This window comes from Hetaerina americana, unplaced genomic scaffold (assembly GCF_022747635.1).
Source record: "Hetaerina americana unplaced genomic scaffold, ioHetAmer1.1.p SCAF_1, whole genome shotgun sequence".
Classification (NCBI taxonomy): Eukaryota; Metazoa; Arthropoda; class Insecta; order Odonata; family Calopterygidae; genus Hetaerina; species Hetaerina americana.
The window spans coordinates 20,258,551-20,402,729 of NW_027286069.1; the positions used below are offsets into that span (position 1 = coordinate 20,258,551).

At 38.0% G+C, this 144,179-nt stretch overlaps 2 protein-coding genes across 3 annotated transcripts; one reads left to right on the forward strand and one right to left on the reverse strand.

Annotated features, from left to right (window-relative positions):
- The first annotated feature begins 13,797 nt into the window (after positions 1-13,797).
- On the forward strand, positions 13,798-96,753 carry mtg (mind the gap). Its single transcript, XM_071595807.1, has 6 exons — positions 13,798-14,166; positions 83,956-84,090; positions 86,282-86,358; positions 90,706-90,969; positions 92,442-93,005; positions 95,423-96,753. Exons 1-6 carry the CDS (start codon positions 14,121-14,123, stop codon positions 95,636-95,638), a joined length of 1,302 nt encoding a protein of 433 aa, XP_071451908.1. The 5' UTR covers positions 13,798-14,120; the 3' UTR covers positions 95,639-96,753.
- A 4,910-nt stretch (positions 96,754-101,663) lies between these two features.
- On the reverse strand, positions 101,664-108,495 carry LOC139689040 (high mobility group protein 20A-like). 2 transcript variants are annotated; one of them, XM_071586282.1, is made up of 7 exons: positions 108,332-108,495; positions 108,066-108,217; positions 107,832-107,987; positions 107,206-107,538; positions 106,929-107,069; positions 105,421-105,636; positions 101,664-103,473 (listed from the first exon to the last, which is right to left on the reverse strand). In XM_071586282.1, exons 2-7 carry the CDS (start codon positions 108,202-108,204, stop codon positions 103,331-103,333), a joined length of 1,128 nt encoding a protein of 375 aa, XP_071442383.1. In that variant the 5' UTR covers positions 108,205-108,217; positions 108,332-108,495; the 3' UTR covers positions 101,664-103,330. The 2 variants fall into 2 exon arrangements, with proteins under 2 accessions (XP_071442383.1, XP_071442384.1); XM_071586283.1 differs by having other exon boundaries at positions 108,324-108,495.
- Between the last annotated feature and the right edge of the window lie 35,684 nt (positions 108,496-144,179).

Genomic DNA, 144,179 nt, shown 5'->3' on the forward strand with positions numbered 1-144,179 from the left:
TGATTTAAATTACAAAAATTATGATATTACGACGATTGCTGTGCACCAAAGGTGTTCGGAAATTCATCGGCGATTAAGTCGGCCTAAAGCGTTAGCATCCGGAAATCAAGAAAGGGCAACCTCAGGGCTTGGTTTTTTTTATTGAGAGGTGTTTTTCTGTTATTTTTCCACCTAGTTTTAAGCGTGAGGTTGCCACCAGTCACCAGCTTTTTCTGACAGTTTTTGTGCCTCCCCTATTTTCTCATCACGTCTAGGCCTTTCATTCACTGCCACCGAAACACTAGCTCATGCAGATTAATCGCCAACCAGGTCATTGATTGATGGTACGGATTTCCACGTAACTGGCACACCTTATTGTCGAAAAAATTAAGAGATCGGTCGACTGGTCGTTTTAATAGCACCAAGCTTTAGTCGATAAGAGGTGCTTTTATTTAAAATGCATCCTATACATTTCAAATCGCAAAAGCCTTCACAGGGGCTACCAGAAATAAGAGTAGGTAATCCGTAATTTAAATAGGAAAAACAAACTCTAGGGAATGTGAAGAAGGCAAGAGATATCAATGTGTCACTGCTAGGGTGAAAATATTTTTTGGAATTTTTCCCAGTGTGAACATCAAGAAAAAGTAGCTTTAAAGAACAGCCTCGGGACAAAACTTCCACAACTGCTCAGTAAGACTTGCTTCAGGATACATTTGTCCACCTCGAGTTACTTGCGTTATTTGTTTGAGTCCATTTCAAGGAAGACTTCAAGTTGAGTTCAAGGAGATAAGCGTACTTATTCAGTAGAACAAGTCTACTAACTAGCCTTGAAATAGTCTTACAATCTTAATTTTAGTAAACTATGATCTAGGATTGAGGGAAATAGGAAAGACATTATGGAATCACAATATCTAAGATTTTATTCATTTGATCACAAGTTGTTTTCATTTATTTCGTCTATATTTCAAAAGTACAAGTGAATAATTTATGTGCGAACATAAATATATAATTCCAATGACAGAGCTTCCAAAGGGACCACCCATCACACCGTCAAAGTGAAATCGTTATCTTGGCTCGGTAGAATATGGTCAGACGAAGAAACGTACAAGACAATAATTGTTCGAATATTTTCCTAAATACATGTAGTATTTTAGCTCCTAATGACGTTTACTTCCATTCAATTGGAAAACAGCCGTTGAAGTCTCCTCTTTATGTAGTGAGTTCAACGCCTATTAATCCATAGACAGTAAAAATTCATGTTGATGAAAATTAATGGTAAAAATTATATCATAAATCAGCTAAGAATGTCCCAAATGTCAAATTGCAAAATTGTCCAACATTACTCAAGGTTGTGACAAAATGTAAAATATCCATGTATTTTTCTTACTATTTATGCCAATAAATACACTCCAACTGTTACCTCACCCACGATTTACAGGATATGTGGATGATTATATATAATTTATTATATTTAGATTCTACCATTTCAATATGTTTAATACATTGAACTGCATTACATGAGAATCGAAATTGTCGTTTCCAACGAGGAATAAATTGGAATGGGTGTTATTTTCTGATGGGTAAATTGTTGCCACTCAAATATAACTTAGGTGATGAAATACGACAGAGTGGAACATTAAAAGTGAAATACTTTTTTCCTCTACTATTTCATGGCTGGATTTTCAACTATGTGTTACTTGTGTAATAGCCGTCTCAAGACGATTCCGTACACACAATAACAATATTTTGTTGACCTAGGTCGAATTTGATGTGATGCCCGGGTGTTTGACTGAAATACGCCGATTTGAGCATCTAAGAAGTATAAAATCCCAGTTGTTGTTGTCTTTTTAAAGTGAATTTTACTCACTTGTATTTTTAGTAATTAATTCTAGACCCAAACTCATTGTTCCCTTAAATTCTGTTTTATAAATCGCTTGGAGTGGACCCCCGTAGTCTATAATGCACTGGGGGACCCGAGTTCGGCTCTGGATATCACCTCTGGGCACCAAGTTTCACCCGAGCTGAGTGATTTAACTGGTTTGGATATTTTCAGGGAATGGAAATGGCGATTCAGGGGAATGAGGTGCTGCGTGCATTCCTTACGCCGCAGAGGACTTAGAATTAGGCGATCTCTACCCTCACCTGTCGAATCAGCCATAGGGTCGATTTCTGCTGTTTTAAAATCACTTGAAGGATTTAATTACCCTATGGGAATTAAAGAATGAGGCAAAGAGGATCAAGCTGGCGAAATTGCCATTGAAAATGAAGTATTCGGGCCCAGTGAATGGGCATATGGAAAAACAGGAATCATTGCAAAAAAGAAGGAAAAGCTAAGTTGAACTAAAAATTAGAAAGAATAAATTCGATAAGGTTAGAATGAAATAAAAAACATTAGCAAAGGACTTAATAGCAAAATCAAGAAGAAATGTGTTTTAGAATAGATTTTGAGGCGGGTAAAGAAAGACTTTTCTATGAAGGTAGCAACTACTAAAGGGAAAATCTGAAGGCAGCAGTCACCTATTTTAAGATTGGAAACTGATGAATATGGCACTATTATCAAGGAAATGTCTCGTAATTCGTTCACAGATTGCCATCAATTTGTGTCGTCTGAGGTGTTCTGTCATAAATTTATCCTGGTTATTCCGTTATGCTTGTGATTCACCAACTTTCATAAAAGAGTGTGCTCATTTTTGGGCGTTGAGTATCATACCCCCCTCCACGACGGAATCCTAAACGTTGCATACAATAGAGGATTAGAATCGATGAAAAACTCTTAAGCTCCGTTGACTAATTGATGAGAAAAATCTCGCCTCGAGAGAGAGCCATTAGATATTGTTCCGCGTTTTTACGCACGAGCGGAGCATTGCCACACGGAAAGGAGGGAGGATCATGAGACGACGCAATCCGAGAGATGAATGCAAAAAAGGCTCGTCCTACAAAGTCACTCTCTATGAACAAGTTGGCAAATCAGGTCCCTACACCGTCTCATTCAATGGACAGATGCAAGAATGAAACTCGGTTCGGACCGATATTAAATCTAGTACAACTCGAGATTCGCTGATGACTTTATGCTTTTGAATCGTGTCAACCGATGGAAACAATTTAGCACGCAGTTATCCCGACAGTAAAGAGGGGGGGGGGGGGTCATGACTGAAACTGCAATATTGAAATGTTTTACGGGTAGCAGGACGGGGGACTAAAGAAATTCTATTTAAATATTTAGGGCAAAGGAAGGTGTGATGAAATAATAAATATATTTATTGAAATAAAGTGGGTGACAGATATGATGTATTACATTTTACTTAATTAGTATACGGAAATCATATTCATATTTATAAGTGTTTAATGCTACATTGTTGCTAAATAAAATTCACATTCCTTTTATCGTATAGTTTTTAAGTCATTAAAATATAATGCATAGTGCTATTTAAACTTTGAAATATGCTTAAATGAATTTGGAATGTGTGTATATAATATGCACACACACACATATAAAGTCTGCATAGTATACGTAAAATGAATAAGAGAAAACTAGAAGCCCGGGTTTAAAAAAGAAAAGGCTTTCACTTTTAGACGCTGATTTAAATTTTTTGGTGAAGAAAAGTCTTTCTAAGTCTGATTGTATTTTACCTCACATGGTATTACGGTGTACAACTCCCATAGAGCGAGTGAAAGGCGTAGGTATGTGGCTGTGTAAAATAAGTCACGATCACGAAAGGTTTGTTAGAAGCATGCCTTCATAAATCTCTTCCAGGATTTCCGGGTTCTCCACAAAGCCAGCGTAAACATTTATGATATTTCACTCACCAATTGAGTCCGTAGAACCACTGGATGCGGTCCGCCCTCTAAATGCAAGCATACGCGGGACGCTCTTGCCGCTTGCAACGCTCAACGTAACCCTTCATTCCACCGCTACAGGCAGTAGTTTGAGGAATTCGCGTGCGAAGGAAGAGCACTTTTGGAAAGCATTATTTCAACTGCGTTTTTAGTTGACTATGTTGTGTCATGGTATGACGTTTTCTGAATTTTGGTAAAACTACCAGACTGGCCTGGATTTTCGGAAAGTTTTCAAATGACTGTGAATTTCTCTGCCTTAACATCTTTCAATAATTATATAGGTATTTAAAACCTACACGATATGACACCTTACAATTAATTTGCGAACGAAAATTTCAAAGAGAACGCACCTATGCTGGAAAAACCAGAACGAGATCAAATTTTCAAAGCATTTGGTTGGTTGTGGGCAAATCAAGTTTTTCACTTGAGCAGTTTTAATTCACCAAGCCCCTGATCAAGTGTATCGATAAGGTTACTGCTACATTTTCCCAAACATTTGTCATTTTCCAGTTCAGACTGCATGTAAGGTTTTGTTTATTCGCCGAGACGATCAGCCTCTTAGATCCACGCTCGGATTACGCCACTGTCCTTTCTAAACTCGCATCGAATTGTGGGCTCCACGCCCCCTTTTCGCCGCTCACCTTCGACATCCCTCCTTTTCCTCCGTCCCCGGCGGAGATTTCGGCGGGCCCAGGCGAAGGGGAGGGGTTCGCACCTAATGATAGGGCTGACGCCGTCAAACAATAAAGTCGCACACAAAAGGAAACCGCTTATTCCGATGCCCAGTCATCCGAGTCTTATGCGTGCCCAAACAACTTGAGGCATTTCATTTCGATCCTAAGCCTCACGTCGTCGTTCCTTTGGGTGTTTGTTTCGACACAATGGGATGACCGCCGAGCGAGACATCTGTATGTATTTCCCCTTGGTGAAGGGAGTGACCCTTCTCCCTACTGCTATGCTTGCTCCTCCACATGGCGTACCGTCCAACACATAATTCTTGTAATACAAGTTATTACGGAAAGTGCCGTACGGCTATAACCATGTGTGCAATCAGGGATAGCGGGGTGAATTGGTAAGGGTGGTATTGCCAGGAAATTGGCCGTGGAATGGGCGGTGAGAAACTCGAAATTTTGGTTCAACTCTATTGACAAAAGACGCCAAAGGGTTACACAATTTAACGTCCATTCCAATGGAAGACGTGCTCCTCTTGACATACTCTCCCTATCGCTCCCCACGTAGGGATTGAAATGAAACTAAAAAATCCTGCCACAAATGGTACTCAAAAATGAGTCTCGTTGGAATTAAACTAATGGTAGAATTTTTGACTTCTAAGTATTTAACCGAGTTCTGAACTCCGGCGTCACTTGAAATGATATTTAAGTATCTATTCCTCGCTCTTTGCATCCCAAACGTTTTTAGTAGTCCCTCGTATGCTCGGAAAGACTTTGGTACAGTAGACTGACCAAGGGTTGAAGGGATGTAACAAAAGTTGTATTACTTGTGTGCATAACGTTTCTATTCGATCGGGATGCAACTGCAAAACTCGGTCACCGCTGGGATTAGAACCAGGATTGTCGGGTTGGGAAGTCATTAAACAAAACACCGCAACAACCCGACCCTCCCACATATCTACATCTACGTGTTACCGCGCCAGTCCAAATCAATGTACGCAAAAGAAGGCTAATCAACGTTCCATGCGGAAAGGACCTCTCTTAAAGAAATCGTTAGAGAAAGAAAGAAAAACACACTGCCCACGTCATATTATTACTTATTTCTAGAGAAAATAATTTGGTAGTGAACATCAGAAACATAAATTTAAATCTCGGTTCTCTAAAGTGCAAACGATTGCGCATTCTCGGCCAGATGTAAAACGTCCCCTTTCGAGATATCTAACTGAAAGAGCACAAGTCGTTACAATCAGGCGGGGAAACGATTACGTAGGCATTCGGTTCTCTCATATAAAGATAGAAAGAACAGTATCAAAAAAGATAAAGATATTAAAATAACAAATTCATCGCCGTTGGAAAACTTACGCAACCAGGCTTAATTGAGAGAAAATCGCTATTGGCACATGATAAATTATTTTCACCAGGGAAAGGTATAGAAATAACTAAACATTCAAAAAAAACTTCAATGGGGAGATAAGCTATCACAAAATTCTTAAGAGACGTTTTTTAAGGTTTGAAAATTCAAAATTCGTCCGAGAGTAATTAAGCCATTATACCCGTTATTCCCGGAGACCATATATCCAGCGAAAAAATTCACAGCTGACCTGGAGACGCCATCAAAACAGTCGGACGAACGGTATCGCTTTTTTTTTATGTTTTTGAGCCGATTTTTCAAACAAGATTCAAGCCGACATAAGCATCCGTTTAGGGCTTCTGTTTTTCTACTGCTGAGACAACGAAATATCGAGATGGCGGGGGTAGAAAAGGATTATCTCAAAAATTGGTCGCTTCCACTGTCAGTTTCCCTTGACTTATCATCGCGTTCTAACCCACCCTTCGTGCGTGTGTGTGTTAAAGGAAAATTCTTTCCAGGCGTAGCAGCGTTTAATTCCCAAAATTTATACTTATTTTCAATGGGCCGAGTCTTGAAAATGGTAATCTTTTCTTCGTCCAGAGGCTCAAATACAAAGATATTTAAAATTGATCTGTCAGCGCTTCCTGCTCGTTTACCGGCGATTTTTCACATTAACTGAGTGGATTTCCTTCTTTCATATCCCGTTAAAAATGATTAGTGTGCATCTTAAAATGAAGGACTCTTGCCTCGAGAGAGAGAGAGAGAGAGAGAGAGAGAGAGAGAGAGAGAGAGAGAGAGAGAGAGAGAGAGAGAGAGAGAGAGAGAGAGAGAGAGAAAGAGAAAGAGGGAGGGAGAACCTGAATTAGAGAAAGAAGCAATCTCCCGCCCACAGGAGAATTGAGTGAAGAGGGGAAGATGATGTCTGACGAACTTCGACCGGCGAAAATAATCGTGACACCCGACGCAGTGTAGAATTTAAGAAGTCACCGGTGGCGAGGCAATGGATAATCGTTTTGAAGCCATGACCATTCTTTTTTTCTCCGTATCAATCCCAAAATTAATGAAGTGCGCATGAGGAACGGACGCGCATTCGATACTTGGGTCAATCGTGCAGAAAATATCTTCGGCAGGCATAGTCATTTTTCATTTCGGGACGTGAAAACATATTCGACGTCAATCGAATACATGAGTTTTTTAACTGTAATTTTCATTTTAATCTTCTTCATTTATTTCTAAGCCAGAAAAATATTTTCTCCTACTTTAACCAATCTTTCTTGATTAAATTAACTCAGCGCATAAAAATATTAGAGTTCGCCAGAATTAGTAGGCATTTAGGTTAAATATTCAGTTTTTTCAAGACTCGTTAGGAAACGCTTTTACAATTTTCTTTAAAATGTAAGTAAACACTACATAGTTGTTTTCGGAAAATTTATCATTCATATTACGAACTCGTAAGCTGCCTACCATCCCCTTAAACATCTAAGGAAACACCCTCTTAATAGCCCAGATAATATTGTGTCAAACTTCTTCCAATACCCTTCCTAAGAGCCATTACAGGTTGCCTCTTTTAGGAAGGGCATTCTTTCCTTGCTACAAAGCCTTTTTTATGAATTATCTATTATGAGCTAAGTTTATGAATATCCATGTATATCATAGATATTGAAATTCGTGTAATCGGAAATAACTTGACGAACACTCAAAAGGAAGTCTTTTGACAATCTGGGTAGAATGATTGTTAAAGGCCTTCAGTAATAAGATTGAAAATCTAAAAGATAAGGAATGCTTTTCCAAATATGGGCTTGAAGTGAAGACCTGCTCTATCAAACAACATTCTTCATACCATAAAATAAAACAAAATATAAACTAGTGATATGTTTTTGAATAAATGCTTTGATCGATGAAAGGATTTTAAGTTACTCGGGTTTCATAATGAGTTGAGAATGTTTAAATGATACTATGGTCACTCTGTATCGGAACGGAATGAGTTTGAGGATTTTAGCAAAAGCTTTTACATCCGGTCATAATACCATAATGGAAAATGTTCAATTGAATACAGTTGTTATAAGGGCCTCATACTTACAACCCCATGTTATCATCAATCTGAGGGTTGGTTGGTAGCAGCGGAGAATTGATATCGTATCCTGTCCTTCTGCGCTCATTCTGACGTCTCTTGATTGCCTCCAAGCTCTTTGAAATGATTTCAATAATGATCATCAGTCAACTATCGTGCCTGAGGATGTATTCATTAGACTTTTCTTCTTTTTCTTCCAAGTTCTCTTCATAGGCTTCTCTCGCCACTCACTCTTTAAATTATTTCTTTATTTGTTACTCTGCCTATTCATTTCAATTTCAGTCTTTTTGTGTTACACCACATTTTCATCGACCCCAATATTCTTTCCTCTACAGCTCCTCTTGCCCAAATCTCAAATCCGTAGAGAGGCAAACTTTACATATATACAGGTATACATACCTGTATCTCTAAAAGAATCGTTTCTTATATATAAACGCTACAACTATTTGCTCTTAGCAGTTGCTTTTACATAAGGATTTATCATTAGAAATAAAAAATGTCAAATCACTGGAAAGGTTTCATGCTAAAGTGTATTCTCTCAATTTAATAAATTTCAACAAATAACAAACTTCGTTTCATATTTTTCCTGAAATCACTCTATAAACTTATCATTTAAATGTACGTGAACCATGATAGATTTTATATTTCTCCTGCTCTTAAGGTCTTGGGTAGGGTAGCTTAGTAAATGCATCTATCTTTATTCTTCCCATAACGTTTTCCTGGCGTTTTTCTCGTGTACGTTACATCTTAATCAAACTATCGAGGCCCCACATTCCACCGATTCCAAACTTATATTCGTGATATAGAATATTTATTTTATGCATGATATAAATTCGTGTACAAAATGAATTCGCCTGAGTCGAGTTAAAAATGCAGGAAGAGCTCGATTTGTCGATGGTATTCCAGTCTCTCTCTCCCTTCCCTTCTCACCCTTTGGGTGCAAACTGCGCGCGCACGGTACGTGCACATGATACTACCAGCAACTGACTAGAATTAGTATGGATTAACTAGAAGAAATAAGAGGTATTTAGGTCCATTTGATTAAAAAGCTATTTACAATACATTACGTCATTTTTGTCGCTCTTTTAATTCTCTTTAGCAATTTAAGCCGTTAAGAAAACAACTTTAATTGAGCGAGACTTTTTTGCCTGAAGAACGGGGTTTTGAATAATTTGCCCCGTCCCGCTCTTCCTTATGCCTTTCCGCCCGGTTGGGAATGTCGAAGAAATCAATTGAATAACACGAGTTTTTTGTGTGCTTGCACCGAGGAAGAATTTTCGCATAACATCAGGTGGGAGCCGCAATGAAATCGAAAACCAGGGCACGAAGGCGCCGTGCAAACAGTTCAAATTGCCGTGCCCTCCCTCCGAACCTCTCGGCCCCTCCCCATGGGCCTCCACTCCCGCCTCAGGCCGAGCCCAACGCTAATCGTAGTGCAAATAGGTCGAAAGGTCGGACGAAAGAGAGCCGACGTCTCTGGGGGCCCTAAACCTTTTTCCCCGGAAGGAGGAAATCCTCAAAGGAGTCCTATTCTCTCCATAACCCAACTCATGATAATAATGGCAGATATAAAAAGGAATCATGATGCAACCGCGCAGAAAGGAAGAGGTCGGAGTTCAACAGAGGTAGAGGAGGATGGAGTGAACTTGCTCGACAATACCTTGCCTTAAATTTTCTGGAAAAAACTCTTTTAATGAAATAATTTAAATACTTCCAGATCGGTCGGGAATCGATCAATTAAGAGATTTTCTTTCAGCTTGACGTTTCAGCTTTCGTGAAATGAGAGAGTTCAACTGTGACAACATACTTAGCGTCCTATTTAATTGGAGAGGATGTAAAAAAATCCGCTACTCTGGCAATAATATCTTAAAAACTGTTGATTATTTGTGATAACTTGATGAACTGCCATGGTTAACATGACCCAAATGTCTGCCTACTTCACCAAGTACTCGCTTTGAAGAAGAACCTGATGCTTCCTTCTCGGCTTATTCTCATGATGAATTATTCTCGGGATGTCCGCTGGGTTATGTTCTACATTGCTGCCGACGTTTCAACGGACGACTCGTCCATAATAGACGGATTATTGAACATAAACCAGTGGAAATCCCGAGAATAATTCATACTTGCTTGAATATGATATAAGCTTTTCTTCTGATCTTTAAACTATTTTCAGAGATGAAAGATATGACCAGGACCTTGGCTGTATGGGAGAAGGCAATGAACGCTTAAGACTTCAAGTTACATTGTTATGAAACAAAGACAATGGTCTTCAGTCGAAAAAAGAAAGATAGTGTTCAAATAAGTTCAGGGACAGACATCTTTGATCAAGTGGGTTTTTAGCTAGTCAGGCAATAAGTCCGCTGTCGAAGGAGGAAGTATAATGGATGTAGAATGCAGGGAATAGGGATTGCGAAGAAGGCATTCGGTACGATAAAATACTATTGTCGGCTATGGGCGGTGTGACTGCTGCTCATCACTAAATACATATGCACATGGGGGATTAAGAAACCTTCTGAGGGCAGGAGGAGTTTCATAACAAGCTTGGATGGCGGCATACAACGACCATAGTGGTAGAGTCGTGCCAAGGAATCATTAAAACAATCGACAAAGTACTTGAGAAATCCAACATGGGAGTAAACATTTATAAGAATGAAATACTAATTTGCGGGGTGGCAAAGATAAAGTCGTTCTGGGTCAAGAAAAGAAAAATTAGAGCAAGTAGAACCTATCAACTGCTTAGGAAATATATGAAATAACATGTGATGGAAGAAGTTGATGGGATATCAAGTGAAGATTATATCACGCTAGGTGTTTATCAGGAAGAGCAAGCTTATGTTCTCAAAGTTCACATATTGGGATCCGCCTAGTAAATTCATTCACATGGAATATTGTATACCTAGGCTCATAGAAATGGATCAATGAAAAATCTGATCACAGAAGAATAAAAGGCTTCAAAACCTGGTTCTATAGGGGATAAATTATTTTAAAAAATGAAGAAATATGAGCACAAAAGAGCGGAGGGGGAAAGACAATACCAGGCATGAAATGGAAAATTATCCAATTTGATAGTGAACACCTCGAGACACAACAGGTTTTTTTGGTCGCATGGTAGAAGGGAAGAAGAAGGAGGAGGGAGACCAAAGAATAGACCAAGTATACTATAAACCAAAAAATAGACCAAGTAAAAAGGTATTTTGAAATTAATAGATAATAGGGTCTAAAAGGAGTTGGCGTTTGAGAGGGAAGGAAGCATGAGAGACTTGCAGTCAACCAATCTTGGGGTTGAAATATTGACGCTGATGATGAGTAGAACCGATGCTGATTTGGCATTAAAGGCCGTCTAAAATAATGAATATGTGGAAAAGATTAACAAAAAAACAAAGAGAGACATTTAAAGAGAAGAGTGGTCATCGATGGGTATGTGGCGTGTGGTAAGAGGAAAATCTCAAAGATGAAAAAAATTATAGCACTCAGGAGGAACCCTTTAAATTTCCCCAAAATTGGAATACTATACGTCCTTACATGATTTAAGGGTTGGAAAAGGCACGAACACGTTCTGATTCAAATTAAACTTAACGATTAAACTCAAGATTTCTCGTCTATTTCCTCTCAAAGGATCGGTAGCGTCCGATATTCGCGCGATTCCGCCCGTGGAGGATGGAAGGGGTTTTTTATGTCCCAACGTCACAGTGGGCCACAGGGGGAACCAAAACGATCATCACACCTCAAGTACCCCCCCCCCCACATTGTGTGTATAAAAATTAATCGAAATACGCTACTTGCACAATTCCTACGTTCTGTATAACTATAGCGTCTTCATATACACAGCTTGACTCATTTCCAACCGCAACATAGAGAAAGCACGAGGGACCAACACACCTTGACCTCGTACAAATATTTTACCGAAAACATCGAATCGAGGCAAAAGCGCGGTGGGAAAGGGCCAAAAGTTTATCACAAAAGCATCTCGCAACCAATTTTGAAGAATTTAACGAGGATGCGATCAGTTAATTCATCAGACAGGCAGGTGAGACCACGGCAAGGAGGCGTCAAAGATACTAAGTTGACAGGTACGATAAACTCCTAGTGATAACATAGGACAACAGGAAAATTACGGTGGTGGACAAAATATACTAATGGCATCGGAGGCATGGCAACAAAATACGTGCATATAGCTGTCCCAAAAATTAAGCACGGTAGGGCAGCTCAGTGGGTGTAGCTCTGGACCTACTGACCAGGGGGCTCAGGTTTGATTTTCGTATGACGCTCCTGGGGGACCTGAAAATCACTGATATATTTTACGTATTATCGTTCGTAATATCGACCTATTTTCTTAGGCATAACATATCCCTGGGAAACCACAGGCGCGCCTGTGGTTTCCCATGAAGGGGAGCACAGCTCCTTTCCCTCTGCCATCTAAATGGCATAGGAAATGAACTGGCCCCACTACCCTGATGGGTGAATTTCTCACACCGTTCCATTATTACTGAGTGAGCTATCAACTGGAAAAAGGGTTGATTACTTCGTTTGTTATCCCAAATTTTGAGCTCTTTGAAATTTTTGGTTTGGTGACACCATTTCTTGCTGTATGTGGATTCATGAAATAATCCAAAAGATTCAGGTGAGATGTAGTGGAAGTTTGTCATTATGAGAAAAAACAAATTTGGACTTTTCCTCAGGTTTATTGGTAATGTATAACTCGTTTAGATTCACAGAACCATCTTCAGGTAGAAGACTTGCACATGTACACAATAAACCCGTAGAAAAGTTCACAATTAGTTTTTTTTCATCATGAAATAATTGATTATTCCTATGGATTATTGCATATGATGGCCAAATACTCTAATCGTATGTGCTATTGATTTGATTGTAGTTCGTGAAATCAACTCTCAATATGACGGAATCCCTTTCTAAGGTACACCAAGCATATTTTCTTCTTCGATGCCGATAGAGGAAGAGGAAACTGCTCAAAGAGAATCAGGCAGACGTTGAGGATTATTGATAAAATATGAGATACGAGCATAGACGAGTGAAGGAGAGGGTGGTAAGCAATTAGTAGAGAAGTAATGATGGTAGGTGTATGGTATAGTTGGTGAGCAATCGGGGCGAAAAGGTTCTGAGCACATTTAATTGGAACTTGGAAAATTGAAGATACAATAGAAAATGCACGAGAATGCAATTAGGTTACGCTAACTCTGAGAAAAAGTTCGCGGAAGTTTACGGAAACAAGTCGAAATAAATTTTCAAGGGATACACATTTAATGATCTGATTATAAATGAAAAAAAAACACGACCCTAGTTAGCAGTCAAAAAGTGTCTCCCCACAGGAATTCAACTCATTCTCAGAATTTAAAATTTTTATCCAACGAGGAATTGGTAGGCGGCGGAACCGTGAACTTATTTATTTTCGACGTCCAGTGGCACACATTTCTTTTTAAAACCGGCGCTTCGACCACGAGGAAGCGGAACGACGTCATTCCGTGCACCTTCGTACACGAAATAAGGCCACTCCTGACAAATAAAACCGCGATCCAGTGAATAAAGAAATGAAAAATTTATATATATTTCACGCGGGTGGAAAACAATGAATTTAAAATGAGCTTAAACGTAGTGAAACTAAGGAGGGAAAGACGGAGGTGTGGTCGGAGTGATGAGGGGAGGATGGTGTGGGGTGGGGGATGGAGGGAGAGATTGGGACGAGGAAGGAGGAAGGGTGAGAGAGAGAGAGGGAAGGTGGGCGGAGGTACAGGAGGAGAAAGGGGAGAGCGGGAAGGGGCTTGGTGGGGCGGGGACGGAGCAGGTGGATAAACAGTTAACTTGCCTCGCGTGCTACTTGGCCAACCTCAGTCAGAGTGGGGCAATCGACTCTCTCGGTTCGTGCTGTTTGGTTTCTCGTCTGGAGTGGCGACCGCAGGCAACGGAGGCAGTTGGTTGGTTCGCAGAGGGAATCCACCGGGAGCTCACGAAGGTCCCCGTAACAGCCGGCATCTGCTCCGGGAGAATCCGGCCCTTTGAAAGAGGTCTCATCGTCTGCGTCGTAACCCCTTGCAGCCGGCGGCGAGTGCTGGGAGACAGGGATATTTATTCTTTCACTCGTTCGTGGAGAGGGCGATAGTGCGTTGACTTGGATCGGTGTCTTCGGTGAACCCTTGGGGTGGGGCTCGTTGAATACGGAACCGTGAGCCCGGATTGTGATTGAACGTGGAGCAACATGGAGATGTCGGCGAGGAGCATCTTCCTGATTTGGATCGTGATCGGTAATTATCCACGTCCCAGATCTCTTCTCATTTGTCCATCTAGAAGTAATATTCGAATAAGATGCCGGTAAACTGCCGATATTAAAGTGATTGAGGATAATAATGGCGTAGCGCAAAGGGATAAAGTTGAAAAACTTTGATTTCTACCGAGCCCTTTTGTGGGTGTTTCAGTTGATATCCGCGGCAAGGATAACATGTAATTTTTTTGTATATCATTCATGTAAAAACTAAAATATGCTGCAAGTTTTTAGAAGTTTAACAATAAATCAGTATTTTTTTTCTTGTTATTCGTGTGTAAAATTTCTCAAAAAATGAACGAATCGCTTTACATTTTATTTCCAATTATTAATTATTCCATTGGCTCTGATTCATTTTATTTCAGTGAATCAGTAATTCTTTGCAAACATTTTCTAAAAATTAAGGGAGATTTAAATTCTTCTTCAGATTTATTTCAATTACATCAGACCAACATTTAGAGGAATGTTGAATTTCGTGAATTTTTCTTCTCCTTTGATTTAAATCAACATATGTAATTTTAGTGAAAGTCAAAAGTATGAAAAATATTTCTCAAGTTTTAATAAGAGTTTAAGTTTCATTCAATTTTCTATAATGACCAGATTATATATGTTTAATAATAATGGTTTACCTAATTGTTTTCTCTGTTTATTGTGTCATTACTTGTAAGGCCAGATTAAATTGCATTGGTCTTTTAAAGTTTTGGTAAAAATGAAAACAGTCTCCACAATTAGTATCACATTCTGGTTACAACTAAAATAAATAATAACGATGGAACTGTAAAATGTATCCCTTTAAAGAAATGAGCAAATTTAAGAAATAAGAACTTATTTCTAAAGCTGTTTTGCAAGGTGTTTCTTGAATTATGGTAACTTTGTGTTCTGATTTAAAGGAAAATAGTTATATGGAGGGAATGAATTTAAAATTTTATATTCATTATATCAGTTAAAGGCACTGTGATTTCATCATAATTGTACTTAGTCTAATACATGGTATTTTTGATAATCATTCCTTGATTCAATTCATCTCACAATGCTTGATGTCACTATTTAAGATATTAAAGTTGTGCGCACGTTTTGCATAGGCTTATGGATACTTTCAGCCTAAAACATTTAAAATTCTTGTTCACTGTCTCTTTAAAAATATAATAATAAGGGTTTATAGGGTTAATCTCAGCTTTAAAAAAATATTTCAATTATTTTAATAACTACCCATGATTGATTTGGTTTTACTTCTTCAAATCTGTCTCTTTTAAGCTGAATATTTAATTTTTTTACCATAGTAATTGACCAACTTTTAATGAGGGGTGATATCTATCTATCTCTTCATGTCTATCTATCTCTGTATGCTTTTAACCAGATTAGCTAGTTACGTTGACTTTTGTGTTATGGATGTGGGAGACTTCTCTTTTTTTTGTTGAGGGCGATGCGAGCTCGTAAATTTTTTTGGGAATTAAAACCAGTGTAAATCAAGTAGATTTACATTCAATCGAATAAAAAAAATGGTGCGTTTGTAGTGGACGTCAAATGTTGTCAAATTCGCTGCTTGTTCTGAATTTAATTCCAGCTGGGTATTCTCCAAATGTGGTCGACTAATTACGTACGCCAGCAGACGTTCATATCGCAAAATCATTTCCTGGCGCCTTACTCTCAGGAGCTCCGATTTTTCCCTCCTCGGCGAAATTGATTCATTTGGATGGTTCAACCAATATGTATTAGATCCGTGTATTCTCTGAAAATTATCGACATTTAACACGAAAAAAATGATCTGATAGCAATACATGTAAAAAAAAGGTGGTCCGCAAATTAGGAACCTCGTTGAAGGCGTGGTTCGAAATTAAGTATAACCGGTTATATGACCATCACCCAAATTTGAATAACCAAATTCACAACACACTACGAAAACGTCCCAAAGAGGACGGAAACTAGAGTTGTTCTTCAAACGTATATTTCGATATTTTTGATTTGGTTTCATTCATCACTGTGATGGTTCTTTTCAATTAATTTGTTTCCGGATTTGCCTGCAATGCAGTAAGCGCGTTAATTAACTCGGGTTATATCTTTTCCAACTGTGAACAACACCACCAGAATACCATTCAAATGTACATTCAAATAATCTTTCCTCGTTTTAATAGTTTTTTTCCAGTATCTGGCGAATATTATTTCCATATTTCAAAATAAAAAATAAGAAAGCTACCTACTTTTTCTGTTTGTTGTTACGATTTATTTTCGAGGCATTAGCGTTATTCGGTCCCAACATGAGTAAAGTGTGAGAAGAACATCTTCAGATCCGCATAATATGAATGAAAGATCTGGTGCTTTCCCAGCCAATCCGCTGGGTGAATATCTTTCGAACCTTCCTCCGGATCAAGTTCTCCATCTCCAGTCGGCGTTTTGCTGACAGACTGTCTCATCCCCTTCAGAAACCCTGAAGATGATGAGCGAGTCAGTCATCGAAAAGTAGGCGGAGATAAAGAACTAGAACCGGTAGAAGACCCGAGAGGAATTCACCCTGCATTTACACAGCCATGTCTTAATCAAACATATAATGGGCAAATAGCCGTTTGAAAAATTGCATGAGGAATTTCATTTCGCATCGGCTAGACCTCGACTAGAATAAGCGTCGGCATAACGCACCCTGCAGTAGATGGACTTAATGCCATAAACTAAAAGGTTCAGGGAATAGGTTCCTATTTTTTTCTATCGCTTTGGACGAACTAAAAGAGTCACACTCTCATTCGAATTACTGAATCTAGGGAAAATGGAAACACGAAGGTTATATTCACGACTTAAAATACTAGATAAATGCAGATAATTTCATTTTGATGCTTACACAGAGGGAATATTGTAATTTTACAATATATTGATAGCCGACACTGCAAATAGGAGTAGGGGGACATTGAATCCCGAACAAAACGAGTGAAGGGATCATTTTTCCCCTCCACAATTCATGAAGGAAAAATTATCAAATATTTTGCACGAAAACTCGAAATAATTGAAAGTAAGATGATACGAAATGCTTAATAAGCACCAATTACCCAAAAGATGGGCGGCATAAAACTCCTCGCTAAACTCCACTGCGGCGGCTTTCAGAATAACACGAGTATGTCAAGTTTTGGCAAGAATTTGGTCTCTCTCTTATCTTCTTATGATTTCGGAAGTGATCGAGGTGGCCAAACGTCCATTAAATTTTTAACAGAGAGCACGTTTTGAATCTCAGTTCCATTTAGAAAGGACAAATGACCATATTAAATGAGTTTGTAATTTCCCACAGACAAAGTATGTGGGAAAATTACGAACACATTTAATATGGACATCAAGCAATTCCACCACGTTAAGCCTGAGAGTGTAAGGGATGCATGATATTGAATTAAAAATATATGATTGTTTATCAAACTTCCATAATTAAAAATATCGAATACAACAAGGGATAATAACCGTCTCAGAGAATCCTGCACGAAAAAGTCGACATATTAAAACCAATTTACTATTAATTTTTTGTACGCATTAAATCATTCTTTTGTGTCACATCCTGACGAAGTACACCGTAGGAAGGAAGATAAGGCTGAGTTTATTATGTTTAATGCACCGCAAGTATACTCGGAATTTTTTCCCCAGGCTCCAACTCCGAGGCAAAATACCTTTTCTAGTTAGTTCGAGTTAGTTACAGTCGTCGGAGATCGCAATGTCCCATTTTCTAAGCGTTCATGCGTCGTCCCTGGTTGAAGTTGATCCCTTTTCGACCCACGTACGATGAGGAGTCGTGCCGAACGGACTCATTCCTGCAAGTGGCCGGAGGCGTAAGCCTTTCGGCAACTAGAAAAGTCACTCGCCTACTAAGAGAGTTATTTTTCATTCATCGAGGGAGGGAGATCCAAGTTGAGAACCTAGGCTCGTATCCAACGCAAACCAATCACTCTGGTACGTACTACGGACGAATGTGAATCTAGAAAAATACACGAGTTCGAGTTTTAATTGATCCTCGAGATAATTGAGCCTCGACCTCCAAACGAGACATTTTTTAAAAGTTGCTTACTCATTTTTAAGTCGAAGAATCGAATTAATAACGTAAGGTAGATGCCTGCATTACAAAATTATGAGCCCAGATACGTCAATAAACTTCTCGTGTTCAGCGATTAGAAGTTTTTTTGTGACGCGTTCATTAAAAGATTTGTAATAATAGGCTGCCGATTTTGACTCAAAGCATGCGTGCGTAGTCCAGACGCTTAGAATCGCGCAACATTAGAAATGATAACATTAGAAATGCCATTGAGATTTCATCATCATGCCTGAGATTGTAAATTGTTCAAGATGTTCTTTTTTTTAAACAGCCAACATGTGCGAGTAGGTAAATCACCAATGACCATGGGAGGGCAACGATTTACAGGATTTGAGTATTCATAAAAAATAGGTATGAAATAATACTAATAAAATATGGTAAATTCAGAAAAAAATTTTATCCCGTCCCGATGGACAAAAGAGCTGAAAAGAATAGGGTATGCTCGGATCAGAAAAAAATGAAGTGCGAAATTGAGTCCATCTTCCATCATCAAGAAAACAAATCGTTCGCCTCTAAGTCCTCGACACATCTGCGATTATTTTCTTGGGTGCGGTGAAGTATTCCCGCATGCTCACCGACTCGCAATCGCTTCTACGCCATAGCTATCCATCATCCGACTGCCTTTACGTGCACCGAATCCGTCTTTCCGACCTTGCGGGTGAAAGGCCATACAACATCCAGTATCACCGCGGAATGAAGTGACCTTGACTCCATATTACACGAAAGATCCCCGTATTGGATCCCTCGAGGGGAATATTTTGAATACGCATCTCGACTTGAGATCTGAAATCGGAAATCCTGTATGCGGAATTGAGGTGGCACACAAAAAATACGAAAGTTATGTTTATAGGCGATCCCGGGGATGGAGAGAAGGTTTTTGAGGGCGTCCCTTCCTCTTCGGTTCGGCCTCTTGGGGGTGTTTGCGTTGAAAGGAAGAAGGGAAATGAGTGGGCACTTTCGGTTCATCGTCACTGAATCACGATCATCACCGAAAACAACTTGGGTTCGTGAAAGATTTTTCCGTTTTCATTCGACTCATTAAAAAAATTAAATCTCGTCTCCCTCCAGCTAATTTCGTCGATCCTTATTGTAATAATAATTTAAGGAGAGCCCTTTAAGAATACCAACGTAAAAATTTGAACGTTAATATGTGGTTTTATTAAAAAAGCTAAAAAGGGGTAACCCCTTTCCGCCACGACTAGAGAGCATGCGAGAATAACTATAATACTTTCAAAAAGATAAATGGGTATTCGAATTTAGTTCTCATTTCAAGAAAGGAATTTAAAGGAACATGACCCCATACGATGACGGTCGTTTATACCATGTGGATAAGCCCATTGTATAGAAAGAACAAGTCAGATAAATATGTTTGACAGGAAAGGGTGGAATTCAATTGACAGCATACACCAAAGTGAGTACAAAGCAAGCACGAACGATGGACAAATTCCTACCATAAGTCACAGTTTGGCTGAGGGTATCAAGGATTAGCAGCGAAATTTACTGTGGTATCTACCAGTCGGTACACTTAACCTTTCACAGAATGAGTGCCATGACAGGAGGATAAACATACGGTTTTTATAATAGATACCGGCACTTATCAGTAAAAAAATAGGTTTTTCTTTGAGGAATTCAAGTTCACAGATATAAACTTAATGCTTCATGAGAATTTTCATAGAAAATGATCCACCCTTTCAGGAAATTCTATGAAAAACTTCATACCTCCCTACAAAAGAACAATTAAAGACAAATTTCCTAGCGCCGTTTGGCATACGTGAATTTGTTGTGTGCATAGTATGATATATGTATGTAAATGATTCCAAAGTTTTCTCAACATCCGCACAAATATCCTACAATTATGTCTCATTTCCAGCGTTATTGGAAAATCGTGGATGGTAATATTAATTATTTTTCTCCAATGACTTTAGGTTAGGCCAATAGGGTCTCTTGAGATTGGCGAATGTTAGTTAGGTCTGCATTTTTTCTGTTCGGTAATACCCTATTAGCTTTATGTGCTCTTGGGCTTCTGGTGCATATAAAAAAGGTGTCAGAAAAGTAATATTTATATTCATATGCATCATCCCTCCGCTTGCTAAATGCCATCAATATGAATAAAACTGGTCACGAGCTGATACGAAACAATCCCAAGTTCGTTTACTTGGCTGAAAAATTATATGTTATTTAAAGTTCACGTGTAACTATTCGTCGCGGAACTTATTCCAGAATTGCCTTCTCTTGTACCTCAACCAAAAACCAAATGACGTCATTGTGACCATTAGAACAGACACCTATATCATATACTTGTCATAATTCGCACAATTTTAACTCAATGTAGAAGAGAAACTTTTATTAAGGAATCCCACTTCTGAAGTAAAATTTCCAATGCAGATTACTTCGTACACCATCATTAAATATTACGCTGTACGGTATTTTGCTTATTATTGGAAAAAATACGAGACCAGGAAAGAGAAATTAACTTCAGCATGTGAATATATGATTATACGCATTTTATGTGCTTCTGAAAATTCAGCTGATATATCTCTGAGAGTAACTCATGTTGAGAGCCGCAGAGTCACTCTCGGATAAGAGGAAATATTAAATCTTTATTGAATTTAAAATTTGGTCTCACATTTTTTGTGTCCGTCTTTTTCTGACATATGGAAAGGGATCGCAGAAAAAACTCACGGACGACTGCATTTGAAAAAAACCCTCGTAAATATTACGAGCGATTGAAATATGTCGTAACGCTAAAAAATAATTTAACCTAAATTCCGGTTATTTGGAAAAGAGAATCTGAAGGCAGAAAACACAATTAGAGGAGTGAAATTAGAGCGAGGGGAATCTTTCACCTACATGAGCAACATATAACTCGGGATGGAAGAAGTTTGACGGACATCAAGCAAAGAAAAGTTCAAGCTAAGAAGGCCTTCATGCAACTTCTATGTTCAAAGAGTCTGAGGTTGCAAACAGGGAATCAGTTCGTGTAAACGTTCGATTGGAGCATGAAGGCACTCTACGGATCAGAGACATGGCAAATTGGAAAAGTGGACCAGAGAAGAATAGAAGTCTTCTAAATATGGTCCAGGAGAGGTGAATGCGGAAGATTAAATGGACAGACGAAAGTAAGAAACGAGGAAGTATCTATAGAAGAGTAAGAAAAGAAAAGGACCAAACGGAGAACATTCTATGACAAAGAAGAACTAAATGGATTGAACATGCAGTGTATCACAATGGATTAGTTATAAACATATTACTAAAGGCAATTTACCGGATAACGTAGGCTTTGAATTGATACAAGCTACCGATTAATTCTCTTGTCTCTCCTAACGAAATGCCACCCAACATCCAACTCTACAACAGGCCCCTCTTCATCTTCCTATTCTTCCTTCCTTCTTCCATTCCGTCCAACGTCCCTATCCTATTTTTACCCCTTCCTCGTTTGTCTAACATTTTCACCTCTTTTTTAACGGCAAAAGTTTTCCCGATTTACGAAATAGTTAAAGTCTTTGGATCTTAATCTGTAACACGTTAACTGCATTTTTTTAATTCTTTAAAACAGAAATAAGTGTAGTTGGATTTTTAAGGTGTTCCGATGGATGAGGTCATGCGGTGGCTTGATCATTAAGTAGTCCTCAGAAAAATCAATATGTGATGACAAACGATACCAATGCTATTAGTATATATAGTTTTCTTCTACTAGTGGATCCCTCTCTATTTCTTAGCCTCTTTTATTATTTTAATTCAGTCGGAGAAGGATACAAAAACGGGGCCTTCGCGATATCCAGAGATCGAGTTACCCACAGGCCTTCTTGGTCGGCTCGTTTAGTTTAGAGGAAGGTACGGAAAAAGTCAAATGGCAAAAGTAATACAGAACTCGTCCTTAGATTTCGTTCTTCCTTCGCCGAAAGCCAAGTGATAGACTCTGCTTTCAATTTAATGCCTTTCTCCTATTGATTCCAATATAACTGCTGCAAGCATCCATCATTTTCTCGTCATGACCTCACGTGAGGAGGAGAAAATGAAGGCAGTTGATTCGTGATCATTAAATGACTACCTAAGCTCTCAACTAGGATTGAGTTGCCAGAACTAATGGCTTCCCAGTAGCTGTGGCCGAAATGCGCATGCAATGCCAGCGCGGCCTCTGCCCCGACCTCCTCTGCTCGGGTGGGCATCCAGGTTCCGCTTCTTCTGACGAGACAATCTCGTGTAGGTACGGTTACTCCATCTAGGCACGAGACAAAAACGAAGCGACCCCGCACCGTGAACTCGGGTCGGAATACTATAGCAAAAAAAAATAAGGCCAATTGCGACGGCCTACCCCCAACCACTGGTCGAAACTCATGGAGTGCAAACCTGCCATATTAGGCGAAATATGTGAAACTTGGACACCGTGTTGACAGAATGACAACAATCATCCACGCTCTGTCCTACAAGCCACCACTATAAGAGGGTGCAGCAGGGGGTGTTATTGAAATAGTTAATCCGTGCCTCATCGAGGGAATTGAAAGTGGTTCATTCGTAATGCGAGTGTCATATAGCAATTAGGCTTTGCAGTCACATTGTGACACTTAGCAAAGGACCTAGCGCGGGTTGAGCTATTATCTCCAGTTGAGGATGTAATAAAATTGAAAGTTTGCTAATATCGTTTGGTTATCGTAAAATTTTTGTTTTTAACCTTTAATAAATATTTTGATTGAACTAAAATCAGCTGGGTAGTAGGTAGAATAAGGGCACGTGACGGTGTGAGGTTTTTTTGGGCGTATTAAAAAGGAAGGGTGCACTGAAAGAGATCATTTGAGGGGGAATAGATTTTGAGGTGATGAAGGGAGTGGAAGAGAAAGGGCGTTTCGGAATACGCGACGGAGAGCGGAAAATATCATGAAAAAGGTCATTTGGAGAGAAAAAATGTCGCTACACTGTTCGATTATATTTCTTCATTTCCATTAGTTAACGATGATTGGGAGGTGGACTGTGTATAACTCTACACCTTGAAGAAAAGCCACGACAAATGTTTAAAAATATGAATAAATGAACACATTTTAAGTGTACTATTCTGCACTGAGTTTGCTGATATCGTTAGAAAAGTGATATAGGTACGCAGATTTTTTATATGCATGTAGCTGAGAAGAAAAAACTCAATGAAGCTTTATCTGTGATCGATGGAAGAAGATTTCGAGTAACCTCGACCTTTCTTTCAAGGACGCGCTTGTTTGATAAGCTTCCAAAAGCTTCCGTCAACTCACGTAGCGTAAAACCACTCCCAGAACCAAGGCAATAGGGATAAGTCACGACTACTACCTACTTCCCTTACGGGAATTCTTTAATGTTTTTTACAGCCTGTGACAATGCTTGAAATCCGTTCTTTTTTCTGCTCACGACAAAATTTTTTTAACGCATCAGACGACGAGTTCACAGCCATTTTTTGGGACACTAGTATCATAAAGAAGTAAAAGGTAAAGGGGTCTTGCATGAGTTCATGGATAATGAACCCAACACGACGGAAAATTTCCCGGTTATTTGATGCTAATAGGACTCGAAGCCCATTAAGATAATAAGTACCACAAGCGTAGATCAACGCGCGTGACAAAGAGAACCGTTATAGAATAACGATGAAATTTTTTTTCGTCGAGGAGGAGGGTTTGTTTGATTATTTAATGGAGAGGAGATGATAAGTGTTGGAGATGAGATACTTGATCCAAATGCTCTATTTGGAGAACCTCAGGTCCTTATATAGCGGAAGTATTTCATTTGCTGGGAATTGGGTCAATTTTAGGCATTGGCAGTCAATCAAGTGTCGGCGTTAACAATGCGTAGCGGTTAAAAAAAGTGATTCGACCGTTTCAACCCTCAGGCCTGACAGTCAATGACCCGGAGATGATTGACCAATTCTATTTCGATATTAGTTTCATAAAAAAAGGAATCATTAGATTTCGGAAATATATGCATCAAGGTGTCCGCACAAAATAAAAGAATTTGAGATGAAAGAACCATGATAACATATATGATGGGCATTTTGAACATGTTTGATCTATCTACAATACTAGAATATTAAATGCATTAAACATTTTTTCTCTTGGTCAATCGCTCTTTCACACTGTCCGAGATGTCACGATTGCGTTTTTGTTTCGAAATTCCAAAGTAATTAGCTGAAAATGCATTCCGTGCACATTCGAATTGCACTAATTGTGCTGAAATACGATTCAGCTAACTCCACGAATACTGCTGGTATGTGAAAAATCAAAACATCAAAGGACGTCAGTACAATGAATTAATTCGGCGACAGAAGAAAATATATCAATGATACAGAGAGTGCAATGGTACTCCCCACTCTCTCAATTGGTGGTCACCTTCCCTCTCTACTTCCTCCTCCTCTCAATTCCCATTTCTCCCAGGTTTTCTCATTATATGTATACACATACTGTAATTCTCTTGATTTGAATTGCAATGCGCATCATTAGAAATTCTTACTTTGCAGAAAAGCGACAGTATTTATTTTTTTAATAGGTTGGAACCTGTGAAGTGAATGAATATAAAATGTACAAGATGTACTAGTAATTTATCATCGGTATCAAGGGCTAAATATTATGCTAGGCATTTGCATACATCACTGGAAAATTTGATTCTCAATTCGCTTTGAAATCAAGGATAGATAAATCACTGCACCGTAGCCTCTAGAATTGAGTGCGAGCCAGTAATGTTTGACTAGGGCGTAGCTTGATATAAGAAACTTCAATGCCTTAATATCGCACTAACACTAAAAAACATTAGAATTTTCCCTTCATATAGTATTTTTAATAATTAATCCCGATGATATCAGGAGCAACTTTTGTACTGTCTCTAATTTTAAGGGAGAGGGGAACCGACGGTAATATTTTTCTTCCTCTTACCCACCTCCTCCGACCAATCTTCGAGTTTTGCACCAATTCCGTGGTTTCCGTCCCTCATATGCTTCGGGAACAAACTTCTAAGCGAAAAAATGGAAATTTTTCATCGGCTCATGGCTTACAAGTGCACTTAAAAAAATACTTATCCCTTTAATAGTGCAAAGAAAGTCATCGGGGTTCAAAACGTGATGATATTTCAAACGTAAAGGCTTTCACCCAACGCACTTGCCCGGGAAACGAATGGAGATTTGTGACAGGAGTGCCGCGTTTTCGCAACCAGAAAGGAGGAATGAGAGAAAGCCAACGGTTTTATAACGAAACCTTGGGAATCCCCTTCTCGCAATCAATATTATAAAAGTGAAATTATGAAAACAGGATAATTTTTTTTCGCTCACGGCCTTTAGAATTCTCGACCGAGTCCGAAGGCCATCTGCGGGCGTGACTGGAGAGAGACCATGACAACTCGCCGTCTTTCCATTCCCACGCCTCATTCATCGCGGAGGAGCAAGTCATTTGTTTAATTCATATTAATCTCAACGTTGGAAAAAAATGAGGAAAAACCAAAGCTTTCTTGGTCGCGAATCACGACTCACTTGCCCGAAAGAATTAATTCCAATCATGATGAATTTGAGAGACGTCCACTTGAACTTTAAATGGCAGATTCATGCTGTTTCAGACAGTGAAATCGCGTTTTAGAGCAAGTCGTATGACGGAAAGGCATAGTCTAACCAAATGACAAGAGTTTATGGGCGAATGATCCCCAAATCTGTTCACTGGTACACTGGCTGATACCCTGTTACTACGCAGAGCAAAAACGACCCCCACCCTACGGCAATGGACATTCGAAAAATGGTAATACTCAGGAATAGAAATTTTCAGATGAACACTACGGGAGAGATTATTTCTAATGTACTCTTAGATACCTAGTTGCAAGATAATTTGCTTAACCTTAGATCTCAGCCTTTAATGATGAGGTTCGTACCGTACCAAATCTCAGACTAAAGCGGTTTAATAACGTATGGTGGTTGATCAAGATTAATGTAAGTTCTAAGCAAAATTCACGAATAATATTTACTTCGTGACTAACATTTCAATTCAAGCCTCACCTGGGAATGATGCTAATTTCATGGTAAAACCATGGTTGAGCAACAAATATTTATACAAGGAGTTACCAACCAAATACGTTCTTGATTCTGTGGGACTGGAGAAATTTCATTGTAATAGCCTTCACTAATATGATTCATGCTGCTCCAAATCTGAGAATTAAGCGTGGGAATATTCAGAGAGACTGAAAAAAGGTTAGCAAAATTTCTGAGTAAAATTCGCCAATAGTATATTTATATTCTGCAACAAATATTTCAATGTATTGAAATGATGATGACGTTATCTTTATGATAAATACATAGTGGCGCGGGAAAAATGTTTACAAAATATTTTATCGAATATATTCATGATTCTGTATGAATGGATAAATTCCATTATTTCAGACAAAGTACCCTTACGTATGTGCACAATGCCAAATTGTGTTCTTATCCAAGCTTCTACTATCGTAAAAAGCCTTCATATAGGCCGCGCAGACATAAAATGACATCGCCTCGGCACTTTTTACGATCTCCCTTTTGCAGAAATTTCAAAAGATATCCAACAGATTCCGCACACGCATTCAGGGTTATGAGAGATCGTTCCGTGGTTACAGATTATGCGTATGAATTCTGCGGACTAAGAAGACGCAAAAATGAGTGGCAAAAGTGATGTGAACTGAAAACGTCCTCTCACATCTCTTTACCTACTTTTCAGTGATGATGGAGGGTCCGAAAGTGTGAGTGAGAAAGCTAAGCTGGAAATGACACATATTTGAAGTTCTTTGAATGTCATTCAAAGTTTTATTTAACAAAATAATATCACAAATCTCAAAGACACGATTCTCTTTCTTTTTATATTAGTTTCCTTACGATCATGCTCCTGAGATTAAACAAAAAAACGTTTCGAATGACAGGTATTCTACAACGCCAATTATTCTTAAACTAAGAAATCTTCTTGAGAAGTGTCTACTACTTTCGAATATGACTTATAAATAACTATATAAATAGTAGTTTTAAATAGCTATTATAAATAACTATTATAAATAACTATTTACACATAACTAACTAATGTTGATACATAAATGATATTTTTTCCTGCCAAAACATGCTTTATAATGCAAGCAAATGAAAACGGAAAAATGATGATGGTTCGTATTAAGCCTAAATATTTTCTCGTGAGCTTATAATCACTTAAGGCGTCGTACATTTTTTAAATCAGAACTTTCAGAGCAGTAAGAACTTAAACGGCTAGGAAACCAACGTGAACATTATTAGTATTTATCATTGAAACAAAAATATGTTGATTTCATATTTTCCTAATTCACAACGTAAGCATTTGCGTAATCAATTGAAGGTCAAACAGATCATATTTTAAATTTTAATTTAAGAGTTTTCGTAATAAAAAAATAAATAATGTTATCCTCGAAAATAATGCAAATACTTGCATATCTCTACATACAAATGATGATGAAATTATCAGGAATACGACGAGAGTAAGAGTTTCAACGAGGAGGGTAGCCCATTAATAATATCAAATAATATTAATCACTTTAAGATTTTCAGAGATATTTCTTTGGGAAAATGTAAATTTACAAATAGCACGAGAATGTATATATACATGCATCGCTGAACTCAGACCGTGAAGGACAATGAATTCCTCTTGGTGGAATAAAAAACGACTGAAGAACTCTCTAATTTACAAGGATGCTGAAATAAAGATGCTGAAGAAAATAAAGCTAACTTTGTGCACAAAGGCACTATTACAAGGAGGCAGTGATTGGACGACATTCGAGGACATACATTGACATAAAGTTAGTAATATTATAGCCATTGCCGCTTTTGTCTTCACTTGGTAGCTCCACCGACCTTAAAAAAAATCTATACCATTTGGTGTAATTCACGCGGAGAAGAAAGTACCTTGACAATACAAGTTTAAAGGTACCTAGTAAATCAATTTTGAATGTATTCGGATAGGTAAATAAATTTTCCTTTGGAATACCAAGTAACTGATACTTTTTTTTGAACTTTATTAGTTGACCTAATCCATATATCATTAAATGCAAGTTTTATGGAAATAAAAGTGAACGAAATCATTCAAAAAATATTAATGATACCTATACACCTTCCAGTTTAATGAGATTTCGGCGGTGTGAGAGATATTAGGAAAACCTCTGGGCCAATGATCGATTATGAATAAACAGGAGAGGGTAGGGAAGGCGGTTAAAAAATGATAGAGGGTTAAAACAGAAGTGATCGCTTGCTCTTGGGGGTTTCCAGTTGTGCTCCTTGTATCCCAAGTCAGAGAAGCGCACTGGAAGCGCAAGTTGTTGATTACCCAAACCAGCTGTTACATACATAAGTGATCAAACAAAAAAAACATACACATGTAATACTCCTTTTACGCCACAACACTTTTATTCGTTCCATTTAAACACCACGTGTTATTAAAACGTTTGGGTCGCGGGGAGACGAATGGCTAACAGCAGCAAATACAATGAAGTTTCATCACTCCTTCGGAAATGTCAAATTTTGGTTGGCTAACTTCATTCCAGTCTTAAAATACGGATATTGTGAAGTATATGCCATTTAAGAGAGTGCTTCTGGCCTGCTGGAACATTAAACCACCGCTTTTTAGCAAAAACCACCACGAAATACTGATTCGGAGCAGCCTAAGGCACCAGAGATTAGATAAATAATATTGCGTCAGTTTTGGATACTTTTCCACTGCCGGCATCGATCAGCAACTGATTACCATGCGCTGTTTTACGCAATCCTTTGAAACGAGTACATTCAGTATACTGAACATCAGATGTTAATAATTGCAAAAATAAATTGTAACTACTCTTTCGCGAAAAAAATTAGAGCCAACACCGCCCAGAACTTCCTAAGCCGTAGAAGAAATTTAGAATACGGTATAACGCACGTGGTTCTTCCTCAAAACTTGAGTGAATCTACCAAGAAATGAAAGAGTCTTCGATGCAATCAATAGTACTTGAAACCTAATTACTTACGATAGCAATTTTTGAAAATTGCAAGTGGCAGTATAAATCAGAGGGGATGACACACATCCGTAGCCGCCAGAATGGTAGAAAGGGAGTTGCGACGAATTATGATACTTGTTCGAATACTTCTTCAGTGTGGGACGGAAGTGACTTAGGTGGGCGGTGCTCTTGGCACGTACGTCGGTCGTGCGAGAGGATTTCAGGGTGTCCCTCCGGGAATTCCCTCCTCTCACGGAGCCTGTGGGTTGGATCCGATCTCCACACCACGTCTCGTCAGGCATGTATATCGAATGTCTGCGCTCACCACTGAAGCGGGTGAAGATTGAAAGCGGACGAGCGGGACGACTCCGGAATTTTGTCAGCAACCGATTTCGGGGCCTGATTTTGATGGAAGTGGGGGAATTTTAACCTTTCAACGCGGAAGATTTTTTGTTTCCATTTTTTTGTCTTTTTTCCTGGGATTGATCCATATCATGTATGAACGTTATATTCTAAAGTTCACTCAAATACAAGCGAGGTTTTTATGGAAAAATTCTCAGTCCAAGTGATCAAGCCGAACAAGGTGGATCTCATAGCAATGGTATCCTCACTTTGATATTTTAGGAAAACTGATTCATATCGGACATATTATTTTAGAGCTAAAGGATGAGTCGTATTAATATGTAGTATGGTGTCTAAGAAATATTTGTGTAATGCTAGTTACGGTTTCGGAGTAGTATGTCGTGAAGTCCCAGTGTCCATCTAGAAAACCTACCCTAAGGCGACACACCATTATGATTGAAATCAAAGTACGAGGTATAATATGTATACATATACAGGGTATGACGGAATGAACTATCTGATTTGCCGGTTAAACTGTAAAAAAACAACCAAAATAATTTTAAAAATATTTTTATTTCTGAAAACTGCATTCATTCAATGTCATTTTTTTTCATTTGGTTTAAAAACTTATTTCATCCAGGTGTCGACCTCGGTGAGCGGTGTACGAGTTGAGTCGTTCAAAAAAGTTTTCGAAAATTATTCTCACATATCTTGCGTTATTTCAGCGATGACGTCTATAATTGCCTCCTTAAGAGCTTCCTCGGTCTTCCTTGGGCGTCCTTTTTAAACCTCAACTTTGAGATATTCCCGAAGAAAAAATCACATGGGCTCAAATATGGGTAGCGCGGGGGCCATGGAACATCCCCTCGTCAGTAGATCAGGCGGCCGGGAAATAGTTCTTGCAGGATTTTGCGTGAACGATGGGCGGTATGAGCCGTGTCAACACCCTGTTGAAACCAAAAGACTTCTATGTCATATTCGTCACCATACTCTTCCATTTTGGTGAGTAAAAAGTTCTCCAGCATCTCACAATAGCGCACAGAGTTCACAGTAATAGTTGAACCTCGAGATTCAAAAAAATGAGACCCAACAATGCCTATGGAGGACATAGCGCACCAAATTGTCACTTTGGGGCTATGAAGAGGTCTTGGGTGAAGTCCGCGAAGATTTTCAGTCACCAAGTAACGAAATTTTGCTTATTTACTGAGCCGGAGAGGTGAAAAAATACGCTTCATCGCTAGACCATAGCGCCCTCTGCGTCGCCACTACACTATTTTTGTCCTTAAAGAACGTTTCTACGACAAATCCTCGATGCTTACTAGACCACTCTATGGTAATTAATAATAACGGTGCTATATTCCCCATCTAACTATACTACATTGTTAATTCATCTGCGTTACCTTGTTTCATCTATGTTACATTGTTAATTCATCTGCGCGCTCTTCAGTGATTTTTTAACTAGGGAGTCTGTTCTGCTTCACCCTGTATAATAATAGATAGACGTGTTGTTGATTACCAATGATACCAATGAAATAATTGCTTCTCAAAAACACTTCTACCAAATATTATCCGCATTTAGGCAACAATCGAGGTTCCTTTAGCACATAATGTCAAGTCAATTTCGTTCATTGGGTGAATATTCATGGTTATATGTGTTACAACAAAAAAAGATATTCGTAAACAAACATCTTTAAAAGATTCCATGAAAAAGTTACAAGTTGAGGACGGCCTGATTAGTGACTGACGCAACTAAAAGCAATTTAATGACTCCGTTTCTTGCAGTCTTTCCTAGTCACACCCTAAAATGCTCCTCCTTTTAAAAAGAGTGATGGACTATGTAGCTCTTCCATTTATTTCCACGAGTAGTCTTTATGAGTTTAATGCCTTTAGATGAGAAGGAAACTCCTTCCCCTTCCAATAGGCCATTCTTTCATATAACAGCGCCTCCGTGACGCGAATGATGAAATTCATGAATGACCTTTTCCAACGGAGTAATAAATAGTTACAGAACGGTAACATTTCATTGGTGAAATGATTGCATATTTCCCTAAGCGGTCAATATTTAACGTCGTGATTACATGACTTTACGAGTCAAAATTCTCTGTTTTTACGTTAAAAACGAAGGTTTGATCACTTGTATTGAGAGTAATTACGTGCACTAGTCTACTTATGCAGAATTATTCAAAAGTTACTTTTATTAAGTTTTTCATGGTTGTACCGACCCTTACGAATGATTGGAAGACTTAGGTATTTGTCGAAAAACAAATTATAATTTTTAAAAACTGATCATGCATAGATAGGCCCGAATCAATCAAATTACTGGATGTCAAATATTCGATTGTCAATCCATTCATATTATTGATCAATAACTCTTGTAACGCAGTCCTTACACTCATCGCTATTCATTGAAACCTAATTTCACAGGGATATTTTAAATATAATTTCATCAATTTGATCGCGAATTATCGCTAATAAACACTAAGAACGAAATTTTGGTCAAATCATGATACAATCAAATATCATGAATGGATTGATTTTGTGTTAGTGGAATCGGATATATTCAACAGATATTGGCGAGATGTAGTGGAAGATCGTCATTATGAGAACAAACAAATTTGTACTTTTCCACAGGTTTATTGGTAACGTGCAACGAATTTCGGTTCACAGAACCATCCTCAGGTACAAGATAAGGCTCAAATAGTGAATACATCATATTTATGCTTGTTTTAAGGAAGTAGTGAGGAGTAAGTTTGGTGGGGACATGGAGGGGAGAGATGGAAAACCAAAAAAGACAATAGAGAAAACAAAGAAATGGAGACACAAAAAGAGAGGGGGGCAGGATAAGCACGTTTGGCCATTATTCAATATTATATTTTATTGGATATTAAATTTTCCCAGTAAATTCAATAGGAGATAGTGACAAATGAAAGAGTATGAAACAAAATTTAGAAATATATTGGGAAATTACCAACATTTATTTTATGCAGCACAGTAAAATAATGGGAAATAACGTCAATGCAGACAATTTTCTTTCGAAAGTGCGATCGATGAAAGTGACTGCATCACTGGTTCTGAATAACTGGCACATTTGTTTGCGGTGACTAAGACGCTTTCATTGGTGACGACCACGCCGAAAACGGGAGGAGAAAGGGTTGCCGCACCGAGTTCCCAGTCCGCTGGAGAGAGAGAGAAAAAAAAAACAACGGCGAGGGAATCCAATTTTTTTAAACGACCGGATTTCGCGAAAATTACAGTCAAAAAAGGGCGCGAAACGAGCGCGGCGCACCCTTCCATCCTATTAACTCAGCCTGGCGAGGAGGAAATCATGGGGTTCCGAGTGGAGAAAAACAATATTTGAGTTGATGACCTAAACAATAAAACTTCTAATAGAAAGAAGTACCTGCGAGATGTTTGATGTCGCAGTGGCGAAAACATTCGTCCAAAATGTCTTATTAGAAGACTGCTATGGCAGTTAAGTGGAAAGTCGAGTTTCAGAGGAAGATTTGCTGTTGTTAGAGAAAATGTCTACAAATTCAAAGTAATGGTTTCTGGAACGGGTAACCCCAAGGAGAAATTCATAATAGCACGCGGCTTAGTAGTGATTCGATTTCGTTTTTGACCCATCCCCTCACAGAAACCGGGAAATGGGACGAATCTCACGGCAGTCTAATGTAAAGGGCGTTGCGAAATATCTCTCAAACAAAAAGAGGGCACTGGGTTTCGACTGATGAGATTCCTTCATGTCTGAAAGATGCAGGGAGGCTTCCGATAACCAAAGATAAGACGGCCACGAGAGTTGGAAGGTCAAGTTGTAGCAGCGGGTAACCGGGAATAAACTTAAGTTTAGAGGAAGATAATGACATTAAACCTCATGTTCCTAGACTGCAAGCACCAGATAACATAAATGAAAAATATCATGTCGCCTTGTCATTAATAAGTACTCTATGAAGCTAATAGCGAAAAAAATTCCTAGGATTAGGTGACAATGGTTTATTATATATGAACAATATATAGCCCGCATTTTGATTTGTTAGATAGATAGATAGATAGAGGTCTTTATTTGGGCGGAATTGAGACCAAATGGTCCCTTCTTCCATTTAACCCAGAATTAGTTTAGAGAATAATGATGATAGCTACCCTAGCGCCCATTAATAAATGTGCAAAAAAGTTTTCAAAATGGAAAAGTCAGATAAATCCATTTGACATGGAACAAATATTTGGTCACAATTACAAACTGATGCACCACCATCAATAATGAATCAAAATTGGATTTGATAATTTCACAGTACAAGGGACTAGTAAAGAGGTAGCTCATCAATTATATCTCATATTTGGTTATTAATTGATTATTTAATTACTTGGGTGAGGACTTCATGTTACACAATCAACCAAAAGTAGTCACCCAGGTTTTACGCACAAAGGTCAAGGAATGGAGAATAGGAATTTAAGGGAAGGGATTAAGTTCGGTAACCTTTGGCCGATTGCAATCAGATATTACTTGCGGCAAAGGGTAGTCCATAAATCTTTTGGTCGTGAATCGGTCAAATTTTTCCTCGGTGGTCCAGTCGAAAAATACAAGCTGCGCTAATAAATAATTTATTGAACTCCAGGGATGTACGACCCCGATCTTAGTTTTTTCCAATTTAAACCCATAACTGTTCGCATAGCTCGTAATTTTTTTTCCCAAATGATTCCCAAACCATCTCTTCAATTTGTGGAAAAGAACCTATTCTTTACGCTAATGCAATTTTTAGTCACTCAATATGCCCTCCGTCGAACCTTATCCGCAGCATGAGCAAAACTATTATCGGCCGTATCTCATATGTATTTGGATTACACACCGTGTCTGCTTAAGTTTACTATCATAATAATTATCTCCACGTAACGCAAAGACGTTTGTGTCATCGCTCATCTGATTATTTTTATTGTCAAGAATGTTGCCTTCTCCTCATTATTACTTTCACTTATTTTCCAATTTTTTTATAATTTACAAGCCTTAATGAAGGGCTAGTAATCAAAAAAGATAAACATCACGCAGCAACTAATTATCATAAGTATTTGCTTGAATAACTACTTTTAACTTTGATTTTGTGGCAGGATATTGGTGAAATGACCAAAAGAAGTGTCTTTTGCATTAGCACTAAATAGTTTCACAGCTCAAATTTTTGCATTATATTCGCTTATTTCATATAATTCAATGTATCAGCGTCTTAACGCCAAACGGAGTTACGTGACTTCAGGAAAGACATAACAGGCAATAATGAGTATCAAAATTTACCAGAGTGAATTTATTTTATTGATGGAATGTTTAACCGAGAAAAACTAACATGAATACTAGTGGTTCGCACCCTACTTTTGATAGTCAAGCTTTGTTCTCTCGTGGCATATAATGCCAAGAAAAGATATCTTAAATATTTTAGGTCTTAGATATCGGAGCGTTTAAAACAGAGCGATGAAAGGTATTTATTTAAGGCCTAAGCATATTCTATACGGCTCTTTGAGGCCCATTTTGTAGTATAATTAAGCCACTACAATTGTTACCGTTGAACTTTTCGTAAGAATGATAAACCGCTTACCGTGAAGGGTCTTTAAGATAGGAGTCAGCTGTATCAATAATATATAGCTGTTTTTTGGGATGAAGAAATTTAATCACAAAAGGGTGAGACAGTGATAAAAAGGGGTTATCTGCCTACTTTGGAAGAAATACTTCAAACGATATCCCGCACTGAAAGCCTTCCACTGAACATAATGGGGATTTCAGTTTGTGAACATCGAATCCAAGATGTATAAAGCCTTACGATCTAAAAGCTTATTATAAAGTTTGGTAAAGAAGAAAAGCCTTAGTCGGCAGAGAGCCTTAGACGGACCTAAAGAAATCTTCTTGATCCAAACAGCCATAATACAGGAGTATGGTTTAGCTTAGACTATCATAATGAAGGGGATAATGGTGGGATATGCCATTGGCACACCCTAAGGAAAAAAACTCTTAAAAATCTTGGAAGTTTTTTCGTATTTTCATTTGGAGAGTGTAGACAAATTACCTCACCGACCAATCTCTAGTACTTCCTCAATCTATACCCTACCATGGAGTTAAGCTTCATAGGTAATTTATTCCAGGGCTGAGGGACTGATGTTTTGAATAACTGGCCAAGAGCGCATGTGAATCTTCCATCATTAGACCGAACTCATTTTTAAAGCGGTTTAAAATTGTTCACTGGTAATGTTAAGCGTGTGAAACGTTTAAAAAGTGGAGAATTTATTCCATGAGAGAGATAGCTCGTCAGTTCGCACTGTAATCTTTGCCAAGTTGAACCCCCGGTGGATGCGGAAGTCGAAGTCACAAAACTTTTTCTTGGCCCTTCTATCAATTACTACATTTCTTAAATTTCGGGGCAGGATTTCCAAAACACGTCCATGTTTTCGCGCTTCTGAATTAGTTTAAATGATGGATCGCATCGATGAAAAAGTGTCGAGAAGAAGCTTTCAATTGACTATCAAAAGAAGGCAGCTTTAAGAAGATACAAAGTCCATTCTAACCCAAAACATCTCGCAGCTGAGAGGAAATTTATTTTTCAAAAGAAGGCCGATCATTTTGGCTCAATAGCTTATATGCACGTGGGTAAACTCGGTCGTAGTTTTAACTGATTGGAGCACCTTGGGAAAAAGAATCCTCTAACTGCGTTTTTTGTAAGTAGGGAAGACAGCTGCCAACTACCATAATTTTTAGGTCAATGAAAACTATTTTCCCACTTATGTTAATTACTTTCCCATTTATGAAAGTTAAAATAATATAATATAAAGGAATTGGCTGAAGTTTCATGAGATCCGTACACCCCAGGAAATAAACTACAAAGTAGGATGCATCGGCAAATAAGGAAGCAGGAAATAATCCTCCGTGTGACCTGATTGTCTGCAATGTAAACATTATTAATGTGTCAGGTATAGTTACTATACCTACTCACATAACTTCAAGTTTTCCATGCTCTTCATAGACAATTTCCTCAGAGGGAGGACAATCTCAAAGGTAGATATACTCATTCAATTTATGTTGTGAACTCACTTCAAGCCCATTCCGAATGGAGAGCGTACAGATATTGCAAACTGCAAAACGTTCCATACCGGAGTTTCAACAGCGCGTCGAGTTTTCCATGCCGTCACCTTTCACCTACAGCAATTTTCGAGGGAAAGAATAACCAAGTCAAGTGCTAAACTCACGTACGCGAGTCATAACTTTCAATTTTCATCATTTAAACCACTGGCACCTACATACAAGTGCGGCTGTAGGCACGCCTCGAGGCAACACGCCCTCATCCCCTCACCGATCGCCCTCCCTTTGCGAGGAATCCCCGCACCCATGTGGATAACTAAGTTACGGTCGGTGGGAAAAACCATTACACATGTCCCATAGGACACAGGCAGGTTTTAGGTAGACGGATCTTTCGTTTCGGCACTTTCCCCCGCCTGTCTCATGCGGTTAGGAACTTTAGTGGGTAAAGAACGTTTCGTTGTCGTGTCGGCGTATCAAAAGTACTAATTGATTTAAGAAGGTTGGATGAATATAGATGTCACGAATATGTCATTTAGAAATTTTTTTCTATACTTGTAGCTCGAAGAGCACTCTTATCAAATGACTGTGATAAAACAGGGTATAACCGTATTCGATGGTTTCTTACTCAATTTTGTGGAAGTTCATGTTCATTAAATGAAGAACACAATGTATTTTTCCACTGTTGGTTAGCCGTGTTAGTTTTCGTAGGCATTAACATCTAAAATTCAAGGTTTTATACATGTTCTCATGACAGCAGAGAATTACCACCTAAAAGATTGAGGTTTATTGGTGCAGAGATGCATGTCGTTCTCACGAAAAACTGAACTCAGTTGAGCGGTTGTATAAGAGTTATAATAGTGCTAAGCCTAACATTAACTACGTGACTTAAGTCAAATAATACTAATTGATGGAAAAAAGAGACGCAAAATTGCATTGTTTTAAAAATTGGAGCCTCAAAAAGAGTCCAAAATAGGTTTTAGAGAGCACTTTAAAAAAATTAATAAGAATCTCGAGTGCTTGAAAAATGTACGTATATTCACATCATGTCTGTTTACGAGCGACGGATGGCTGGGTGCTGCATCACTTTTTAACGCTCGTCATCAATGCGTACAACAATTTAGATGGCACTGCAATCACGATCGAACCTCCTTATTTCACCTGTAAGATTTTTAAGGAAATTTCTTGAAAGTTTAGTGCTGTGGGAAGGTTATACCAGGGGAAAGGAATCCTAATTGGGCGTGGGAAACTGTCCACAATAGAATACGTGGCCAAATCAGATGTGGTCCGCAGACACGTAAGTAAGGAATGGGAGTTCCAATTAAAAATGCCGTAATTGAAGTGATTCGGATTCACCGTGGGAGATTTTTCGTAGCATCGCAGTCCAGGAAGATTAGGAAATATTTTACTGCCCCATCAATCAGATGCACAGCTATTACATTGAGAAATAATCACCGGTATGCGTTCGAATATTGGTTTTGTAGGCCGAATCCAACCGGGGCTTCTTAATACGTCTCGTAATTCTGTCCTCCCCATCAGGTTTAGTTCTTTATTGAAAAGAAAAGGTTTTTGGTACTTTGGTATGTTTCTGGAATAACGTATTTTGCTTGACATCTACGGGGATACGTATGTCACCGAAATTTGGCTTAGAGGAACAACGACTAAGGTCTCTTACGTCCGACTTGGGCAACTTAAACAAAACATCCTTCCTCTTACGGCTTCTGAGTTCCATTCTACCCATTCGAATATACTTCAAACTTTTGAATTCATTATGCAATCTGGAACTTAAGTTTTTCTTTGATCTCATGTACTCGAACATGACAACCAGCAGTAATTCGTACTGCCACCGGAAAGTGAGGGATAAACTTAATTTGAAAATGTGTTTCGGATAACGTGGATGGAAGTCATCTTCAAAATATCACCGATTAGTGACTCCTCCAAATTTGCCGACCCACTTAACATTTTCCTTCATTGTACTCAACCAACTTTGGACTATATCTGATAATATTTAGACCTCATTCAAGACCGTTTGAAGGCATTCCCCTTACTTTTTTTATAACAAAAAATTGGATCAAAATCGTATTTTTTCCGAAAAAATTATTCTTGGTGAACATTTATGGATAATGATCAGAATTCAGATGAAAAAAAACCAAGGGACGAACCGGAAATACTAAATAGGATTTGAAGAGTTTGCATTATTTTTAATCGCATTGTAAAAAGCCCTGAAGAAAGAACGGAAAGCTGAAATATTTCGAATGCTTTAGTTTGATAAGGAAAAAAAAGATAATTGCTACAGCAACAATATGCAACATGATGTTATAATTTTAATCAATGAATAATGTCAAGGAAATTTAAAATGCGACAACAGTGGTGAAACAATTTCTGTGGATTCGTTCACCAGCCAGTGAGCTTAGTACTACGTACGTTTTCGAATTTTCGGTGGGCTGGCCACCTTTCTCAAGGAAGAAAGCTTCCTTGAGTTCTTTCATTCACTTCCATGAGAGAGGTGAGTTGACCACCGAAAATTCGAAAACGTGTGAGTTTCTTTTCTTTTTTGAGTGTTTCTATATGAAACCATAAACACAGTAATCAACCCAAGGGTCGGTTAATTAGGTGATGATAGAGTTCACCCAGTACTACAACCGATAGCGTGTGAAATTCACACATCACGGTAGGGGGGGGGGGCAGTTCCTTTCCCTGTGCCGGTTATGGTTTCCCAGGAAGACCTGGTAACCGAAAAATCACTTAGCTTAGGTGGAGCTGAAGGTGCCCAGAGTGCCTTGCCTGAGACTTGAACCCGAGCCCCTCCGGTCAGCAGCCCAACGCTCTACCCCCAGGACTACCACGACCCATATATATATATATATATATATATATATATATATATATAGTGAGTGTTCTTCTTTTTTTGTGTTTCTATATTGTGTGTTACTGTGTATTGTACTATATATATATATATATATATATATATATACATATATATGTGGGTCGTGGTAGTCCAGTGGGTAGAGCGTTGGACTGCTGACCGGAGGGTCCCGGGTTCGATTCCCGGGACAGGCACTCTGGGCATCTGCAGCTCCACCCAAGCTATGTGATTTTTCGGGTACCAGATCTTCCTGGGAAACCATAAGCGGCACAGGGGAAGGAACTGGCCCCCCTACCCTGATGTGTGAATTTTCACACGCCGTATAGGGCTTAGTACTGGGTGATCTCTACCATCACCTACTAAACCGACCTTCGGGTTGATTACTGTGTTTATACATATATATGTACATATATATATATATATATATATATATATATGTACATATATATGTATAAACACAGTAATCAATGCATCAATGTATATATATCAATGCAATCAAGCAATCAATGTATATATATATATATATATATATATATATATATATATATATATATATATATATATACAAATATATAAAAAACACAGATGTAGATTTTTAGAATATAGAGACACAAAGAAAGGACACTCACAAAATAACAAATTGTGAGTGTCCTTTCTTTGTGTCTCTATATTCTAAAAATCTACATCTGTGTTTTTTATATATTTGTGTGTCGCCGAAGAGCGTTCCATTTCGAAGATATTTTATATATATATATATATATATATTTTTTTTTTTAATGTTTACGCATTTACTGAACATTTGCCAAATATTTCCCTTCAAATTGTCTATGAAAAAACACAGAGGAAGAAATAGTGCGTATATGTGTCACCGAATTTGTTTTATTAGTAATTATAGGTTTTTCAAAGCGTACGACTACGTAATATTTAGACGGAGGATTTCTACAATAGTTTCACTATTTATGCCGTCATTTTTTGCTGAAAAGTGCACATTTTTAAACATCATAATTTTTAAAAATCACAGCCCATCATTGTGAATTTTTCAGATGAATTCTCTTCAAACAAATTAATACTGCACTCGAAAATAATGGCACGGACTCAACGTAATCAACGGTAATTACAATTAGCACGGAAATCCTTAGCATAATTTCGACTCTTCATGAACTACTGAGGATATGGTAGCTACTTTCAAATGTGTTTAATACATCTTGCCAAAAATGGCGTTCTGTGACATTACGTGGATAGAGAGAGTCTTTGATTATGATGTGGAAGAATTGTATGTTACAGCCGGTCTAGGAAGCTAGTCGTTTAGATAGTTTATTAAAAATTTCGCAAGCTCTTGACGAGAAACGGAATAGGAGACCTGTAGCCTGAAAGGTATTGAGATGTTTGTAGGAAGAAAGAAGGTTCCTCCTTGGACTCGAATGGTCTATGAGGATCTAGACCGGCCCATTAATCGTCCGGCGGCGTCTTGGGGGGATAAAGGGGGGAGGGACGGCGGCGGCGTTGGTGAGAGGGAATGGTTGGGCGAGAAGGGAGGGTGAGCTGCCGCAGAGGCGAATGGTAAGGAGCCGACAGTCAAGAAACCTGCGCGCTCGACCGCGTGGGGGAGGAGAAAGTAGGACGACGCCTTCTTGGCTACGCGACCGAAAGAGGTCTCCGGAGAGCGACTCTTTATAAAGAGTCTCCGAAATATATTTTTACCCCTCCCCTTCATCCCCCCCCCCGTGTTCAACTCGCCACCATATTTGGAAAATATCGCGTGTACTTGTAAATGTTGGGAATGCGCACGCGCGACACCTCTTTTTCCGGAAAATTTCACCGGAAGAGTTCGATTCCTGTCGAAGATGTGGACTTGCTACATTTGTCTCGAAAGCGGATTCAACCCTTGGGGAGGGGGAGGGGTCTCACGCTTCCGAAGGGGGGGGGGTGAGGGGTGGCGTCCCTTGTGCATGCCGGGTGGAGGTCGAGGTCTCCTCTTTCGTCTCGATCAATTTTTTCCGCACCAACGCTCATACATTCTTTCCAAGGACGCACCAAAGGGGGTGAGGGCCTAGTGGCGGAACGAAACGCATTAGAAGGAGATCTCCATCCTTTGATACTTCTACGTTCATGAGCAACTGAGCTCGGCGAGCTAAGAAACAAAGGTTTAAGTGGAAATGTTTTAGATGAAAATGGAAAAAATAAAATGATCAGAGATGAGACTAATCGAAGAAGTACCAGGAACATTAGGAGAAGAGATAAGTCTGTTGAGAGAAGAAGAGCGATTGTAAACAGGATTGGAAATAAGAGTTACGGAGAAATAAAGGAAAGTTTAAAACTCTGATGAAAGGGATGATGCTAGATAGACGAGGAACGTAGGGGAAGGAAAGGCTTAGGGGGTGTTTTCGACAACGCGGAGTTAAAAATGATTTGTAATATGACTTTTAGATATTTTGGCAAGAGATAAAAAGAATAACGTTGTATAGAAGCAGTCAGGACAAGTGAATAAAGGAGATACTGAAAGGTAATGGGATGCTGAAGAAGGTAATAGAGGGTAGAATGCTGGAAAAGCCAGGTTGGAAGAGAAAAAGAATACGCGTTTTGGATGGAATTAAGGTAAGTAGGAACTAGAGCTAATACTCGAGTTATTGTAATATACAGTTTTGGATTGAATGATTTTTTTGTGCCATGTTAGTTAAGCCTGGGGAGTACAGTAGTTCACAGTCCCAGTGTCCATGTTAAAACCTATCCTAATACGGAAGACTACTACTGATAATATCATAGTAATAACTATGAAATTTTAAGGCGACTCAAAAATATAACTTGAAACCACCAATCACTCACAAAAATGTGGATCAGTACAATATTAACATTTATTTTCTCATAGGTAACTGGTCCTTAGAGGTAATTCCTCTCCTTTCATCTTCGGCAATTGTTAAGATTCATCAACGGTTCCCCCCATTCATAGTCCATGCACGCCAACACGACAATTCCTCAGTCATCCGCGAAGCGATTTTCTGAAAACTCACGCAATTCATTATACTCAGGATCCAAAATTTATTTCCTCTATTCTTACCCACACCATTCTTCCTCACGGTGGTGGTTTATACTTTGAGACCTGCTAGATACTTCGCATGAGAGATATTTTTAGCGTCGGAGAAAACTCACGAACGAGGGCGAAAATGGTTCGATTGAGGGAGGTGTTCGTTTTTAACATTTTTTGACAGGATAACCCTGCCCCTTGATGTGCACCTGACGGAAGGCGAATACGCAACTCTGGGAGCGATGATGCGTTCAGGCGGTGTGACGACGTTAGGGAGTTGAGTTGGCGATTCCAATTAGCGACAGCGAAGTAGGTTAGATTGGCGAACGGTAATGGAAAGCTGGTGCAGACACTAAGGCATGCGAAGTGAACATTTTGCCACCTTGTGTTTGATCTAAAGACACGCACGCTGTAGCTGAATTGATTTTTGCCATTTCACAATAAATTTCGGAATGGACACAAATCAGTCCAAACGGTTGGCCGAAACATTAGAGACTAAAACCTTATGCTTTCACGAGTATTTCAAACTGGATGAACATTGTTTTTATTTATCCTTCTAGCCTCGCTTACCCTCCTCGGAAACCCACCTGCCTACATAGCAGGGACCGTTTAATGTAAGAGATTGAGGCTAACAACACAATAAATAAAACGAAAGTTCGTTTTTAGAAATTGCCAGAACGGCTGGCGCGCAGCATAAACGTTTCTAATCTTGATGCGAAGTCCGGTTTCTTCTGAAATTTAAGACTCGCATTTGAAAACAGGAATCTTAGATGACGCAACGCCTAATATTTCCAATAACTATCGCGTGATATATCTAACGGATTTTTGGAGTGAACTACGGGTGTACATATAAATAATACTTCAATGGTCCGGGAATTGATTTTTACGGAAACAATAAGCTTTAGATAGTCGGAAGTTACTAGTAAGCTATCGCATATGATCGCATAAGAGGATTTACCAAAATTCACTGCGATTGCCGGTCACTGATTTCATTTGAATCGGTTTAATTGCACTGAGTCTAAAACTTAAAATTTTGGTTAGGATGACAACTTAAAACCTTTTGATCTTTTCTAAAGCAAGGGACTAATTCATTTCATAAATTTTTGGACATTCTATAAATTATGTTACGCAGAGATAAATTTTAATTAACCATGAATAGGTCTGTTTATACCAAGTATACAGGGAGCATTATGAATGCACCGATAGTTTACCGTGCACTACCACTTCCCGCAAAGGACAATCCGATAGGTAAAAAGGAAATTATTTTTGTTTTAAACTTAATATTTTCATGTAAAGAAAACACAAATGGTCATACTTTCAACATCTACTGTAAAGTTGTACCAAATGTTTTTAGTATGTACCCGACAAATCCAATTTTATACATTTGGCATAAAAGTAGAGGGATATGGATGCTTCAGTAAACTGTGCGAGTATTTATGCTGGGAAAAACATGCATCTAAAAATTAACTGGTTCAGGTAATACTATATTTGCAACATTTCACCAAGAGACTAAATTGTTTCATATGTATATATGACTATGCTTATTCGCTGACTTTTCTATTTATTTGAAAAGTATTATGCCACAGTAATCCTAAAGACGATATATATGGCATGGTATTCTAAAAGTTAAGTAGTTATAAATACGATATATATAGCATGGTATTCTAAAAGTTAAGTAGTTATAAATACGGGAACGATACCATTTTAGGCATCGCTCAGAAAACCTTACATGTGATGCAAGTTTTACATCCCTACGCTCAGAATTTTCCTCCTGAATTAATAATTCCGTATGGTATCGTACCGTTATGCCTCTCAGAAATGCATCCACAAAAAGAGGTAGTGTGGGAAAAATTGTCATTCTTTTTTCCAACACGTGAGCAATTTCAGTAGTAATTTCGAAAGTCATCCGAGAGTTATCTTGCGTTATCTTGTTACACAGAAAACCGCGAAAAGATTTTAAAACCTTCCTGTAGGCACTTTTTATTTCATCTATACTTATGAGATCAATGAAATGTTGTTTTCATGACAAAGTTTGACTAGGAGAACTTTACGAAAATACATAATTTGCGATCCCCCGTACGAGTTTTAACCAATGACCAATGTTTCTGCTTGTATAGATGGATAGATAGAGGTCTTTATTTGGGCGAAATTGAGACCAAATGGTCCCTTCTTCCATTTAACCCTTGTATGAGTGTATACGATGTGTCAGTACGAAATTAAAAAAAAAACTATGTTAAAATTAAAATTCTGAGGAGCAGTAGTAGTACTAGTAGAAGGAGAGAAATAAATAAGCTAATTAGATTTGTTGCGAAATCGTTGTAATTATCATGGGAGACAACCGACAACGACTAAGGTCATTTGCACCATTAGGCATAAGTAGGTGTGATTCGGTTGGGTAGGACATTCATGGTGGAGAGAGAAACCAGATGTCGGTATTATCCTACCATTAAGTAAAGGCGCCAAGGGGCCATAGAGTTAATCGTCTCATCCGACGAACGGCGTACTCCCAATGCTTTCCGCATGGCATCATAAGTAGGGTTCGGGACACCTCTATAATAAAAAATACCACATTCAGAGTACGAATCAGGTCCTTCGGGGTGGTAAGTAAGTATGTGCCCTAGCACCGTGCCGCATCATACCGAACCCATAGGTCAAAGCAGACCAATCAGAAGATACTATTTTGGCTTTTTCAGCGTGTGTTGCAGTGGCGCTCATACTGTCTTTAAACTATATTTAAATACAACTAGCAAGAATTTCCGTGGTGCACCACTCAATTTTCCCTTAGAATAATTTCAAAAATCAATTATTTTAGCAAGATGCTTCAACCATAATAGACAATTGATTGATTTATCCTATTGTGTTCGCCAGTCAATGCATATTTAACAAAAAATTAAAAAATAAAGCCATTCTTATACTGTTTTTAAATGTTTTTTTCATTATCCTTATTAGATCGTGTTCCAAATGCTGCCTCAGAAAGGAGGAAATTTATTTTTAAAAATACGCAGTTTTTTTTCAGAATAAACTGCAATATACCCTTCCTTTCGTTTATAAGAGACACAAAGAAACGCGAACTTTTCCCTAGATCCGAGCAATGCAATACACTGCTTTCAATAATTATATTTTGCCCTTATCTATGGTCACGAAACGGGAAACCATATAAAGGAAGCAATGCACTAGCCGTATCAGATCTCATTTGTACACGATCCCCTCCTCTTTTGCTTCTCGTTTCTCGATCTCCGGTCATGATCCGTGTTCCAGACCGCGCGTCACGCTGCGCGGTTGCAGTGCGGAGTAAAGAAGGCATTCGGCCTCTTGCGCGCCGAGGGCCTCTTTGAAGACTCCGCAAAACATTCACAACCAATAGCTTCCCGGGGCAGCACGCGATTTTTTTCGACTTTGGCCCAAATAGAGAACCGGTTCCTATTCTCCTCCCCCTCCGCTGCGCTACGAGCCGAGCTGTTAACCCTATTTTTGACCTGTACCGTTGCCGCGACAACCTCGCCCTTCGTCAGAGGGGCGAGGTGGGAGAGGGGGAGAGGAGTGGCGGGAATGTGTGATAAGGGGTGGCTACGGAGAGTAGAGGGGCGGGGGGAGGAGAGAGTAAGGAGGAGGAAAGGGGGAAGGGCTAGACGGGGTCCGGCCATCCTCCTTCCCTATAGGCCGAAATTTTCTCCCGTTATCTCTCAGGATCCGGGGAGGATCCTGTAGAAGAATTAGTAAAAATTAAAAAATATACATACATATTATTTTTTTCTCTTCGAACACGAAAGAGAAGAGGCAAAAAAAAGCCGCCATAAAATCTTGGCAGTAGGACGAAATCAAGACGTTTACGTCCGTCTCCGCACTTTTCAGGATAGAATTTTTCTTTTTTTCTTTTTGGATGAATACCACGGAAGGTATGATTTGGTGAAATTACCTGAAATGTGTGCGGATTCTTACAATGTCATCCACTGCCGCCGATTTCCAAGTGGTCGTCCAAATATATATTATAACGCATAGAAAAATGCCCGCGTTTTTCGCGGTGGAGGAGCAGCTTAAGCTAAACTTTAAGCTTCCAGGTAAACTGCTAAAGCAATTATTTTTGTAAGTCTTCTGCGGTTTGTTACCGATGATAATGTTTCTTCTCGGGATTTTACTCACGCATAACTTGTGCAAAAACATACTAGTTTCGCCAGCGTTCCCATAGGCTTCTTCAGGTAAGATGACAATCGGAAAGCCAGCGAAACTAATGATTGAATTTGGCTTTTCGGGCATTAAAAGTTCGTTTTAATTGCCTCTAGATGTAATCGCATAGAGTTAATCAAGAGTTTGAGAAAATCGATTGAAAATTGGTGTCTTAAAAAAAACGTTGTGCTTTTAAATTCAGTCTTTAGCGGCGACACTTCTTTTCTCATGAAGTATTTTTTCAGCTCTCGACTTCAGCTACGTTTTGAAAGTCTCCGAAAGCCAGCGACATCGACGTGGACTTAGAAGAAAGATTTGAAATACCGAAACTCCTTGCACTCAAAACTATTTTGGTCTGAGATTCCTTGTATCCACCCTACAATTCGTTCTGTCCAAAATCTCAATATTTTCTTCCACCTCCCCCACTTAACTGACTTGGTCCCACCTGCCACAGACTTCAACAATCGAGCATCTTTCAATATTTCCTCATTCGAATTTCCCACAAAAACCTCCTCTCTTTCAATGCTACGCTTGAAGTTTCATTTTTCTTCCTATTTTCTAGCTAATTTGATTTATAAACTATTTTCTTGATTCTTCTGTGTATCCGCATCTCAAGGGATAAAAGGTTATTGATCATCAATACCTTTTCAGCCATCTATAAAATCTCGGACCATTTACTCGAAGAAAACGCGACGGTCACTCAGAGGAGATTGAAATAATGTGTGCACAGCGTGAGGGGCCAATGAAACTAGTTTGCTAATGAGAAATAAATGGCGACCCTTTTTCTGACACGAAATGAGTCCAGTAGGAAAAAAAATATCTACTTCAGACTTCCTCGTGCGTGTTTTGAGTGTATCATCTTCCTTTGACGTCCAACGACTCGAATTTCCTTTTAGCCTGACCAAGCTTTCCGACAGCGAATTGAACACGACAACCACCGTCCTTTCCCCGCTAAAAATGTTTGACAATTTTCCTCCATCATGTTATTGAGCCAAAGAAAACAGATCGGCGTTTCACAGCCACAATTTATAGTTTTTGATTCAATGGCTACGTAAGAACATGTATTTTAAAATATGTGCATTGGCAATGTCAGCATAGGGTTATCCACGAAAGAATGCCCTTATAAACGCTATTCTAGAGAAGACGACCCAAATTGAAAATTATATCAAGGGGGCAATTTTAATGGGTTCTTTTTGAAAACGAAATATAATGAAAATAAATTTGATCAACAAACCAATCAGGTTCATCAACGTGTCGAATTATTTTAATAAGTGAAAAGAGGGTGGTATTATTAATGATGCAAAATTTTTATAAAAATGAATTACTTTACTTTATATACATGTTTAGTGTTTTTTATCGGGTTACAAATAGCATATCAGTAATCTGGTAGAAACAAGAATTATAAAATGAATTACTTGGATTGAAGAATCACAATCGAAAGCAGTCGCTTTTCATATGGAATAAGAGCATCTATAAACTGTGAGAACTTTTTAGATTGGCAATATATCATTTCGTGATCCTCTTCGAGATCACGTTTGCGAATTGTAATATATACTATATGGTCAAAATTGTGAATCACCCCCGTGAAAGATTCAGTTTTATTGAGGTTATCTGGAGAACCAAGTGTTTGGATAAGCCTTCACGATGAATATGCCAATTTTCCATGCATCAAGTCTGTTTATTGTTTCTTTCATCTTTGGCCTGAGAAATCCACTTAACTAACGATAACTAGCCATTCAGAACCCACGGATCCCGAAACTCACTTTTTAATAAACTTTTTATCCTCGCGGACTACTAGCATTAGATTTTTTTAAAGATAAAATACATAAAAAATAATGTTCTAAGGCATTATATTTCAAAAATACAAAGTGGTCATTGAATTTTTTATATTATAAGAAAATTACTAAAGCTTGTTTGGTTTCAACAAAGTCATTAGTGTTCAATTTGTCGCTGTATGCGCCCCCACAAAAATGTCGTGGACCATGGATGTTTTGTCGGTTGGTAACAGCTAATTTTAACAGTTACTCTATTCCCCAATAATGTGCGGGATGAGAATTTTGATTCAGAAAAATTACTCTGAAGACCAAAAAAAAACAATTTAATTCTCGTCCCTAATTAGTTCTTGCAATTGAATTCTCACAAGTATACTGCGTTTCAGTATCGGATTTTGTGCGATGAACACAGGATTTTCGGAGAATGGTTAAAATCACGGCCGATAAACAGTAGTAATGAAGATAAGGAATAAATAAAAACGATCACAATAACCAAATAAGTACTTCCTTATCGATATTTTAGACACGCGCGAAGACGACAAATTACTTGAACGTTTCTTTGTTTCAATGCTACGGTCCATTGTCGGTTAGTCTCACAGTAGTTCGTTTTCCATGGCAGTGAAGCACACGCACGGATTGCTTGGCTAGCCGTCATGTCGATACTTCATTCCTGATTGCAAACCCTTTTGCAAACTTGGCACCAATTTTACTTTAGAGGCATTGAGTCGTCTCGCGCACTCTATTTTTTTATTAAAAAAAAGGCGCGATTGCTTGAAACGGGAGGGCACGCCCTGGTTTGAAAGGATTTTTCAAGAAACCTCGGGCAAAAAGTGGTACGAGAGGACGGTACGCCAGGTATTGGTGTCAAGAATAATGTAAGGCAAGCCACACGATGCGACAGGACCAAATCGATCTTCCCTTCCCGGAATCAAGCGAAGGCGTGAAAAACAATGAAATAAAAGGTCATCTTCGGAGGAGGTTCGTGGAAAATGCACGACTTGATTCGTCCGAGGGCAATTAATACGACTGAATAATCGAATTTTTCAAAGAGACCTTAATTATATCGAAAGTTTGCCGTCATTGATGTCGATACAGCCGTTGATGATACGACTCATACCATCGATTGTTAGTTGTTATCGATGAATTTATTACTCAATGGTTCGACTAAATGATTTCAAAACTCTTTTGATTATTCGAATTTCTCTTTGATTCGGTACTTTCTTAGAGCCAATGGTATTGATCAATCGAAGATTTCGTCACTAAGAAATTTTGATATAAGTTCTAGTTCAATATAGATGAGCGACTTAAATTTGCCTTCGATATCACAGTGCCATCGAAGTTTGAAGGAAAACTTTTGCCTCAAAAAAACCATTAAAAAGGGATCCATCCCTCGATGCTCACATATACGAGCGTGAGATGACATTTCAATAAGCAAAAGCGCGGTTGACTTTTATCCCCGTTGGTGCCGGAGGTCTCAAATGCGCATCACGCTCCTCGTCTCACCGTCATCGCCCTGTGGAAAGGATGGGGGTATTCCCTTTGCCACCTCACTTACCGAATCCCTCACTTAAGCACGACCCGAATTCTCTCCGCTAATTTCTCTCTCTCTCCTCAGATCCGTTTCCGGTAGAGACGCCCAGTCGTGGGGGATTCCGCCTGGGGTGTTCTCGCGCAAAATAACGTAGTCGAAAAATAACATGCTCGTCTACTTTAAGGGAACGTATCGAGATGTCATGTTCGTGTAATTTCTATAACGTTTCCTGGATTTGTAGTTTTAAGTGCACTCTTTCAAAGGATGTTGGGAAAACAGGATCTTCCCGTCCTGGTTTCCATTTAAATTGGCATCTAAAGATCCAATATTCTATTCTACTTGCTCTTATGGCAGGAATACGACCAGGAGAATTACGGATTAATGGCGCAGAATTACATTTCCTCGTCAAGAAATACGGATTTCATATGTAAAAATAAGTCGGAACTAGTAGCGTCAATATAACAGCACTTACACCCGTATTTTCTTAAGTGGTAATTATTGATTTCTGAGAGAAAGATTTAACACCGCAGTTTGAAAAATTGTCGCCTGCAGGCTAGCCTAAAACAAGTTTTTAGCAAAAGTTTAAGAAATTAATAAGCACCAATAAAGATTGCTTAAAAACTATTTATTCATAGCATGTCTACTTACGAACTACGCATCAATGGATGCTACATAGCTTTCTTCAAATATCACTTAGGTGACACATTAATTCATGACCCCACCTACTTAGAGCGTTTAAATGAAACAAAGGGTCATAAGAAGCCTCACAAGACTTTTCCATTTCGAGATGTAAAGTAGCGGGGAAGCAAATGTTGACTATACCCGGCATTGAAAACAATGTTTCTTCTTTAGGTTGTGCGTGGCTAACCAGACAAATTAGTACTGGTAGCAAAAATCAAAGTAAATGCTATAAAGAAGTAGGTTTTTCAGAAAATTAAATTTATACCAAATAAAAAAATAAAAATTTCAATATAATTTTGTATATATATATAATATATATATATATCTGTAATATATGTGTATTGTGTATGTGTGTATATATATATAAATATATATATATATATATATATATATATATATATATATATATGTATATATGTATATATATATATATTTATATAATTATATTGACATTTTTATTTTTTTATTTGGTATAAATTTAAATTTAATTTTCTGAAAAACCTACTTCCTTATAGCATTTACTTTGATTTTTTGCTACCAGTACTAATTTGCCTGGTTTCCGTATATATATATATATATATATATATATATATATATATATATACGATTTCCGTATATATATATATATATATATATATACGATTTCCGTATATATATATATATATATATATATATATATATATATATATACGATTTCCGTATATATATATATATATATATATATATACGATTTCCGTATATATATATATATATATATATATATATATATATACGATTTCCGTATATATATATATATATATATATATATATATATATATATATATATATATATATATATACGATTTCCGTATATATATATATATATATATATATATATATATATATATATATATATACGATTTCCGTATATATATATATATATATATATATATATATATATATACATGGAAATCGTTTCCTACCAGCAGTAAACGATTCAATAGTTTTAATAATTCAATCGCACTTACATAAAATACACCATTCTTTTTATTGAATACGTATTTTTTCTGAAAATATTTCTCTATTTATTTTCTTCACCGATTTCAATCCAAATTATGCTATTTCTAACACAAAAGTATACTCCCAGAGACGTCTTTAAACCAATTTTATCTCTGCTCTGATTCCAGATTAAACCAATTTTCAGAATATTACAGAAAAGAAATTCAAGAAATTACTTTTTATAATCTTCTGTACTTTACTCGAATAAGGAGTATATGAAAATTACGGAGGGTAGATAAACGCAAACGTGATTTCCTCGGCACTTCGAGTTAAACTACCAATGAACTGATGTTTAGCGAACTGGATTATTTGAGGATATTAGCCATTAGAAAAACATGTGCTTGCATTACTTCAATAGATGACTTGAAGAACATAAATTTTATATTGTAGGCGAATATTAGCTTTATGAAAAATAACAAAAAATGGACATTTAACGCAGAAGTAATAGAACTGCAACAATGATGACAGTCGAGAGTTTTTTACAAAGTAAAAATTTCCTTTTAAACTTTGAATTAGAAGAAAAAAAAGAAGGTAAATGGATCAAATGTATCTCATACGCTATTATATACCAACAAATGTGCCCAATAGATTCAATATTGAAAACAGAAACCTGTTCATAAAAGTCTAAAGAACGGTTACTGTGATACATACCATATAATTTTTGCATCTAATTGGTTGACGATCGTTAAATAACCGAAAAACTCCGAAGGAAACAAATACAAAATCCTTAAATGAGAGTGAGTTTGGGTTAACGGAATATTTTCCTATCTTTTGCTTAAATTAGGCCACTTCTTTTAAACTATCTTGTCCAAAAGCTTTTACGACACTGCGCCGATGTCAATAAAGAATGATATTACTGGCAATAAAATGTTTTGGAACCGAGCGAAATCAGTGAAATAATTGGTCGGGTATAAAGTTAATTCAGATTTATTAAAAATTATAACTTACGGTCAGCCTATCGTAAAGCGAAATAATTAATCACTGAAGGTCCTGGACCATAATGTGTTACCAAGAAGGCTTCTGAGTCTAACCAGAGAGGAAATTTGATGCAGGAAATGACAGAGAGAGAGAGAATCATTTGACCTACATTATGGCGCTTCATTACAAAATGGAATTCTCTCCTAAATGAACGGATGGTTGGCATTGTTCCCTGTTTGCTCATCACCTCGTAAATACGACAGGTACAACGGTAGGGGGCGTGCGTAAAAAAGCGATCGTAATGGTAAACTGTGTACCTAAGAATGCCTAAGTGGCGGAGTGCAAACGTCAACTTTCTCTCCGGAAGCCTCGTGTACGATGTTGAAGAGGTGACGATGATTATGAAAGTGTTTGAAACTGTAGGCGGGAAAAAACCTCGAGGGATGACTCGGGGACAACCTTTTTTTTTCATCGACTCTAATATCTCCATGCATATATTTATTTAATGCATTTACGTAATGCCAAAGCATCGTCAGTTGACTGTTCTTTCTCAATCGTACATTTATTCTGGGGTGAGAAATCTTCTCCGAAACCTATCGCCATGAATATATCCTCGAATCGACTGGCGCAATTTTCTTCCCGTACGATTGGAATATGAAAAAAAGGAAATGCAATGAACAGCCCTCCCCCAAGGGGGCACGCGCTGGCCTTTGACATAAAATTTCAACGTCCTGATGAAAGCCTGTCACTCAAAACTGATTGCGTAAGTCTTGTGGAAGAGCAAGGGGGGAGGAATACTCCAAAAAAGGGGTCACCAAAGCGAAAGTAACTCCGGCATGGAGACAAGTCGCATGTTAACATTATAGTTATCCCAACGTTAAATTATTCGCCCAATTAATGAGCTATCGAACGTGAATGGGTTGGCAATGCGGTAATGAGCACACGCCTACTATTTGCTCTTCCTCGTTTGACATCAGAGCCTTGTAGTCGAAGACTTCTGCTGTTTGGGTTACAGGAGGAGATGGAAAACACCCTCCTTCCCCTATCTCTCTTTATTCGCCGTCAATCTTCATTTAGATTACTGCAGCCGTGAACATTGTAAATATTAAACGGTTATGAGGAACGGCTCATCATATTAGGATGATACAATAAACATTATTTGGAAAACGGCTGATGCTAATCCACTACTAAATCGTTTCCACGGCAAATAAATTCCGCGAACTTCTCCTTGAAAAATTTATGGAATTTTACTCTTTTGTCTTTTCCATCAACATATTTTCGTTGTCCATACTTTTTTGCGTCGCAAGGGACAAAAATAGTTTGTGCGTGAGAACTGAGACGATTTTTCTTAATTATTTCTGGACTAAAAGTAACGAGACAACCCACATAAAAAACTATATTAGAGATTACTAATGGCAAGGATATTGTTCTCTAGATGAATATATTTCGTAACATGTTCATCCTATTATCCCTACGAGAGTGAGTTTCGTTAAGAGACAGCTTAGGGGAACTTATTTATCTTAATTATTCCACGCTCTCGTCGTTCCCGATAATTTTACGCGGAATTAACTGCCAGTTAAAGATAACAGATTTTATGATGAATTAATTTAATGCTTCGATTCCTAATACATCTCTTCATTACACGTACCTTATTGTAAGATGCCATGTGTAGTATTGGGGAAAGTAACGGCTAATCCACCCTGAAGGCGTGAAGGCTTATGTAATATGGGTCTCCAAGACGAGGTTAGCTCTATCCCACACTCATCTACTCTGAAAACCGCCGCAAGGGCGTGTGATTGGAGGTGTTAGCCATGCATGCACCTCTCTTTCAATTTATTCCGATGCACTGCGATGGTCGAATCTACAAGTATATAATTTGGTGCTACAATAGTTCTCTCTGTGTCGTAAGAAAACTTCAGGTGCCCTGTACCTTTTTCAAAGTTTATGTCTGCCATGCTCTCTTCGTGTATCAAAGGGCTCCCAACCTAATTCCACCAACTTATAAAACCACATTTCGCGTTAATTACAATTTTTTTATAGATCTGTGCAAAAAAATGATCTCATCGACCTCACTGTGATCACGAACTCCTGTTAGGGCTACGCGAACTTGACTTAATTTCGATGCCCGATTTTCTTCATTCGAGTCGCTGAAATTGATGTTTATATCATGGGAGTAAAATCTCAAAGTGGGATGAAAGAAGTAGGTAATTACTCGATTACTCCTCCTCACTTATAATTACTGAAAACTCAGAATATAATCTTTATAATAGCCATTCAGGATAAGTGAACTGATTACAATCCTTCACCTTTATCACCATAATGTAACATGAAGTAAAATATATTATCTTACCCACGGGATTAGATCATTATTCTGGGATTATAAGCATCAAGTATTTACTAGACAATAAATATTTACTTTGCAAAATGCTATAATGGTCTCCTTTCATACAATACATTCTATGTTATTGTAATTCAGCTTTCTGTTATTACTTACTTTCTACATTACAATTACGCCGTCAAAATAAGCGTTGAAAAAGGTGTATAATTTAGGAAGGTGTCAAATACTTTATTTTTTTGGAAGCAAATGAACCTCGCTGGATTAAATCTGGGTGCACTCATGAACTGTATCAAATAAAATGTTATCCTAAGCAAATTTGATGACGAGACAAGAGTTTCGATAAAGTTAAATTTTTTTCCCCAAAAATAGTGACTGCTTTCCAGACATTGGAAATATACGCGAAGTAGCAATACCGACGCTGTGCTTCAGTGTCGCGAGTGCGAATTGTAGAGAAGGAATTTCACCACACTAGATATTTAGGTTTACCAATCCACTCGCTTAGTGGAGCACTTCGACGCAGAGTCAAAGCAAGACTTACTTTCCCTCAACCGATCAGCTCGGGCTGAAAGCCAAAAGCAAAGATTGAGGGGACGGGAATGCCATCGACGGCGTAGGAATTACAAGTCGACTGTGTTATTTTATTATTCCAAGTGGAATGTCGGAATCATGGTCCGGCATAAGGAGGAATCAGGGCTGATTTGAAAGGAGATGCCAATCTTGTTTTCCTTCTTCGACTGAATATTTGCGGTGAGGAAAAATAATTGAAGTGAACCAAGAAAATTATACGGCAACTTAACTTCAATTTGAAATTTGGGATTTCTCGTGTGGGGATAGAGAGAGAGAGAGAGGTGGTTGAAAAAAATCAACCGAGGTCGTGGAGTGCCCGGGGAGAGATTTGTTTTTTAAGTCCAAGACCATGCCCCGAAGCGTACTTCACGTGTGAAACCCACCTCGGCCGAAATGTTGGAATTGCGGTCTGCGGCTCACCTTGGCATCACGCCCCCCTAGGGGAATGCTCGCGGCCCTGAGATCCAAGTGACGGTGCCAAAGGCACTCTAAGCACCAGTGGGCGCCCACTAAGGTTCACGGAAATAAGAGGCCCACCCTAATTTCGCAGTAATATTTCGGAACTAATTAATTAAAACTATCATTAAATTGATGCGAATATCTTTTGCTATTGATCTGAGAAGCGGTCTTACCGGGCCGTGTAAACATATATGACGATATGGCAAAAACTGGGACGTTGAATTTATGTTACCAGAGGGTCACCGAAATAGCCGTCACCGAACGACAAATTGGTCTGATATCCACTCAATAATTATCATTTTAATTTAATGAAAACGAACTTGAATGGGCTAGATACATGTCTACAAAAATAGGTGATATATTTTTACTAATTTTCCTGTAAAACTGATGAAAGATATTCATTTACACATACTTAGGTAATGTTTTCTTGTGGTAGTCCAGGGGGTAGAGGGTTGAACTACTGGCCGAAGGGCCCGGCTTCGATTAGTAGGCACAGGAATATCTCATATGTATTATCTATAAGAGGTCGTGGTGGCTCAGTGTGTGGAGCGCTGTGCCACTGATCGGAGGATCCTATTTTGATTTCCAGTGACGACTCTGGATACTCCCTGCTTTACTCAAGATGGGACACAATATTTTGGGTACCAGATCTTACTAAGAAACCATAGGCGGCACAGGGTATAAGGAACTGTCCCCTCAATTGATGTGTAAATTTCTCACGCCGTTGCGGTTAGTACTAGGTGAGCTGACCGACCTTCGGTTTTACAACTGCGGATTCCATAATATTTTACTCCTGACTAATTATCTTTCCCGCCATAGTACACATGCTGCTCTTAAGAGAACCATTTAGAAAAAAAACATGCTGATGTTTCATATGCTAAAATTGACGCTGTCACTTACTACATAAGGCGTCGTGTGACTTTTTCCAAAAAATTGCGCCAAATATGATTGAAAATACAGCTATTTGTATTTTTTTACGAGAAGCCAGCAGAAAGGCTGGCCAGTTTATGAAATTCCGAACCACAATAGAACCGACAAACTAAACGCCGATCTAATTCCTCCCTCCAATTATTGAAATTCAAAGAGGAAGTAAAAAGGGATTTGGCAAAGAAAAACACCAGAAAATGAATCATTATTACAAAAAAATTGAAGCCCGTTACAATTTTTGAATGCTATCGAGATTGTTTGCCTACAGGATACATTTATGAGAATCAAGGAATAAGATGACCCACTGTATTATTGACTAATAAATTTGGATACTGTATCATAACCTAAGGAAATACCAAGGAACTCCAATGAACATGGCATTTTTAAGAGATGCGGATATAACATAACAACTATTCACGATTTCAAAAAATTAAAATATAAACATGATAAACGTATATTGGCTGCTTTCGAGCTTAGGTTGTGGAGAAGGATGTAAAAGATAAAAAGGACGGTAAGGGAAACAATCAAAGGGGTACTAGTCAGTCTTGGGGAAGGAGGGTATTGTTGTAGAAATTCAAAGGAGGCAGTGAAGGTGGATGCAGAGCGTTTTGATTGGCGATGGAATGTTGTAGACTGTGATTAAGGGGAGAAAGATAGGCAGGCGAGGAAAGGGGAGGAAAAGAATTTAGGCATGTTGGACACAAAATGAAGGAGGGAAGAAAGTATGCGGAATTAAAGAAGATTTTATGGTAGCTTGAGATGTAAGATTTTGTTTTGTTGGACGAAGCTAAGGAATGGTGTTATGTTCAGTCTGTGCCCCTCCAAAACCTTAAACGGTAGGCTACCAAATAATAATAAGGATATAATATTAGCAATTTAATCATATTGATATTTCGTATTCTGCACTCAGTAAATCGCTGAATCATTCACTACCTGAGAATTTTTTTTAACGTCGCATGAATCCAACTGAGGGATTTACAGTATATATTTATTTATAGATAATACAGATTTACAGTACAATCTCGTGGCACCTTGGATAATATTACTAGTCAAGCAAATGGATTTTGCTACTTAGAAACTGTCAACGGTTTATTTACATTGATTGAATCGAATTAAGATTTAAAAAAGAGACAGGGAGAGGAATTAAACAATGTGCTGATCAGTGTTAAAACATTTTTCACCCACACCAATGTAAATGGACCCTAATCGGTAGACTCGGAGGGAGTTTATACATTGATTTCCGCTAATATTATTGAAATGAATAGGTATCTGAGCAGTAATGCTGAGTAAGTCGTGTTCCTACCACATTAATTAACTCGAGGGTTTTTTTGATAAGCTCACTTATTTCGAACGAGATAAACTATACATTGTATTTACTTGAGTACATATCTCCTTTCTGCATAAACATGTAAAAACCTTGTTACAGTTTCAATTTATCGATTATTGATTACTGCTCTCTAATGTATTATGACCTCACTGAGAAACTCATTATGAAAATGCTACGCCTAATCATTTAGTGCTACATTTATCTACAATGTCAATAAAATAAATCACATCAGTACTTTTTTGTACCAGCTAGGGTGGATGACGACGTCAATAAGCCGGAGATACTGTTGGGAGTATTTTTACGCAAAATAATTTCCAAAGAAAGGTCGTGTAACCTGGTAGACAAATTCTTCCCTCGCCCTCCTAATGACTACCGCACAAAGACATGCATTAAGTTTAATTGGCAATTTCTTCCATCCCTCTCATAAAACCAAAACGTACCAAAAATCATTCAATGTTATGGCAATTAATCTTTGAACACACAAGGCATACATTAACTATAAATTGATTAATACCTCTATATTTCCGATCACTTATGTTATTTTACCAGTATAATTACTATCGTGCCCTTTTATAAAGAAAATAGACAAATTAAGTATTGATAGGCAAAATCAACGAAGAATATTTTTGTGAAATGCATTATTCACATTTTGTAATGCATGCGTTCCGCTGCAACTAAACGTGTTTTATTTATTACATATTATGCTTTTTTTTCATATGTAGCTCCACCACAGAATAATAATTAAATATGGCATGTATCATATTATTGAAATTTAGAGAAAGGGTTACTCCGTACTAACACAAAGACGCGAGATACTCATTCGCAAAGGAAGGTGGATGGCAAATGCTTAACCCGTGACGCCTGTGTCTTCCTAGGTAGATTTTATGCTCGAAAAATCACACAGGTTTAGTGAGGCTGTAGATGCACAGCCATCCTGGTCTTCAGGGCAGTTTCCGAACGATATGCTCGTAACCACTAGGGATACGGTTACAATAACAATAAACAAGCCATTGAAAGATGGAGCATGGAACAATCTTTCGAAAGCGACAGGGGAGAAGTGCGGAACTAGAACATAAATTAACTTTTCCTCTACCTCTCTCACTCTCCGTCCTTAGTCCCGCGACGGGTTACGCAGCGGAATAGATACAGCAAAATTGCAGACGCCCGCCAATTCCCGCATTTCATATCGCCAATATATTCCCGACGCTGTCTCACCCTCGCCGTGGGGTGGTGGGTCGGGTAGGCCGATCATAACGGGGCTTGACGGAGGCCGGCGTGAGGGAGAAGTAGTCTGGTTACCCCGACAGTCTGCCTCCCTCCCCCCCTTGAAATTGGTTCCAAAAAAGACGGCTCCCTCCTCAGCGCAGCTGTGCACTCGCCGTCATCCCTGCAGACCTCTCAGTCGCCCAAGCCGGTCGGCCGCCTCCGCAGCGGTGGCGGAAGGGGAAGTCACTGCTCGCCAATGAACTCTCGGGTTCTGGGCCACACTGCAGCGCCCGCATTCAAGGTCGAGGCATTGTGTGCTTTACCCAGTGAACCCAGGCGCCGAGCGTTCTCGCATCCTTGAAGAGTCGTCCACGAAAACATCTGCCGGCTCTAGCATAAATGTCCTTCTAATTGTCATCTATATTCATGAAACCGCATTATTCAAACTTTCCGTTAGTTAAGTTAGTTCCGTTAGTTATTTTGAGAGATCGCTTGATTCTAAGGTGTGCAAAATAGGGTGTGTGAAATTCCAACATTAACAGGGTATTAAATCCCTTTGCTACCTTTGGGTATTTGAAAAATTCGAAAAATCACACAGATTTGGTAAAGTTTAGGGTGCCGAGAGACGTACCCTGAAAATTGAACCCAGGTCTTCCGGTTAGTGGTTCAGCGTTCTATACAATTAGCTACCATGCTTCGGTTTTCTATTAGATATATTAATTTTAAAAACAAAAATATAGCAATGTAATAAACATGATAAAATATGTGCGTGCATTAATCAAATAGTGCTAATAGTATTAAAAGCTTTTTTAATCATAAAAATATCACAAACATCGACATTTTTTTACCTAACTGCATTACTGTATCCCCCTCTACCTAATAAAATAACCTACCTGCCCACTTCCCTTCTTTATGTCTTAATAACCCCACTTCAATAGGATTCACGCCTGGAGTTAATTAATGGCTTCATTCCATCTACTAACTACTTGGTCTGAAGTTGTGGAATCGTTCTTGCTGTTCGCCACCAGAATTATTTTATTTCGACTACCTTAGACGAACAAATCATTGAATTGATTGAAACTAGCTCAAATACAATGTAAATGGCGGAAAATTATTTTCTTCAATGTATAAAAAAATATTTTCATCATTATTTATAAGATATCAGGAGGTAAAGCCGAAAATAACCAAAATAGGTACAACGGTACATGGAGCATATGTTCCAATCAAAATCATTCCAAAATCACCCCAGTTTGGAGGTTTGGTTTGATCAATTCCTCATTATAGAGTGTAATTTCTTTAGGGCGAAGATTACGGATATAAAGCGAGAACATCGTCAAATAGCACTTTCCTTCGTTTACATAATGTTTCATCACTTTCATGACCGTTGGCCATACGAGGGTTCAGTGAAGAGTAATGACAGCAATGGAACCCATCATGTTGGATATTTTTGCAAGCCGTGCCTATTTATCCGACGATGAGGAGAAGAGAAATCACCATTTCGATTGCAAATCGTCGTCTTTCAACGCCCATCAACAGGCGGCAGGGACGACTTGATCCATGTACGCTCTCGTGATCCCTCTATTTCAATCCAGCAGCACTGCTCCCACGCGGTAAATGAACGTTAGATCACTTGCAAACGCGAAAAATACTTTTGAGGTTCCATATTTTTCTCTCTATTACATCAGAACCTATAAAATGATATCTCATACCCAAGGAAGGTTAAAGGCTCTTTCCTTGAGGCAGGTGTTGGGATTGCTTTTCACTCAACCCCCGTAGAGCCTGTGACGGCATTTTCTAAGCTAACCACTCAATTTCCATATCAGCTTACCACTTCATGCCTTCATGTTTCTTTGCCTCCACGACCCCAACTACATGTTTCTCATCAGAGGTCTCTATCCGCATAGTTCTACTCGTACCCTCCATCTACCACAATCGAATTTTTAAGGCTGTCGTGGCGCAAACTGTATACCATATACGACGTATACTACAACCTTATGTCATTATTTCTAATACTTTTCACCCAATTTCGATAAAATTATAAAAATAATTTTATTTATTAATCACAATATAGAAGTTCAGTTTATTTCCCGGTGCTTGGTAAAAAATGCTTTGACATGCATAAATCTCACATTTTTCTCGTATCCAGTAGTAGTAGTATTTAGGGGAGGCGACCGACAGCTGAGGTCATTTTCGCCATAGGGGATGGACAGGAAAGGATGAAGGGTGGAGAGGAACCCGGCCTCGGCATTAGCCTACTCTTTACGAAAGGCGCCAGGGGGTCCGCAGTTTAACGTCCCATCCGACGGACGGCGTACTCACTCAAAGTGATCTCCACAAAGGACCTCAAGTAGGGATCGAGATACTTCTGAAACATATTCAAAACCCGCGCCCTCTGGGTGAGAAGCCAGTATGTTAGCCCTCGCACCATCTCGATCCCCTTCTCGTATCCAGACGGTAAAAATTGCAAAATCGGATGGAGACATTTTGAATGTCATTTTAATCAGCATCTAAAGAAATTATCCAACAGTTCTGCTATTATGTAGCTATTAGATAAGGGATCGATATTTTAGGTTCGCAATCTTCCTCAATGGTTTTCTTATTAGTTCGTTTATGATCAAAACTGAGAAACGAATCTGAAGACTTTCTGTCGCTTTAATTTTTCACAAAATGAAGTTTTAGGTAAGAAATAAATCTTTGCAAACCAAGATTTCATCACCGATGGGCCAACGACTGAATCTTGAGGAATTTAAGGAATCAAAGTCATAAACTGTAATTCAAAAAACGATTTCGCAGATGAAGAATGAACAATCATCACCGTATCACAGAACACAGTAGAGTGGAGTTTTTGATGAGCACCAATATCCCATAAGATCCACCATCAAGACATTACTATTAGTTTTTATTCAGGATCCCAATTTTTTCAGTCATTTGCGGCTCGCTCAAAATGAAGTATTAACTATCCGCTGCGCTTTGGTGTAGCTAACAATAATTTGGAAAATAAATAAGCCAGAAAACTCTGTAGGATAGTGCACTTCAACTAACATGGACATCGTGTTATTTGAACGTTAAATTCTTATTGTAGAGAATACCGCGTGTTGCCTTTACTCCCGTTTACAATGCTCTCCAACGTATTCTTATTTACATGAACTGTATCATGAAAAATAAGACAATTTATCTGAGCGGAGAATTGATTCTGGAAGATGGGGAAGCCTACCGTGAACTAAAATTTGACCCAAACCGTTCAGTGTTTCTTCAAGTTCCTTGAAGAGCGCATGGACAGAACGAATCAGGTCGAACGAATCATCGGTATGCTAATCCAGGCGTTAAAGTCTCTCCGCGCTTTTCATCTCCGGATTGAGGGAAAGGACCGGAGGAAAAACAAAAAAAAAAGATCTAAAAGAATATTTTCTAGATGCTTACGGAAATCAAAGTGTGAGTAATGGTTTCGCCCCTTTGGCGACGGAAACTGGCCGGCATGCTCCCCCACCCCCCCAAAACACCTCGTCCTCTCCTCTCCACCTTCCGCTTTTATTTGGGACGGGTCGGGTCGCACGTCATTGCCCGAGAAAGGAAATGGTTCTGATTTCATGACGTGATCGAAACATTCCCGAAATATTAGGACGAACTTATGTGATTGGAATGTAAAAAAAATCGAGTTTTTCTGGTAGCACAGTATGGACAGCCTCTAGCGACTCCATCCGGACGTTAAAAAATCCCCCATGCGGCATCAAAGGAACATCAAATAGGGAACATAATGGCGTCATTTTTAGCAGGAATTTTTTATTTGAGTAAATTTAACAAATTACTGCAAATTTCAAACTGCATATTTGATTCTGAATATGTTAAATAAATTCTTCAAACCCCGCGCGATAATACACCACATATCTGGAGCCAATACACGGACCGGCGGCATATGGAGCATTAGTGTATTGACCCTTAATCACATAACTTTATTGGTTTATGCATACATATTTAGACTTTTATATGTTTCATGCAACATAAGCAAGCAGTTGTGGCTCGGAAGATGAATAAGAGATCTTTCTATGGTAATTATTAAGATGCTAAACCTGGTCTGTATCGTGTATATTCGTTATAAAAATGAGCATTTAAATCTATGGTGCGGGATACTATCCCTCTAATTCATTCAGCTAGTCTAATCTGACTGGCACCTTTTGGCGGCGGTCTTAACAGTGTCCTGTTGGTTCTCTGGAATAATTACTATCTCATTTTAATAATATGAATGGCAAATAAAGTGAACATTCTCCAAAAACTGTGGTTTTCTTCGCTGTCACTTTCTTGAATGATCGACAAATACTTTCCTCATCATTTTCATCCGGCGAAAAAATGTAAGATAAAGCCTCTTTTAAAAAAGAGCAATTTTTAAAAGCGTTTACCAAACCAGTCATTAAATATGGAGGATTTAATTACATATAAGGCTTATGTTTTTAACCATTATTAATAACAACATATTCACTATAATGCGCACATATACAAAATTGATTTGGAAAAGGACGCACCAAATAAAAAAATGACTCAAATATGGCTATTTCACTATCATACTGAACTTAATAAATATACTGTGGTGGGCACATATTTTCCTTTATATTCGTGCCTTCTTTGCATCATTTGAAGTAAGAAGCTTGGTTCCTTTATTGCTCGAAAAACATACCTTAACGTTTGATAGCATATGCAGTTAGCAATAGAATTATATCTTGCTCTTAAAATATCGGAAATATTACATGAGATGGACCTGAATGATGAAAAATCAACATACCAAAATGGTTTCTTCCAAAAAAAACACTTCCTTCCAGTTTACCCATCATTCTCTAGCTCATTAAGGAAGCTTCTACGGTCTGAAAATAGCTAAGCCCATGTATGATGAACCTTCTTTAATGGCCACAAACCAATGGAAATTAGAAGATATTCATATTTAGGATTTGTAATTCTTCAGCTCGCCAGATCAGACCAGAAGGGCCGTTGGTATCAGCTCTTTTGGTTTTATTCGTTAGGATGACTAAGATTATACGGTGGCGCATGCTCAAACTACATGAAAATCATCAAATTATAAGTCAAAAACATCAATTCGAAAAATGGGATTGAAACCTTAAAATATCTGGTCACCCGAAAAGTACATCAACCCTCAGATTAAACGAGGTCGGTGCAGAGGTTCATTTGGGGCGAGTTTGGGGAAGCCTAATTTTTCGGACATAGTCCAGTTCGCTTATATGGACATGTGCCCTCCGTGCGAATTCAAAGGATGTGCGGATGAGATTTCGGCCATTCGAACAGGTCCCTTCCTGGTTTTTCATTCCCTCTCGGTACCTCAGATGTCATCATCTTAACCTCACCCCCACTTCCATATGCATTCGATACTGAGGGGGAAGGGAGGAACGTCAAACTACCATCTCCCCCTCAACCATTCTCAAGACACACCTTCCCCCGTGAGGTCGTCCCCGAGACCTCTCGCCCGACTGTCCCGTCTCCCAATACCTGTTCTCTTGAATGTGGAGCTGAAAATCGGGTCGACCGACCGCCCTTGCTCCTTCCTCCATTTGACTGCCGGACGCGTTTCTCGGAAGTGACCATGTTTGCCCTCCGGCTTCCTCCTCGCCTCGCGCATTTCTTTTTTTTTTTAATTTTACGTCGGAGAAATATTTCGAGTGGAGACGCGACCCGCGGTGAAATAACAATAAAAAAAGAACAGGCGCCGCGGATGAGCCATTATGATACACAAGGGACGGGAAAAATGGGTGAGAACATCTGACATGTCAACTGTATGGCGAAACACGCAGCATACCTCAGGATGCCCCAGAGAGCGTGGATGAGTCTCGGCGCGTTCCAAGTTCTTACTTCCTACCGTGCGAAAGAAATTAATAAAACTACAAGTGCATTACGACACTGACATACGTTTTCCGACAGCATTTAACTGAGAAGCTGATGACCGATTGAATCCTCCAGATTATCTTCTCCCTACCACGAGGGAGCTCTTGAGGAGCTGGGAAAAAATATAATATTGAATTGATAATTCGGAAAAATTAATTTTAAATATACCCGATGACTTAAATAGGTTAAGAATTATTATTGATACTCACATTTGGAAGTATTTCACATCAAATTTCCTGGTGACTAAAACGGAAAGAGAGAGAGAGAGAGAGAGAGATATAATGAAAATTTGAGAGACGATCCTGAGAATCCTGAACAGAAAAACGATGTGGATTCGACTTCACCTCCAGAGCAAAGTTTGCTTTTCAAGAGTAGATTGTAGCGTGTGCACTGCGAACTCGTAAAAAACCGGTTTTTGCCTAAGCATACAGTTTAACAGGTGAACGGTAATAAAAAATTGTCCTCACGATTCTGTAAAATTGGTGAGTACGATTGTGCAGTCAAGTGAAAAATTTCTCCGTATGCACTGACTTGAGCCAATGGACGGTGAAGAATATTCGTAGTTGGACTCACTAAGCTCAAAACAAATGGCCAGATATTATTTATTATATTCCGTAAAATCAAGTAGATAATTGACATTTTACATTATTTTAGAACAAATAAGGATTTTAGAGCGGGAAAATGGTAATATAAAGTAGTTATGAATCAAAAACGTTATTCAACATACTTCAATCGGTCATGAAGAAGTACCTGGAGGAACTTTAGCGATAGTGTGGCATTAATTAAGCGTGGTATATTTTGAAATAAACAACAGATCCTTTAAGTTATTAATTATTGATCGAGAAATGCAGCAATGAGTAATGCACACTGAGTAAACGTTAATTAAAACAGCCAGATTGTTAGCAAAAGTGACGGATATACGTTGGAGTTGTAGGTATAGGTTAAAGTGAAAGATTACAAATACTTATATTAATTTTCAACACATATAGGCAACCCAAATTGCATATTTTACAACAGCAAAAATAAATAAAATATAATCTAATTTTAGAATCAAATCAGTTCCAAAAGTTGCGAAAATCCAAAACGAAAAAAATAAAACATTATTCATCGGTATTTCAATATTGCTTCATTTATGTCTGAAGTTTCTTGCATTATCAGTAAATAATTTGTCTTGTTTCATTGCACTATTTGAAAGTAATTTAGTAAAATAAAAAGTTTTTTTATGGGGATAAAACTTACCGTATGATCCTACTTGAGCTAACATGGTCTTGCAAGCCCTAAAGCTAAAATGGGTAGATTCATCGTCGCTGCTATTAAGAAGTTGTGGGTTCGCGGGGCACGATCAAGAATTCGCACCTGCATCACATATTTCATAATAGTTAATAATCGAGTCTGCTTCGGCAGGTCCCTTCATTTATCGCACCATATCTATCTTATTTAGGGCAGCAATTCAAATACTTGTGTTATGATTCCCTCGGGTGGAATGGAATGAAGTTAGAGTAGAAAAAATAAATATATGAAATTAAAACAAAATAAAATGGAATAAACATTTTGTTTTTACTGCAGATTAAGAAGTATTTCCATCATTACTGAAGATTCAGCAATGACTTCGAAAGTGGTCCTCTTTTTCTAATCGCTTTTAAACGGTAAATTCAAATCTTGTGATTTTAATATGTGTTTTATAACCCAAAGCAAGTTATTTCTAAGTACTTTCGTAGCCTTCCTCCAAAATACATAGTTTTAATGATCATCACAATCTCCTAAATTCCTCATCTCTTCGATATATATATATATATATATATATATATATATATATATATATATATATATATATATAATATAATGTATTATTATATTAATAAACATTATTTTATCCCACCTTTGACAGCCGCACAGCATTACATTTTAACACACGATAAATTAAATCTAATTCAGGTGAAAATTAAGGTACTCCAGAGGATAACCTGACTTAAGGTTACCATCAGGAACATTATATTTGAGGCAGATATCTAGGACAAATGCATTATAACAAAGCGTACCTAAAGCCGAACATTAACGTGTATATTAGTGCTCATTATCAATCAGAATTTTAAGGAAACTGAGAAATTACTTTTACAGACGGCAACTGGTGATGAAAAATGATATTTTTCCGTATTCTTCTGTCAGCACTTCTTTCCGTTTCCGACATGACACTGAGAAGAAATGACAGAAACAACGTATTTTTAGAGGTTTTTAACTCTTTGCTTGGAAAATAGAAAGGTACTTTTTGTTCTCAGAAAACAAAAAAGATGGTCCTTTGAGAAGACGCTTGGAAGTGTTTCAAGGTTAATTGAGTTCTCCATCGTGAACGCCTGGAACCCCTTACTGGGGGAACATTTTCCGGGCAACTGCGCGCCTATTTATCAGAGTTTGCGACCGGTGTGGCACTGAAAGTGTGAGGAATGATCGACGCGCTAACTGAAACGAAAGCCCCGACACTCCGTGTGGTGGAATCACACCGCAGGCCCGTCACGTTCCAAGGCTGTGACTACGCTGACCCATATATTCCTCCACAGTAAACACGCCTACCAATTTGATTCGACGACGATGGTGAGTGGAGGATAATCGGTATGTTTATGGCCAAGCATTTTCGGGAAATATCCTCATTTCAACCGACGGCGTGGATGGAGATGCGTGATGAATGGTGGAAGGTGGGAAACGTTTGATTCGTAGGTATCCCAGGCGATCCCCCTTTGAGGCAAGATATCTTCCCCCGAAAAAGACATCTGGTATACATGTTTCTCGAATTATTGTCTTTAAAATGTAGTATTTAATCCGATTGCACGTTTGAGATACGCCAAAAAAGTTATATCTTAACAAATCCGACCGTTAGACTGAGCTATTGGTTATTTATAGTTAAGGAAGGCTAAGAATATGCCCCTAAGGTAAGAATGCATCAGAGATTTTAACAATAACGCCACTTAAGTATAACATGAAGTGGGTGAATCGCCATTTCAAATGTTGAACTCATTTCACGCTGAATATGAAAACGTCGATGTCAACGTAGATGAGATATTCGGGAAAGGAATTATTTCTCAAAAAATTCAATCATCCGTTTTTAAGAATGGGGTGTTAAAAAAATAACACTCACGCCTTTCCCAATATCATTTCATATAAAATACGGACAAAAATTAAATTAACAAAGAAATGAAGCGCATTTATTCTACGAAAACTTGTGCATTATGAAAACTATATTGAATGAGAACTTGTCACTGTCACCGATTACTTTTCCGCGTCATTAATTGTGAAGCTCAAATTAAATGGCAAAACATATTCATGCTCATTTCTACGAGAAAGGAAATTTTTTTTATTTGAATTATCCACTAGCGGAGATTCCGCAAGAGAACTTGATGAAAATACCCAATGATGGCGACTCGATAGCGCGATGTTATGCAGATTAGCGCCGAGGCAAAAAATGAAATCGCTAAACAAACCATTTTGGGTAATTTGTGTCTCACTTCAATTGCGGAAAAATTTTCATTAGACCACGAATGTTAAAAATATCTCTATCCTAAGAACATAATATTTAAGATATTTTATCTCTGAACATGATGGCGTCGAGTTAAGGGTGGAAGTGCATTTACACTACCTCTGGACTGCGGAATAAGGGAGAGTATTACACATTTTCAATGATGAAATTGATTTTGTAGAGGATAAATTAGAATATCATTTTATGTATTTAAATATTGTACTTCAATAACAAACGTTATTGGTGCTAACAAAATAATATGCGGAATAAAGGAGGAAGACAATTTTATAAGGATTGTAGTAACTTCTCTTCTCTCCTCGTCACTGTTTGGAACACTTCCATGTTATTTCAAAGACGAATGTATGTATTGTTCCACATTATTTTGTAGTCCAGATCGCGATTTCAACGTCTTAGCGTCATTGTGAAGGGTGAAAAATTATAAGAATAACAAATCACCCTGGTAATTTATCCTTGAATATGACACTAAGACGTTGAAACCGCGATAGGGACAAAAAATAATGTGGAACAATACAAATATTGGTTTTCATTACACCACGGCATTAGAATTACTTTAATTGAATTTTACTTCCACAGTAAACGAGAAGTAAAAATATATACTATATACATCTGTCCGTGTCACGGTGATAGGAAGGATGGTAGAGCAGCACTCAGATAACCCATTTTGCATGCTCAGAAAATTCCGCTTCTTCGAAAACACGCCATCTTCTTCATTGGTAACACCTTAAAATTTGTTATTGTTGCCATGGGTACAATCGGGAGAAACTGTAACCGAATCAATAAAGGCTTTATAATAGAGAGACAGCCATAATGTGATGAAGAAAACGAGTTGGTAGGAAAAACTATGGATAGAAAACATTGCTTCAACGTTTTATCTGTGTTTAAATCCCGCGCTCATAGTTCAATTATGTCAAAATTTTCCGCGAGCTCAACACTACAGTGATGGAAACATTGCAGGCCCTCAGCGCGCACGGATATAAATCCAACCTTTGACCCAAATTAATTGCACCGCAATCTCATCCACTTATTCCAAAGGCGAAATATGTGCGCAGGAAATGCTCTGCGGGCGATGATGCAAGCAGAACATCTCGGGGCGCGAGAGGCATTACTCGTGCCGGCAACTAGATCTAACGGCTATAATTAGAGCAAACTAAATAGCAGCCGATGAAACAATCCATGCGCGTCCACGCCGGTTCTCTCGTTCACCAACTCGGGAATGGGCTTTTTGCTCCTAATCCATCCTTGTTTCAAAACCGGACGGAGAGCGAGTGGCCACCGACCTATTTGAACCCATTTCAACGTAAAATGCACAATGCTTATTACGTTAAAACGTTCACCATTCAGTACTCTTTTGCATGGCATTAATTGTGGAACCAAATAATCGGATGATGAAACTCAAAAATAAAGCCAATGATTTACATTTTAGATATATTTTTATATCGCCTTATGGTCCTTTCGTTATGTATTAATCTATTAGAATTTTGGGCTAAGTAATTGCAGGAAATGACGTGAATGGGCTTTTCTGGAAGCATTCAGCAACAATTTAAATTCATGTTTATGCTCCCATGGTTACCATGTAAACAAACCGATTGCGTTATCTGCTCATTACGCTATTCTTTTGAGCCTCGTTACTTACTGTTCTCGGGTCTTCAAATATAAATTTTGATTTTTTGGCTTAATATATTATTATCTCGAAAAATATTATTCATAATTATAGTCATAATCATTTAAATTTCTAACAAATTTCGGCAAGTTGAATTGTTCCTTTTTATATCTTTAAATCCATGTGATGCAATAAACCCTTTACAGTCTAGGCGTCAAAGAGGGAAGACTTAACCAGGCAGATTCCACTACAATTCTAGTGGAATCTGTCAGTTTTATCTTCCCTCATTTGCGCCTAGTATGCAAGACTTCCACCAAGGAACACCTGAGACAGTGTCAAATGTCTTTCTAGCTTGATAACACATTTTAAATGTCATCGAAAAAGCGACAGTGATGCTGGGTAAAGCGGCTCGTGCTTAGAGTCGTCTTAAAAATCTACGACTACATACGAGACACCACAAAACGTGTCGAGGGAAGCCGTTTACACAGGTCGCGGAGAACGGTGAAATTAAAATATGGCAGCAGAGCGTGTCGGCGCGAGTTGGCGCGCGGTTTCTCATCCTGTCCGCTTTTTTTGCTTCCTCTAGTTCGTCGTCCACGCGCTAATTCGTGTATATCCAGCGGAAAAGTGATTTTTAAAATTACAGCAATTTTCGAAACATCCGGTTGCCGTCACAGACAAAAAAAAACACATTGATAAATGAGGAATAAGTACACAAAACTTTCGGAAAAATCAGTCAAATTTGATCCAGAATTACCTCCAATCGGTCAATTCACTCTACGAATAAATATAACAGTGGTGGTTGAAGAATATCGTTGTTCGTCGTATTTATTTCGATCCTACAATCTAAATACCATGATGCTTCCATATCTAATCAGAATTCTTCTGTGGCCTGATTGGCCTCTTATTTTAAAACCTTTATTCGGTCAACGTACCTGTTTCTCAAACTCACTATAGTACCTGTTTCTTTAACTCTAACGCACTACTCGGACCTTGTCTACTTCCCTATTTTCCCTCTAATTCATTCCCAAGATACGCGTAGTTTTAATCCGAACCGAATACATCAGGTTCTGATTTTCATGATAGAGATCAATTTCGATACTCACGTGTCAAATCACTTAATCTGACCGTTCGATCTTTAACATTCGCCTCCCGCGATATATTTCTAAGACTCCTTCTCTTCCATAGTCCACTCTTTCAAAAGTTTCATGCCTCTGATCCTCTGATATGAGTGTCACCCTTCCCGCGAATGCTTTCAAGCATTACTTCCTCGTTTTAGATAATATCCTTGTAGAAGAGAGTGGCCATCTATTGCTCATGAACGCCTTCTTAGCTCTGGGAGAATATGGATTGGTATTTTGGCCAAATCATAGATCGCTATTACTTCGTATTAAGTACACCCTGTGGGATCCTCAATATTACTTTTCAACAGACCCATCAGAGATTTTGTACTGGCTAAGTATTTTCCATGACATCTAAATTTGAGCATAGATTTGCAAAACATAACATAGTAGTTGTAGTGGTTATGAGGGGAGACGACCGATAGTTCAGATGATCTGTTCAAGGAATGGGGAAAGAATGGGGGGTGGAGAGAGAGAGAAACCAGGCGTAGGCATTAGCTACAAGTCTACTCTATAAAAAGAAAGCCGCCAAGAGATCACGCGAATAAACGCCCCATCCGAAGGACGGCAAACTCAACTATGAAGTGCTCTCTCCACATAGCACCCCGAGTAGGAATCGGAATACCACTGAAAAAACGCGCCATCTCCGTGATTCGAACCCGCACCCTCGGGGTGGGAAGTCGGTAGATTAGCCAATCCACCATCCTGATGACCAAAACGTTATTTCTTCATTATTCGATCCCTTCATTTAATTGCATGGTCGGTGAAATAGTTTCCTGGCTTCGAATCTCAGTGGGCATATGAATTTTCAAAGGTATCCCGATTTATACTTGGATGCTGTATGAAGAGCGCTTCAGATGAAGTACGCCATCCATCGGATGTATTGTTAAATTGTTTGACGCCTTCGCTCTTTCGTTAGGAGTATGCAAATGCTAATGCCCGATTTCTCTTTTCACACATTTTTCTCCCCAATCCCTGAAAACCCTTGCTCTACCAGATTAGCCAACAATGAAGCAAGTGAATTAGCAGTAGGTCTCTTAGATTGCATCGAAACGTCTCACGTAGATGCCATTTTGATCCTGTACTTGTAGTCCTAAGCGTACTCTATCAAATGATGATGATATAAAAGGTTCTTTTCCATGTTAGTTTTCATTGAAATTAAGAATCCACGTTTTACACATGATCTGTGGGTGTATGAAATATGTACATGCCGTTCTCACGAGAAACTGATATTACGATGTTCACAATTACATATTAGTAGCAATAGGTTTATCATAACAACACCTACTTGCCTTTGTTTCAATGCTGTTAGTTAATTTGTGAGAAAAAGCACGGGAAACAGCAATTTTAGTTTCACAAATAGGTGCCTGATAAATAATCCAAAATATGTTTTACAACAGTTTCAAAAAATAATTAGAACTTCTCAGATTAAATAAATACTGCTCATTCACATGATAACTGCTTATGAAAAACGCATGAGTGGACATTGCATTACTTTCCATCACTATCAATTAACTTATGAACTAAGGTGATACAATGACTAGCGCAATCACGATCGAACCAGCTCAATGCACGTTTCTAGTGCACCGAAATCGAAATGGAATCGTGGATCTCGACAGAAACCAGTCATCCTCGACAGTAACCACTGGCATCCTCTGGAGCCTGAGGCTACAGGCTACCTGTATATTTATCTCTACAACATCTTTCGAAAGAATTGTGAAACAGGCGACGGTCGAAATTGAAATGAAACTCAGTCAGGCGCATTGTTTCCAAATATTTTTCCGCTGGCCATGCCGCGATGTGGCGGATCTCGTCGTGCGTGAAATTCGCTTTGCCGTAATCAGCGACGGATATTATTTCGAAACAACGGCCTGTAAGTGGTCAGCGAATAGTCGTGAGTCTTACTTAAGCATAGTGCTTTCTCATTGAATTAATAGCGACGGCTGAAGAAGATTGTGCGAGGACGGAAACTGTTGCGAATAAAAAAGAAGGGAGTGAAACCCATCGGTTTTAAGATTACCGGATTTCCCGGCCCATAAGACGCACCCAAATTTTTCCAGGTCAGAATTTACGAAAAATTGCAGTCAGGCAGAAAAGATCAAATTATGCTTACGTTAACACTGTTACTTAATATTGACTTAATACAGTGATATTGCAGACATTTTGGGGATCGAGATAGTGCGGTGGCTTCCCACCGAGAGGGTCCGGGTTCGAATCCAGGAGATGACATATTTTTTAAAGGTATCCCGATCCCTACTTGAGTTGCTGTGTGGAGAGCACTTCGAGTAAGTATGGATGGGACGTTAAACTGCGTACCCTATAGTGCCTTTCGAAAAGAGCAGTCTAATGCCGACGCCGGGTTTCTATCCATCCTTCCTCCTTTCCCATCCATCGGCTGTGGCTGTGGAAATGCGGCTATTATAATATGGATATGGCGATGGGTTAAGTGGAAGAATGGAGCATTTGGTCTCAACTTCGCTCAAATAAAGACTTCTTATCTATCTATCCATCCCTAGAGGCACAAATGACCTTATCTGTCGGTTGCCTCCCCTAAAACTACTACTACTTACAGGCATTTGTAACATTTTTTAATAAAACGCTTTTCTATGCCTGACCCAGGAAAAATACGTAATATCAGCTTTTTCCCAGAGAAAATCGGCTTGCGCTTATAGGTCAAAATTATACCCCAGCCTATAAGACGCAAGCAGATTTTAGAGCACGTTTTGAATAAAAAAAGTGCGTCTTATGGGCCGGGAAAAAGGATAATTACTTTCTCTAATCCAAGTCAGACTTGGAAAACCCAAAATAATATTCGCCAGAATTAATTACCCGTTGGGTGACATTTTTTCCAATGACATACCAGACATCATTGCTGTCTCTTGCCCTTATGAACCACTTGTTACTCGCGATCAGGTTTTCCTAGAAGCACAACCAGAAGGGTTTTTTCACTCAACATGACGCATCATGCAGGTTCGAGTCCCACGTCGCGAAGCAAGACTCGAACATGAAGCCTTTAAACTCCTTGCTTCAATATGCACGGAAAAATAGTAAATGGCCCACTCAACAGCTACGACGACATGAAATTTAAATGTAAACTCAATAATTGTTCGACTCATTAGCATACTTGCATAAATTCGTAAATTTATTACCGCATGTACACTCATTACGTGTACTCATTTATGTACTAATACGAAGGATGATCCGATAATACCAACAATTCAGATAGGCAGGGATCTAAAGAATAAAATATCATGCATTTCCTCCACCTACCAGTCATAAGTGACTATGACTCTTAATTTAACGGCCGCGCACGCACACATATCCAAGATCAGCCTCAGATGATGCGCTTACTTCTTAGGAAAATTATTCCAGGGCACAAGTATGTTGAAGTAATACAGTAACCGCTGGGGATACCGCGACAGTTACACTAACGGAGTGATTCGCTGATGAGCATCGAAACGCACGCATTTCAAAGTGTAAAAATCAATCGCCTTGACCTGGGTTCGAACCCAGGTTCCCTCGATTTTTCACTGAGTACTTAACTGAACGTAACCCACCGACGCATCCTCTTGCAACGTGAATTTCTTTGGGTTTTGAAGGATCAAGATGTTTCGACGAAATACCGTACATTCAATTTCAAGCAATGGTAGTGCTCATTCAAGTTGTAGGACGACTAATGTAGATTAATTGATTAAATTACAAATCTGTAAATTGAAGGATTCGGGTACGAGCCCCAGAATAGGTGAATGATTTTCACATTGTGACCTTACTTCATTTCTGTTTTGAGATAAATGTTACCACCTTCTAAGCACGAAAATGCGATTCGATATCAGTAATGAATATATAAATAATAGCCATTCTTGGTTAATAGGAGCTCGGTTGAAAAGAAAATCCTCTCGATATTAAATTATTACGCATCTTCATGAAAGAAATACATAGCCAATTTTCGTGTGGTGTCCTTAATTTAAATATAGGCATATCCACAATAATAATGGAATGGGAATCAAATTAAATAAAAAACTAAGATGATTAATTAATTAAGAAAAAATTTTAAAAAATATTTTAAAGTTTAATTTTAGGGCTACAGTTAATCGAATAATTGAATGCTTATGTTATCTTTTTCACTCAATGTGGTGGAAACAATGACCGGGGACATAGATATAGTATATTTTATTCAAGTTTACTGTGCTTCTGCTCCTAATAACATCCCCAAATGGCCGAATAAATCAGAGCAAAAAAACTACTTGACAAGGCTTTTGGTGTGGTGCTGCGCTTGAAATGGGTCGCAAAACGAGGAGGAAGAATCGACTATGAATTGACGAGAGCATCTCTTTACATATAAATTTTCCCAGGCTTCCTCGAAACAGTCTCCCTGGGCTAGCTAGCGCCCTCCCACGGGCGGATGGAGTTGAAGTGGGAGGGGAACCCAAATTCTCCTCCTCCGCGATAACTAGGGCGCCCTTTTTTTCGGCTCGTCGCGTCACTTCCGCCGCGTGCAGCGTCCTTCACCTTGCCAGCGAGTGGGGGAGAAAGAGAGACCTCTTTTGATGGACTGTTTAGTTGGACTCGGATCCCGGGAGCACGACTTTCGCCTCCCCGCATCCACCCGACCATCCACCCACGCACACATCGACCCACCGAGGGAACAACACGAAGCTTTAAATTTCACGACCGCTAACGGGTGAATCCAAAAAAAATATGGAATGCGCCGCCGCAACGGCGTTTTCCGCACTTCGGAATAGTCGCCCAAGCAGGTTTCGCAATTTCAAAGATTTCACAGTGCAAATACGAGATCACGCGTTAAGAAAGGGTTAGGCTAGTACCTATGTGTTTAAGCGTTGGCTTTAACCGCCACAGCAGCAATTTTCTGCGAATTCTTTGAATTCGGGCCAAGGTAAAAAAATTCTTTTTTGAATCTTAAAGTAAACTTTAACCTCGGGGTTAAAATTTTTGAAAGTATATTGAGAACATCCACAGTACTCAACCCCGAATATTGGCTTGATAAGTAGGGATAGAGCCTGCCTAGTAGGTACTCAATACAATGTATGAAATTCCTACATCAGCGAAGAGGTGTCAGAATCGGGTGTGCCCGGAAATCGAACCCGGGCCTTCTCAGTGCTCATCAAATGTTGGGATTATATTAAGAATTGAAGACATTTTTAAGACACCCACACGCTCCTATTCGCAATCCACTAATTAAAGTATCACATTCAACATAACAATATAGTATTAATTCAAGCTATTACACTGTTTGTTGCATTGAATTCAATAAAATGCATTTTTAAGATATTAACCGATGCATGCCATTATATTGGAGAATATTTGCAATATAACCGAAATTCATTATTGAAACTTCTTGTCATCGACACCTACGATGAAAATATGCATAGGTAAATTTAATCAGGCATGAAATATTTATATTTTTAATATATGTGTGAGAATTTCGCTAGAAACTAGCAGAATGTGCGAATTAATACGTTAATGGTTAGAATTCCGAACAAGACTCTCAGTAATTATACAGGAAAATCGTATGTGAATCCCGTTAAACTTATAATTCCCTGGGTGCAATTTACTTGAACTACTCACTTACAGTTATCTCTAAGTGCTTACATCATTCGGTTGAAATGGCTTCCCTACTACTCCTTAAGCAAAAACAAAAACTTCCATTTTCCCGCTCACGTGAACCCATTACACTTTGAAAGAAAAAATTAACTTCGAATAATACGCACTCAAAACTTGTTTCCTTCACCTCCTGCTTGAAATTTTCGTAGCAATTGCCAACGGTACTAAATGATGCAGTTTGCTTTCGTCCTATAAAATACTTTTGAATGATTTTCACATTATATTCATGAACCCAGCGGCCCGTTTCCCAAAGCCAGTTTGAAAGTTTTGGTGACCTACTCATACGGAGTCTTCAAATTGCAATAAATAATTCAGGGCTTATTTACCCCCGCTACACAATATGCGTATTTGAATGTTTTAGATTGGCTTCAAGACTTCATTCCGTGCACAAGTTAGTAGACTTAGTTATTAGAAACGGAATATCGAGAGCCTTCAATTGAAGTAACGTCACATTGTTACAAGTGGGTGTCTCAATCTATGAAATTCATTAATACAATCATAATAATTATTTAAATATCTACACACACGTTACCCTAGAAAAATATAAAAAGAAAACACCAACACTATGTTACAAAGAATCTTTTTGGTCTCCTTCCTGGGGACATCAGTTTCGTCACACTGAAAACAGGGAGGTCAACGATGTTCGGAATTACATTCCAGATTTTCCCTACGAAAATTCCACCTAAATTTACTTGACGATATCATCGGCAGCTGCCGACATATAATAATAATAATGTTGTGAATTTTGAAGTTTTCCGAAAAATAAGATGCACAGGATGGCCCACTGTATTTCAATCACACCTGTTCCCACCGCAAACAACACCACATTTGGTTTTGTTATAGTTTTGGCCGGTATTCCATGAATTTCAAATGGCATATAATATTTCCAAATGTTCAAACAAATTGGCCATTTTTCGCGATTTTTCCTGCCATCGCGTAGAAATTCAAACTTTTCCGACGTTTTCCCAGATTTTTTATTTTTATATACCGATCGGAGTTGTCACCATGTATAATGATTAAAACAATGTAAAAAGTTGAGGTCGTTTTTCAAAATTTTTAGGATTAAGATTTTATGACAATCCAAATCTTCAATATCGTAGTTTTTATTGTCAATACCTACAAAATTCATCATGAAAAACGCTAGAGCTAAAAATATAATAACTGGTAACCAATGAAGGACAAAGGAAATAATTTTTGGTGAGCGTAGAGAAAAAAACAATTTTTGTATGTCTCAGGTCGCCTGAGACCTTCTTCAAGAAAGTGGCAAGTTCGGTGCGTCATCCCTTAAGAGAATTTTCAAGTGTGTGAATTGTAGGTAAAATGATAGGGAGCATTAAAATCTGATAACATCCTAAATGAAATGAAACATACAAGTGAAATCCCACACCCTCGAGTGCGAAACTCAGTGACGAGCTTATGAAAACGGTCCTGAACCGACCATGTGACTGGACGCACGCCCATCCTATGCCAAGGCGTCTTCTTCCCGAGACTCTCAGGCGAAGATTCATTTCTTATGTACGCCTGAGAAGTTTACGGAAAGTTTCTGCGGCATATGTACTCTTACTACAAGGGATAAACAAATATATCTCTGGGTCATATTTTAAATTTGCGTGCCTAATATCGCTGGTTATTTCAATAAAACTGTGGTAAAATTACAGTTTGAACAATCAAAGTTTTAAATTGTGAAAAATAAAATCTTTGCAAATTCAACTGAATTTTATGTATAACGACCGGTTTCGTCAAATAGTCGGCATCGTCAGGTAAAAAGCATAGGATTACCGGTGTTAGTGCTAAAGCTTTAAGCTTCCGTGAATCCGAAGGTCGATTTGGGTGCCTTCAGAATCGCTCAAAAACCATGATTATAAATAAAATCCAGTGGAACTTACGAAGTTTTTAATTTTACACAATTCATCATGAAGTTTCATAAGATTGAGCCGAAAACCATAGAATTAATTGAAATTTTCTTAGAGGAGATAAGGTAATATGCAACAAGGACTTGTCATTGGCGATAATTATAACCACACTGCTATAGAAATCCGCCTTAATATTAATGGGGCCCTGGACCCCGTCCCCAAATGTCGACGAAATATGATTTTCTGATGTAACTTGTTTATTTTTTAGTTTTAGTCTCATTAACTGATTTGGGAAGAGGACATTTAGTTAGAGAGTGTTTCCTTCTTATATTTATTTCTTTCGGCCTCTATGTAAACGTAATGTCCCAACTATCACAACTGTGTGGAAACTCTCACAATACGTTTTCAGGCCACTCTTGTTTATGAATTTTTTCCTCTCCCCGCAAATCTGGTTTCCGTCTCTGTTCCCATGGCCTGAGTGAAATCAGATGCAAGAGGGTCAATTAAAATCACGCCATATGTAGAAGAACCATAACAACATTTGAACAAGGATGTAGAAAAAGGACTTTCGCTATTGTTCGGCCGAGGGAGCAATAGTAATATCAGGGATATTAAACGGATGAAGTACATATGTGTACATGAGGTAGTGTGTCGTTAATGACGAGACCTCCCTTTTAATAACCTCAGTTTTATTACTTTTAAACCGACCTTGACTTTGTTCCACCTGAATCCATTGTGTGATGTGGGCGTTATGTTCTTCGTGCTCTGGTGGGTGTGCAATATCGGTTCGTGCCTCCTACGCTCGCCGTCAAATGAGAGCGAGCGGTGATCCTCTCGGTTGGCAAGGACGACCTATGGGAAAGGAGACCGAGTGGGATGACAATTGAAAGTCAGAAGGCAGTGAAGCGCGAGGTTTGCTGCGTGGTGGCGAGGTCAGAGATGTCTTCAACCGCATCCGACGCCAGTACCGCATAAAAAGGAAAGGCGGCTCGAGAAAGAGGAGATACCGATGCGTTGGGATCCTATCTGCAGGACATAAACGGCGTTTCGAAGCCGAGGCTTCTTCTTTGCCGTGAGAAGTTAACTACTACCACTCACTCTCGAGGGTGGAGGGTCAGATGTTGGTTCGCGTGAAAGGCGTATCGTAAATGTGACGGCAATGCGTGTCAATCGAGTCCAACCGATCGAAAAGTTGATTGTCTGATACCTACAACTGATTCACCAGAGGATTGTTTTTTAGTGTTGACCGCAGATTCATGCATGTTAATTCATCAATCACACAGCAATAATTTCCGATTAAATCGATTTATTATAACCACAATTTTTTTAACGTTTTTTTGTTTTTTTGAGAGTAAACGTGGTAAAGATGACGAACTCAGCGAGATGGGCATTATTCAAATTCATCTTGATTGTCTCTGTGTTGACCTACACCAAATTAATTTTAAAATGATACAACTTCATGCGGGCATAGAGCAAAGTAAATATCTCCATCCTATGAGTCCTTCGGTCGTGACAGCGGAGGGTTGGCGCAGCCACGATCTGTGATACAAAAATGTAATGTGAAAAGCTAAGCGAAATAATGGTATCCAATTTCGACACAATTCACAGCATCTCAAATGAACGTTAGGAGCACAAGATTCTAGTGGGATATAGGTTTCTGACATTTATGGAGGCGTAGTGTAAACACAAATATCCATCAGTGGGCATTGGTATTCTAGATTTTCTTTCGATTTCATAACCGCGCTACATGACCCAATACATCACCTTAAAAAAAAACCTATTGAATCAATCCGACACGCTCGTGTACAAAGCGGTATCGGACATTTATGCTCTAGGCCTTTTGGCGAGTAGTACGCTATCCACAAGGATGACCTGGCAAACGGATGGAAAGTGTTTTTTTTTCCACGAACGGAAGCAGGGAATGTGTGTTGGAACCGTTACAGAGCATGGGGTTGAAGAACAAGAGAGCGACGAGAACACCTTTCGACCTAGCATTGAAAGGAGCAGTAGCGGTGGCTTCCATCGCCTCAATGACGCCAGACGACCGATTTAGCACATAACCTATCCAACACCACCAACAGGTGCCTCACGACACCAAATCCGAGGCGAGACTCGAACCCGCAAACTTTCCCTCCGACAGACGGCGCTGAACCCACCGGGCAAACCGGATTTATATTTAATGGGATTCACCTCGCTCATAAAGATCCGATCAAATGACTCGGAGTAGTTGAGGAATAAGTAGGTAATTTTACTTGCAATGAAAACGTATTTCGAGGCCTTAGGGAGTTAATTTTATCTCTTAACGTTTCAATCATCCAGGGTCTCTGCCTCCGCTTAAGACTTAACAACGAATTAAAGATACATGATAGAACCAATACCAAAATATGAGTGAACCACATCAAAAGAGACATTTTTTCTTTACTCCGAAAGTGTAAGAAATGGCTAAGAGTGCTTTAAAATACCCGCAAGATTAGGAAGGCAAAACCATAATGTATGTCATGACGGCATGATGTTGCGATCGTACATAAAAATTAGAGCACGAGAATCATAAGCCCATTAGGTTGTTATCCTTCGTAAGAGGAAATCTCTCGCAGACAATACGTACTCCTCCACCTCCTCTTCAAATAAACAATTTCTTGAAAATCTATGATAAGGGAGTGTCGCTTTACAAAGCTGGGAATGAATACCGTCAGATTACCTAATTGTATATAATATCACACCATTCACGTTTCAGATATTACACTTGAGCGGTCAGCAGGTTACCCTTAGTTCGAGCATTTTTGCCATCATAAACTCAATCAGTAATCGAGGAATATTCGTGCAGGTAATAAATAAATAATATTTTTTTAATGTGACGGGCGATGGCGTGTACCCGAGTTCTCTGACTAAGGGAAAAGACCTTTAACACATATTTCAAATTTATAATTCAGACAAAAATTATAAGTAGTTACCTGGACTTATGAAACCTTAACGATATAAGCAACAAAAACCATAACTGTAATAAGCGACTTGTCTTGATTTTCTCTATAGTGCAGGAAACCGCCGCTGCCAGGAAATATCAAGTTTCCGTTTTCGGCTCAGTAAAAAAAAAGGATTGAAGTTTGATGTCACTTTCTTCACTGAGGCTATTAAATTTACAAATATTTAAAACTATCCTCTGTGTAAATACTGAGTACAGTTGACCGTATCAAGCCTCAATTTGCGTATTTCTGCGGAACTATTTCTGATCAATTTCCCCAAGGACAGTGTCGCGCGCGCTGAAGTATGCATACTTTATACACTTATATCAAAGTAAACATTCATGTGTCACAACATGGAACACTCTGAGACCCTAGAACAGATGGAGAATAGATCGGTGAGATCACTTCATAACTGCATCAGCTACAAACAAACACCGGAGGCCCAAGCTTCTTTGAAAGCCGCGCGTGCTCTTTGAAAAACTGGTACATCAGCCAAGGTTCACCGTTAAATACATGTTTACGTATGGTGTAGCATAGAATATTTGTTTAACGCGAGCAGAAAATACACGGATGACTGACATCCCTTGAAGAGAGGATTTTCAAATACAGATGTCGTGTCACATTTGGAAGTCATGAACCAGAAAAAATAACTATCTGTCAAATCTCTCGTGCGTGTCTCCACAGACTCTTCACGCAGTCATAGGGGTTATTTATATGCACATCTGAGATCCGTTTATAAAAAGATACGAGTCAATTTACTGGTCTCATTAAAAGTTGTAAATGCAACATGAAACCATTTCAACTATTCACTTCAAAATGTAGGCAAGAGTCAACGGGAAAGATTTATTGCCATTAGAGAGCCTTGCGATAGAAATCTATTAGAACTTGTAAACTACTTGTATCTTTGAGTTACGGCTCCTTATTTTGAAACGAACGTTATTTATGATCAAATCCAAGATCAGTTTTTCAATTACCACCTTACTTGTCAGGTCATTTTTGGTAAGCAGACTTAAATATTTAATTATAAATTCTACTCGATAACTCGAATTCAAATGAATGTGTTCCATGTAGAATTCTGTGTTACGAAATATAAGCTTTAAATATTTTTCTCAATCCGCTATATTCCAGAGAATTCTTCTGAGAAAACGACATGTATTTGTTAAAGTTTGCCAATATAGGCATTTATTGTTTTCGTGGAACGAAAAACATTCAGAGAACCAACGAAATGATATAATTTTAGGATTCGATAAAAAAATAACAATTTTAGGGTTAAATTTTACTGAATTTTTTGGTGGAAGGGTAATCCAAAATAGTCGAATTTTGCGAATTATAAAGGTTTGATCTATACGCAAAAAAATCATGCACTGCTAAACACGGATGTATTAGAACGCTTATCGAGAAAATGCAGAAATGTACATCAATCACGTTCAAAAAAAATTTCACGAGATAACATTTTCAACCGTTTAATTCATTTTCCTCTAGCTGCACTGAAGTTCGCCTCATTGGTTGATCTAGTTGTTTTACTCTCAATTCAACCCTTATTATTTCATATCGCTTCACAAAAGCGAGTACTCTCTCACTGTGACGACCATTACCTAACATTTGCCCTTTGATTTTGAACTAACATGCTATGAATCGAATGCGGCGACGTGGCTGACGACGCCATCGTGCACTCACGGTTGCGGTGGTCCGATGTCACCAATTCACTTCCCGTACTCGCTCATTGAAGTCTCCCGTTTGCCCGGAAGGAGTCCAGCTTAGTAGTCTCACAAGGCATGACATCAGTAGGCAAGCGTTAAAGAGACGAGAGAGTTGACTTTTTCTCCGTTAGAAAACGGTACCGGAGCAGTATCGGCGGAAGAGGGTTGACGGGGCCGGGGATTGTTACTGACATCTATTTTCTATATTTCTTTCCCCTGCAAAAAAAAATAAGCAAACAAACCTGGTTTTTCGCTCGACTCTAGCATGTATGTTGTGTCGTGTCTCTGTCTTCCACCCAGCCGCCGCATCCTCGCCCGCCAACGGCACCTGCGTCCTGGACTCCGACTTCGGCTTTACCCTCAACTGCGGCTTCAAGCAGTCTGGCCTCTTCAGGGTGCGAAACCTCGGTGGCGTGAAGGGCTACTGGGGTCTCGGTGAGTTCTCCAGGGGTTCTCCTGTCGAAAGGGACATACATCGTCGAGGGAAGCGTGGTGGCCCCCTCCCGCTAAACGCCCTAGTCACATATTGAAAGGGTGGAGTGCTGCGTGGTCTGTGTCCGAATGGGGCAATTCTCAGATTCGTCTTGCATGGATTCCGACGAAAATTAACGGTTGTACCAAGGGATGGTGCCAATCTTTTCGCTCTTCGCGAATTCTAAGATCAACTTGGGTGCCTCCAAAAAGGAAATCATTGCTCAAAAAGAGCGATTTTAAGGGAACTGTTAGAATGGAATTAGAATATTCGTAAACAATATTGGTACTCACAAATTCGATCTTTTTCTAATCCCGTTTAAATATTCGAATCATGTAAATTCACAAACCGATGTCAATCACATAAAGAATTCTTGAGCGTCAAAATATCATCGTATTCATCAGACTACATACCTGATTTCACAGCCTACCGTATAAACATAAAGGGTTTGCCAAACTTTTTTATGATTTGGACCAGTTCACTACTTCCCAAATTATATGTGGATCAGATAATCACCTTGGATCAATTTCAAGAAGAAATTATTTAAAAGTATTAGAATTCTCAAGTTATTATATATTATTAGTAATTTAAAACATTTCCTTCAATTGTAATATTAAGCGTAAATTTCTGATCTTAACTACATGCATACGAATCCGAACCTTCCTGGGAATACGATCCAATGTACGTCTCGTATAGGGTTCCTTGAATATATTTCACCGAAGATATCAAGACCGCGAAATGTCTGTTGGCATAGACGGGAGATTTAGCTGGTTTTGGTTAACTCTCAGAACTTAAATGGAAATGTGCCAAGCTGTGATCGGGGACATTTTTGAAAGTAGGATCCAATCCCGGGATGCACCTGAAAAATTTCGGACACAAGCCATGTTTTGCTCCTTTTTTCAGCAAAAAAAAATACTTGAGAGAGTATACTACTGGGAATTGGACGCGCGAAACAAACACTTTTCGATGGCGACAGTGCATGACCTATTACAAAGAATGAGTTGAAAGCCTATGGGCAGCGAAACCAACAGTACGACGACTGAATCATTCCGATATCACGTTCGTCAATCGAGGAAAAGCAGCCCAGACGGTGCCGTATGAACGATCATGGTTACATGTGACGGACTATGCGACGACATTCCGTAGGATGAATGGAAACTATCCTCACAATGAATAGATCAACCCGAAAAATTTCACGGACATGACGAAAGGACATCTCTGCGGAGCTCAAGTGAATAAATTCGAACGAATCTTCACACTATGAATCGGATGAGATCAACATAAAAAAGAGACAAAAAGCATTGAAAATTATATATTAAGAACATAGAAGTATGCTACTATGATATTTATGGATTTCATGAGACGAAACCATTAAATCGATTTAAAAAATTTTTTAGAGGAAATACTAAAACTTTTCCACTAACTTTTCTCGACGCCAAGAATAAAAAGATACTGACAAGGTCATGCACGGCGACAAAATAATGACGACTAGACGAGCATTGATGTTTGATGACAAAAACATAACGTACTTCACTGGAATACATACTGGGCATGCGGTTTGGTTGTTTGGTTTTGTAGAATTAATCTAGCAAATATTTTAAGGATTACTTTAACATATGCATGCATTTTTTAGTTATTTCGCTTTAAATTAACATTTCACATTAAGAATGATCTATTGACAAGGGAGACTATGTAATTTTATTACGATAATGTGCCTTAATAAAGATCCTGTGGTGTTACAAAAAATAATTTATGAATAGTCTTTGGCAGGTATTGGGATACATGTTTCTTTGGGGTCGTCACCCGATAGCACACAGTGCAGACCTTTCTTATCCCTTGTTTGGATAACATATAAACGCAAAATGCGAGTTAATATACTTTATCACTGCTTCAGAAAATCAAGTTCATTCATAGTAACCCAACTTTGGTGTAAACGAGGTGACATTGGCAACGCTTTGTATATTGACTGCTGTGAAATCATTCTTATTACGTCCTCTGTTCCCTAATACTTCAAACCTCTCACGAGCGAAAAGCTGCATGCTGTGTCCACTCATACCGAATTGTTAAAAACTATTAGGAATTACGGTGTGATATGAGTAAGAGATATAAATAAAAAAAGAGCTATTGCATAAGAGATATTACATTTCTTTCCAGGATTCAGCGTCGGTGATGAACTAGGATTCAAGCAATCCCTCTCTAATGTAGAGGGAAATCGCAGAAGATCAGCACAGGTGAGAATATTTCTTTAATTTTTAAACGTCACAGTTGAAATGTCGTGAAATATTATTGTCATATCTGTAATTTAAATGAAATACTCTCCACCGTAAAAAAAAAAACAATTATAAGCTCCACTGCGCGTTTAACGTTCTTACTTAGATAATTTTCCTTCGATGACGCATTGCATTGACGAAGAGTATTGACACGAGTAGTAAAATGACTGAAAATTTATTCCGAATGGAAACAAAAGCTATTTAAAAACTTATTAGCTTTGAAAGTGTCTAGAGAAACTTTTTTACGTGTGGGAAAATACAGCAGCACTCGTGTACAAGACGGGAAGGACTGGGCATGTGAGGTGCAGCTATGGCGGAAACCCATGTTGATCATAACGATGTCCGAAAAATGTGCGATCACTTTTCCAAGTCATTATTAGTGAGGTGAATGGCTTAATGGGTGCATTTGCCCAACGCATTCTCTGCTATTTAATGGCGGCGACAGTTACGTTGTAAAAATGACAGGCTATAGCGAAGTAATAACATGCCAATGATTAAAAAGTGCGTAATTCAGAAAACTTTTCACTTTCCGTAGTTTGATCAAGTGTTTCGTTAATTCCTTCAGGAAGGATTGGATTAACTTTTCTCTTGTGTTTAAGCTTTTCAACGCTAATTATATCAGGTTTCCGTCGCCCACCCTAATAAACTACTGGAACTAACTTTTAAATACGAATATTGTGATCACCATCGCAACAAATTTTTGTTCGTATCTCGTTTCAACAAAAATAATAGCACATTCAGGAATTGAATTTCGTTGTTAAATTTTTGTTATGAGCACTTATTGATTCCCAATATGGAAAACATTTAATTTTTATGAGATATAAGTCGTTTGCAGATATAATCAGTGATTAAAGGTTTAAAAAAACATTAAAAGCAATAGTTTCCGTGAAGTAGGTCATGGAGTAGGTAACTGCATCCGATCCTAGGCGCGGGTATTTTATAATCTCCCTCGATAAAACACTATTCCTAGAAGTAGAATTAAGTAGGATCCCTTCACTCCGGCGTCTGACGGCTTAGATGAACGCAATGTACGACTCAATATTAGGAATCGAACGATCCGGAAAAGCGCGTGGAACACTTGTCATTTTGGTTGCTTGAAAAATACGCGTGACACTTTCGTCGGCCTGAGAATTTTGCTGGCGAAATAATATGTTGCGACCACTCCTAAAAACCATGCGTTTTCTGTCCGTGCTGAAGACATTTCATTCGCAATGTAGCTCAAATGACAATCACGATTGAAATACAAACCCTCACGTCCACGGACACATTTTGTGAAGTCCCGTTCCTCAGAAGGCGGAGTGAAAGTTTTGAACAGGATGCGAATCGGTGGACGATGACGAATTAAGGCGAGCAGAAGAAGACGTTGGGAGTGCATCCTGTGTGCCCTCGGACGCAAACGGCGATCGCGAAGATGACCGCAAAAGACTATTAAGGCGGGATTTGCCGTGACGAAAGATTTCTTAACCAGTCGGAATGAGACGAGGGGGAGAGATCACGATTGGGAATCTAGGTTTACTCGTTAGCTAACTCAGCTCAACTAAAATATTTAGCCTTTCTTGCCAGGTTGAAAGAGGAGAAGTGATTTTAAATGATTTGGAAACTGATTCTTTTTTAAGTGGCGCTAAGTATTATAACATTTAGATATGCGGTTGGTATTCGTTCCGGAAAATTACAAAACCTTTAATATATTTCCATTGTTTAGTCACAAGGAAATTGCCTAAGGCTATTTATTAATACCAAATAAATTATTTCGAATGATGCTGGGTGCTAGTTAAAGTTTCATTCATCCCGAAAAGGAAATATAAAAACGTTAAACGACGAAAAATTCTTTCGTAAAATTATGCAGCTAAATACGATATACTAACCATACTCGCTGCTTGATTGCAGTTGGTAAAACTAAAGAATTTTAAGCCATTGTTACGTTCATTTTGTCAAGAATTCTAGTTGAGAGGGACATATTGAACATAAAAATTGATAATCGCTGTTTTCATGCTAAACTTGCACGGGAATTTTCCTTTAATTAAGGTAAACGACTTTTGATTCTTCTATGTTCGTCTTTGCATCGATCAAAAAGCCCGTTTAAATCTCAAACCGAACCTACCACCGCCATATTCATAGCGAGCGGACAAAAATGTGATATTTTTGAAATGCATGACAATTTCTCACTCATCTCCCTCCTCAACTACTCCCATCTTTTTTAACAATAAGTACGAGCGACCCCTTGACACCAGTTGAGTCTTTTCAACCTACATTTCGTACTGTAAAGACAAGAATAAAAAGCACACGGGGTATGTATTACTGAATGAAATCCTTATTCGATAGCTCTAAAAAAAATTTGTATCACAGAATTTCGCAATCGTCCGATAGAACTTCGTTCGACAACTATGGCCGAACCTAATGACCACCTGCTTATGTTCTTCACGTGTTCCTTACACAATTCGCCCCTCCCTTTATAAGCTCAAGACCCTTCACTTAGCACAAATAAAGTTTATATTTTTTTGCTCTATTTGTACGGATAAGTGAAAGCGCAGGCATATTGTATTCAACCATGTCGAAAAGTACACAGGTCATGCTCTTAGAACTTCATCGTTCCTAGTTTGAACTTAGCATAAGCTCAGGCGAAGCTAATGAATCTAATAGTAAGCGGGCCGCTACTCAGGTATACTCAAGTTTTTCTCACAAAACAGTAGTATAGGGAGGAATGTGCACGATTTTATACACAGCCATTTTTGCTGCCTAACACTAACATTAATTTTTAATGGTAAAACAGATTTTCATTAAAATTAACTATCAGTTACTTTTGTAGAATTACTCCGTTCCTCATGTTCATAGGCTATAATTCAAGTATTGGAAAGCTTTATTAGAAGTGAGTCTGATTAAGTTCAACATTATTTCAAAAGTATTAAATTTTAGACTGCTCGAATTAATAGGGCTGAAGTTGCTACTTTATGTAAAGTATATTTAAGAGGGAGAATTACACAAAAACGCCCTGTATTAGCTATATTAACATTATAATGATTTTATATATATATATATATATATATATATATATATATATATATACATTCAAACACGAAATCCCGCCAAACGGCGAATAAATACTCATATATACAGAAACAGATATAAGGAAAAGGGATAGGAACACATATAAAGGACGAACACAATAGAGGTGGGGAAGGCGGAATCGAACGGATCACAAGAGTAAAAATTAAGTAAAAAGAGTAAAAACAATATATATATATATATATATATATATATATATATATATATATTGGTATTTGTCAAAAAATCATTTTTCACCTTAGGGCAGCACTCTACTTATGGTAAAGAAAGAATTGACCTCCAATGACTAATAATTAACAAGAACATGTTTTTGACCGAATATGATGAACGTATCTAAAATTTTTGAGACTAAATTTGCATGTTTCTCGATCTCGTTACCTTCGACATCACCTTCTTCAAAACCGGACGGACGAATTGACGAAACCAATCCACGGTGATTGGGAATCCAATGGGGACGCATTCCACCATCCAACGATGTTCGACCGCGCTCTCGACTGACGGCCGACCACGTGCAACTACTCGATCCTGTGATAATCATCTTGTTCACCCCTGGTTGCTTTCGCACTCCGGCCACGACGACGCCTGCAACTCGACCACCACGAACGATCACGACGAACGGCATTCACCCATACCCGACGACGCCGAACGACACCCAACGCAACTCCGACGACCATCGATCATCGACGCTTACTTGCCTCGAAATGAAAACGCTCCAACGCGCCCATCTCACTCATCTCACGAAACCGCAACGGATCTTTTGCCGACGGCGACGCCCCACGACGATAACGCCAAAACTCTTCTACGGTGACCACCTACGGTTTGCCTTTGCAACTAACGATTCTCAACGGTTGGCTAACCGGATCGACGAATACCACTTAACCACGACATTATAACAACGCAACAATCCTTGCAACGCAACAACGATTGATTATTGGGCGACTCAAACTGGCATACCACGACGGCTGATGACACAACGAACGTTAAACGTCCCTCCGACGTCGAACATCCGACGCAACATGCCTCCCTGACGCACGACAGGGCTCCGTCGCGACCCCTGGACAGACGGAGTCTCGCTCCCAGAGGGGCGCACCCGTCCTCCCAACTGGGCCCCCCCTCGGACAGGGATCCACCTACTCCCGCCGCTCCAACCCTGGTGCGAATCTGCAAATCCTCCCATTGCCCCCCTTCAAACCCATTCCGACGGCTGCCCTGAGGTCAGATTCAACGCTCTCTGCGCCGCCGCAGGGAGGGAGCGTCGCCGCCGCCGTGGCTAAGGCCGCCTCGCAGGGGACCCGCCGGCGGTCGCCCACGTCATCGCCATCGGCGGACGTGTCGGCCAGCGTCATCCGCACCGTGAAGGCGCCCACGCTGGTTGCGGTGCCCGTGGGGACTGCAACCAAGGTAGCCCTGCCGGCGTTCCACGCCCTCCCGAAGACATCCCTCTCGAGGAGTTCAGATGCGGGGGAGGACTTCAGGAATTCCCTTGGGGATTTCATCAAGCTTCCTCAGGTGAGTCCCAAGGAGGGAAAGAGAGCTTTTTCCATCCTCTTTTGAATATCACCCATAAATGTCACAGATCATATTTTAGCATGCTCGTTCCACTCTTCCCCCTTGCTCCATCCTGTTGGAGTATATCCCTCATAAATCGACCTCACATTACGTTCTTTCACAGAAATATCACAGGATTTCCACCCTTTGCAACAATGGTTGAAACTCCCTCTGTTCCTCTTGCAGTGATATTGTCACTTGCAAGGTATTTGCATGCTGCCCACTCATGCAAGGCTGGTTAAAAAGATACAATATTCTCTAAGTTTAAAGTTTTCCAAGTAGGGTGGGAAATGAACATGATGGACTCTTTGTCTCAATATCAAGTTCATTTTTGCAAAGTAACCATTTAAAATTCAGAGCCATTAATATGGTAGTGAAGTTCCATTCATTTACTTAGTTTAACTGTCATACGAGTATTGAGGTAGGGTGATGTGACATCATGGTCCGGAAAAACTCTCGCTTGCCCCTTATTACAGCAAATGCTGAACTGAGCTCACTCGTTCCAAAAATCCATGGCATCATTAGTTATCATATCTTGAAAACTTTCTCCTACAATTGTTTAGTTTCACAGGTTTTCAAATCCAAGAATATTTAATAGATAATTTGGCACTGATTTTTTATATACATAAGTACTTTTGATAAGGTGATGCCTGCATACATGATCATTATACAGGAAGTAAATCTCTCTAATCTAGGCACATTAAAACTGTGCTACTTCTAAAGTGCACTTCACTTCATTGTTAACATTAAAGGTGAAAAAGAGACATGTACAAGCATGAGTAGCAATATTTCAGTAAAATTTTATGAGATGTTTGGTTGTAAACTTTCTCCAACCATGACACTTTGATTTGCTTTGGGAATGTCTAGCTACGTTGAGTATATATAGTATATCAAGTTCAAGTTAAAAATTTGTAATTCCTAGGCTTACAGTGTACTTTCTGCCAAATACCCCATCTATGAAAAGCACCTCAAAATATTTGAATACTTTGAGAGAACTAATCTTTTTCAGCAAAGGATATAGCTATGAATTCGATGGGTGCCCCCCCCCCCATCATTACCTATATATATCCCAAACATATCTTCAAGAGAATTCTATTATTCAGTTTTTTTGGACAAGTGAAATATATTTCTTTAAATTAATTTCATGATAGGTTAAGTTCCAAAAAACCACTTGATTTATCTGCAATACATGATGGACTTGACTTTTGCTTAAAAATACTTAATATGTACCCTTCCATTCCATATTTAAACCTTATCTTATCCAGAACTAAAAATTTATATGTTTCTTATATTATATGCTAATCAATAAATACAAAATTGATTTGACTCTTGGAAAAACTAGGCACTAAAGCTGAGAAGTTGACAATTTGCAAAGGAAAAAAAAGTAAAAACTCACATTTGATGAATAATCTTTTCATATTATTTCTTCCTAGTCAACCTCCCAATCGCTGCAGAGAGCTGTGACACTCCAAGCAGTGGCACCACCAACCACAACATCTAAAAGGGCTCAGGTAGCAGTGAAGCCTGATGCTTTGTCCACCCGCACCCTTGGCTCCTCAGAACCTGCACCCACGCCATCCAAGCCAGCCACCACCCTTCTCTCACCTTCAGCAATTGGACAGTCAATGGAAGCCATTGCCAAGGCTTCCAATGTCAGTGTGCAGACTGTAGCATCAGCCATCGCTGCCAAGTTGAGAAGGCGCCAGCAGGCCCTTGAGCAAGCAGCAAAGGATGCCAGTGCTGGTGCTGTTGCAGCATCACAACTTCAAAATGTTGGTGCAGTTGTGAAGAAACAACAGCAACGTCCCAAGCCGTCTGCTTTGGCCAGCTCAAGGGGTCGGGTCATGAATGCCCCAAGGGAATACTACCCCGTCGGCTATGACAAGGACTTTGATGATGGCTTTGCTGCCAGGGTGGACCTACCAGACACATCCTTTGCCTGCGGAAACCAGAAGCACTTCCCAGGACTTTATGCTGATGAGGATCTAGGGTGCATGGTGAGACAGCGATCATTACTATCCACTTAAGCTAACAAACTTACTCAATTCAGCTATGTCAAAAACAATACATTAATACAGTAAAACAATTTTAAATGAGTGAATAAGAAAATGCTCAACAAATGTCTATTGCTGCCTCAGATTTTATAACATATTAGGTATTCATTAAAAAATACTAAAATCGATGAATTAAAATTACACAACTGAAATCATTATCTGTTAAATTTGTACATCTTCAGTTCATCATTATTCCTCCTTCAAATGTTCTGAATCCAAATTTGATCATACATATCACCCACTGAAATATTATATAAATTTGTTATGCTGACAATGTTTTTCTCCATTATCATGTTAGATGAATAAAGCTAAGTTAAATGTTAAAATTTGGAAGGGATGCATTTGAGCAAGTGAAAATCCCAATTTGAAAGTGTGCATTAGGTAAAGAAGCTTTCACAAGGAGGGAGGAAATTGATGACATGAACACTGCATATGGATGTTAAAATAAATTTAGTGAAAACTTTAATACAGAGTATGGTTTTGTACATTCAAGAAACATGGCCATTGAAGCTTAGGCTTAGTTTGAAGGATTTTGAGATGTGGGTGTGCAGAAGAATGGAAAAAGGTAAAATATACTAATGGTAATTGAATGAAGAAGTTCTAGGTCATGGTGACAGAGGAGAGAGGGTTTTTGGAAGAAACCCAAAGGAGGCAGGAAAGGTGGATATTTACCATTTTGATTTGCGATGGGATATTGAATGATGTGATAAAGGGGAGTAGGTTCAGCAAGCAAGGTTGTGGTGGGAAGAGAATATGCGTGTTACATGGAATGAAGGGATGTATGCAGAATGTTTATGGAATTGGAGAAGGGTTCATGGTCGAGCTTGGAAAGGTATAGTAAAGCCCAAACTAAGTAAAACGGCTATTTCTCAATGACTGGAAAGTATTAAATTGTGGAAACCAGAGGATTGTTATGCCAGCACAATTATTACAAGAATGCTGGACCTAAGTTTTCTTTCCAGGGAAAATATTCACTTTTTCACAACGACTGGGATTAATACTTTCCAGTCATTGTGAAAAACTGAATATTATCACTGGAAAGAAAGTTTAGGGCCAACATTCTTGTAATCATTGTGCTGGCATAAAAAAATATTTTTTTGTTCAATGAATTTTCTGGTCCTATTACAGTACTTTTTAGTTGTTGATATGAGTAAACACTTTTGGCTTAAATTAAACTGAGTAAAATAAAAACGTAATCAACTAATGCTCAGTTGAATTTTGTGCCATTTATATTGGCCTTGTTCACTTCTCCACCAATACAATCTCTTAAATTTTATCTGGATTTTTCTGACTCTATAAGTTAAAAATGACATAAGCAGTCCACACATTGATGAGTGAATGGATGGAATACTTCCTGCATAATACAATGGCCGATGCATTTCTATATCATATTTAATGTAAAAAAAGTGGTTTCTTTTTCATTGTCTGTGAAAATTTGACTCTTCAGAGCAGTGGCTCTAGTATAATCATATTATTTTTCTATCTTATTTGAAAATTTATATGTATACTTTCTCTCTATGGCATTAAAAAAATTAATTAATTATATTTATAAAAAAATTGCAAAGAGAGGTCCCATTCTTAGTTAATGTTCCTCTTTGTTTAATTGAGGAAAAAAATATTTCCCTAAATTTCATTCAGTTACACCAATGAGAAGTGATTTCCTTAAGTGAAACTAATTTTATGGTGATTTCATTGCTCTATCACACTGCACATGTTCTTCAAAATGTTATTTTTATAATTATTTAATATATTTTCCACCTCAGAAATGCAATAAGAACATATTTACATCATTCAGCTTGAACTATAGAAGTGACCACCTACATATCATGGATTAGTATCAGCTGTAATGGTTTCTCTCTAATAATAGCAGACCTAGAATTTGGGAATGTATTTATTCAATATTTTCTTAGTCGGAGCTAACTTATGCGTTAAAGTCTGTCTTTGCAAGCTGATTTTCATGACATTTTCTCATAATATTTATTTATGCCAAAGGACCAATCCTTAGTCATTGATTTGGAAAATATTTGCATCTCGAATACATATTGATATCACAAATGTAATTGACAAAAATCCATTGTTGCTGAAGCTTTCTGCTTTCAATGGGTTTTATGAATGTCACTAGAAATGATTTACCTACCCAGTGAAGCACGGTTGATTTTGGTGACTCTTGATTATTTTTTGGAATATAACATGAAAACTTGTAATATTGATCAAATGCTTCCTTCAATCAAATCAAATTCCACCCTTCTAGTGTTAAAGATGAGAGTGCTGTAGCTTTTACATTATTGCAAGTTGCAAACTGTCATGTTCTGCATTTGCTCTAAGTAATTTACTAATAATGACTTTGATTTATCTTCCAGGTGTTCCATGTTTGCGCACTCACAGATGAAGGCTTAATTATGAAAAGCTTCCTCTGTCCAGAATCCACACTGTTTGACCAAACGATACTAAAGTGTAACTGGTGGTTTTACGTTGATTGCAAAGCTTCCAGGAAATTGTATGACTCAAACATTCCCGTGTCAAAAAGCTACCAGCTGATGAAAGCTCTTGCCTTCTTCTCATCCTACAAGAGTTAGGACCATATAGATACTCACTGACCTTAGCCAGCTTAGGAGAAAGAAATCAAATTATTCATGCATTTGTGTCCTCAATTGGTATAGTGTTTGGGGGTTGAAAATCCTCAACTACTTACCAAGTATATGAGTTTATTGTAGATGAAATAAATCAATAGTTTCAAAGTTTGCAGTAACCACAATGGACAGAATTAAAAGTGGGTTTCATTAGATGCTAGTGGGACATTTCTTCTCACATTAGAATACATGCAAAGGCCATCCTCAGTGTTATCATTTTTGCAATGAAAAAAAAATAATTATTTTACTAAGATATATTTCCATCAACTACCAAAGCATCTCACCCATTGCTGTCCAAGTGTTAAAAAAAAAAGATATGTAAATACATGTACCTTGAGGTTCAGTCTAGTACAGATCTAATTTGTGGCAAATACAATGGTCAAACTGGAGTCTATAATAAGAGAGACAACATGAAACTTTTTGTGTATGGTAGAACAATCCAGGGATTTCATCAAGACTAGTGAATGCAAGACTCACAGGAAATTCCAAGGTATAATGTTCACAATGGACTGATATACATTATGAAATTAAAATGCTCAGAATTCAGGAACACAGTTAATGAGACTGATTATATTATTTTTGGTGTGAAAATAATGCAGTAAACTAGTGAGGTTGATGAAGCTTCCTCAACTTAACAGTATGTTAGGTTTAATTATAATATACTGTGTTTGCCAATAATGTATATGTACTTACATTAAACAGAACCCTTGCCATTTAACATTAAGGTTGATCAGGTATAAATTAGCATATTTTTAACTACATATATATTTTTTCATCATTCATTTTGGGCTACCAAGCTATGTTCAACCAAAGGAAAAGGCATTTATTCAAGCAAGTGTCTCAAGTGATGCAATCACATAGGGACTTACATACTTAATTTGTTGATAATGCATAATATTTTAAAGAACAGCATGCTATGCTGATTGTCAAAAAGTGTGCACATTTCTGCAAAGGACAGGAATATGAACAAATCATCAAAGCTCATTGATGCTTTTGCGAGTGAACTATTTATATCCAATGATATTATAGTTAAGAATTGTGTGTATATAATTTTTAAGATGAATTTTGTTGGTATATATATTTATTTGAATAAATATGTATTTATTATTTAACTAATATTGTTTTGGAAATTATTTAACAACACTCATGCCACAAAAAATTGTCCTAGGGAAATTTTCCTCTATCAGTATTTAATCACTCGAGAAGAAAAAGTGAATGTCTATTATGTATCTGAAAGTGATTCAAAATCCATCAATAACATCTAATATTACTATAATCTAAGAGTCATTTTTCAACTTCTCTGCTACGTAGGATTTTACTCCAGAGAACATCGTCACTTCAAACAACAATAATCAGGGCCTAGGATCATAGGTGAAGACGCTTCTCTCACAAAGATACCACAACACGAGAGGAATGCCAAGACCCATAACAGGCCAAACACAGCAACACTTAAAAGTGACTTAAGCAATAATAAAGATGGTACTTAAAAAAATTGGACTGATAGGCTAGTGGATTACAGGGAGCAGTGCAAATGGAGTGGGACATAAAGTTCAATTCTTGACAAATTTATAGTTAAAGTGGAATTAAATATTTAGTTATTAACAGTGACAACCAATGTAATATTTATATCAAATTAAAATACTACAAATCTGGTGGGTTATGAATTTACCATGAAAGTCAGAGATAGAGTACTTCAGTACTGCAGGAGACATGGATGCTATGTTATTGAATGAATTCCCTTGGTTATTCCCTTGGTTGTGGTGGAACTGAATTAGTTTCCAGAGATCACAATTTCTTAAAATAAACTGATTTCGCAAATGCAAACCACTCTAATGATAACTTAAGACATGTAAATTAGTGTAATAATGATAGTTAAAGGTTTTAAAAATATTATTTTTCTGTAACTCAATTATAGTAGGAATTTGAGGAAAACTTAAAAAAAAATACACAATGCTTTTCTATTAGTACGAATATAGCATGTTTTACCCAAACTACTTTCTACCTTAGAAAGCACTTTCTTTAAGTAAATGACATACTTAGCATAATGAAAACCGCATACAAAAAAGGGTAGTTATGAAATTAAAACGGATACTGCCACTTCCAAATACGAAAAAAAATCAAGAAATCAAGAGAAATGTACAAATTTACAACCGTAGTCTTAATTTTATTTCACAGGTAATTGAAATACCAAGGTATCCAATTAAATGACAACATTACTTAAATATGACCTCAAAACCACCCGATCAAGCTGGTTATAGTTTCCAAAAGCTTCCAGCCATTAGGAAATGAACTCCTTGTGGCGAAATGACCTCATGGTGCCCATTTGGGAGTTATGTGGAGTCGCCATAGCCATATGGAAAATAAACACTAAGGCCATCTAAGTGACATTATAAGAGCCAACTATATCATGAGGGGTGACCAAAAATAGAAAAAGTATTCAAGGATGGTTCAATGAAAGCACATTATGGGTATGCAAAGAATTTTTTCCTGTTTTGAAAACTAGCTACAACTACCAAGTAGTGATAAAAGCAAAGTAGTGAGTTGGGTGTGTTGTGTGCTAGTGGGTTTCTGTATGTCACCTCTCACCATCAAACCTGAAAACACCATCTCTCTCCATTGCCTGAAGGTGCCCACAGTCAAACCAGTAACCATTTCCAGTATTTTGGTTTAACCGAGACAATATTTTAGTTTTCCAAGACAATTAACAGCTGTCAGTATATTAATGCAGGGAATGCAAAATGTGATGAGAGAGGTAGGTACCATTGGAATTAAACAATACATATATAAGTAAAAGTAATGAATGGAAAGCACAAGTTAAAAAAATTCACGTCCAGGAGCTGAGGAATGAAACTAAAAATGTCTTCAAATTAATGCATTTAGATTTCATAGATAATATCAATAAAATCAAACTACTATCAACTATAATAACAGTAAAAAAATCTGAGAATTTTTTAAAAATCCTCGGATTTTATTCCGTGAATGACAACAGGAGGAGAATCGTCCTTTTTAAGTAGCATTAAAAACTGATTTCTTCAAATTACTGAATCCAGTTAAGTGAACACACTGTTTATACCTAGATCTACTGACAGCCTCTTGACTTCAGTCTTTTTCAAATGCCATTTCTAATTTCTCCAAAAGTGAGATTAAAATTAAAAAGCTTTCCGATTCGTTACCAAACAATTTTCAATTTTTGTACGATCTCTACTTAACTGTATCACAGTGTACATAGCTAATAACCTTGATACTTTAGCAGTGTTGTTCTTCACAAGGAATTTAAAAAAATTGATGAAGTTTATGTTTCAAATAGGCATGTCAAAAGTTACCGAGCCCTATGATAAGTGGAGAAAAGCTCTACTAACTAGGCAACCATACACAAAACATTCCTTAAACCAACCACAGGATGTACTCGATTTAAGCTTGCTAATTAAGTAGCTAAAAAAATACACTGAACTTCACTAATGCATCAATAATAAACTGTTTGCAAATCTCTTTTCGATACAGTGATGGCAAAGTGATTGGAAATACATGTGTTATTGGAAACATTGTGTCATTGGTGCCAATGCTTATTTTCTCCATTAAAACTTATGTGACATAAAAAATGGACATTCAGAAGATGACTTACAAGGCTGGTAGCATCCTGCACTGTAGATAAGCAAGTTACCAATGGGACTACCTCAAACTTAAGATGGACCCATAAATCTGCCATTTGCATAGCCACAATAAATACAAGGATATAACCCCAAGAAGACACTTTGGTTTTCCGCACAATAAAGTTATATTTACAACCAGAAGAATATCTACCTGAAGATGCTGTACTTAAACCCAGGTCGTAAACATGACTTTTAATGAGGAAAAATGAAATGTTTTCTTTTTTGATGAAGGATTTACCTACCACTACCACGTCACACCAGAGACTGTGTTATTTATATAACCCCAATGGAAATGCTTACCTACAATTAAACTTCTTAAATAGTAAAATTAATCATCATAATCAAATACTAGCATTTTTTAAACACACATGCACCTAAATCACATTAAGTCCATGTATTTAGTAAAACCTCTTGAGTTTCATAGCTGTTAATTTACAGTAAGTCTCCACTGTAGGGAATATTGCCTATTTCTTGATTTTTTATCATACTTTCTCCAATCCATGTTTGAACACTACTGCACCAGCCATAAACAGGATATTGGGTTTCGTCAAGTGTCAAATAAAAGAGGAACAGAGTCTTTAGCTCTTTTAGCCTGGTACATGCTTTGTGCATACAGTAATGCATTGGAAATAAGTCAATATTTGAGAGGTGTAATTAGACCTTTAATTTTATGTATCTATCTGGCTAGGGAAGGAAGTTGTTTATTTTTGGTAGAACTAATCAAAGAAAAAAATCGATAAATCTCTATGGAGGAGCTAGATGAACTTTTACCTGAGTTTTCACACGTGCAATGTGCGTATTGAAGGAATGAGTAATGTTTTTCTCACTATATTACATTTTTATCAATGACAATTATAGATAAAAGTACTGATGATGGGATTCAGGTTGATGATATTAATGACAGCATTACTTCCTGATCAGTGTTTCTACGAGAAAAAGAAAATGGGTGAAACAATGTTTGCATTGCTATTCATGTTGGATTACATATTATTTACATAAGTACTTATTAGGGAGCAGGGGCTTAATTGAGCCTGGAGACGGATTTGGTGAAAAAAAGACCAAAGTAATGAATATGAAGTAGCATTAGAGATGAAGAAAATGAGTTTAGGATTTGGATATTTTTTTGAGTTTATACAGAGAAGATGTGAAAACTTTAGTTTTATTTCATACCTGAACATATATGCACAAGGAAGTCAGTATTGGATTACGGTTACATCCGAGAAAAATCCACAACTAAGATCAAAACATAGAACTCAGGCCTTATAAAATGAACAGGGAGAATATTTTAAATGGAACTTGATCAATGGCAGACACGATTAAAATTTTCCTTTGGAGCCCATCCAAAAAGCAATGGTTTTTGTACATTTTGGATAGAATTTTTGAAACAGGCAAGAGAGGAGATACCAGAATTCATCAGCTAAGAGCAAAATATACGCAGAGGAATCCAATGTATGAATAAAACTGATAAGGGCATAGATACATAGTAGTATAGGGTCAGCAACGATTTGGACCATTTTTGTGCGCCAGTATAAAATTACGTGAAAAATCCATGTATGATGTCAGGGAAAATGGTGACAGGGAAGTGATGTTTCTCAATTGCAAAAACCTTTCTCAGCAGGAAATGTGAAAAATACACACCATGGATTGTCTATTACCATAAACAAAAGAGGCTAACTGTTGACATGGCAGGGCCCCAGGGCCAAGTCTTTGGTGGGCAATCTGGAGGCAAAAGGGAAGGAATCTTGTGAAGATGCAAGTTTTACTTTTAAAAAAATATTAGACCATCACTTGTAATTAATGACTGTGTAATGAGAAACATCGATTTATCACCAACTTAATTTGAACTTGTAATTTTTCATGGTCTCACAATGGAGCCAAGGGATGGCTTTAATTTTTGGTTACACTAAATACCAGACATTTTAACATGAACATAAACATTGGTACTATTTTTGCAAATGGAAATGTTTAGTAGGTTATATAGCATACAGTCGCAGAAGACTAGGTTGCCTCATGCACCAATATGGTTAATTTTGATGTCCATGGGAAATCAACAATTTTGAGAGAAAAATATTGTGATTATTAAAATTTCTTCATCATTAAAGACAGTAATCAATTTCATTATGCTAATATTATCTTTCCTCAATCCTTTAAACATGGTCAATGTTTCGCAGCAGTCAATATTTGAAAAATATTCCAATAAAGCATGATTACCAAAGCTTCCACTTGCATAGTCTAAGCAGGATTATCTTCAAGGATAAAATAAACCTCATTAAATAAAATAGTGCATTTCATAAGAATGGTCACACTCTATACTTCTAAATAACCTTTAATCTTTATGAGTTGTTATCACAATATAAACTTCAATTGGTTAGATGATACGCAAATACAGATTTGACATTACAATTAGACTAAATTCATGATCAACAGTTCTCAATTTTTGAGCACAACAACATATAGCAGTATATGTTTCACTGTAAGTAAGAACAAACAGTTGATGAGAAACCATTGTTCAGCTAACATGAATTGTCACAGCATATACTTCTTACACAAATAATTTACTACATTACTCTAAAAACTTGGGATTCAAATGTGGATGACATGTTCTTATGAAAATAGAAAAAGGAAATGGAGATTGACAAGAATCAAATAAACATAACTACCACTGAGTTTATAAATTCATGCTTTATAAAAAACATAGCTCACCAAAGCAAATATATTTCACCCAAAGAATGTTCATATTTGTAAAAGAATATTTTAAATTTGGTATCATTTTTCAAACAGTATGGGGGAGGACTTTTCTTTTGGAATTTCCTCATCCAATAAAGGCTGATTCCCCAAATTGCACTTTGGAAAATAGTGGAAGAACTAAATGAGACTTCAAAGTAACATGACATTCCTAAAATAGGGTAATTTCATGTACTGAGCTGTGACATAAATGCACAGTGATTACATTTCATTCACAACAGCAACCAGGAGACAAACAAATCACTGTCCATTACCTCTTGCTTCATTGTTTTACTAAAACAACAACCAGCATTGGAAATTGGACATTTTCAGAAAATGAGACTCAATAATACAATGAAGAGACAACTGCTGACGCTCCATCACACAACTAGGATTTATCTGCAAGGGTTATAAACACAACACTTCCCATCCTATCATTTGCTGGTAGGTACACATCAACCTGGATGGATTAATCTGTTTTCCATTACATTTTACTTGAAGTTTTTACACATAAATGTTAAAACAGTACTCAAAACTTAAACTTCTCTTTCCAGGGGTTAACTAAAGGCCAACCTTAAAAAAAAGGACTTTTTATTCATGAAATTTCCAAAAGCTAAATCAAAATAAATTAACCAACCCAAACAATACATACTGCAAGCTAGTGATAATATTTAAGCAGCATCAGGGTGATACACAGAAGTACAAATGGGCCTGAGCACAGAAAAAGGAAATTACGGAAAAAAGAACTGTGGGCAATTTGAATTATCCCTTCAAGTTGAAATGTCACTTTTTACAAACACGGCAACTCGCATTCCAAGTACATTTAAAACCAACCAAAAATGTCTATAATTGTTTAGCACGGTGACGAAGCAAAACTCACTTATGAGGCCATCATCAGTTACACAATTCACGTTTCATTGATGGAACAATAATCCCAAAGCACGGCACTTTCCAGTGCAATGGAAACCTTTGGCTGGCAAAAACCTTACCGGTCCTGAGCACTTGATGACCCCATTTTCCTCCCTCATCCCCGCACTTCCTTCTCCGACTGCCCCTTGCCTTGCTGAAGAGATTGCGCTTGCTTTGTGGCCTTGCCTGCCTTGTTCTTCTTTTTGCGTTTGCTCTTCCTCAGCTGCCCCTTTCCTTCATCCCCCTCCTCCTCATTTACTTCCTCCTTGCTGACGACGGGTGATGCTTCGACCCGAGGGGTTGACAGCATCACAGTGAGTCTTGGGCCTTGCCTCGGGAGCCGAGGCTGCGTGGGTCATCCGTGAAAGTCAAGGCGGCCCACAATGTCACGGACAGTGGAGACCAGGGCATGGTGTTCTGGTGATCCCTCCAGAATAATTGTGTGGAGTCTAGTCATGTAACTATCTATGGTTGACAACGTGGGAGTCTCGTTGGTACCTAAACGTGGTTCCGGATGGTGAGGAGGCAGGGTTGTGGGGAATTTAAAGTTGTATCAGTGTGTGTTCCTTCACAGAAAAAGCCGTTACAAAGCTACAGTTTTCCATGGGACACTCAAATATTGAAAAGTTATTGAATCAGCCACTGAAGTCATTCGATTCAAGTTCCATGCATGTACCTTCATTGTTACACATTTTGTTGACTTGCTAAGATGAGATGATTAAAAAATCAACCTTGCAGAATGATTTGATTTTGATGGATGGAAAACATTTAAGAAGAAAATAAAGATGACACATTTCCCTAAAAATGTTTACTCAGAAAAACAAAGTTAATTTTACATGCATATCCATAAAAAAGGTTTAGTCGTCTCCCACACTGCATAAACAGATAAAATTCACAGCATGGGAAACACAGGCACACATATCTGCAATAAAAGTTAGAATATGTCTCCTGCTCCAGGAAAGCATTTGGAAATTTAGACTAGTCCAGGTCAAAATTAAAGAACAGTTCTTTCAACTACATATCTCCTCTTTCTTTCCGCTATAGACCCTCTCTTGTGTCAGCTACATAACCGTTAGCAGACCACACAAATTGTACATCTAATCTACATTTTAAGAAATATGAAGGCAGTAAATGAAACTAACAGCATTTGATAAACTAGGGACTTTGATAAAAATGGACTGAACTCGATTTCATTAATTTTCCAACGAAATCATATGAAAAGAAGTACCTATAACATTTTCAAAATTAAAGATAATAATCAACAGCTAATAGAGTTTGTTTTTGTTTTAATGAATTGAATGTTTTCATTACAGCATGAAATAATTTGCTGGAATGTTAAATGAAAAGCAGGCCTGTTTACATTCTTAGGGGCAGGTGAGAATATATAATTATAAAATAACATATAATCATAAATTTGTTCCATAGATTTTATTACATGTTAATGAAATTAGCATTAGTGCACAAATCTTATTTTACTACAGCTTCACTATCATGTTTTTAACGAGAAAATGACATATCATTAAGAGTAACAGCCCAAATGAAACTATGGTTACAATAATCAAGAGAGAAGAAATAGCTATTCAAACTAAAAAGATTAAAGCAATCATTCAAACACACATTTCTACTTAAGGTTTGACTAACTGGTTGTGTTAGTATGGTTCTTCAAAAAAATATCAGGGTTACACAAGTCAAGGAATTCTAGAAATACATTTTTTGTGTAACTTGAGTCCATGCCTTTTTCAGCAAAGGAATTCTTATACACTATGCCTATGCCCTATTGTGTGAAGTGTGTGCTCTCTTGTGGGGAGGGTACACATGGCCAAAGCTTAGTGAATCTAACCCAGTTTCTCAGAGAACTTGATAAAAAAAGAGGCATTTCTTTTTATTATGATCGGGCAGTCTACCATTTAAGACAAGTTTCAGATGGACACAAACTTAACATCTCTACACTTCTTAGCCTGGCCTAATACACAACTTTTCCCCATACTACAATTAACCCTTGATTTGGCATACTTTCTTGCTCCCTTTATTCCATCCAATTTCCGTATCTTTTTCCCTACCCTATCCATCTTTCCTAACATCCTCCCTTCCATCATAGCCTTCAGTATTCTGTCCCCACTCGAAATGCTCTACATCCACCTTTCCTGCCTCCTTTGGATTTCTACCGACAACCCCAACTTCTGCCCAACCATGCCTTTTTTGTTTTCCTTTTCCCCCATTTTAACTTTCCCATCATCCTCCACACCCACTAATTCAAAGGCTTTGAATCTACGCCCACACTCTGGCTTCAACAAACATTACTGGCCTCACTGTACAAAACCATAGTCTACTAAATCTAAGTTTTTACTAATTTATTAAATGAACGTAACACACTTTGATCAGGGATACAAGAAGAGCCACATTCCAATTTGAGACTACACAAACAAAGAAAAACAACGCAATTACCTGGAAGTGGGACAGTAGCAAAGGATGCAGCGAGGGTGGCACGCAAATGATCGAGGTGCGTTTGCAACGCAGCATTGTTGCTTCTCTGCTGAAGTGTTTCCACCTCCAATCTCTCCACTGTTGAGCGCATGCTCTCTATATGCATTTGTATGGTTGCATTCTGCTCTTCATACTCCGTGTTTGATTTCCGCAGTGTCCTCAACTCTGCTTCCCTGGCTGTTAAAAGAGAGAACCAAGAGAAAATACGTTCTGAGATTGGCAAATCACTCATTTATTGCACAGCCATGTAGACAGCAATGTATGCATCAATCAGATGTTGCTCAAATACCAAACCAATTTGGTAGAATTAAATCCATTTTAGTTAGTTGAAGCATACTTGTAACATTATTGAAAAACTATCCATGTTTAAAATAAACATCTGTTTCAGAAAAAAACATAGGAGAAGGTAATGTGCACTGTATGCATATCCCATGACCTATCATTTGCACACTCAACATGGAGTGGGAACAAGCTTATTCTTTGCTTTGCTAAAAATGCCTAAGCATAAAAATTGAAGATATCACCTTTCATATGAATAAATAAAGAAATTAATCAAGAACCTTACATTTATATTACAGAGACAATCATTGTGATAAAAAATGAAGCAGGAGCCTTAATGAATTAAATAATGAGTGGATTCAAAGATTTACAATACATCCAGCAAATTGCAGAGAGAAAATGATGAAATGTCATTTAAAACATCATATTTGTGGTTAACTGAATGCACGATGAAAGATCCTTAATACTTTCAGCAGGGCCCGTTGAAACAATAGCTATCTACCAGGGGCAATATTTTAGAAAAAATATAATTATGGGGTATCCAGATTCATGACACACACACCAATAAGAGAAACCTGAAATTAATTCATGTGATAAAAAAATCAGAATTTTCCGTTTGTTAACCCTGCTACAAGACTTTAAACTAACAAAGTAGTTATTCAGCAACACACCATGGTCACAACTTTCTGTTATGAGCATAAGTTATGACTCTATATCAAGAACAATGCTTGTATTTAGAATCACTGGGTCTATGCCCATAAAATGTTTTATATTGGGTTAAATGACCAACAAGAATGAGGGTTTCAGGTATGTTTTTTAAAAAGTTACCATTTGACTTGATTTGGAATTTCAAAGAAGGACAGGAATTACAAATCTCACTGTATGGCTGAAGTTTTAGGAAGTTGGAAATGTCGCAGTCATGTTAGGATGTTGTGAACCTTGTCATGGAGAGGGCCAAACAACGTGATAATATTAAACAAAATGGAAACATATTTCAAATGGAAAGTGATTTCAAAATTGTTTAGGAATAACGCTTAAAGAAGGAGAGAGAAGGATTAGCAGGTTTGGAGACAATACTATGCTGAAAATACTGTTGGCTGAGGAATCAATAGGGTGATATTTGTGGAAAAAATAACCTACATTTTTTCCTGTTTCACCAATCATATGAAAACATACAAGTTATAACCAACCTTTATTGTGATCTAAGAACTCTTCTGTAAATATTGGTATGTCAAAAGTGGACAGGTCAGCATCTGCTCTATCTTCACTGGACTCCCCAGTGTTGGGGCCGGCATTACCACTTGCGCCTGTTTGAGGTGTGGCAGGGGTGCCTGTAAACACAAGTTAAAATATACAATTTCCTACATAAATCTTAAATCCTGTAAGGTGGGTAAACATGAATTTACAATATGTTGTTTTTAGCATTAAAACCATGCATGATTAAAACAAAAGCATAACAGAACACACCAGCAGCTCCTGATGCCGTAACTGGATTGGCTCCATCAGCATTGCCTTTCGCCAAAGATTTCTCTGCGGGTGCTGAGGCAGCAGCCGCTGCTGCAGCCTTCTTCTCCTGCTGTTTCTGGGTGAATATTCGATAGGCTTCAGTCTGCTTATAGGCATTGAGCTCCTCTAGGTACCGTTCTCGGTCCACTTCAGCAGCATCCAAGTACTCCTGCTTTTCCGCTGCATCCAACTTGCTCCACTCAAGAGCAAGCAGGCGAGTAATTTCAGGAAAGGGCAGGTTGGGGTTTTCAGCCCTGGCCTTTTCCCTTCTGTCATTAAGGAATCGGACGTATCCTGCGGGGATGGCATATGAAATAATGTGTGTTTGGAAAAAATATTTGTATACACTATTGCTATGGGTAAATAACGTTTACCTACGGAACACTGCCTCGAGGCCAGGGCATCGTGGCAAGGGCATTCGTAGCTTCGGAGAATTTACATTCATTTATTAGAGCATAGTACTTTAACAATTACCATAGAGTTAGCTGGTCCAGCGCGCAGCATTTCAAGGAAGGACTGGGAAAATGTACCTAGGGACAAGGAAGGCCAGATTCCTATACACTTCTATGACCTCAGGTCATACATACCGGTTAATGGTTGTCGAGGCGCAGTGGCGTCGCGCTGTGTTTTCTTCCGTTTCTTTCCTTTCGGCCATATCACACGGACTTTTGCATCTGTATCGGTTGTTTTCTCGTCACCAGTGGGGAGCTTTTGTACGACAGGAACATTTAGGGGCCTTTGTGCTAAAAGCAAAATAAATATAAATAACATATTTCAAGAGGCAGCCGTAGTTTACAGGTTCACTGATACTAAAAACACACCAAAACTCTCTTGCTGCTTTTCAGGACTAGGTACAGTGACGACTACTCTATTACTGTTCGGCAAAGTAGCGTTGGCTGCATTAGAGTCATTCATAGCGTCCTCTCTTTGAGTATCTAGACCGGAAACTAATTGGTCCATGTCTTAATCACACCTAAATTTGTGTTTATAAAAATAAGCTATCATCATGGGGTACACCACCGACAAAGTCGTCAACACACTTATGAAAACAACAATGGTAATGCACACTGAATACACACATCCTCACCCGGCATTACTGTAAAAATGAGGAAATTTCGGAATATTTACTTAAACCGATAAAATATTTTTCGAAGAGCGCAAGTGAAATTATTATAATCACGCAAGTTTAATAATTCCGCTGAATACAATTCATAAGATAAATAACAAAGACCCTTGTTTTTAACTACGGCAAAGTCTGTTGATTTCAACAACTTTGATTGGCTGCGTGAAGTCCAGTTAGGTCACATGGTATAGATTCTTTTTTGTCATTAAGTACTTTATTCACCACTAGGCGCTTGAAGCATATATGCCGGATTTGAATGAATTTAAATTTTTGAGAGCTGGAGTTGGGAATTCGATGCAAAAAGACCTAAACCTCCGTAAAAATTCTGTTCTACGTCAGGGATCATAAATTTAAAGATAAATCTATATTGTGGATTTTTTTATCAAAATATTAACTGAATATTGATATATTTTGTTAGGCGCAAATGAAAAATGTAGATAAATCTATGTAATTTATGAAAGTATTCTTCTAAATATTGAGATAGAGACACCTTACCCTCTCGCTAATTGTTCTCCAATTATTTTGAGTGCAGAAAAAGTTAGTAGCATAACCATTGAGTAATTAAGTAAACATAAATATTTTTGTTCTTCGCTTCCTAATGTTAAAACTATAAATAATTCAACATTGCTGTTTATCGCCTAGATTTTACACCCGTCCAGGGAAAATCAATTCAAATTGGGTTAACTATAACTGCAACTAAATTGTTAAGAAATAAATTCATGTCGTGCCTTAAGGCAACACTTTTATGGAGCGGTTATGGTAGTGATAATACAACCATAAAGAAATTGAATTTACCATAATGCGATGCGTGTCAGTTGAAGTTCTTTATAAGGACCATTAAATTCTGAAAATAAAGATGAACTACCATTTGGGACTTAACATCAACTAGTGCAACGTTTTACCAGACTGGTTGTGCAGAATATTGAATTAATTTTAATTGAAATCTATTTGGTTGATAATCTTTTTTAATTTTAAGTTTTGCAGAGGTAAAGATATAACTTTTATTGACGCTTGACAAAGCTAAGGGCATATGATCGACTATTACAGTTCAGCAAGTTGTTCAACAGATGGCGCGACATGTAACCCCCTCTACCCAAAATTCTTGGTAACATCTGCAAAGGATATGCCCACCATTTAAAATCTCTCTGCAAGATGTGATCTCTAGAATATGATTTTTAACATTTGAAAGAGCCTATTCTGAGAACTTACTTCTTGGAGAACTTTTTTTCAGATTTGAGCGACTATATTAATCGACCGGCCGCAAAAAAATGGAGCATCAATGTAGAAAAGGTTCCCAAATGAGGAATATGTTAAGTATTAAAGTTACCCACATTGCTCTCCGGGAGTTACTCAAACAAAAAACAAGAAAATGCGTGAATTCATGAAAATAGCCCCTGATGGAGAATCAGATGCTCTACAGACAACACGAGGCTTCCGGCACGCCGATGTCCCTCTCCCGTCCGCTAGGAACGGAAAGTTAACGTTTTTTTCACAATGACAGATACATTCAGGAACCGAGAGATGTGGTGTGGAACGAAGCAAACTTCACCTAAATTGAAGGGGCGGCGAAACTAGGCGTGGCAATGACGCGTCTTGATCCATTGGGTAAAATGTGAGTTGGAACAAGAAAAATGACGGAATGAAGTGTGGAATGTTAGTATTGTCATACTATTTAAATAGTGAAATCATTAGAAAGTGCAAAAAAGTCGTTTGACTATTTATATTTTAAAGAAAACTGTTTAATAAATCTTTGCGAATATCTATGAACAAGTTTCATTGAAGTCCACTGGCGAAAAATACATTTTTTTCGCAACCTAGTTTTGAGGAAATGGGAGACTTTTGGAACTCTTTCGTCATAATGGCTACAGATTTAAGATGATTTTGAGTTTTCCTAATGATTACTTGAGTAACATAATCCGTTATCATTTTGAAATTAGATGCTTCTTTCTCAGAAACTACGACTTAATAAAATATTATATTTCCTCCCACTTTACCTCAATATTCAGCGGCCTTACGGAAAAACAGTTTCCTTCTAATGGTCACGTGTAATTTAAAAGGACTCATTGAAGAATATTTAATTGGAATGGCGGCACGTTGAGCGTAAAGAAGTCTAGGAAGTTCCTACGCGATTTAAACTTAATGATAAACTCAACGCATTCGTGGCCAACAATAAGGTCGGATTCTGAGCCAACAAGTTAAAGAATTTGAAGGACCAAGAACTCAGCCCAAGCAAGTCTCTCGCCATTCAAGATTATGTTAAGGGAAAGCCGAATGATTCAGTTGGGCCTAGCGTACAGACAGAGAAATTTAATATTTCAGCAGTGCTAAGCAACAACCTGGGAACTCACCCTTATGACAGCAGGCTTTCATATATTACAGAATGAGCACATAGAACGGAAGGACAATTTTGGACGCAGTCCTCATGTTAATGTATGCATACCTCACAACCGGCGATGCTGAGCTGTTTTCTCCTTTGTTTAAAACCGGGCTTACTGACCGCCGAACAAACTTTACCATGAAATACATCAAGATATACAAATAAGATTAGTATAAAAGTATCAGGAAAAGTTTATTTTAGATATAGTTGCAATTCCTCAAAATTCTTCAAAATACATGTTTTAAGCGCCGACACACTTTTGCCAGCGAATTTTCCACGACGCGAAGGCTACCTGGTAGGCAGATTCCGGAAGGTCCTTAAGGGCACGCGCGCAAGCTTCTTTGGCGGCACTTAGGGTCCCATGGTGGTGTCCTTTGAGGGACTATTTAACTTTTGGGAATAGGAAATAGTCTGCTGGTGCCAAGTCGGGACTGCAAGGGAGTTGGGGAGTAGTCGCGATGCCTTTGCAGAAGTCTTCGCAAGTAGACAGTCGAATCTGCTCTTGGTCGTCCGTCAAGACCTTCGGGATGAGTTAAGCGCAGATCTTTCGTATCGCCAAAATTTCAGTTATAATCGTGTGCACTGTCATCTTATCAAGGACAATACGATCTGCGAGCATGCGCACCGTTAACCGAGGGCCTGAATTCAGGTGTTCACGCACACGTTGTCTTGCCTTTGACGGCCGTCCAGCAGGAGGTTCTTCCTCTATACCCTCTCGGCCATCTTTAAAGAGCTTGAGCCGCTTAAAACTGCTCTAATGCCCTGCTTAAAATCATACCCGATTTCCCCAGGTCAACTCAAAATTTGATGGCGTACCACAGTTCAATTGTTTGCTACATTTTGCGCTTGCATCGACTCAATCGACATGGGTACTCTAAAACACGATCTAGCCTGAACGAACGCTCGCAGGCTATTAGTGATTGGCGTGTTTTGAAGGTCTACCCCCCCATCACCGAGCCTAAGAGCTGAGCGCGCGCGGCGACGTACAGTCACGTCAGAAAAAAATTGTCCCCGATACTTTCTATAAAAATCTTGTTTTTACATCAGCTATTGCATCCAAAGATGTACGAATGGTCTAATAAAGCGCTACGGGACCAGTGTAGCTTCATACTGAAACTGAGCAGTCATTGTATTTATTTTTAAATTAAACAATCACTCTATTAACTCTCTGAAACTTATCTTTCAATCAAACTTATACCTGTGTAAAAAATTTCACCTGTTGTATTCGCAATTAACCAGAAAATCTGGCATTAAATTACTCACTTGATTAAAAGTTAATAAAATTATTCTTCAGATACAAAGGAAAGGTTTTAAAACAGCGATCGGGGTACGGCAGTACCGTAGCACTGTTGGATGCCAAGTGACATCGAACAGTGAGACGGTACTGACATCTTGCTTTCAAGGCCTTACTCTCTACGTTGATGGTCACCGGCTGACCGAAATAACATTATTGGAGTCTTCTGAGTTTCTTAATATTGGCAATAGAAATTAATATAACTTCAGATTCGCTGATGTTTCGTTTACTTTCCATTGCATTTACTGCCCTCAACAACTGATTCCAGCAACAATTGGAAGGAAATGACTGGCTGTCAATAAATGTTTCGACAAGAATAAATGAACTCTTTCAATAATGCTGCATCAGCGACATCCTAGCTTTAGTTGGCATAAGTATAATTTAGTTACAGCTTCGATCCTTTTTTATTCTCTCAGAATGGTCGTCGATTTTATATCCATAAGTATTCAGAGTTGGCCTTCAAAAGTAATAAGAGAGTAGGCAGTATTTCATTTCTTTTAGTGAAGTATGTGAATGCATACTTATACTCAAAACCTTCTCTTTAATGGGTAGCCAACATTAAAAAGCCACATTTTAAGTTACCTAGGGAAATATACTCCGTCTTTCCTCGGTCTAGCCCTTCGTTCATCTCACATTCATCTTTTTGGAGTTCGAATCTCATCCAAAAAGTAAGAAGCCTGTATCAAAAGAAACAATGGAATATTGGTCACTAAGCTGTCCTTTTTCCCATAAGGAGAAGAGAGGTAGAAATGATATGAATAAGGAAAAGACCGCTACGAGATATCAAGCTATTGTCACCGGGGAAAACGTAAGAAAGGTATGGGTTGAAAGCACGATTGCACGCGCAGCGATTAAGTTAGCATCTCCACCAACAAATATTTCGTCCCAAATTTGTTGAAATTCAACAATATTCCCTGAACTAAATGTTTACCAATATTTAAGAAATCCAGGAACTTCAAAATTTTAAGCAAGAAAAAATTTCTGAAATCCAGAAAATTTTAAGATCACAAATATTGTCTGAAATTATTTTTCTGAAATTAAAATTGAGGCTTGCTTGAGAGGAAGAAAATGAAAGAGATTGATAAGAGAAATCCTGATGGTACTTTCTCAGTGGATTGGTAGTAAAACCCACAAAAATCTGAGAAATATTAAAATCACAGTTTTTATTATCCACTAAGATAAACTGAACCATTGACCTATGTGACCCAATATATGTTGACATTAGCATTAAAACTATCGAAGATATGTTTCTTCATAGAACTTTTCCAAAGATATCCATGAACACGATATTCCATTTAAGGTGCACAACCATAGAAACATATTTCCCTAGCCATACAAATATTACCCACACTATGCCAGCCCTCTTTCACAGATGTACCATCTACTACAGCGGCCATATTTCACAAACGGCAACCACTGTATCAAAAAATGAAATAAACACAGGAACCACTGATGACCAACCCCGTTACACTTCACAATCCAACACAAGATCAACATCACCTTCCTTATTCGTCACCTTGAAATTCCACCTCGGCGACTTTCATCTCACGTTTTTTTACCGTAAATATTTAGCAATGCCGTTGTCACAACTTCCATTTTGCAATTAATACATTTTGAGAAACAAAAATTCTGCTCCCGAACAGTGAATGCGAATGCACTAAGGGATCAATGCGGAGATTTGGTACACATACAAATAACGTGAACAAAATATTACAATGCTTGAATTACGGCAAAAGTCACAGTAAATTTATCAGGCAATAATACGTTTGGTTTCAAATTATTTACATAGCAACAGTAACAATGGAAGAAGTACGAGGCATAAATGTGTTTATTTACATTAGGAACGTCGTTGGATACGACGACAAGCATGACCACTTAAAACGTTACTTTGAGTATAAAATTTATTTTTGAAGAAAATGTAAAAGACGTTGGGTGAGTAACAGCAAGCTTTTGAAGTATTACTGTTTATGAAATATGTAATGACATGGATTTAGGAAGCTTTTCTCAGTATGTTTATGTTTTATCATCCTCAACCGTGTGTTTATGATAGTAATCGTGTGTAAGTACATCGTGATCGTCCTCTAAAAGTTGATGTAATATATGAACCGTAAATAATGAGCGAAATAAGGAGTATTGCTTTCAGCATATGAATTACAGGGCCATGACTGCATTTTTATCATATAACTGACATGTAAATTGTCCGAGTTTTTTAAGACGACGATATTTATCAGCTGTTGTTTAAAGACATACAAAGGCTTCCTGTTGGGTGAAGTAGTTTCTCTTTCAGATATCGCCTCTTGATGCAATCCTGCATCCGCAGGTCAAGTACAGCTGTTGCAATATCCAATGTGATGGCGTAATTTAAGTTACGAATTTGAAATGAATTTACTAGTCAGTAATCAATCATGAGTATTTCTCTCGAAATTTATTGACAAAACTTTTAAGAATTTGTGTATACATTTAGAAGGGCAGAAGCATACTAGGTTAAGAATATTGAGCGACAATACTGTAGGAAATTCGTTCAAATGTAAACATTTAACGTAATATGTTTGTTTGTGTATGTATAAGAGTTTATATGAATAGTGATTTACAAAAGAAGTAGGCAATAAAGGTGTATGTCCGTTATTTACCGCGCCGTGCTTTTAACGTGGACAGGAAACAGCCAAATAAATCGATATTTTCGAAAAATGGCGAGCAAAATGTACATATATATTGTACCAAATATGCATAAGTACACATTCATGCATACTTAGTGCAATTACCAGCAGCCATACACTGATATGGCTTCTGGGAAGGTATGCGACAAAATGGCATACTTAAACAAAGAGTAGGACACAAATCAACGCCAATGTTCACCGAAATTGATTGACTCAGAGCAATAAACAAACAAAAACTACCATTTATTATGAAAACAGCCTTAAAAACATCAGACTTTGGCGGAGAATGTGGGTTGACTGATTATCTCACATTCTCTCTGGACGGGTGGCATAAAGTGGATACTTATTGTCGACGGTGGATGATAAAAGGCATTTGGTAATAGGAAAAGTCGACAAAAGCTCGCAGGGTCTATTGGAAAGCGACGATTGCTGCTTGGTGACCGTCAGCATGAATCTTGGAATTGCTCCCCAGAATCTCGTATTCTCTTTTCCTGAGATTTGGCGTGAACTGCGACAGGTCGTTTATGTAATACTGAGCGATGCAATACCATTTGGCAGTGTTATAATTAGAAGGTTAAATTTTTTTAAATTTCCTTTTAAGCAAATTGGTATTACTACTAGATAATAATACTACACATACCCGTATTTTGCAGTTACTCAATCTAGACGAAAGGAAGACAGGATTAATCCGTGCAGAAGACAATCAGTGATAGCAGTACACGTGTGGTGAGTTTAGATCACGTTAATCCAAAAACACGGCTTAATTTTGCAAATTTATTTATCCACTCTATAATCTTAACTGAAACCACTGCATAATATTTAAAGGTAAATGTATAAACTCAAAGTTCTCATCAAAACCGAAAGCAGCATTCTGCGCCTTTTAATGCTAAAAAATCTAATTTCTCGCAATTATGCTCTTACCCCAATTTAACAAAACCCTATCCAGTTACTGTTAAGATGAGAGCATGATAATCTGTTGTACATACTTGATAATTCTTTTACCTCGAGTAATGTCGCTCACCTTATTGAGAACTTGCTGGCTAGGACGAGTTCGTAGCATTCATTAATTTTTAATTATTTTTATAAATTTGGGACTAGATTTATAGATTTCCCATTAGATAAAATGGAAATATATGTTCTGAATTACTCACCGCCGACATGAACGACACATCCTCGCCAATCGAAGAACCAAAAAGTTGAAATTTGAAAGCTAAACTTCAATGCAAATTAAAATGGAGTTTTGCTCGCCTATTACATTGTCTGTTTTTTATGATGCACTTACTTTATGAGTTTCTAGTTTGAAGGATCAAAAACTACGCATATAGTCGATTCAGCATGATAAGGTATAAATAATAATTTTTATGGATCAAAATATTTGCCTAAGTGTCATTTTTATTGTGAACTTTACACTTGAGAATGTGAAATATAACTCAGAAGAAAAGTAGTGAGATAATCTGTAAAAAGGCAATGGGACGCCAAAATGCTATTTTGACCGTGAAGGAAAATTTTCCAATCCCTAATTTGACATGATGCATGAGTGAAATGGTTTTCAACAATATATATGTAAAGTAGTATCGTCAACCACTAGTTAAATATTTCTGTAAGAGTCAAAAAAGATGTTTAAGCACTGCGCCAAGAATCCCTTTCATTTTTTATTGGAATCTAAGAGGTCTAGGCTCTTCTCTAAACCCTCCTATTATATCTTATACCAGCAGCAAACCATTCCTTGGGACATTTCTTCAGCTCCGAAAGACCATGATCATGGTCTCCGATAACAATTTTTCGAGATCAACACAAATTTTTATCGTGTATTGTCGCTCCATTGGGCGTTAAATCGTTAATTCATGCCGAAGCCCTCGAACAGGGGTCCCGTCTAAGCAGCAATCCGCACGCAGCAACGGCCCGCAGGCAACTGATACGTGTCGTTTAGCGTTTTCAAGACCTCAAAACACCTTTCCCGCCATAGATCGCCACACTTTAGTCGTCCGTCTCGGCAGGAAAAATATCTTTCTACTCACTTTTGGAGCAGACCCTGGCGATATGGCGATATCAACGATACTACGCGAGGTATCCGACAGTTATTGCCATATCGATATTGTTTGTTGGAACCTCGATAATTGTGTTACATCGGCGGTTGACACTGGAAAATTAATATCGCACAGACGCACTTCAAAAAATTCCTAAAATATCATTTGTAGGGGTCACTCTGAATTTTTTTAGATGAACTGAAATATTGAGAGCTCACGTAGCTGTGGATCCATTCCCCCTCTCTTCTTTTCCTTCAGAAGAGGTCTTCCAAGGTCTTCCAACCCCCCCACCATTCATAATTGTTTTTCTTATTTAATATGTAGACCCATCCAACTTTTTTCATTTATCTTTTCATCTGTGTGGTGCGATCTTCAGTTGATTGATAGAGGATAGAGGTTACCTATCAACGATATGCCGATAGGATAGTTAACCTTATTGATATTTGAAGTATAAAAAAATTTTAATTGAATTGAATATAAAAATAATTTTACTGAATTATGGTTGAACTAAACTTCGAGAAAAATGATCCATAGATTTTTTGTGGAAGGTAAAAATACATATATTCTGCAGTGAAATTCGAAAAGAGAAATATAATTTCACGGTTATTTTGGGATGTTTCTTGATTTTCCCCCTTTTTTTCTCAAGAGTAATTATGTAAATTGAAATATAATGACCCCACGCCACTATCAATTTCATTTTTGAGATGAAATATTCATAAGACGGTATTTCATCTCCAAATTAGAAGTACATTTTGAACGATTTCAACCGATTTCTTCACATTATTAGCGCTTTTGACTTAATGCAACTCGACGGCTGATTTCATATTATCCTTATTTAAAAGTCATTATACGAGACCAACATCTTGAGGAGATTAAAAGATGGAATATTATTATCTCACAGAACAAATAGGATATTGTACTTTTTGATCGACTATAAAAATAGAAAAAAACGTAAAGCGAAAATAAAATTAAATTGAAAATAAAAAAAACATTATTTAAAAAACATTTAACAGAAATAATACAGGAATATGAGAATACATGTATATATATATATATATATATATATATATATATATATATATATATATATATATATATATATAAATATATATATATATATATATATATATATATATAGGAAAGGATTTATACAATGCAAAGGTATACTGTTTAAATATTCCTTTATTTATTTAATGACTTCATTGGGGCGAGAGAGAGACTTTATAGTCCCTTCTTCCACCTATCTCCTACATATTACATTAAAGAGAATTACCAACACCCAAGCCGTAAGTGGAGGAAATCCCACCAAGGCAGGACTCGTATTCGTGACCTCTTTTTTGGTAAATGGGGAGTTGGCATATTAACACCGTAACATCTTTACACATCGTCTCTGTGATCAAATCCTTCCATCTAGAGAAAGCTTCTTTACCTAGCGCAATTCTTTTCCTTACATCCTTGCTGCTTTGATCATCTTGGTCTAAAAAATTGATCTACTTTTATTAGTTGAGGAAGCCATTGAGGGAAAGGTTTTCGGAGAAGGTCAGGAATGAGTACTGAGCACGCGATGGAAGAGATCAGCGCAAAAAAATTACTACGAAGGGAGAGAGGATCAATCTAAGCCAAAAAATCAATCGTAGCATTGGTAATCCATGATCTAATTTTTCTTGAACATAACATTACGTATTAACCATTTTGACCCTTAAAAAATTAATCCACGAATGTTAATCAATGCATTTTCTTTTGCATGGTTAATGACATTGACAAGTATTGTTGCATGTCAAATGACTAATTACACTCTGTTACTGTGTAAGTAATGGTAATCAATTAGGTTCAAGTAGGTTACTCTACGACCGCAGCTGTTTTGCATAACTTTTGAAATTTTATTTGCGAGAAATGAATACTTAAAAAACTAATTACCATCTTTGCATTATCTCTCTCTTCTATCTCAACGCCAGGAGCCAAATGGTCGCTCCAGTTATTACAGCCACTCCCTCCTTGAATACTTGAGCGTGAGACTTCATCCTTCCGCTTACGTCCTTCGTCGTCCCCGTCCCTTGAGGGCAAAGGCAACGAGTCAACGAGGTTTGCTGTGATGTGAGGCCCCTTTGAAAGAGTGGCCAAAAAATGAAACAAGACTGCTACAACTGCCGCCTATAAAACACTTTTGATGCCTATCTGATAGTTAAGGCTAGAAAGTGACACCAACAGGGGGTCATAAAACCGGCCCTTATAACAGCCAACATTAAACTTGATATTGGGCAGGTGTTAACTTTTTGTCGAATTCCTTCTTCGTCGATTGGAACTTTTGTTTATTTCCACGCACCCTCGCATCTCTTAAATATAATTTGCGGACATCCACCGTTTCATTATTTCTTTGCCTGTATTTTCGGCTTCTCCCATCAAATCGGGTTTATTTAGACCTATAAAACAATTCTAATGCGCCTATTAGAGTTGCAAATGCTACAATATGAGAGCTTTATTTATTTTACGGCCATTTTTACGCCCACTCGAACGCAAAAGAAAAAATTCGCGCTAGTGGACATAATCTGTGGATTTAAGATGTGGTCACTGGTGCCCTTATATTGCGAGATTTACCTGTTTTAACAGGTATAGCGTCATCAAACTCAGTACAAAGGTATGCTATTAATCTATTAAACATTCAATTCTACGAGGAATTTTACAGGTTTAATTCTTGTAGCATACTTGCAGAGAGCGTAGCGACGTGTGTAAAAATATGAAAGTATGTTAAACCTATAAGGCATAAGTCACCCAAGAAATTTATGAAAGAGATAATTAATCCCAACGTTTTTTATTAGTATTTTAAAAACCTCACAAAATATATTAACCGTCCTCCTTCTTTAAAAAGTTTTCCGTATTCGTACCGTATTTCTGCAACTTTTTCAATAGATATCCGCAAAAAAGCTCACACTACACTGAGTCTTGGGGTATCAGCATGACGTTCACAATATTCGCTTAGTTCATAGGTGTTTAGACAGGTAAAAGCAACATTAATAAAACATTAATTAAATTAATTAATTAATAAAAAACAACTTTTAAAGAGCAAAATTATATTTATTTTAAGTGCTAATATTTCGATTAGGTTCTTGATCAACCTGTACGAAATGACGGTATGGATGTTTACTTAATACATATAACTCTGTAGAGATATGATAACCTACTTATTTATGCCATAAGAAATTCATTTATAGTTACACTAGAATTATAGCCGAACTTTTCCACATTCCTTGTACAGCGAAAGGTTTACTGATAAAGAGCGGACTCCAAGTGAGAATGAAATCAGTGTAGTGTGCCGCGACAGATCGACACTCCCCGACTTTTTTTCCCTTACAATTCTGATTTACAGGACGATTGCAACTCTTAGTAGGCATTTATTTTCAAGGATTCATGTTGCGTACTCTGTAAACAACATTAAGAAATACGCTTAGGAAATGCTTGTGAAAATGTCGCTTGGCATATCAATCCTTCTCCGTTCGTGGGAATTTTTACTGCTTGAATTTCTACTAGGTTAACCACATCAAATTTTCCTCGGGGTTTCTCTCCGTCTACTTTCCTTTGCACAACTTCCTCCGCTAAGGTTATGCTGTTAAATTGATTGTCACGTAACCCTGGATTTCATTTTGTGTCGTGCAGCTGGACGAGAGGGAAAGCAATCGCAGCCATAAATTCGTCACTTGATACAATCGTACGCTTCCTAAACTCTATTACTTTAAAAATTTGCCTTGCTAATATTCTTTCTATGCCTCACCGAAAATTTTCTTAAATAAATGTATGCTCAAGTGCATTAGTTTTACACCCAGTTAGCTGTATGGATCGAGTTGGTTGAAACATACAGAATGGAGTCCTAAAGATCCCGTGAATGTGCCAGGAACGCGGTAAGAATGCCGTTGCTTGGAAAGCTTTAAACACGCCTACTTTAACCAAACATTTGAATGGCAATGTCAATAAAAATCTATTCCGTGAGAAAAAATAAAATATAGTTTACTTTGACGGCCCTCAAAATAAAAATCAAATGAAATATATATGAAATCACTGACTCACTTAAACGATTAATCATATTTCGGTGGTCCTAGCCACCTGCATCAGCGTGAGAGGAGTTATTAAGGGGAGGAGTAACTCTAATCCAGCTCCACACACACCCTTTAACTCATTATATATATATATATATATATATATATATATATATATATATGAACGTAGAAGTGAGATAGCGCTGAATAACTGAGTTCCTTCTTTCCCCAGTGGTAGATGGTTGGGCCATCGAAGAAAAATTATAAATAATTTTATAAAGAAATAAATGAATATATATATATATATATATATATATATATATATATATATATATATATATATATATATATATATATATGTATTTGTAGTGGGTCGCGGTAGTCCAGGGGGTGTAGAGTTTGACTGCTGACCGGAGGGTCCGCGTTCGATTCCCGGGCAAGCCTCTCTGGGTACCTGCAGCTCCACCCAATGGGCTCCACTAAGGAATTTTTCGGTACCAGGTCTTCCTGGGAAACCATAACCGGCACAAGGAAAGGAACTGGCCCCCCTACCTCGATGTGTGAATTTCACACGCCGTCGGGCTTAGTACTGGGTGGACTCTACCATCACCTACCAAACCGACCTTCGGGTTGATTACTGTGTTTATGTTTTAAATATAATTATATATAAAGATATATATATATATATATATATATATATATATATATATATATATATATATATATATATATATATATGTATATATATATATGTATCTAGATTTAAAATGAATGTAACTTATCCAACTAGATATTTTGTGTGGCATTGTGATGAAAACATACGGTTTCTAACGCTTATTCCATTTCAGATACAACGTGGGACAAACTATTTCACACCCTTTCCGCTGAAACTTAATAAAATGCCAGTGTTCTCTGAATCAGTCGACCAAGACGGCTAAGAGGTGAAATAAAAGTGTGATCAAATCGAAAAAAACCAAGGTGACGGACTTCTGGTCACTCAATAAAAAAGACCGAATGGTGCCTTCAGTAGGTTTCGTCTAACACTCAGGACTGTACAACTATACGGCTCAATTTGTACCTCCTAGTCACGAACGTGAACCCCGATGGTTGAAATCCTGGTTATAAGCAGCACGCATATTATGATCTTAGCTTCATTAGGGTACAAATACAGTTTCTTTTGAAAACAAATGAAATGCGTTGCCTTAGCAATGACACCGGCAGTGTAGTGGTATTGGGGATAATATTAGCGTACGGATAGTAAACAAAGGGTTTCAGATTCAAATCTTGGGAAGATCTTTTTGGAAATTTATCCTCCTGGTATCTAAATCATTGAACAAAATCATAGCCACTACATTTTCTGAAATCTGTGAACTCAATAGGAAAACATCTGGTGGCACAGAGAAAGGCATTGTATGTTTTGCAAGCGGTGAGGGCGAGGTCCTCTTTCACTGTGAAAAATCAGCCATAGGGCCCATTAAGTTCATGATGATGATGACCCTGAACCATGGATCTGTAGAATCCCAAGTTCTATATATCTGTCATTTTATGGACCAAATATTGATGCGTAATTATGATGCAAATTTAATACAGCACAAAAGCCTTCGGAGTTCTCTTAAGATCCAAACTTATGAAATTTTGAAGATCCAATTCACTCAGGAATGCTTGCAACCCCTTGGCTGACTGACAAACTAAAGCTTGGTCATCAGCAAACCTAACTGATCGGAACTCTACCTCCCCTACTCGCACCTGAGCAGTCTGAGATTATGTACAGGTTACGGATTAGCCTCCTGTCCCTCCAATCTATTCCTATTTTCTTCAATATACTCATTAGTTTTTCCCAATTCACTCTATCAAACGCTTTTTCGAAATCTACGAAACAGGCAAATACCTCCTGGTTGTATTCTATATTCCTCTCGATTAATAATCTCATTACTGTAATGGCATCACGCGCACCTCTCCCCTTCCTGAACCCAAACTGATAATCCCCTAAGTAATCATTTGCCTTACTCTCTATCCTTTTGTTTATGATCATGAGAACAACTTAAGCTGCGTGGGAAATCAAACTTATTGTCCTGTAGTCCTCACATGATGTAGCCTTCACCTTTTTCGGAATAGGAACTAACACTGATCTCACAAATTCTTCCGGCGAGATTCCTTCCTCATAGGTACTCCGAATCAGCCCATATAGCCTCTTCCTCCCACATTTTCCTAAACATTTCAGTAGTTCCGCAGGAATGTTATCCACCCCCACGGCCCTATTTAGCTTCATCTCCCTTAATGCCCTTTCTATCTAATCGTTGAGTATGTCTGGACCTAAGCTATCTTCATCTACGTCATGCTCCTTTTCTATGCCTAACCTTGTCAGTCTAAGCTCTTTACCATAGAGTGCTTTTACATATTCTTTCCATCTCTCTTGGATCTTCCCAGTGTCAACTATTATCTTACCTCCCTTATCTTTAACTATTAGCATAGATCTCCCCTTCTCACTTCCCGATAAAGATTTAATCTTGCATTATAGCGTACCAATTTCACTTTTCCTTTGCAAACTTTCCATATCCTCCTGCTTTTAAAATGGTTTATTCACATTTTATTAATTAAGAAATATACATGAATGAACGTTGCATGATATCATCATTCGTCACTAGCATATGAAATAAGGTGGCAATTTGAATGTTTAAATAGTTTTTTGAATACGCATAGAATTGGAAGGATAAGTAAAGATGAAATTTGGCATATATTCCCCTTAAAAAGCGCCGAGGAGTACACATGAAAAATTATATTGTAGAATCTAAGTATATAAGAAAACTTATCAACGTAACCTTAGGACCGATGTCTATGAGAATTTAAAAATTTTGCATTTACATTTTTACAGCAAGGAATAATAATATCCGCGTAACCATATGTATTATGCTTTTCAAGGATCGTTGACCAACACCGATGATAACTTTGATATCAATTTGCTTTAAAAATAGTCATCGGGGTCAAAATGTTTTGACGAGCCCAATAACTCAATGTGCAATCTCTACGATGCAAACATTAGCGTTCTTACTCACACTTTTTTATAACTACCCAGATAAAATAAGGCCCTTGTGTGACCTAAGAAGTAAAAATAAGATGAAACATAACAAAAACTCAAATGATTCAATATTACCGCTCCAGGCAGAAGCACTTCTCTGAATGTTGAAGCTACGAGCTCGTATTTAGTTTTCCACCATCTTGAAACATTTGGAAAGAGAGAGTAGCGTTTTACGAAACGTTTTTTTTAAATCTATGAGATGATCACTCATCACTAAATATAATCTCTAAATATTTTCTTTTCACCCTCATGAATTCCAACCAACCGAGTGCAAGAATGAACGAAAAACACTGAAATGGGACAAGGATAAATTGTTCAAGATAAGTGAACGGTTTTCTTTTTGCTAGTTTATCGCCCTCAGTATTCGTTTTACAAGGCTAAGTGTCGAGTCCAGAATCAATATTCAGCCGAGTCGAGTCGGAGTCGAGTCAATATTCACCCCGTTCCTCGGGGTGAATATTGACGATTGTAATCTTATTTTAATGCGGCCGAAACTCGGACTGGGTAAAAAAAAGGCAGGAAGCCGGGATTTTATACTTCCCCTACGCTGCTTGGGAGATATAGGTACTTCGTACCGCGTTGCCGAGTGACCATCAATTGCAATATTTCGAAAGAAGAGGAATGTTTGAATATTCATTAGGGAATATCGTGCGCGCATCTCCTGGAAGCGCAGAGTTTCACAGGTCGGGTAGGTATCGATAAATCGAGCTCACCCGGTGGTGCGATAACGAGAGCATTGCCCTGCCAGCGCATCAACCTGATGGTCGAAGTGGGTCATCATCATCCGGAGGACAATCTGATAGACGGAGAAACTAATGTTTAGGGAACCTGTTCGCATGGAACGAAACGACTTATTTCGGAGGCATTGCCGCTATCGTCATAGACAAATTTACGCTGATTTCGTCAGGTATTTTAAGGAGTGATGATTCGTTTCTTATTTCTGTGTGTATTCTCAAAAATGTTTACATCCTCGAGAGGGCAATTCAGTGAGAATATGCAAGGGTAAATTCCCTAAGAACTCTACACGAATGCAAAAAACCGGTTGAATCATAAAAGTATCATTATGAACGCCAAAAAGTAAATAAAAAACGAAAGGAAAATATGAGCCAAAATGAACAAAGGACGACCTAGGTACGATGGCCTTGGAACGACCCAGGGTTCGACACGTTGTGTCACCATCAGGTGAAATACCTAACCTAATATATTCGTATACTAGTATACTACTATATATTAGTATACCTAAATATTCCCTTTGGAGTTCACTGAGTTAGTTTCATTTCCGCGGTGGATAACTTTCACCATATCATTCCAGAAAGCATTTCTCCCGATAAATAAAGGATTTAGACTAAGATGCATGCCTCTTGCTAGCACCATTCAACATTTATCTAGAAGAGACACTGAAAAAAAGTAAAAGAATTGGGCATCAAAGGAGTTAAGATGAATGGCTTTGTTTCGAAGAGAACATCGCACTAGTCGCAGAAACACGAGAGTTCCTGCACAAGCAACTCTGAATACATTTGGAAGTATTTTCTTCGGGAAAACGATATAATATAAGCATCAAGAAGAAAAAAAATTTTATCCAATTATGTCGAAGGGAGAGGCTGAAGGCGAATATTACAATATGAGGAGTGAGATTCGAGCAAGTGGAATCCTTCATCAACTTGAGTCGACGTTTAACTTTACATGAAAAAAATTCAACTGGCATCAAGCGAAGAATAGTTCAAGCTAAGAAGGAATCCATTGAAGAATAGGTAACTGCGTTCAAAGAACCTGAGGTTGCAAAGAAGGAAGTAGTTCGTCAAAACAACTTCGTATGGGAAATGGCTCTCTACGGATGAGAGATATAGAACGTTAGAGAAATAGACTAGAAAAGAATATAAATCTTGGAAACATGGTAATGGACGAGATTGCTGAAGATGAAATGGACAGAAAAAAAGTCAAGAACAAGGAAGTATGCAGAAGAGAAGAAAAGGATAGGTCAATATTGAGAATACTACGGTAAAAAAGAACAAGATGGATTGGACACACCTTGAGACATGGATGGATTAGTTAGAAGCATAATAGGAGGGAAAAATGAAGGAAAGATCTCGTAAAGAAATAACAAGGGAGAAGTGAAAATAGGAAAAATTAAGAATGACAAAACAGAAATGTTATAATGGGATGAGAAGAAAAAAACACCGAATTAAGAGAAATGGTGGGCTCCAGTTTACCAATCTTTGGATTAAAATAATGATGGTGAAGATGATCATGGATGCTTTCTTCGATGCACCATCAGTATTTCATTAGAGGTCCATCTGAGATGTGTTAAAAAGATGGATGAAAAAAAAGGTGAATGGAAAAAAGTTGGATGGAAAAAAAGATGGGTGGGAAAAAAGATGGATGGAAATATTAAAATTTTTACGATATGCAGTTAAGTGTAGTTACAAATATATTTTAAAATTCCACTCGTGGTCATTTTCAGCCTTAATTCTAAAAAGCTTGAACGATACGAATTAAAACATACGTACCGTTGTAGTTTAGTTGCCATGCTAGACACAAATGATTAATGCTAGACAAGAGTGATTAAAATCATACCTCGTGTCGGAAGGTTAAACTAATCGGATGAAACTTTGAAATTAGTTTTTGCAGCCAATACATATTTTTCAAAGTGTTTTTCACCGTCATGGGAAAAACGAAGTTCATATCATTAGACTCTCTGTTCAGTGAAAATTCTGAGTTGAATTCTTAGGGTTTTAAATTGGTTACAAATTTGGAGAATAAATTAAACCTGAACACAACCTAAAGACCGTTTTAAACATTTTGATGCTATTTCGTCCCCAAAAGTATCCAATTACCGTTCTGCCACTCTAGAGTTCTTAAGAGCCCCCAATTTTGAGCGGACGGACCACGGCAAAGTCAGTTAATGCGAGATCAATCAACCTTCCGTAACCTATTTTGTACAGGATTGAAATAGCAAAAAAATGAATGATCCAGCAAAATAATTAAATTGTAACAGCGACACCTTCTCCTGAAAAAAGCGCTCAAGTTATATTACAGATGTAATAAACCAAATTAATCGACCCGAAGGTTGGTTTTGATAGGTGAGGCTATATCTTAACTCGTAATAATACAACACTAATACGGAGTGTGAAATTCACACCTCAGAATAATGGTACCTCAGTTCCTTATTCCTTGTGCCGCCTATGGTTTCCCTGGAAGAGCTGATTCACGAAAAATCACACAAGTTGGGTGAAGCTAAGTGTTCCCACAGGCGTCACCCGGAACCAAAACCGGATCCTCTGGCCAATAGTATAGCGCTCGTATATCCGATGAACTACGGAGACCACTAATAGATAATATACTGAATAAAATTCAGTTCCAGGAATTAAATAAGCTCAATAGAAACTTTTGATAAACCTAATTAATAAAAATGTATGATCACCCATGGGTGAGCTATAATAATTGATTAATTGGTAAAAAATGATTAACTTCTGCATATTTTAGAGTTTCTATACTTAACGCAATTCTTCATTAGGTTTGATAACAGGAATTTTAACAAATATATAAGGAAAAGACTCGTGAAAAAATTAAAATGGAGCATAGTTTTGTATGCTTCGTAAACTTGGTCCTTGAAAAAGTGGATGTAAAGTAGGGTTTGGAAGAATACAGCCTATGCAATTGTAGAAAAATACATACAGTGTCCATCTTATAAGCCATTGCATACAAAAATTGAGGTGGTTTCCCGTTACCTTCCTCAATAGTGTTTTTAACATGACATCAATACTCTACGGCCGCCCCTTATACCAAAATTCATCTTTGCTTTCAAACGTTATTAAACACGATTCAAATTTAATTTACGTGTTTAAAATTTTCCACGAAACTTTCTGACCGCAAATGGCACAGAAAATCCCAAAAAAATGCTTTCATCAAACTTTCGCTATTGAAAAAACCTTTATTGAATACTATACAGAATACCTCACATTTCACTGTGACGTGAAGTTAGATGAACTATTTCTAAAGGAATTCTAATTTCTAAAGTAGTATTCTAATTCTAACTTCTAAAGTAATTCATTCCATTAAGTTTCATTTTTGGTGAGCAACGTGATGTTGGATAGTTGAGTAACCTTATTGAAATATTCTTCGAGTTTTATTGATATGATCACGAGAGTAGTTGCTTTCTGCATAATAATCCACCAAGGACAGCACCTGCTAATGACTCGTCATTTGTAGGTTATCCAAAAGTGATGCAATAGATTCGCCCCAGGCATACTTTTTTACCAAATGCAAACAAGCATGAAAAGCATATGCAAATCATTTTAGTGAAAATAACGGAAGGCATTTACATAATATCTCGAAGAAGGTATCTTGAGTGATGCAACCGGCTTGGTAAAGTACTGCAAATAAATCGAAATCCATAGGGGAAAAATTAACTGAACACTTTTGGTAGTTAAATGGTAATATATCAAGAATCACTTTTGAAAGAATGCCTATTTTGCAAAGACTTAGCATCAGATGAAGCGACGGTAGGTTGCGTACGTATGTGCTCATTTATTCTCGAAATGCTCGTCAATTCTTATTGGCAGATTCCCCCTTCGGTCTTCACAAATTAGACAATAAATGTATCCCGTATTATAAGAAAGAAATTAATTATTCTGAAGAAACTTCTAGATCAAAAAAATGCTGAATGTAGTTTGTGAAAACCCTGGGTCTCAAAGAGGTCATTAGATTTCAGTAAATGAAAAAAACTAACAGCGAGCACTTAATTTGCAGTGGAGACTGAGCAACGCGTGGGGCCCGGACCTCAAGGCTACATGTCAATACACAGGTAATGACTGACAGTTGAAAAGAGATTGGAGGGAAGGATCTCATTATTACTGAGGGTGGACTTTGCTGGTAAGTAGAGGACATGAAGTCATGGGAGATTGTTTTGTTGATGTGCTGGATGCAGAGAACATAAACGGGCCGTACTGCTGTCTGTCTGTCTCCCGTTTGGTAAGGAGAGGTAAACAGGAAAATGGTTGAGTTTTTAACTAATAAACGATTAAAAAAGAAAAAACTCCTTCCAACATCGTCGAAGGTAATACCAGGCGGAATACGTAATGCTCTAACATGGGGTAAAATACTAGATTGAAGACTGCGGACGTAATGACATCGATGTATGACATGACATATTATTAGTTTTATTGAACTTAAGAAATATTTTGTATAGGTGGATAAAAATTTAAAAAAACGGCAGTACCGGTAAACGACATATGAACACATACAAGGAGGAGATTACCATATAATTAATGACAAAAAACAAATGTGAGAGCAGATGAGACAAAAGAGATAAGTGGAGAGTGGAATTGAGAAGTAATTAAGGAGGTGGTGGCGTCATTATGGGGAAGGTGATATTCTAAGAGCGAAGAGAAGGCAAGATGAGTGGAGAGGAACTAATATGAAAAGTGGGAGGAGAAGAATTTGGAAAATGAGATTAGGCCATGATGATCATGATCGTCACCATCACCAAGGAAGGAGATTAATAGGGTAGCTGGAGAAGCCAAGGGTGGGTGTTGGGGGAGTTCTAAGGAGACAGGTGGTGCAAGCGTAGGAGAGAGGAAAACTGGAGACAGTCGAGAAAACTGCATAGTTTTTTGTTCATCGCCTTAAATTAACCAAGGTCAAGCATGTGGTGTTGGTTTTCCACGGCACCTGAAAGCTTTACCGCACTGTCGCAGACTCGTAGAGTATAAATAAAATCTCCTTCTCCTTCATTCATTATATTGCCCTCTCTTCTTTATTTCCCCTGCCTCTCTTCTTCCTCGCCGTCCAAAATTATAATTCCTCAGCTCCTCTACACTGCTAATTCAAAAATGCCTCATTTCTCTCTCCAACCATTCAGCATTCCATCGCCTCCCAAAATGTTTTGCCTTAATTGGGATCATGAGGACTTTCCATACCAGCGAGATAAAATATTCTTTTTCGTCTTTTACCAAAACCTGTGACATTTTCTCGCATGTCTTTACATCCAACCAGAAAATTTTCTAAAAGAAACCGTCTCCAAACCAACATCTCAATTCAACGCTGATTTTTTTCTATACGCAATCACTCAGGGTCTCCGTAAAAAAAATATTAAGAGGAAAATCATAGAAAATGATGGGGATCGGACTGGCAGCTCTGATTATAGAGGAACAAAATGGATTTAAAATAAGAAAAGGCATCAGCGGACTTGTAATGACGATGAGACCAATACGAAAGTAACTTTTAAAAGGCCAGCACATCTATATTGTCTCTGTAGACAGAGATAAAGCCTTCGAAATTGCACCGGGGAGCTATTATCCTGGGTAACAGTTTTAAAAAGAACAGGATGAAATGTGAGGAGGTGGGAATGATCAGTTTGAAGGGGTGGTGATGAGATTAGGGTGAACGCGAATGATATTAAACGAGAAGCTATGTTTAAAACTACGGCCGTGATGTAAAAAATGTACGTATTTGAGGCTTTCCACTTTATTATTCGATTCCGGTATTCAGAAGGAGCTAAGCGAAGGGAGAGTAGAAGTGTGAACCCACGGAGTGAAGTTGAACGTGCCAGGTGAGGGTGTAGCTAAGGGTGAAGTGCACTCCATAACCACATACTGGGAGATATAGGTCAGGACGAGCAGAAAGCGAATTGCGTAGATTTGAAAGAGAGCCCGTTAATCAGCACCAAGGAAGAGGCACTCTCGACGAAAGAATGCTGGTGACGGCGACCTCCTTGAGAAAGTGCAGGGAACCAACAACCTTGAATAAGAGATAATATTGGACCTAGTTAGTATTTGAGGCGTCTACATGAGGATATTCCAAACTAAAGCGACTTTAAATGAACCAAAAGAAAACTTCATTCAGAAGATTCATCAAACCTTCTGTGTCGTCTGTCCATCTGCAAAGAGGTGAGTCATCATCGGTTGGGACACCACTGGAGAGACGAGAATGAGTACTTAAAGGTATGGTGCAGATGGAAAATAATGAATAATATTTAGTTGATATTCAACGAATGTAAAGCTAATGAAAGGAATGGAAGAGAGAGGAAATGTTGAAAAAACACTACGGATAAGAAGAAATGCATTTATCCGGTATGTTTAACTTACTGAATATGTTGATGGAAGAAAATATAGAGGAAAAACGTAACAGCCGGAAGGAAATAAGGATATTAAAATCGCAAACATATTCACCAAGCACGCGAGTTACTGTTGTTGAACTGATTTTAAGAGAGTTTAATGGAGAACTACTAGAAACGAATCAGCAGATTCAGGTTCCATCTGAAAGAAAGGTTCAAGCAAAGCTCTAAGACTCGAAAAAAATAAGAAGCTAAGAGTCTATCTCATCAAGTTTTGCACTATATGCCTCTCCGCATGGACTCCTTAATTTGAAGCAATTTGCCACGGAGCATTATTGTAATTCAACACTAATTATCATACATTACAATTACAAGAAACTGTCACAGAACAACAACACCTGCGACAATGAACGTAGTATCTCTTTCAATTTATTAATTGTCCACTAACTAAGCCTTGGGTACAATACGGTAGCCATGGAAATTAAGTGTGAGATAACTGTCGAGAGAAAAAATATCTAAAATTATGGGTAAAAAATACCTGCTTAAGTTTGTTAACGTCTTCATGGGATCGATTGACGTATTGAATCAAATGAAATGTCGTATATAACACTGTAATTAATACCTTCATTGAAACACAGTTACAATGTGAAAATATACTGAAGGTTGATGACAATATGGTGTTTTATATGCTTTGAATTCGGTCTAAATCGAGCATTATGTTTTCACAGACTAAAAAGCACAAAAGACAGAAATATCTATGGAAACAGATTTACACTGTCTAAATAATGAAGTCTTGTTACTTTGAAAGAATCGCAGGTATGTTTTAGTTGAGAATATATTATGCTGAGTGAATTAAAAATACCAATGTATCTTGCCACTCAGTTTTATTCGGTTAAACTAGTATCGACGCATCGGCGTTATCCTCCATCATCAATGTTATTATTTATATACATTTATTTTTATTATTATTTATCATTATTTTGGCCTTGAAAGGGCATGAAGAACGCTGAAACCATGGTCGGCCACAAAGGAGAAGGAAAAATCGTGGGAATATTTCGTTATATTTATTTTTTATTATTTTTCTCAAAATGTTCCAATGTTTTCCTGGTCACTTTTTCGTTTTGAAAAAGAAATTCGAAAAAATGTCAAATTGTGTTCATTTTTTTATGCTCCGAAAAGATCTTATGCTTTTTCTTTTATTTTTCCTCTTCTCCGATTCAAATTGAAAAAGATAAATATTTTGGGAGACACACATTTCCCTCTTTATTTCTTTTTTAAGGGTATCAGATGTTTTCCAAAAGCTAAATGAAGGTTAAAATGAAGAAAATGTTTCAAAGTGCCAGAATTGGGGAAAATATTTGTAATTTTAACTGTTTTCAAGGAAACATTACCACCATGAAGCCAACCCGAAGGTTGGCATCATAGGTGAGGGCAAAACTCCTCACCTTATGACTAAGCGTCTAATACTGAGTAACTTTCACAGATTAATATGGTGATAAAGACGAGAGTGGTATTCCCTGTGCTGCCTGTGGTCTTCTAGGAATATTTTAAATCGCGTAAAGCAGGGTTTCCCAAACTTTTTCGAGCCACCTTGAATCCATAAACCTATACTCAACGCCCCAGACCAATAGCTTTACAATAATAATCAAAATCATAAAACATAATAACCAAATGAGGAAACATTGATAATTAAATTAAAAGCAATGAATAATCAAATGTTAATTTAGAATGCAATAGATGCATAGGTTTCATATTACATTAATGCAGCATACTTAAAACACAGTAAAAGGAACTTGGGTGAGAATATACTTTTTACATCAAAATAAATTATCAAAATAAATAATATAAAGAAAGCTCTTTTTAGAAGTTTACATGTCATTTTTTTACTTAAAGAAGCAATTATATAACGTAACATTTTGCATTTATGAAAAGAGAATAACCTATCATGTTTTGTTAAAATTAGGTAAAAAATTAAGTGACAATTGGTTATAGTTTTTCATGGTTTAAAAGTCATTTAAGGAGATTCCATTGCCTAATTAAATGATATATTTCCATCAAATAACATTTCAATGGGACGGATGAGCTTGATGACCTGGTACCAGGTTTCCAACGTTCGTTCACAAACCTGAAGTCTGTTTCTCTGCTTGGAAATAATCTGAATGACTGCACTAAAACCACGTTCCACCAAATATGAAGTCGGAAATGCAAGAAAGAGTTCTTTTTATCCACCATCCATAATGCAGGATAACGATCGGAAACCTCCTTCTGGAACCAAAAGTCTACATAATATATCTTGAACTTTGATTTAAATCAAACGTTATTTTGTAGTCCAATTAATTCTTCCTCTAATACTCCAACTTCCTCAATATCTACAAACGAATTTATCACCCAATCTGGAATTTCGAACAAAAGAAGATCCTCTAATCGCTGCGTCATATTTTTATACAAAGTGGCAATGCAAAATGGTCACAAAAGATTCTCCAATCATCACCCATACCGGCTTGCTGTTCTAACTCAAGCAGGGAAGGAAGTGATAAAGTTCGCGGCGATCTATGTTGGGAATAAACACATGCACCACAGATTTTGTCTTTTTCAGATTAGTACATTTCCCTGCAATTGTAAATTCATTTCATTGAACTTTGAAAATAGTTAAGACAAAAACACAACGTCACTCCTAATTTCTTTAAGGTTGTCGCTACGAAAAGCATCTTTCTCCTCAAAAATCTGCACGACAGTGTCAAAAAGATTATTGAAGCGGCTGATACAAATGTCTTTTGATAGCCAACGAACTTCCGTGTTTAGTAACAAACGCTTGAAGTCTTCGTCTTTCTCATCACATAAGTCTCGAAAGATTCGATCATTTAGAGCATGGGGTTTGATTTTGTTAACCGCTGTAATTACAATTTTTAAGGACTTGTGAAGGCGATCACTCAGTACTTGAGCCACTTGATGTAATCGGTGAATGACACAATAAATAGCAAAAACCATTGGTACATATTTTCTCAAGTATGCAATACAGCCATGGTTACGACTAGTCATTGAGGGAGCTCCGTCTGTTGCAACAGAAAGTATGTTAGAAATTGGAATTTTTTTCCTGAAGAACTGCTCTACGATACGAAATATTGACTCCTCCTCAGTGTCAGTTTCTAATTGTCTTACAAACAACAAGTCTTAAGATAGATTTGCATCTTTAATAAAACGCACATAAGCTAAAAGGACTGATTCATTACCTGTCAGAGTTGACTCGTCCAACTGTAATGCAAATTTTGTTGTTCTCAGGATGATATATCTTCCACATTTTCAATCATTTCATCTATTCGTCGTTAAACTTAAGTGTTGCTTAAGGGAATAATTTTTATTGTATCATATGGTGGCTTATGCAGTACAGTACTCACGACTTCACTTACTGCAGGGAAGATGAGTTCTTCACCAATTGCATGCGGCTTTCCAGATTTGGAAATTAATAGCGAAATATTGCATGATACACGCAAACCATAATGATATGTTTTGAAGCATTACACAACATACTTGAAAGTGTTGGACGATTTTGCAATCTGTCATGAAGTGACTGAAAAAATGTTAGTCTTTCCTGTCTTGTCAGAATGTGCCTTCCTAAAATGGTCAATTAGTCTGGAAGGTTTCATCGCCTCATTTGAAAATACCCCTTCGCATAGTAAGCACATATGCATGTCTTTATTTATGGATGACTCTATAAATCTGTACTAAAGATAATCCACATTATACCTGTACTTCCTACATTTCTTCTTTGATGAGTCATTTCCTGCCATTCTGTTTCTGCAATAAAGGTTTAAATATTAACTTTTGTTATAATAAATTTTATTATATATTAACTAAATGGAACAGACGTATGATTTAATGATTTAACGTCGATTCAATCTTTAAGTGGTTGCTTTTAAAAATAAAATTACTAATAATCTAATGAAAAAACATCAAAACAAAATATTTATGTCCTTGCGGCTTGATTTAAAACGTATATAAGGAAAGTATTTGTTCTGCATACCTGACATGAAACAGGATTTATATACACGTTATTTCTCTCTTGAACAGTAGTAGTTTCACTTCAGTAAGCTGACAATATCAATACAATTTATTTATTCTATGTAAATATTGCAAATTTCATGTACAAATGAAATACATTTATCACGCGAGCACGAATTCGAAAATGTTTCGTAGGCAGTTGTGCCAGAGGACGGAAATGTCACATTGTCACGACCCTCCGGCGTCCCCATGCTGCTTCCTTGCTTAACCTATTTTTGCCCCCATAGGATATAGCACCACCCCACGGGTGGCGGTAGTGCCCAATTTGGAGATCACTGGTGCAAAGAAATGGTTACCCAGAGTCGTCACGTGGCATTGGACCTGGACCCTCCAGGCAATAGAGCTGCATGGCACTTCGATATGTCCACTGAATATTGATATTTATTTTGATGTCGACTTTTCGATATTGGCTTAAGGTATTTTCAATATAACGTTGGCGATATTTATGTCGATGCTAAAATTGATGCGGTAATCGACGTCGACATAGTACAATTTTCTGTTACGAATCATTTCATTAAGGCGAGAAAGGAAGAACAAACGACTTGGTGTGGTTTGTTGAGATAATTGCCAGATAACCATGCAATATGGCAAGCGTTCGAGGTGTTTCACGAACGTCAATTAATACGCCTAATAGCTTTCAGCCATGTTGAAGAAAATCTTTAAAAAATATGACATATCATAAAGTAGTCTTCCCCGTACCATCTCTTCTTATTGGATCCATTTACGACACGTAAGTCCGACGCGTAGTGTACATGTACTCGATGTTGTCCGAATTTACGTGGGCATTCTTCTGTAGTATGTTTACCTTATCGACTAAACAGGCGGGATCACAGGCAGAGATTTAAAGGTGTCGAGGTGACACTGAATGTCAATGAAATATGGATATCGACAGTAATATTAATCTCGGAATTGTAGACATTTGCAACACCGACATCGCTATGATATTTGGTATTGTCGAAATCGTCATCGAAGATGGGTCGACATTGGGCCGATGTCGTGCCTCGACATCAAAAAGCCGATGTCTCTCAGTAGCTCAGAGCTCTACCCAAAGGTGTACGACGCACCCTCAAGAAAATCAACTATAATAAATTATACGTACAAGCTTTCGTTTAAGTTACATTCGTTAGTCCAACGATACGCGTGAAAAACGTTCAATGCATAAAGAGTGGTTCAAACATTTGAGATATCGAGTAGAAGGTAGCCATCGTTGTGATTTTGAGGAGTGAACATGTTATCTGGTCAGTAATTTAGGAAAGGGTCGAAATTGCACGTAACTCGAAGGAAGAACACGTCCGCCAGCCGAGACTTGCGACGCCGTAAATGTTTTAATCAGGTACTTAACCATGCCCGGGCAACCCAACTTACGCATTTTCGTGAGGGCAAGGGCGCATTAAATTTCGTCGGTTAAACTGTAAAAGAAAATTATGCGCCCATGGTTACGAATCAAAGAACACTAAATTGAAGCTTTGGATCCATATAACGACCAGCTGGGCCAAATAATTTTGCTTGTCATTGCCTCGGAAGAGAGAAAGGTCTCCATAACCTTTAGAGGGCTTGTTTGGTAGTGACCGTTACAGTTTATTTTTTAACCAGAGGTGTTCAAACTTGCTCTCGGCTGAGGGCTGCCATGAATGTATTCCATCGACTAATATAGTTGAATAATATTTTCTAGGTGTAAACAATTATTTTCAAGAAGAAAACAAACCTAAGGCAACATTAAACCGAAATATCTTATGAGTAACTTAAAAATCTCGTTTAGAATTCATATTCCTACTTCTGTTGAACCAGATGTCGATGCTAAGACAGTTTATCAAATAGTTTCAAATGTTCCCATAGTTTAATTTTTCGTTTTTCCTTTTAATTCTAATTTAAAAAAATTTAGAGAGTAAGAATATTAAACTATTTAGATATGTTATGCTTCTTTATTATTTTTAATCACAAACGGATATAATGGTCAAAATTTAGCCTGATCTTGGAAAAACATTATATTTTCCAGATTTAACTAATTTAACCACGAGTTCAGCATGATTATCCACGAGTCTTTTTTCAATCGGCCATAGCTTATGTTTTTATTTTGAATGTGAGGCAAGACTTCTGTCTGGAACGGCTTTGAACACAAAAAAAAAATTTCACCTCCTTCGTTTTAAACCCTTCCGCCGGTCGAAAAAAAATTTTTTTAAGGAAGTGACACTGATATAATTTCTATCATGCCGGTTTATTTTCAACGACGGTCAACTACTTTTGACTAGGCTAACATAACCGTCCGTTACAAACAATTGCTTCCATTATGTTTCACTAAAAGAAACCTTCCATTTCCCATCCTCTGAAGTTTTATAGTTATTAGCAACATTTGATACACAGTTGATTGCATGACTGGAAGGCATGAACTGTTAGAAAGTAAGCCTAGAGCATCAACGAAAACAAGAAAAATTGAAAAAATGACCTTTGGCGGGCACCGAAGATGACTGCTAAGCGGTTAGTGAACGAATAAGTAGGATTTAAGTGGGTTGCGGGAAGTGTAAGGAGACGAAAAAGCCAAGAATTACATCGAAAGAATGAAATTACAAGAGTCAGACTCAATGCATCACATTAAATTATTGAGGAGCATAGAAGAAGGAAAAATAGACGTGATAATTATTGGGAGAGAATTAGGGAAAATACTCATGCAATATGAAGAGAAATGAGTGATAGCGGAGTAGGAGTTTGCTAATTAAATCGTCATAGAATAGTAAAAACTCTATGAATACACTAATATGCTTGGATTAAATTTAAGAATAATGTTAGATTACTTTAGATGTTTGCATCTGTGTCGTTGTAATAGGAAGTATATTAAATGACCTAGATATCAAAGTGTTTCTCAAATCTGAAAGAAGAAAATAAGTAGTGACTTAGCTAAAAACAAGCGGGCACTCTTTATGAATAGAAGACAGACACCATTCAGATAAAAAGCCTCGCACAAGTCCCAAATATAAGTATAATGATTCTTTTCCCGCCGACGTGGGCAGCCAAAGTGGGGCGATTTGGGTCGAAAAATGTGGTGGAATGTCTTGGGTAAGCAAGACGGCCTGCGTCAGTTATCTACGAGGACGTTGCAATGTGCGTATCGCTCCTAAGCCAGACCTCTGTTCGAGGATCGCTTTGCGAATTCACGATACCGGTTACATGGAGAAACGAGACGAGATAAAATAAGAGAATATAAAATCAAATAGATGGTTAAGGATGCTTACGGAGATGAATCAATGTCCCAAGGAATGATTTTCGATTATCCCAAGATATTCTGGGCGGGCAGACTGGAGGTTGACGATTAGGACCGCCCTGGACATCCGTCAACGATACAGTGCGACGAAAATTTGCATAACGTGAGGAACATTCTCATTTCCGATCGACGACTGAGTGTCAGAATGTTAGCAAAAGAGTGAAACATTCCGAAAACCAAAGTGAAGCGCATTCTTATAGATTAAGCCATGGATATGGTGTGTGCCGAGATTATACCCGAGGTGCTCTCGGAAGATCAGTAGGCTGATCGTGTGACAATGTCACATAATCTTTTCGACCTCTGTGAATGTATTAAAAACCCGATATTTTTATGTAACGTGGTTACTGATGATATTTTATTGTAGGAATAAAAAGTAGCTAGAAAGGCAATCATTTTGGACCTTTGAGTAACCTCAAAGAGGACGTGACGAGTGCCTGAATTTTAGTCATTTATGCTTAGATCTCCAATAAATGTTTTTGCCGGATTTATTCTAATTATTTTTTAGGCAGACCATCTCTAGCTGCTGTTTTAGAAGGAGCGTTTCAACAATACTCGTAATAATGAAGTCATGTAGTGTACAAAAACAGCGTGTAATTATCCTATCTCTCACTTGCAGTGATTAATACCCATATCGAAATTGATCGTCAGCTGAGCGAGAGATATGCGGCGATGGCCTTCCGCAGCCCAGCCGGTTTTTATAGTGGGCAAAAGGGATACCTTCGGAAGCGTTCTCAGCACCCATGGGATCATGGCGTCGACCTTGTTAAAAATGTTAACCTACAGACAGATTATGTTTGAGAAATAACAGAAGTTTCAACTTTCTGTTGAAAGGCGCTGGCAGGGAAAAAAATAAGTTAACTTAAAACTTTAATGCACTTCATAAATAACTCTTAACAGAGGAGTTTACGACTATTTCGCACTTATAGTATTAGAGACCGAGTTGAAAATTTAAAATTTCATATGAATGTGTACTAATTGTTGTAAAATTGTAGATAACTTTGTAATGAATGAAGCGGAACACAGAAAAATGTTTTTAACTCCAGGAAATTCAATATTTTTGATAAAGGAAAACAACAATTTCGACTGTAGCTCTCATTTTTTTGGACGATATTCTTCAAACTGTTTGAACGATTATGTCGCACAGGTAAACAATTGAATATTATTGTCATGTGTAATTTTCTTGTCATAGGATGGTTAATTCTTTTTTATCCCGGTATACATATTTCCACACGTTCTATAAAGTATTATTTTTCGTAATTTTTAAATTCACATAATATGTGAAGCAAAATACATACTTGCTTTTTAAAATCTGAATGGAAAGAATACCTCTTTCGGTACCAGTTCACGATTTTTCATGGACCAATTAGATTTCAACCTTTACAGGTCATTTAGTTGAAAGAGAATGCTGGGAAGCAAGAAAGTGTTTTTTCATGGAAAGAAAAAGTAGGTATCTTAAAGTAACGATTTAAACATACGAAATGCTAGGAATTAATTTTCTTAACCTTTCAAATAATAATTTTTTGCGTTGAAGGATCCCTTTCCGGCACAACTTTATATTTTATTCAAGACGTAATGGTTCATAGGAGATAGGATTGGTGCGATGGCCAGTGTACCTGCTCCCCAACTCGATGACCCGGGCTCGAATCCCGAAGGCAGCAGACTTTATCAGTGCTACCTCTAACTGCACTTGGGATTCTTGGTGGAGAGCACCTAAGGTGGAGTACGCGGTCCGTCGGATGGGACGTTAAATTGCGTGGCCCCTTGGTAGCTTTCGTTCGCTAATACGGACGCTTGGTTGCTCTCCCTTATTCCTATATTTCCTGGACCTACTACCCCTTCAGATGAACCCCCACTTGTCGCTCATAAACTCGCTCATGGGCTCGCACTCATAAATGATTATGATTCTTCAACCTCACTCTCCACATTCCACTCCATTTAACTGCTCGCCGTAACTCCACTTTCACATTCAATATTCCATTCGTCACCAACAGTTCGAGATGAACGCCAAAATTTTACATGATTACGGATCCTTGGACCGTTTGCCCTATATGTGCCTCCAAAACTCTACTGCCCATAAAGGGCAATAGAGATGAAGGGCAGTGAAAAATATATCCCGAACACCACAGAACTAATTATATGCGATATTTAAATCAGTGATGAATTGCTCCAAGGCATATCCTTTTTAAGGTCGTGTAGGATCCGTCCGCCAGAGTACTTCACCTTGAAAATATTAACTAAATATATTTATGAAGTCATTTTTTTCACGAAAGATAAAGGATCAGAATAAAATAACGTTTGCCCGACCGCGCTAGGCGGGGAAGGTGCTTTGGGTCAAGGGTAGTCTGGTGTGTAATCCCCCCTGCCATACACCCTAGCGTGGCTCGAAGGGTACTAAAAAACTGCAATTATTTTCTACATTATCATAGAATCACGTCAATGGTAGGACTGCCAGTATGTTCAATTTTAGAGACATTGGTTTGAGAATCAACCTGGCTACCCGTGATACGTTTTTGATCAAATTGTAACGGTAATTGGACTCATATAAATCGTAAATTAATTTTAATTTGCACAGAGCTGATTGACCTTGTTTTCAAAATGGATTACATTTATTAACGGAACTTGATTTTAAGTAAGATCAATAATAAATCAGGTTTTCTGCCATTCGAATTGTACTTATTTTAACTGTGGGGCTATGCTGAACAAATGCTAAGAGCTTAACTTTAATGAACAAAAATAAAATTAATTATGCAAATAAAGTTTTTGAAGCAAAGAATAATCGGAAACCTAATGAGGAACTATTGGCTGTATTTCATGAGGAGTATGAAAGGGACAGACTTTGCCGGACAATTCACAACGCTTAACCGCTTTCAGAAACTCAGACACCTAACGGGACCTAGAGAGGAAGAAAAACTGAGCAAACTTAGAAAAAATCAGTGCTGTACGATTGATTCAGTGTTTTTCCAATTAAGTAATTATCATGGAAGGCTCGTGTATCGAATAAATCGATGAAAGAATGCCAGGCGATCGCGGGATTCGGGCGGAATAGAATCGATATTTCGGATTCCTCGTAATTGGACACGTATTGAGGATTACATTAGTATCGATACACGTATCGAGATTAAAGGGGGGATATAAATATTTATTGAGATCTTTGTTTTCTTTGTCTTGACTTATAGGTAATCCTTTTAGGATGCGTTTTTTCCACTCGCTCATCCATCGATTGTTGATTCGCAGCGAAAAGAACAAATAGATGAATGACCCTTTCCCCTACTCCGCTCCATCACTTTCACGGAGATTAATAGGCATTAGGGAATAATTTAATTAATCATTATTTGTTTTTATAAATTTAGATGACATGAATCCTTTTTCATAAGTTTTGCACCATTATTGCGATGATTTCGACCTTTTTCGAATCCCAAAGTGGTCGAAATTTCCCCTATCCCTCTGGGGTTTGTGAAGAATACTTCAATCACCGTCCGGCGGATGGGACGCTAAATTTTTTACCCCTAGAAAAGCCTTCTGTAAACAGAGGAGGTTAGCGTTGAAGTTTCTGGATTCTATCAATACACCAATTCTTCGTTCAATCTTTCCCTAAAAATCCCACATCTTTTACCGAATTGTACAGCTACCTTAAAATTCCACAGATAAACTCGGTCGGTCGCCTCCTCCATATAACCAGTAAAACTACTGACGAATTTCTATTGCAATTTCGGAGGTATTTTCCACGTGCGTGAAAGTTATGAGAGGATTGGAACTTGGCGGGAACATTTAATAGACAATATGAACTTTGCAGGTAAGGCGTCTCCGCTCCGTATTGGGAGACGGCGGCCGTTTCATCCGACCGGAGATTAGAGCGGGAAGAACCCGCCCGGTTCAGAGAGGCCGGCCGACCAACGCATTCGCGGAAGGCTCTGGAGGCCTCTCTGTTGTCGGTCGCAGGTGCACAAGGAGCGGTTAACTCAGCCACTGCACTCTCCCCAACGTCGCGCCTCCCACCCGGTAGTCAATTAGGTGTCAATTAAGGCCGGGGGAGAGTGAAAGGGGGCGTGGGGTTGAGAGGGTGGTTGCCGTGGGATGTGGGGGGACGCATTTCCTCGTCCTCCCTCCCCTCTCCGCACCACCCTTCCTTGTTCCCCACCCTGCGTGCGTCGTCCCACTTGGACGGGTAGAGGGTGAAGGGTGAAAACCTTGGGCAGGAGAGGCCTGCCTCGCCCGGTCGCCAGAACGGTCGACGGGAGGCCGGCGGATCTGGCGAGACTCCTGGAATGAAAATTGACCTAGGGAGAGGGTGTGGGGGAGAGAGAGGGGTTGAAGAGAGTGGGATGGGAGGGAAATACCGATCGACGTCTGCTGGGAGGCTCGCGGGAATCACTCCGGAACGAAGGGGATCCTGAGCATGCGAACGGGCACGCCAATCGCACGTCGACCGCCCGGATATTCGGTGTCCCCAACCCTCGGATATCGCTGGCGGTAATGCCTGGAATTTAGGTGGAAGTATGGTGTCTTCTACTCAGATCCATTAGAGTGGAGGGATATTGCAACTTGGTGAAATTTCACAGTATTCATTAATTATTATTTCGAAACGTGTTTTGACGTTTAAACGTAATCATAAAGTGTGATGATGTATTCACATTGACACACTTGTAGTGTTGATAAGTAAACACTGTAAAATCTTACCAAGTTGCATTATCTTTTCTCGATCTAAATGGAATTCTACCGAGGAATTACACCCACAGCCAACATTCGTGTAGTTTTCATCCAAAATAGTTGTTTTGGTGACATGTGTGTGATCCACCTTCTCCCAAAATAACCTTGTTTCCTATTTCCTTTTTGGACATCATCTTATCAAGGGAACTTCTCCGTTGGCTGGGCATTACTGCCAATGTATTTGATTCTCGTTCGTTTTCTGTTCATCTCGACGCACGGAGGATTCGCCTCGGGTGGTTTTCGAATAGCTGCATCACAGAGATATAGACAGGCCAATCTCGGCATGCGAAGGGGCGACGTCTGATGATATGTGATCATACAGAAATGCATTCTCAGCTCTTCAGATTATACCCAATTCCATATCGGCCCATCTGTTCCAAAGTTTATCTTAGGGTGTTAAGCAGTTTTTGGTCATTTTGGTACGCGAAAAAAGAAACTTTGACAAATTAATTTTTATAAAAACTTTCCATCATTAATTAAGGAAGTTGCTACTACCTGCTAAAATTGCGTGGAAAAAATGATGAACTTGGAGGCTTGGTAGCCTATTGCCAAGAGAGTTCGGCTAATGATTTGCCAACACACCACTGGACACATTTAACACACACATTGTGGTTTTTAGGGTATTATTTATTCACGGGGTAGAAATAGGATATATACAGTAATTCCCATGCTAAAATATGAGATTTTAATATATTCCATTTCCGAAATTCTTGATCAATAATTTCAGTTAGCTAACTAAATAAACCAGATATTCCTAAATCATCAGGTAGTTACGTATAATAATGAGAGCACATGAATTTTTCTCATCTAAAAGAGTGTGGCAGTCAATAAAACTTTCCCATGAATACTGTTATTCGTTTGATATTTCCTAATCACAGTTATCAACCAGCAATTTGTTCAAATGGAATAGGATAGAGTTCATATCCTTATAAGCGCATGAGATTCACTTTTCAATACAGTAATAGCAATGGACCACATCCTTAATCCCTGTGCCGTATGTGGTTTTCTTAGAAAACGAAAAATCACACAGCTTGGGTGAAGCTAAGGGTGCCCAGAGGCCTCATCCGGAATTGAACTCGAGGCCTCCGGTCAACCTCCTCAGTGCTTTACCCACTAGATTTTCACGCTCCCTTATGGTACCAGTGTTAAAAATAAAATAACCAAGCATTGAATAAGGGTCAGTATTCATGGTACGCTACCGCTAGTTTCTCTGGTACAATTTATTTGCTTATAGGTTTTTTGGCGTAGTGCAAATAAGTACGCAATGTAAATTATTT

Excerpts from the sequence above, each read along its gene's own strand:
- mtg (XM_071595807.1), top strand. The coding sequence starts at position 14,121 with ATGGAGATGTCGGCGAGGAGCATCTTCCTGATTTGGATCGTGATCG. Across the intron at positions 86,359-90,705 it reads ATCGCAGAAGATCAGCACAG|GGAGGGAGCGTCGCCGCCGC; the intron begins GTGAGAATATTT and ends GCGCCGCCGCAG. Across the intron at positions 90,970-92,441 it reads ATTTCATCAAGCTTCCTCAG|TCAACCTCCCAATCGCTGCA; the intron begins GTGAGTCCCAAG and ends ATTTCTTCCTAG.
- LOC139689040 (XM_071586282.1), bottom strand. The coding sequence starts at position 108,204 with ATGGACCAATTAGTTTCCGGTCTAGATACTCAAAGAGAGGACGCTATG. Across the intron at positions 107,988-108,065 it reads AAAGCAGCAAGAGAGTTTTG|CACAAAGGCCCCTAAATGTT; the intron begins GTGTGTTTTTAG and ends TTTTGCTTTTAG. Across the intron at positions 107,070-107,205 it reads TACGGCATCAGGAGCTGCTG|GCACCCCTGCCACACCTCAA; the intron begins GTGTGTTCTGTT and ends TTGTGTTTACAG.